This window comes from Hemitrygon akajei, chromosome 29, assembly GCF_048418815.1.
Source record: "Hemitrygon akajei chromosome 29, sHemAka1.3, whole genome shotgun sequence".
Lineage (NCBI taxonomy): Eukaryota > Metazoa > Chordata > Chondrichthyes > Myliobatiformes > Dasyatidae > Hemitrygon > Hemitrygon akajei.
In genome coordinates, this window is record NC_133152.1 from 32,894,074 (window position 1) to 33,015,969 (window position 121,896).

Below are 121,896 nucleotides of genomic sequence, written 5' to 3' on the forward strand. Positions count from 1 at the left end.
AGTTTTGTCCATCTTTGTCTATTTTACAATCTTTTAACATAATTGGACACTAGCACTGAATCTGTTACTAAAGATCCAAGGACTGGAACATAATCTGTGCAACGTGAAGCATATAAATAGCTCGTATCAGGTTCAGAATTTTAGCCATAGTGGACAGATTTACAATGTTAATGTCATCACAACAGGACTTCCTTACAATAATGATATAAATATGCTGATATTGATCAAGGGCTAAACTTATAAATAATGTTATATTAATAAACTAGTACTCCATTGACCTTCATCTCAGAGTTCACCTAGCCAGAAGTCACATGCTCCAAAGATCAGACGACCACCTGACCAGACTCTGTACTCCTACTTCAGGCCGTAAATCTGGGAGAACCCACTTATAAATCTGACACGTGCCAATTTTTAAAAAAAGATTTTGCGTTCTTGAGTCAACCTCTGGCCTCTTTGTACGGAGTTGAGCCTGGCACTAGTCTGATGTGGGTTAGTGATGAGGCCGTTAACCAGGGATCACATAATTGAATCCGCAGACAGCTGCTGGCTGTTTTTCCGCTCGGAAGTCTTGATCTAACAGGTTGACTAGTTCTGAGAATTGACAGATTCTCTCTGCCCGTTTGAAAATCAACTGCTGCAAATCTGCCCCAGGAAAGTGCTTCAGTGTGAAACTAAGTATGTTGTTAATGTATTTCAGAATAGGTACACCTCTGAGATGTTTGAATCTCTTTACCCTTTTATGATGAGTCTGTATTAAAACTAAACACTGTGAATATCCAATCAATAACATTAGTTGTTTTTTTTTAAACAGTGATTTTTGAGTTTAGGTTCGGATTTGGATATAGCTTTATTTATCACATGTACATCGAAACATTGAGTGAAATGTCTCATTTTCATTAACAACAAACCAAATGATGTGCTGGGGGCAACCCAAAAGTGTCATCACACATCCCAGCATCAAGGTAGCATGCCCACAATGCTTGACAGAACAACACAGAGCACAACAAAACAGAATTTACCAATCAGCAACACAACAGCAGCGAAGCGAGTCCCATTCCTCTCTGCGACGCAGACTGGGAGACCGTTTCGCTGAACACCTACGCTCTGTCCTCCAGAGAAAGCAGGATCTCCCAGTGGCCACACATTTTAATTCCATGTCCCATTCCCATTCTGATATGTCCATCCATGGTCTCCTCTACTGTCAAGATGAAGCCACACTCAGGTTGGAGGAACAACACCTTATATACCGGCTGGGTAGCCTCCAACCTGATGGCATGAACATTGACTTCTCTAATTTCTGTTAATGCCCCTCCTCCCCTTCTTACCCCATCCCTGATATATTTAGTTTTTTTCCCCCTCCTCTTTTTTTTCTCTCTCTGCCCATCACTCTGCATGTTCTCCATCTCCCTCTGGTGCTCCCCTCCCCCTTTCTTTCTCCCTAGGCCTCCCGTCCCATGATCCTTTCCCTTCTCCAGCTCTGTATCCCTTTTGCCAATCACCTTTCCAGCTCTCAGCTTCATCCCAACCCCTCTGGTCTTCTCCTATCATTTTGCATTTCCCCCTCCCCCTCCTAATTTCAAATCTCTTACTATCTTTCCTTTCAGTTAGTCTGACGAAGGGTCTCGGCCCGAAACGTCGGCAGCGCTTCTCCCTATAGATGCTGCCTGGCCTGCTGTGTTTCACCAGCATTTTGTGTGCGTTCCCATTCCTCTCTTCTGGCCACCCACCCACACTGTTCTCTGACCTTCAAGGGGACTGGAGAATGAAGTCCGGCAGCAAAAGTACAATGCATTTGTAAGACCCCAAACAGTTTGATTCCTCTGTTTTAAAGAGAGAAATTATTTCATTGAATGCATCTCAGAGAAGATTCAGCAGAATTATCCCAGATACGGAAGGGTTGAGGAATGTCGGATTACTGAATGGTGGAACAGCTCGAGGGTTACTGCATCAACCCAGGGGCACAAATAAAATGAAATGTAATGAATATAACTCCAGTGACAGTTAGTAATTATGGGAAATCTGAGATAGGACGATGATAATGGGAATGTTGGTGCTGGGCTGAAGTTTCCTGAGCTCAGGATAATATATCACGGTTTGTGGTGGCGACATCAGAGCCCAGATGTGGAGGAATGACAGACTCCGATGTAGAGGAGGCGATGGAGGTTTATACATAGTAATTCCAGAAGAACGTTGGTGGCTCAGCTGAGAGGTACCACGAGAAGTATGTTTCTCAAAACTAGGATTCTGCAATTAGCGCTAATTGGGCATCCGTTTAAATAATACAAGTAATATGGAATCCCCAAGCTTATTAAAATAAACTTAGCAAGCTTAAGCAGAAAGCACCAGGAGACCACATTACAAAGAGCGAGTCGCTCAAGAAAAACACAAGAAGCTCTAAATGATTAAGGACTGCCGTTAAACAATTAACCAATTCAGCTGCTCAAAAAACCTTGAAGCCCAATACTCTCCGATGACCTGCAGAGGCCGAAGAACCCATTACACAGTACTGAGGATCAGGAGAGTAGGGTTTGACCTGTGCCTTGTAGCACCAGAGCTGCACAGGCTTCTGTGAAGGAAATGCCAATCAGAAACTCAGGTGAAGATCGGATTTTGCTTGATGTGAAATCTGATGGGTTCTTCTTTGCTTGTCCTGAAGTGTGCTTTGAAGTTCTAATTGTGTAAGGTGAATTAAGAAGTAACAGTTAATTAGCGTGCGTGGTTCTGTTGCTGGAAACCTGAGCTCAAGTCTCCTGGCCGAACTCCCATTTTCCACTCATTGGTGTGTACCTGTGCATCTGCAGGTTGATGATAATGTTTAATCAGCCACTCATGTGGCAGCAACGTAAAGCACAAAAGCATGCAGACATGGTCAAGAGGACCAATTGTCTTTCAGCCCAATATCAGAACGGGGAATAAATGTAATTTAAGTGACTTTGACCGTGAAATGATTGTTGGTATCAGACAGGATGGCTTGAGCACCTCATAAACTGCTGAACTCTGGAGATTTTCACACACACCAGTCTCTGGAGCTTACAGAGGATGGTGTGCACAACAAAAATCCCCCAATGAGAGGCAGTTCCGTGGGCAAAAATGCCTTGTTAGAGAGCTCAGGAAAGAATGGCCAGATTGGTTCAAACTGACAGGAAGACGACAGCAACTTAAATAACCACATGTTACAACGGTGATGTGCAGAAGAGCATCTCTACGTCAAATACTTCGAACCCTGAAGAGGATGGGCTACAGCAGCAGAAGGCCCCAAACATACCCTCAGTGGTCACTTTATTAGGTACATGAGGTAGCTAATAAAGTGGCCACTGTCAGTAGGTGCATCTGTATCCAAATACAAATGAAGTCTTACAAACCAAAATTACTTCACTGCTTTGGATTTCTTCCATCACTTTACCTCTCCCTACCCACCTGGCCTCTTCCAGTGCCTGTACTGCTTCTGGTCTTTTCTGTGTCCTGCTTGTGATGTTCAACGTTCGAGGTAAATTTATTATCAAAGTACACCATATACAACCCTAAGATTCATTTTCTTGTAGGCATACTCAATAAATCCATAGAATAAAATAGTCATAACATCTTTTGCTTCAAGAGCCTGATGGTTGAGGATTATAATTGTTCCTGAACCTGGTGGTGCGAGTTCTGGGGCTCTTGTACCTTCTTCCTGACGGCAGCAGTGAGAAGAGAGCATGACCTGGGTGGTGGGGATCCCTGACCATAGATGCTGCTTTCCTATGACAGTGTTTTGTGTAGATGTGCTCAGTGATGGGGGGTGGGGGGCTTCACTGTCCCATCGTTGAGGGAAAGAGCGGATGAGATCTGGCTGTCTGATTGACTGAAGGTTTCAAAGATTGTTTTCACTTTGTGGAAAGGAAACTTATTTCAAGTAGGGTACCGTGCCAAAGTCTTGGGCACATACAGGTATATAGCTAGGGTGCCTAAGACACTTGATCAGTACTGCTCTTGTCACTGTGGAGTAAGTTTGTAAATCTGGTGGGAGCAAAGGGTATAGGGTATGGTGAGTTGTGTGGGACAGGTGGAAGAGTGGGAGTGCCAGGGCTGGCGGGGTGGGGGGTGGTAGCATGCGTGCAGATGCACCGAACCCTGAGACACCAGGCAGGGTCATTTGATTCCTAACAGTTGGTTTATTGATCATTACAGAATGTTTCTCTGGTGCTTCCTGCTCCCTCCCCTCTCCCCTCCCCTTTTCCCAACCATGATTCCCCTTTCCTTACCCCAAACCCACGCTCAGTCCACAATAGAGACCCAAATCAGAATCAGGTTTGGATGAGGCCAATCCAATAGTAACTTTTATTTGCCTTTAAAAAAGAAATCCTCCCACGGTATTTCATTGGCTTTCTCAAACTATGTTATGTTTAAATTTAGAAAAAATTAGAAGTGGTGTATTCGATACTTCTATTAAATTTGAAAAGATATGGAGACCATTTATTCAATATTTTCATATGATGTAATACGACCCTGTTCCAAGCTTATTGGTTTTTTCAGCTTTAATCGTATTTATGTTGAGAGGATCGGAGTTGACGACGTTGTTGTTTATGTATTCTTGTGAGATACTATAAACAGCCCTTTTTTTTCTCTCTTTTTTTTTAGTTTTTCTTTTTTTTTCTTTTTTTGCTTCCTTTTTTTCCCCCTTAGATACTAGATTAGTAGGTTAGTCAACTTTGCACATATATATTTTTTCTTTTTTTTTATATTATATATTATGAAATATCTAGATTTACCTTGTTCATATATATACTATATGGTTCATGTTTCAGGAAAACTTATTTATACTGTATTCATTGCTTATGTATTCTTTCATGTGTAATGGGAATTTGTATGTGTGTAATCCCTTTATTAATATATTAATTGTATTTTGTTCATAATATTATTAATACTAATAAAAAGATTGAAAAAGAAAAGAAAAAAGAAATGAATCCAGGACTATGAAGAAAATGATCTAATTGTTGGCTCCATCTTTGCTGTATGCATGTGTAGTTTAGTGCTTTGTATTTATTTTGAAATACAGTACAGAAAAGGCCCTTTCGGCCCAACAAGTCGCACTGCACAGCAACCTGTCAAATCACCTAATTAACCCGAGCCTAGTCATAAGAGAACTTACAATAATCAATTAACCTACTACCAGTATATCTTTAGAGTGTGGGAGGAAACCAGAGCACCCAGAGGAACCCCAAGGGTTCGTGGGTGGAATGATCTTTACAGACAACGTGGGAATTGATCTCTGAACTCTGAACTCTGACACCCTGAGCTGTAGTAGTGCTGTGTTAACTGGTACACAACTGTGGCACCCCAAAAATGTCACAGGCATGACAATGCCCTCCCTTTTAAACAACGCTCACGGATCGCTAATTTATATTTTTTAGAGATACAACAAGGCTTCAGGCCCTTCCGGTCCAATGAGCACATGAGCACATGCCTCCTGATCAATCTCATGTGACCAATTAACCAACTAACTTACACGATCTTGGATTGTGGTCGGAAACAGGAGCAGCTGGAGGAAATCTATTCAGAACCTACAACTCCTTACAGACAGCAATGGGAAATGTACCCCGATTGCTCATTGCTGGTACCAGTCCACATGATCTTGGGAAGAATTTACAGACTCCTTGAAGGCAGTGGTGGGAATTGAACCCAGGTCACTTGTGCTGTAATAGAACACTAATGGATGCCACTCTTCCATTAGATGGAAGCTGTACCATAGATTTACTTACCAGCAAGAAGCCTTTGTCACTCAACGGCCAATGAAGTAAGAGGTGAATTTACATTTTGGTTCTGATTCAATGCTATTTTACAATGATCCTACCAACAATGATGGTTAAAAGGTGTCAGCTAATGTGTCAAGCTCTTAAGGTGTGTTTGAGACCAAAAATAGGGGTTGGAATAATCAGACATGAGAAAAATCAAATGAGTGGTTTGAGAGAAGCAACCTTATCAAGGAGAATGGAATTCTTTCTCACAGGGAGTAATCAAATTCAATGTTAACGTAAATTAATTGTCAAAGTACATATATGTCACTATATACTACCTTGAGATTCAATTTCTTGCAGGCATTTACAGGAAAATAAAGAAATACAATTGAATTTATGAAAACCTATACATTAACAAATCTGAGATACTGTGCAAATAAAAAAATAATACTGAGTTAACAAGTTAACCCATCTTTGGCTAACTTACTCCATATTTGGTATTTCCTGTTTACTTAAATCTTATCCAAAACTGAAAAACAAAAGAATGAATTGTCAATATGAGTGAATTTTGAAATTTAAGAAAGTTAATCCGAGAAATAAGAATAGGTATCCCCGGTGAGTCAAGGAATTTAAGTTTGACAAATTACATTTTCTATTTATATTTCGTTTAGGTTTAGTTCTAACTAAACTGCAGGAAAACGGAGTCTTGTGTTGTTATAGCAATTTATCACAAGTCAAAAAACACCTTAATGTGCTTTACAAGAAATTAATTCCTCTTCAAGGGAATTGTTCCCCAGAAGTGCATTAATATTTTCTGGAGTGCATTAGTGAACAACTGATACCTCCAGGATTGTGAAAGTAGATATGAAGTCCCAGAGAACCCATTAGCTTGTAAGGGGCTTCTTAAGAATGTGTTGATACATGCAGAAGGTCTCATAAGTAAAGTAATACACACACAGGTCCCCAAGAAGGTTTAAAAATGTACAAAAATGTCCAGGACCTTATGAAGGTGGTGAAGAGTTTCTTAGGAATGTATTACAATATACTGGATGCTCCATAACTGTGATATCATGTACAGGAGATCCCCAGGAGAATATATGATGCCCTGAGAATTTTTATCGTTTGCAGAGACTCATTAGGATGATGTAAATGATCTGGTGAAGTGAATTATAATTTTCATTGGTCCAACATTGAAAAGTTTGTGCTCTCCACCAATTTTCTTCTGAATTTTCTACATTTACTCCCAGTGTATAGCTTTCCAAATATTAGTGTGGTCCCCAATGTTAAAAATGTATTAGACGATCTAATTGTAAATTTTGGTATAATTTTTTTTTGCTGGCAGTTTGATGTTTATCTTTAGAAGCTTTTTGTATGACGCATGGCTCCGGGGTTGAATGGGTTCTTCTTTTTTCTCACCTTTTTCTTGCTTTAGTAGAGGTTTTTTTTCTTTTCTTTTTTTTTGTGTCACCGTATTTTTCGATCCTTAATATTGTTATTTTTCCCTTTCGAGACATTGTAAGTGTTACTTACTTCAATGTACTCTAGTTATTTTGGATAATAATAATAATAATAATAAAAAGATTTGAAAAGAAAAGAATATATTAGAAAGCTGCCATTTTGCTAAAAGTTCCATCTTACATTGAGTGAATTGAATTTTACAGGCTATATAAAGAATTGAACAATAGCTTGCTATTGCAAGATCATGACTTCAAATATTAGTGTAATAAAACAGTAATCATTGGTTGTGAGGGATCTACAGTAGTGTACAAAAATCTTAGGCACATATATATATATATATATATATATATATATATATATATATATAACTAGGTTGCCCAGGACATTTGAACAGTACTGTAGTAATTTTATGCATTGCACTGTACTGCCACTGCAAAAAAACAAACAAATTTTGTGATACGCGTGAGTGACGATAACCCTGATTCTGATATGGGTTCTCTATTGTGGACTGAGTGTGTGAAAGGGGCACAGAGAGGGGAATCATGGTTGGGGAAAGGGGAAGGGAGAGGGGAGAGAGTGGGAAGCAGCAGAGAGACAGTTGATCAATAAAACAATTGTTTGCAATCAAATAACCTAGCCTGGTGTTTCAGGGCTGGGTGTGTCTGCAGCCGTGCCACCCCCACCCCAGCACTTATTCCCTCCCACCTGTCCCACACCCCCCCTGCAGTGGTTCACCCTAGCTGTTCCCAACATTGTTTGCTCCCGTCAGATTTACAAACTCACTCTTCACTCTACATTGACAAATACAGTACTGTGCAACTCTTAGGCACCCTAGTGATATATACGTGCTTTAGACTTTTGCATATTTCTGTATATGAAACGATCTTGGCTAGTTTAATTTCAGCTTCTTGAATGATAACAATCTTTTTGAAAGGAGCATTCATACAGAGCAGTATGGAGCTAGAACTGAGACAGTGGGATAGAGCTGCATTCTGAATGTGACAATGCATTGTATCTACAATAAGTTCAAAGATCAAAGATATACATTATCAAGGTACGTATTCATTTTCTTGTTGGTATTCATAGTAAATACAAAGAAACACAGTAGAATCAATGAAAATCCACATGCAACAAAGACAGAGAAACAACCAATGTGCAAAAAACAAACTGCAAATACAAAAGGAAAAAAAATCAAACAAAATAATAATAATAAATAATTAGGCAGCTTAAATGGTTCAGCACTGATTAGATGGTCGATGGGCCTGCTTCTGTGTTGTACTTTTCTATTAATCTAAATAAATTATCAAAAAATATAGAGAATGTGAGTTGTAGAGTCCTTGAAAGTAAGTCCATAGGTTGTGCGAGCAGTTTAGGGTTGAGGCACGTTAAGTTGAGTGAAGTTACCCCCTCCGGTTCAAGATGCTGAAGGTTGAGGGGTAATAACTGTTCCTGAACCTAAGGCTCCTGTATCTCCTTCCTGGTGGCAGCAGCGAGAAGTGAGCACGGCCAAAAGAATATCTGGAATGGTTCGGCAGCTTAGATCACCACAAAGGATTGTTATTTTCCCAGGGTGTCAATGGCTAATACAAGAGGACTTACTGTTTTAGTAATTGGAGGTGAGGTATTGAGGGAATGTCAGAGGTAGGTTTTTCCCTCAGAGAGTAGTAAGTGCATGGAGCACACTGCTGACCTTGATGGTGGAGCAGATATTTTAGGAATATTTAAAAGACAAATAGGTGAAAGAAAATGGAGGACCATGCATAAGGAAGGGATAGATTGGTCTTGGAGTAGGTTAAAAAGTCAGCACAACATCATGGGCTGAAGGGCCTGTACTGTTTTATGTCCTACTTTCTGTGTTCTATGTTCTATGTACTGTACGTTTATGCGACCTTCCATGTCATAATATCTGACTAAAGTGAGTATGATTCTGCAAAATAAGGACAGAAAAATTTCTGTTGAAGAGGTACGTCGCCACCTGCCTTTCCTCTATACAGATGTTAATGAGCTTGCTAAGCGTTCCTAGCCTTTAAATCTTTACCCTGCAGCGGTATCTTCCAATTCTGCCAGTAGATCATTGAAAACACATTATGTTGAAGTTGCTATTAGTGACAAGATTAACAAACACTTACGTAGTGTGGGCATTCCCCCTCCTCCACCCCCCAACACACACACACACAAATCAAGTCCAGTCTTGATGTAGCATGTCAGCCTGAAAAGTCAACCATTTATTCCCCTCCATTGGTGCTGCCTGACCTGCATTTTATTCGTGTGTCACACACAAATATCTTTTATTTATCTTTATTACAATTTACCAGCAGCTTTCCCTGCAGACTGTTTACCTTCATAAGGCATGGGTGTGCAAAGTAAGGTAATAACTGGTGGCCAAGATGACTTGATTGTTATGAATCGCTTCAGTCTAGGACGTTAAGGCCAGGAGTTCTTTTGTTGTCTCTTTGAGCTGGTCCTGTATTACAATCACATATTACAAACCCTGTATTGCGTTGGAGAGAATAAATTCTCAAGGATGTAAATTGCAGATAATCTGCCCCTTCTCTCTTGTGGCTGACTGGTCACTTGGTGCCTTTGAACAACCAGCATCAATTACGTACCATAATATGGTACGTGAGCCATTTAGCAAACACATCTCAGCCAACATGAAGCGGTAACTCAGCTGAAGTGAGTCAGCAGCAAAATCAGACCAGAACCTCAAGCTAAAACAGAGTTCGTTCATGTACTTTTATAAAAGTGCAATGTCTGTTTGAGAAGGAAGCTAAGCATCAGTGAAAAAATATTTCTTTTGGTGTATCTGCTTACTTTCTGTTCAATGGAAGATAATAGTTGGCTTCTCAAATCACTTTCCTGCCATTTAGAAATTAGAATAGAAGAAACACAGGTAGGAATTGGCTCAGATCCCAAAACATAAGGTGATAATGGCCAAATAATCTGCTTTTGGAGCAGTGACTGAAGAGGTAAACATTAGCTTGAACTGAAGGCAATGGGCTTGCTCCAAACCTTTCTTGCCCAGAGGTCATCCAAGACCTCAGTTCAATATAGAGTCATAGAAAAGTACAGCACAAAACAGGCCCTTCGGAAAAGGCTCACATGGCAGAAACAGACAAACAACCAACTATAAAAGACAACAAACTGTGCAAATACAAAAAGAAAAGAAAATATTAGTCATATAAATAAATAAATAAATCCCTGATCATGGATGCTGCTTTCCTGCAACAGTGCTCCATGTAGATGTGCTCAACGGTAGGGAGGGATTTACCTGTGATGTACTGGGCTGTATCCACTACTTTTTTTGTTTTTTTTTCATTCAAAGGTATTGGTGTTCCCATACCAGGCTGTGATGCAACCAGTCAGTATACTGTCCACAACGCATCTCTAGAAGTTTGCCAAAGTTTTAGATGACACGCCAAATCTGCGCAAACTTTGAAGAAAGTAGAGGCGCTGCCGTGCCTTCTTTGTAATGGCAGTTACATGCTGGAGCCAGGATAGATCTTCTGAGGTGATAATACCGAGGAATTTAAAGTTACTGACTCTCTCCTGTAGTCAATAATCAGCTCCTTAGTTTTGCTGACATTCAGTGAGATAAATTATTGGGTGTGGCATCAATCAGTCAGATATTCAATCTCCCTCATATGCATGCTGATTAGTCACCACCTTTGATTTGGCCCACAACATGGGCATTAGAGCTATACTTAGCCTCACAGCCATCAGTATCAAGCAAGTAGAGCAGGGGCTGAGCACACAGCCTTGTGGTGCACCTATGCTGATGGAGATTGTCGAGGAGACATTGTTGCCAATCTAAACTGACTCGGGTCTATAAATGAAGAAATCAAGTCTCCAGTTGCACCAGGAGGTATTGAGGCCCAGGTTTTGGAGCTTATTGATTAGTTTTGAGGAGATGATGGTATTGAATGCAGAGCTGTAGTCAATGAAGAACATCCTGATGTATGCATCTTTGCTGCCTAGATGTTCCTGATCTGAGTGGAGAGCCAATGAAATGGCATCTGATGTTAACCTGTTATGATGGTAGGCAAGTTGGAGTAGAACTAAGTCACTCCTCAGGCAATAGTTGATGTGCTTCATTGCCAACATCTCTAAGCACTTCAGCACTGTAGATGCAAGTGCTACTGAACGATAGTCATTGAGGTAAGTTACCTATTTCTTCTTGCGCTAAGTTCTGATGAAAGGTCTTGGCCCAAAATGTTGACTGTCTACCCTTTCTCATAGATGATGCCTGGCCTAGTGAATTCCACTAGCATTTTGTGTGTGTTATTTTGGAGTTCCAGCGCCTGCAGATTTTCTCTTGTTTGTTATTTGAGTTACTGTTGCCTTTCTGTCAGCTTGGCCATTCTCCTCTGAGCTCTCTCTTTAACAAGCTGTTTTTATCCACAGAATTTCCACTCACTGGATGTTTTTATTTTGTTTTATGCACCATTCTCTGTGAACTCTGAGACTGTTGTCCGTGAAATTCCCAGGAGACCAGTGTCCCAGGAGATACTCAAACCACCCCATCTGGCACTGACATTCATTCCACAATCAAAGTAACTTAGATCACATTTCTTTCCTCATTCTGATGTTTGGTCCGAACAATTAAGTGAACCTATTGGCCGTGTCTACATGCTTTTGTGCATTGAGTTGCTGCCACATGATTGGCTGATTAGATATTTGCATTAACAGGTGGATGTACAGGTGTACCTAATAACGCCACCATTGAGTACAGTATATCTAACACTAGAGTGCATGCATTTAAGACGAGAAGGGGTAAGTTCTAAGGAAAACTTAGCGCAAACCTTTACATAGAGATTGGTGGGCGCCAGGGTTGGTGGTGGAGGGAAATATGATAGTGGCATTTCAAAGCCTTTTTGATGGCACATAATTGTGCAGAGAATGGAATGTTATGTAGGCAGAAGGGATTCGTTTAAATAGGTGTTAGTTAGTTACTAGTTTAATTTGTTCGGCATCACGATGTGGGCAGAAGGGCCTGTTCCTGTGATGTCTTCCAAAGTCCTACAGATGATGAGTATTTTTCACCAGCTGCATCGCTGCCTGGTACAAGGCCACTGCACTGAGGGTTGTAAACTCAGCTCGTTCTATCATGAGCTACCAAGGACCTCTTTAAAAGGCGATGTCTCCAAAAAGGTGGCATCCGTCCTGTGGTCTCCCAACAACCAGGGCATGCTCTCCGCTTATTACTACCATCAGAGAGGAGGTATAGGAGCTTGAAGGAACCCCCCCCCCCCCCACACACACACACACACACACACACACACACACACACACACACACACACACACACACACACACACACACACACACACACACACACACACACACACACACACACACACACACACACACACACACACACACACACAGGAACAGCTCTTCTCCTCCGCTATAAAATGTCAGGACAATGACTCCATGAAGTCTTCTTCGCTACTTTTGCTTTCTTTTTGTACTGCTTACTTCATGTATTTGCACACGCATTTCTGATTGTAATTTATAGTATTTTAATGCATTGCACTGTACTGCTACCATAAAGACACAAAAGAAAATCACGACCTATGTCAGTGATAATAAACCTCATTCTAATTCTGAACATTTCCCTGTGGTACTCCGTTTGAGATTCTGACAACTCCCTGGAACAAAGGTTTCATATGTGCCCTGTGTCTAGGAATCCTCAATGGAGGAAACATTTTCTTCACGTCTTCCCACCCAAGCTGGAGCTAAATCCCGCAACAGTTTGCAAATCACCGTATATGGTTCACGGAGAACTTGGCTGGCAGCTTGATGGTAGCGGGTGCGGGGAATCGTGATGAATGCATCTTGTGTCAAATGTTGGAATGCTCCCGAGAAAGATTTGGGCATGGGCGAATTGCACACTATGAGGGAAAACGTCGTACTCTCTCTCTCCCCCTCTCTGTTTCTGTCTGTCTCTCTCCCTCCTCTCTCTCTCTCTCCCTCTCTCTCTTTCTCTCTATCTCTGTGAACGCGCGCGCGCGCGCTCGGTGGGCTTCCTGGGCATGCGCTTCACGGAACTTAGGGGAAAAGAACTCCCCCCCCCCTCCCTCCAGCGTAGGCTTGATCCTGATCCTGTACCCTCACCGCCCCTGATCGCGAGTCCACCCCTCACTGATGACTCCAGTCGACTCTGGGTTTGCAAATGTTCAGTCCTTTCAGCGTCAGTGCCGAGGAGACAACAGTTGCCAGGAGGGCGAGAGAGCGGGGGAGAACCTCACATTTCAGGGCTGCTCCCGGTGCTTTCGTTTCTCTGCTGGTGTGTGAGTGGAATGAATGGAGCGGAATGAATGCCCAGTGCTGATTTCAACGGGGGAATCGCCGCTCTGGGAGCTGGGTGATCGCCCGTGTTACTGCCCCTGCCTGTGCAACGAAAAATACTGGATCTGACATTTGGGAGCCGGATGAGGGAAGACGGGTTTGATGCTGAGTGGTCGTGTAGGTGTCCCTCGGCTGGCACAAGACTCTCGAGGTAAATCATTTCTTTAAAATATCCAAGGGTTCTCTCCTGCCCCGGTTACAGTGTCTAAATCGCCGTGCAGAACTATTTATTTCACTTCAGGGAAAATCTCAATGACCAAGTTCCCGAAATGAAATGAAATATTACAGCGGCTACCGTTTTTTTTCCCCTCTATTTTCAGATTCCTCTTCCAAGATTTTATTTTGGAACAAGCGCTGTTTCTCCAAAAATAAATCCAAGGGAAAGTTGATTCGATGTAATAAATGATATGACTAAAATTGATGCTAATGTGTACAAAATCATAAGACTGCAAATAGACTGTATGCATTAAATAGAGACAACGTATATGCATATCTTTGGAAAAAAATTAAGTTACATTTTAGCGGAATAATTTGGGATTGTTGAATATTTGCAGTATTTAAATACGTGGGCTGTACACTCTGAAAGGGCTTTCTTTAGTTTTTGCTATTATCATTCTACACGATCTTTCTTCGATGCTGCCTTAAATGTGTGGAAGAGTCACCCTTCGGAAACTGCGTACAATTATCTGGTCCTGTCCCTTCCACTTCTTCCTCAGGCGCGTTCCCGTGCGCGCAGATGCGGGTTGACCTGACGGGCACGACCCAGGATGTGTCCCCACTCACTCCCTCACCCACCCCCCCCCCCTCCATTCATTCCTTTGTGTTTTGATGTTGAGATGCGTGTTCGCGGTTTTTTTTTTATTTTGCCTGCGCGTACCCGTGGCCAAGCACGCGTCTGGTTTGGTTTACCCACACCTCACCCTTAATGTCCCTTCGTCTTGCTTTAAGAATGGCCCTTCAGCTGCAGTAGGAGTTGGAGATAGCAGTTCTGGTCCCTCTCCGCACCTCCCCTCAATTTCTCACGGGCAGGTTGCATTTGTTACAATTTGCACTACATGAGTTAACTGAAAATTGAAGAATAGGAGAAGACAGATGCCCAGAAACCACCCAAATTGTGTACTTTGTTGGTCTGTCGCTGAGATATTTTCCTTACTTAGAATTCTGTTGCTAAATCCACTATATCTCATTTGGAGCTGTATATCTTCCCCCACTCTGGGGACCAAGTTTAATATTCCCTCATGATATTGTCTGAAGATAATGCTTGACTCTTCACTCAGTCTTTTATTTGAATTCCACCTTGGGAAGATTCCCTGACAGCCTATACTCTAGTCTTTCTATCGTGTTGCCACCGACACCATTATTACCTCCAATCCAAAATGGCATCCGGACTCCAGAACTCCACTTAGCACGGCAGATCAATGCATCTGGATTTCCAAAGTCCACATCTTTTCCTGTACTAAGTTCTGCTCACACATCAACCAGAGAGTGCTGCCCACTATTTCAGTACCACAATGAGTTTGTGAACCTTGTGTGCCAATCCCTAACTGATATCATGGCGTATTATGGATGGAGGATTGGCCAACGAACAGAGCACAGTCAGGATAAGTCCAAATGGATCATAGTCAGACAGAATCTTGGTACGGAGCAGAAAAAGGCACAGCTATCATTTCTGAATGCTTAACAACGTACATGGTTAATAATGACAATAAAGGTACCAAGAGCACTGTAGCCATGTTTGCCAATGATACAAAGACAGAAAATAAGCAAAGATTAGCTTAGAATTATTATTGTCACATGTACATTGAAACAGACAGTGAAATGCATCATTTATGTCAATGACCGACCCAGTCCGAAGATGTGCTGGGGGCAGCCCACAATAGTCACTATTCTTCCGGTACCAACAAGCACGTCTTTGGAATACAGGTGGTAGGAAACCAGAGCAATCGGAGAAAACACACATGGTTAAGGGGAGAACGTAAACACTCCTGAGATCGGTGGCAGGAATTAAATCACAAACAGTGGCACAGTAAAGTACCATACTAACCACTATGTTACTGTGCCACCTTACGTAAAGCAGGAATTGGAAGAGTTAGGCAGGTGAGCACAGGAGGAACCACAACCTAATTTCAGGCATGGAATTCCACAGACCAGTAGCATGCTCTGTGGAATAAGGCAAGGGGGGCAAAGTGCCTGCAAGGGATATTGAAAGGTCAAGCAGGTGTCCACGAACTTCGCAGATGGAGTTCAGTGCGGGCAAATTTCCACTATTGTGGAGAGAGTCGAAAAGCAGCATCTTCTTCAAATGAAGAAAGAAATGCAGCTGTTTTGAGGGATCTGAATGAAACCCAGCAAGTTAGCCTGCGGCTGCAGCAAGTGTTCGGGAAGGCATTTTGGTGTAAGGGGAATGAAGAGTCGGGAATTCTGGTGTTACTGAGACTGCACTTGGGGCAATGCAGACAGTTTTGTTCTCGTTATTTAATATACTTGTATTGGGAGGCAGTTCCAGCAAAGTTCACTAGGTTAATTCCTTACTTGAAGGAAGGTGTGTGCAGCTTTGGCTTATAGGCACTGGAGTTTAGGGAGTTGATTGAAATATGTAAGATAATGAGTAGGTTTGACAAGATCAAAGCCAAGAAAATGTTTCCCCTTGTAAGGGAATATACAGCTGGCAGGAATAGTGGATCTTCTCATTGTTAACCTTAGATAGGAGTTTCAAAAGCCTGAAGACGTACAATCAATGTTTTAGTAACAGCCTCTTCTCAAATAATGAACACAATCTCACTATTTTTGCTCTCTTGGCATTATTTATTACATACACACACACACACACACACACACACACACACACACACACACACACACACACACACACACACACACACACTCACTCACTCACTGGCCACTTTATTAGGTATACCTGCTCGTTAATGCAAATATCTAATAAACCAATCATGTGGCATCAGCTCAATGTATAAAAGCACGCAGACATGGTCAAGAGGTTCAGTTGTTGTTCAGCGCAAACATCAGAATGGGGAAGAGATCTGATCTAAGTGACCTTAATATATTTATGTATTGCACTGTACTGCTGCTGTAAAACAGCAGATTTCTTGATATATGTTGGTGATAATAAACCTAATTTTGATTTGGATAGTTTCATAATGAGGTGTTAGTGATTTTAAAATGGAGTTGAGGGATCTTTGGAATTGTCTACCTTAGGGGGCTATGAGGACAGTATCACTGAGCAAAGTCAAGGCCAGGGTAGAAAACTGTAAAATCAAGGAGTCGGATGAATGGGCAGGGAGGTGGTGGATGGGGGATGAGTAGCCACGATTCTCATCAAAAGCAGGAACAGGCACATAATGCTGCATTTCCTACTCCTGCTCACATTTCTCATGTTTTAATGCTAACCATATTTTCTCTGTCCCCACTGACATCTTTGCTAGTTGTGAGATAGCTTCCCTGTACAGCCATCCTACCTTTACCCCACAGAATCAGCAATTCCACAGAGCCTGCTGCTGGTTTGTGGAAATCAGTACCTGAAACTTTGAGCTTTCTACATCACAACCTCTTCCCTGTGGTCACCTCCCTAAACCCTCTCATTCCTGCTTTGTCTTTATTGACTGACTTGGTGAAGCAGCTTGGAATATTCTGTAATATGATGAGATTGAGATTAAACTTGTATATCTCTATGCCCCCAGCACTGAAGACATTATGTTCAAGTGCTACCAACATTGAATCAATAGCTCCTTTTATTTTTGAAAATATAATTCACAGCTTTAATTGATCATGCCTAATTGTCCGTGAACTGTGGATACAGTTGAGAGGCAATCCAATTGACTTGCTTGGAGTCACATATAGGTTAGACAGGGTAAGGATGGTGGATTTCAAAAGTTAATTTTATTGTCAAAGTATGCATGTACAATACAACTCTGATACTTCTCTTCTCCAGACAGCCATGAAATACAGAAAAGCCATGGGAGTTCTTGAAAGAAAAGACATCAATCCCCCCCCCCCACACAAAAAAGAAAAAGAAACAAGACTCGCAAACCCCAATCCCCACCCCTCCCTCGCACAAAAGACTAACAGACTGTCCGCACGGAATCAGGGATTTCCCTGAAGGTGCTTTTTCAGCTGGATATTTGTAGCCATTAATTGGTTTCATCCTTACCAATACTCAGAAGTTTAATTTTAATTGGAGATTTCATTTAGTTGCTTGAGGTTACACTCCTCAGAAAGCAAGGTGGGACCCAAGTGTATTTGATGGCTCTGGGCCTGTACTCACTGGAGTGTGGAAGAATGAGGGGGAGATCTCATTGAAACCTATTGAATATTGGAAAGCCTAGATAGAGTGGACGTGGAGAGAATGTTTCCAATCTTTGAGGAGTCTAGGACCAGGGCACATCCTCAGAATGCAAAGACATTTGAAAATTCAAAAATCTGAGGTGCAAAGGAGTCCCCTTGCAGGGTTCTCTAAAGGTTAATTTGCAGGATGAGTTGGTGGTGAGGAAGGTGAAGGGTTTCATTTCTACAGAACTAGATTATAAAAGAAAGGATATAATGTAGAAGCTTTATAAGGCACTGGCGAGGCCTCACTTAGAGTATTGTGAGCAGTTTTGGGTCCTTTATCTAAGAAAGGATGTGTTAACATTGGAGAGGGTTCAAAGGAGGTTCACGAAAATGATTCTGGAATTGATAGGCTCATCACTTGAGGAGCGTTTGAGGGCTCTGGACCTGTACTCACTGGAATTCAGAAGAATAGGAGGGGATCTTATTGAAACCTATTGAGTGTTGAAAGGCCTCAACAGAGTGGATGCGGAAACAATGTTTCCTATAGTCAGGGAAGCTAAGACCAGAGATCACAGCTTCAGAATAGAGGGATGCCCATTTAGAACGGAGATGAGGAGGAATTTCTTTAGCTAGAGAGTGGTGAATCTGTGGAATTCATTGCCATAGGTGGCTGTGGAGGCCAAGTCTTTGGCATATTTAAGCTCAGGTGATATTTTCTAGATTAGTAAAGATGTCAAAGGTTACATGGAGAAGGCAGGAGAATGGGATCGAGAGGAATAATAAATCATCTGTGATTGAATGGGGCTCAGACTTAATGGGCTGAATGGCCTAATTCTCCTCTTATGTTTTATGGTCTTATGACTCAGAATCAATGGCGAAGCTGTTTCTAGTTCTTCATCAAGTCACCACGTCTCATTATTTATCCTCCCGTGACATGTAGGGTTTTGCTGGAAGGCCAGCGTTCATTTCCCATCCACAACTACCCTTGATGAAGCGGCAGTAAGCTGTCTTGTTAAAAGGTTGCAGTCTCAACTTGCTTGAAACAACTGAACGTCTTACCAGGCCACCTAAGTGGGGGCATTTAAGGAACAATGTGGCCCAAAGACCGGGTTTACCTAATGGCCAAACCAGTGAAGGCAACATATTCCCTCCCTCTGAAAAGCTCTGGAATTCTTTAATAGTGAAGCAGATGAATTTTTACAACAATGAGATCATTACTTTGTCATCAGTAATTAATACAATGTATTTTTAATCTAATTTTTTTATAATTAAGTAAATTTAAATTTGTTCGCTCATTTCTCTGAACTTGAATCCTCAGCAAATTAACCTCTACACCATTGTTCCCTAGTCTAGATTACGATGAATTAATAGCTCTGAATGCATCAGACTTTAAAATTAATAAATCCCAGAGCACAAGGCATTGGGTTAATACTTCCTCATGCAATAGACTAACGTCCCTTTTACTTTGTTCAGACATCAGCAGAAGTCACCATCTCCAATGAACAGAGAGCAAGTTCCTGCATCTGCAGTTGGCATTGAGGTTGATAATGTACAAAGGGTTTTTGTGCTTGATTGGTGATAAAATATCCCAGATTTCCTTCTTTACTTCAGACGTGCACTCAGTGGCCACTTCATTAGATTCATCTGTAGACCTGCTCATTAATACAAATATCTAATCAGCCAATCATGTGTGAGCAACTCAGTGCATAAAAGCATGCAGACATGATCAAGAAGCTTAATGAGAAGTAGGGTTAAAAAATGGAATGGAGAAGAAATGACTGGAGGCTTAGAAAAAATGAATTAAAGGGAAGGCATTTCTTTTCTTGTCACTCACTAGTTAAAAAGGTCTCAGACTGTTACTCTCTAAATCATAGAGATATGGTGAAATTAACAAGACTTAGTTTGGGGCATTGTGGGCTAAGCTATTATTTAAAGATAATAGGAAGACATCCTACTGCATTATGTGACTGTGGTAGTCTGGAGACAGTTCATCATGTTTTGGTGAGTTGTAATCGATATAAAATTGAAAGAAGCATGTTGTTCAAGAGGCTGTCTGTCTTAAATGTGTTCTGCTTTTTTGTTAAATCTTTATTTGGCCACCAAGAGAACCACCATCTGATTGAAGAGTTTATTATTCTGTTTCTATATGCGACTAGTTTATATTTGAGAATGAGTTTCTTGAGATTTTATAATTATACATCCTGCGGAGGGCAGTAATATGCCTAGATGTGTCTAAACTGCCGGAAATAGAAGAAGAAGAAAAAGACGCCAAACAGTTGTTGTTCAGACCAAACATCAGAATTGGGAAGAAATGCAATGGAAGTGACACTAACTGTGGAATGAATGTTGGTGCCAGATGGGATGCCATCCCATCTGGCACTATTGGGTGCCATAGTAACATAGCAACTTGGAGCTTTGGAGTTTGGAGTTCTGTCAGGAGTCTCTGTACATCTTCCCTGTGGAATGTGTGGGTTTTCCTCCCACAGTCCAGTGATGTACTGGGTAGGTTAATTGGTTGTTGTAAATTGTCCCATGGTTAGATAGTGGTTGCTGGGGGTTGTTAAGCTTGAAGGGATGGAAAGACCTACTCTGTGCTGTATAAATAGGGTGGGGTTTGAGAATCTCAAACTACTGATTTCCTGAGATTTTCACATACAACAATCTCTAGTGTTTATGGTGAAACAACAAAAAAAAAACATGCAGTGTGTGACAGTTCTGTGGATGAAAACACCTGGATAATGTGAGAGGTCAGAGGAGAATAACCAGCCTGGTTTAAGTTGACAAGAAGGTGGCAGTAACTTAAATAAACATGCATTACAACAGTGTTGTGCAGAAGGGCATCACTGAATGCATAACACGTTGAACCTTGAAGTGGATAGGCTACAGCAGCAGATGACCACGAACATAGATAGATAGATAGATACTTTATTCATCCCCATGGGGAAATTCAACTTTTTTCCAATGTCCCATACACTTGTTGTAGCAAAACTAATTACATACAATACTTAACTCAGTAAAAAATATGATATACATCTACAGTGGATACTTTATTTTGGTATATTTCATTCATAATACATAGGTTTAACACATCTGGGACATCCTGGGTCTTCAACATCGCTGAAGATCCATTCTAGGCCCAGCATATTGAGACAATTACAAAGAAGGCACACCAGCAGTTGTATTTCATTAGGGCTTTAAGGAGATTTGTTATGTCACCAAAGTTCTCAGAAATTTCAGTGGAGAGCATTTGAACTGGTTGCATCAGTGTCTGATATAGAGGGGTCACTCACTGTACAGGGTTGTAAAAAGCTGCAGTGGGTTTCAAACTCGGCCAGCTCCATCCTGGGGACTAGCCTCCCTAGTTTTGTGAAGCTATCTTCAAAAGGCGGTGCCTCAAAAAGTGGCATCCATCACCCAGGATGTGCTGTCTTCTCATTCTCCTTCTTGGACCACTTCTCTTTCTGTACCATCAGAGAGGTTATACGGAGCCTGAAGACACTCAGTCTTATATTTTGGGGTCATCTTCTTCCTCTCTACCAACAAACTTCAGAACGGACAATGAACCAACCCATGAACAGAATCTCAATTTTTCTCTTACAAAATCTGTAGACCATTTGTGTTTCCTCCTTAAACAATGTATCTATGAACAAGCTGAGAGGCTATTACTCCTCGCCTAGCCCAGGGACTGGAGGAGAGGGTTGGGCCGGTGTACAGCTCGCGAGGTTTACTCATCTCTGCGCTGAACTGAAGCTGTGGTCTGCAACTAACAGGCTCCTGGATCAGCTTCGTGGCTGTGAATGCACTTTAGTGAACTTTATTTCAGAATGTTATTTGCTTGCTTTTATTGTTGGCATGATTTGTGTTTTTTTTTGCACATTAGGTGTTTAAAAATGGATTCTATTGGGTTTCTTTGTTTTGAGGCTGCCTGTAAGCTGATGAACCTCTAGGTTGTATATGGTATGCATACTTTGATAATAAATTCCCTTTGAAATGTACTTTGGTGTTCAATGACATCGGAATCCTAGATAGTGGTTGTTCTCGACACAGATCAGTTGAGTGTAAAACTTCCTGGCCACTGCAGGGCTATGTACCCTACTGTCATCTCAGGGATGCTTATTGTTGGCCAGAAAGAACTACGGTCTACAAATCAGTGAATTCGAATGAATTGAGGACAGTGGAAGCAGACGGACTAGTTGCCTTTTTTCTTGCCATGAGGGAGGAGATGGAGGCTGCCATTTTATGAAGAGACTGTTCTCCATTTTGTGAGTCAGGAGCCTGGCTTGATCATTTCTTTAAAGTAAACACAAAGAGGCCTCAGGTAATCTGCTGAACTAGGGGTCATTTCCAAATAAGTCATTTGTTAGATGTTCTTTGGTTGGATATAACATGCAAGTTTGTGAATGTTGGGGTCTTTGTTTGGTCTGTGTGATTCAAGCTGGTTGCTGATTGAGAACAAAGAGCCATAAACTACCGATTGTCACTTGCTGGGGAGAGGGTAATAAATGGATGCTGGCCTGGAGCAGAGCCAATAAAAAGGTGTTAAAGATCAGGTATATGACCTACAACCAATGGCACTGGAATGCAATATCCTCTGCATCGTCTCTAAAGTTCCCACATCCTGTGCTCCGTGTGGTCTAACCAGAATTTCATAGAGATGCAATGTGACTTTATGGGTCTTGAACTCAATCCCATGAGCAATGAAGGGAAACACACCATACGCCTTCTTACCACTCTTATCAACCTACACAATGTTGACCCCAAGATCCCTCTGTTCTTCCACACTGCTAAGAATCTTGCCATTAATCCTGCAAAGATGTGTTTAGATCTATGGCTTTGAGTAGGAAGATGGAATGGCTTCTGTTGACTGATGCCCCATAATGGATTAGCTTGCAGTTTGTGAGATGTCGTGCCCTAATTAAGATCTCTGTGAGGAAGGATGATTCAATGGAATCTTGACCTGAGGCAAAAGAAAAAGAGAAAGCGAAATCTCACTAGCAGAACCTTTGCCTGGTATCAGCATGCTATGGCCCACAAAGCATAGGCTGCGATGCGTCATCGTGTGAACAGATTTAATTCAATGTGGAGCTCACCAGCTAGGAAACACCAGCTTGGTTTCTCATAGAAACCTTTCGATAGCTTACATCAGTCATTGTCACTGACATAATAACAGGTTTTCCCCGCAGAGTACAGAATACAATATATTGAATAGAATATTTTTTGATTAAAAGAATGCTACGTAAACAGAAAAGGATTTCCAGTGAGGTGATCTTTCTGGGGCAGAGTACAAACTGCTAAGGACAATTTCTTGGAAATGATTAAATAAAGGTTCAGAGAGCACTCTTTTGAACTAGCCAGTAAAATGCACCCCATAAATTATTCAGTGTACTTTGTACCCATACGGTGATTCTGTGTAATAGTCCAGGGATTCCACCCTGTGTCTATACAAATGTCAGACAATTTATATAGAGGCATGAGAAGGACAAAGTGCAGGCTATCTTGGATAATTTATGTAAAGTCATAGTGTGGAATCGGAGGAAGTTGCCTGGATAATTAACCTAAGGTCACGGTGCATATACAGAGAGATGATGGGTTGCCAGGGTGGAGATAAGGAGGTGTAAGGCGCCCCTTTCTTCTGCTAGCTTGCAGGTCACCCTTGGCAAGATGGAACACCTGTTTAGCTCCTGATCCTGGTGGATGGTTGTATGAGCAGCTGGTGCATATCACAAGTCCTGTTTATGCGACTACTGGCGCCAGGCAGACAATCTCTGAAGGGTATTGTTAATGGCTTGGTGGGGGGGGGGGGGGGGGTCACCCGTCATCTAAAGGCACTGCCCAGAAGAAGGCAATGGCAAACCACTTCTGTAGAAAAATTTGCCACGAACAATCATGGTCATGAGGCCATGATTGCCTATGTCATACGACACGGCACATAATGATCATGATGACAGAGAGAGATGCATAGAATATTAGGCATTGGATCCCAAGACCCTGCAGAGGTTTGCGAGAACTGCTGAGAGGATCATCAGGCTCTCTTCCACCCATATGAGATGTATATCAGGAACGCTGTGTAGCACGCCCTTAGCATTGTCAAGGAACCTTCCAATCCATCCAATCTCTTTACATCAGATCGCAGGTATCATAGCATTAGGACAACAACTGTTAGGATGAGAAACATCTGCTTCCCCCAGGTTATGAGACTCCTGAACTCCCTACCACCACCCAGGTCTCATCTCAGATGAAGCACCAGTAGCATTAGTCTGTTTACTTTTTTTACTTGTGTTGTAAATGCACTTGTGCATAAATGGAAATGTCAATCTTTTGGAATTTATTTTATTCATTATTTATTTATTTGTAATATTACTTTGTGTTGTGTGTGAGCTAGATGTACAGTGTTGAGCATCTTGGTCTAGAGGAACATTGTTTCATTTAGTGGTATATGCAGTACAAAAGTCTTAGATATATATTCCACCATGTGCTGTGGGAGGGGCTTGGGACAGGTGTCATAGAAGGAGTGTCAAGAGTGGGAGGGTGGCATGGGTGCTGATACACCCAGCCCTGAGACACCAGGAAGGGTAAATTGTTCATTACAGATTGTCTCTCTGGTGCTTTCCACTCCCTTCCCCTTTTCCCAACCATGATTCCCCTCTCCCTGCTCCTTTCCCACTCTCAGTCCACAATAGAGATCCATATCAGAATTGGGTTTATCATCACTCACATATGTCATGAAATCTGTTTTTTTGTGGCAGCAGTACAGTGCAATACATAAAACAACTACAGTACTGTGCAAAAGTCTTGGGCTCCCTAACTATATATGTGCATAAGACTCTTGCACAGTACTGAATATATGTTTGAATAACAAAAAACTTGAACTTGACTAGAATAATATTGATTGTACATTGTTTCCTCCTTACATCTATACTGTGATTCTGTTTAAATTATTCAATATATCTCTCTCTGCACCTTCAGAATCTAGACGATAAGTCCAAATAAATGGTCCGGGGTGCCTCTCGTTCTATATGATTCCATGTAAAATATTTGAAGTACTACATTCTGTTTTCATAAATAAATTGTTGATGGTGATGTTGATGGGATTTTTGTTTTGTAATTTTTTATTGAAGTTCATCAAACAAACATTTCCATAAGATGTATTTCAGACATTGTACATATATATCATATATATCACAAATCTCCACAAAGTATTTGAGGTATACACTTGTAGAAAAGAGTGGAAAGAAAAAAAACAAGCAAAAGGAAAGAACTATGTACAAGTAGGGGGTGATCTTTTTTTAACAACAGATTCATTGATTTGTGAGAATAAAATCAGGCCTATGAGGCATTATGTAGTTAAACAATTTTTCCCAGTATGAATCAAATTGTTCCAGCTTATGATTAACAGCTGCTGTTATCTTCTCCATTTTGTAAATGTCCATTGTAATTTCCATCCGATGTTGATGGAATTTAAGGTGGGGGTTAAATGGGAGGCAGGGTTTAAGGGTCGGCACAACATTGTGGGCTGAAGGGCCTGTACTGTGCTGTACTATTCTATGTTCTATAGTATCTTTCCTCTATCATCATGTCAACTCTAAATACATTCTGCAGTCCCAGTTCAGAGTACTCTCTATATATATTTATACCATGACTCTATATACATTGTACAGGGCACCCCTCTCTATAACTGTCAAACCTTTTGGCTCTCAGAACTGTACAAGAGAAAATCTGCAGATGCTGGACATCCAAGCAACACACAAAGTGCTGGAGGAACTCGGCAGGCCACGCAGCATCTATGGTAAAGAGTACAGTCGATGTTTCGGGCCGAGACCCTTTGTCAGGATAAGACATGCATCGTAGTTAAACATTTTTAGTGAAAGCTCTTCAACTCGTCAGTTCTGGAACTACATTAAATTTATACTGGCTGCTTCAAGATTATATACTGCTAGATCTAAGTCTATGTCCTGGTGGTGGTAAATCTTTAGGAATTTTGAATTTGTTTTTTTAAATTGCTGTTTTTTAATTTTTAGAACTTAAAATTGCAGCAAATTTCTCAAACGCTCTTTAAAATTTTCACCAGAATAAGAACATTTTCTGACATTTAAATATAACAAATATAACTTCAGTTACCCCGCCCACTTCATTCTTGAACACAGAAATTACTGTCGGCCATCAAGACAGGGTTTTATACAGTTACTTCATTTTTCCTTAATTGTGATCCAGGAGGGTACTGGAAATGATTAGTTTTGTACTGACTTTGTAGGAGTTGGCAATGTTTTACAGATCAGGCATAGCAAAAGTAATAAATGCAGTGTACACTTCTTGTTCTGGCTTAAGTCATTTGTTTTCTTCATACCAGTGTTTCTTATAGCTTGGTGATGGGATTTTATCCATGAAGTTAATGTATGACTATTATCATTTAAATATTATTAATTATGACTATATTCTGTAAGACTTTTTATAATACAGTAACATTCTACAGAAGATCACACACGTCACGTTCACATAGAACGTAGAATGTTACAGCACAGTACAGGCCCTTCAGCCCAAGATATTGTGCTGACATTTTAACCTACTCTAAGATCAGTCTATCCCTTCCCTCCTACATAGCTCCCCACTTTTCTATCATCCATGTGCCTTTCTAAGAGTTTCTTAAATGTCCTTAATGTATGTCTCTACTATGCACCTTTGTGGCCTTTTACAGACTGTGACCATTTAAAACTACTATGAGAAAAAGCTTGCTTCTGGACTACTCTGCTGCGGTTATTGGGCACCGTTCACTTAATACTATAGTATTCCCAAAATGTGTTTATTGAGGTTTATTGATATTACAGCCTCCAAAAAATTCATTTGATTGTTAAAGCTCACAGGGGTGTGATTGCCATCAATCTCTTGAACCATAAAGGAGCTGTTTGCAAATGATGAGCAATGATTTGGCCATCCTGTGCTAAGAAAATCTCTTGGGTACCCCTCTCTCTCTTCTATTTAGAGATACAACACACAATCACAGGCCGTTCCAGAAAACTGGAGCACCTGGGGGAAACCTATGCGGTCACAAGGAGAACGTACAAACTCCTTACTGACAGCAGTGGAATTGAACACGGATCACTGACACTGCAAGGGAGTTACGTTAACTGCTAAACTATCATGCTCTTTAGCATGAGTCCATAAATCATCTAGTGTAACAGAGGTAATCAGGACCTGTCTTTTCGGCTTGTTCTTCACAAGCATCGATTTTATACCCAGTAGCTCAGCTGAAGTTAGCACTGCAGAGAGTGTCACTAGAAATGAGGGCACAGAATCCTTAGCACTGAACTCCAGTAGTCCTTTGTTGGCTCTGGGGGTATATTCCTGGCTTTTTCCAGTTTAGTAACTGACGGAAGTATGAATTAACTAATTGATCTGTGAGTGCCGAGAGATTTTGTCAAGGTGAGTGCAGCCAGGCGTGACTGATTTGAGTGGCTGGGGAAAACATTGCAGTGATGTGGGAGCTCTCAGTTAACTTCCTGTATAGTCCTTTCCTTGCTTTATGTTGGATATTCCCAACCACTCAATGCACCCCTCACTCTCTGTACTCAGTGACCATGTTATTGGGTATCTCCTCCACCTAATGAAGTGGCCAGTGAGTGTGTGTTCATGGTCTTCTGCTGCTGAAGCCCAAGGTTCAATGTGTTGTGCTTTCAGAGAAGCTCTTTTGCACTAGATAGATAGATAGATACTTTATTCATCCCCATGGGGAAATTCAACATTTTTTTCCAATGTCCCATACACTTATTGTAGCAAAACTAATTACATACAATACTTAACTCAGTAAAAATATGATATGCATCTAAAATCACCCTCTCAAAAAGCATTAATAAATAGCTTTAAAAAAGTTCTTAAGTAGTTTACTTAAATACATTGAGTCCTAACCCCGGCACTTTAACATATCTTACTCCTGGCGGTTGAATTGTAAAGCCGAATGGCATTGGGGAGTATTGATCTCTTCATCCTGTCTGAGGAGCATTGCATCGATAGCAACCTGTCGCTGAAACTGCTTCTCTGTCTCTGGATGGTGCTATGTAGAGGATGTTCAGGGTTTTCCATGATTGACTGTAGCCTACTCAGCGCCCTTCGCTCTGCTACCGTTGTAACTATTGTTGTAACATAATTGCTTGACTTGCTGTTACCTACCTATGAACTTGAACTAGCCTGGCCATTCTCCTGACTTCTTTCATTAACAAGGCATTAACCTCTTGATCATGTCTGCATGCTTTTATGCCACGTGATTGGCTGATTAGATTTGTGCATTAACATGCAGCTGTGCTGGTGTACCTAATAAAGTGGCCACTGAGTGTATGTTATGCTTTGGAATGTACTTTTTAAGGTATCCCTCACTCTGAGTTAAATCTGAAACACGAGGAAGATAATATTTTGGAGTTTTCTGTACTTGAAGGAAGACTGCAGCAGTGTGTTCTCCTATGACAAATAGGACAGGGAATAGAAAAAGTGAAGTTGAACAAAGGATGGTGCAATAATATTAGGCCTAATTTCAGGATACTCCCTCAAAGAGTGGAATTACATATTCAGAGAGCTGTGAAGAGAGAACCCGCAGGGACTGTGTAAGAAGTAATTAGAATCAGAGAGCAATTCTGCGTGGAAAACAGGCAGACATTACCCCAGCTGACTACCTGAGCCAGTCCCAAATGACTACAGTTCGACCATATCCCTTTAAACTTTTTCTGTCTGTAATTCTAATACAAGTGTCTTTTAATTGAAAGATGCCTTTAGTTGGATGAATTAAAAAAACTTATAAGGGTATCTCCTCCATTATATTTGTGTACTTTGTGGACAGTTCTGTCTTTAACTAGAAGCTGTACCTTGACTTCTGGGGAATGCTATATCTGGAGCCGAGGCGTCAGCTGCTTTTATTAAGACAGCAATGGATTCAAGCTATGAATGGTTTGCTTAGATGGTTTTCATTTAAGCTGTGCATTCTGGGTAAGGGCCCCTGCCATTGCTCTGTCTCCTACACTTGTCATAATTACAAGCATTGGCCCTACAGGCTTTATTTACATGAGATATTGTGTTTTAAAAATTGCAATCCCCTTTAAGAAAGAGTTCTTAAAGTCTGATTCAATTTCTGTTAAACAAAACTTCTCTGTGATGAAGAATACTTAGATAGATAGATAGATACTTTATTCATCCCCATGGGGAAATTCAACTTTTTTTCCAACTTTTTTTCTTTGGAGCATTTACAAAATAATTGTGTTTAATGAAATCTATCTACTGCCTGTCACACCACTGGTGTTTAGGGCAGCAATGAAGGTCTTCCATCTCTGGCGGTGTTCATGGCTTCCTTCATTGTATCAGTAGCTCGGTTTTCTCCACTGTCAGTCATGCAATTCTGGGTAGAGACTCAGGAATACCATCACACTTGGAAGTAGAATGATTCTTCAGTGCTGTTTCCATAATAATTTTGTTTTACCAATCAGGGTTGTTGGCCCTGAGCTGAACCTGGAGGACCAGTGGACAGCTCTTAGTGTGGCCTCTACCCTTTGACCTGTTTGGCATGGGTGACCCTACCAAGAGCCAAGCCTTAAAGCCATGAGTTTAGCTAACACAGTTCTCTGGGTCATTGAGGCACGCAAGCCTCCAAAACACAACAAGGTTGTGGTCCTCTTGGAGGGTTTAATGAAATGTGTCCTTTAAAAACACTTCAGAAATAAATGAAAAAAATGTTTAAAGAGGATATCTGATAACTCGTGCTCATCTTGACTTCGTTCACATCCTCTCTACCCTGCAGAAAAGGATCAGTGGGTCAAAATATAAAGGGGGCCTTGGTTTGCCACCATGTGGTGGCATGTTGATTCATGTGTACAGGTACAGTTGTTCACCTGAAAAGTCATTAAAATCACAGGAATATCAGATTCAGATTCATTTCTCAGATATGCATTGAAACATACAGTGATATGTGTCATTTGTGTTAACACCCAACACACCCAAAGGTGAGCAGGGGGCAGCCCACAGGCGTCGTCACACATTCCAGTGTTAACATAGCATGTCCACAGTTTTCAGCAGAACAGCAACAGTAGTGTTAACAAACAAGACAATAGCAAAACAAGCCCTTTTGCTATTCTCTCAATGCACGCGTGCACTCACTAACTCATCCTTGTCCCCAGACTCTGTCTTCTCCAATGGCTGGCCCTCCATCTCCAGACTCGCTAACATTGGTCTCTTACCTCCATACTCACTGAGCTCTGGGCTCTGATCTTTGTCTTTGCCCTCTGGACATCGTCCCTGGGACTTGCCAGTCTCATGTTTGACCTTCAGGCCTTGACCCCAGGACTCACTGACCACAGCTTTGACATGAGGACTTGCTGTTCAAAGATTTATCCTTGGGGTCTCGACTCTAGGACCCACCAGTCACAGGTTTGACCTTGGGGTTTTGACCCCAGGGCTTGCCAATCACGATTTGACCTTCAGTCCTTGACCCCAGGACTTGCTGATCATGGGTTTGACCTTCAGGCTTCAACTTCTAGACAATCAGACTAGGAGAGGAACTGAAACACATCTGCAGAATGAAGGCCTTGCATCAAAGATAGTCAGAATCAGTTCTTTCATTGATATCCCAGTCCATATAAAGAGTTGCTGTCATTTCTGAATCAACACCAGCAGATGTTAAATGGTTAAAAGGAAGACAACATCTACATTTATAAGCACAAGAGCGTCTACAGATGCTGAAAATTCAGTAACATACAAAATGCTAAAGGAACTCAATAGATCAGGTAGCATCTATGGAAAGGAATGAAGACTGAAATTTCAGACCAAGACCTTTTATTAGGACTGGAAAGGAAGGGGGAAGTAGCCAAAATAGACAGGTGTGGGGAGGGGGAGGAGTACAAGCTTGAAGGTGAGAGGGAAGGTAAGTGGGTGGGGGGGGGGATGAAGTGAGAAGCTGGGAGGCAATAGGTGGAAAAGATAAAGAGCTGAAAAATCTGATAGGAGAACAGAGGGGACCACAGGAGAAAGACAAGGAGGATATTTATAAACCATTTTTCATGACCTAATAAAGCCCCAAAGTGCTTTATAACTAATGAAGTACTTCATAAAGTCAGAGAGGAGAATAGGAACTGAGGATTAGTATTAAATTTAATTAATTAATTTGTATAACACCAAATTATTAACTTGGCATTATAGTTTAAAAGGCAGCCTTTATCCCTTTAAGAGGGATGGTGCCAGAGGTGACAGTGAGGTAGTGGGGCTCCATCAATGTATCGGTAGGAAAATGACCAATGCCTTGGTTGAACTATACCAAAGTAGAAAGAATTTTACACAACTGTACCACTGAGTAATTGAAGTAATGTTCATCCCAGCCTGATGTCCTCCTGCATTCCATAGTCCAGCCTCAAAATATCTTGCGTGCCCTCTGCTGGTATCTGCACACCTGTAATGAAGACAAAGGTATTAAAAATGACAGATGTTGGACTAGAAGTATCAGATTTGTGTGTAGGATATGACAGTCAGCAGTGGCGGGGTCCAATGGAGCATTGAGTAGCTTTGGGAAGTGATGTGCTGCCATTGGAGAGGGTTCAAAGGAGGTTCATGAAAACGATTCCAGGAACAAAAGGGTTAACATATCAGCGGCACTTGATGGTTCTGGGCCTGCACCCATTGGAGTTTAGAAGAGTGAGGGAGGACCTCATTGAAACTTATTGAATATTGAAAAGCCTAGTAAGAGTGTATGTGGAGATGATGTTTCCTATCATGAGGGAGTCTAGGACTGGAGGGAAGAATAGAAGGGCATTCCTTTAGAATGGGGGTGAGGAGGAATTTCTTTAGCCAGGGAGTGGTGAATCTGTGAAGGCCACGTGATTGAGTATATTCAAAGTGGAACTTGATAGGTTCTTGATTAGTAAGTATGTCAGAGGTTGGAGGGAGAAGGCAGGAGAATGGGGTTGAGAGGGATAATAAATCAGCCAGGATAGAATGGCAGTTCACAAATACAAGAGATTCTGGAGATGCTGGAAATCCAAAGCAACACACACAAAATGCTGGAGTAACTCAGCAGATCAAGTAGCATCTATGGAAATGAATAGATAGGCAACATTTTGGGCCATGTCCCTTCTTCAGGACCGTATGATGGAATGGTGATGCAGATTTTATGGGTCAAATGGTCTAATTAGTCTAAGTCTTATGGTGTTAAGGTCTAAGAGACATGACAAGCTTGTAACTGGGGTGCATGGCTCCTTGCATCTTTAATAATTGGTTTATCCAGTGTCTCCTCTTCCTGCATCACTTGTTGTGCCATAATAGAATTTAAGATTGAGCATAGGTCGAACATTGTTTTTTATTGCTCCTTTATCTGCCAGAAATATAGACACAGCAAGAATAAACTCCTGCTCCAGGAGTTCTCATCGCAGGAGTCTGAACACATCAAGAACTCTAATAGTATAGGAGAAATTGCCACAGCGTTCGATCAGCGAGCAGGCATAGACAATTAAATGTGCTGAAGTGAGCACTACAGCAAATCATAAAAAAAAATTGTCCCTCAGCTAATATACAGTACTGTGGACATACCTTGAAAGCTTTCAGAACAGAAATCAAATAGTAGGTAAGGGAGGACAATGCAACACAACGCCCAACATATTAGTCTCTGCACGGAAAGGTGTTGATTGCCAGTGATGTTTCTGTAACGGGTTCAGCATTGTCTCTTTCCCTCTCCCTCTGATTCACTGTTCTAGCTGTACTCTCAGCTGGCTGGTTGGTTGGGTGATGTTCACTCAGGCCAAATAAGACGTCGTGTTTGGATGAAAGACGAATGTCTGCCGAAACAAATCTTCTACTCCCAGCTTAAAGAAGGCAAACGTAAAAGAGGCGGACAACAGAAGCGATCCAAAGATGTCTTAAAAGCCAACATGAAGAAATGTAACATCGATATCAGCAATTGGGAAACCAATGCCAAGGACAGGAAACTCTGGTAAACCATCATCTGAGAAGGAACAGCAACTTTTGAAGCCAACGGATGTGCAGAATTAGAAGAAAATGGAAAGAGAAGCAGCAACAACCAAAGCCCGATCTGCCATCTGGAACTACCTGTCCTGAATGCGGAAGAACTTTCAAAGCCCAGATTGGACTCGTAAGCCACTTGAGAGCCCATAAATAGATCAACGGAGCGAAGACCATCATCCTCGACCTCGAGGGATAGCCACGACAATGACTCAGGCAACTGTCAGCGCTAGATGCAACAGTAGGGACAGTGAGTCTGTGTCTAACTGAACCTGACAGTCTGGTAGCTAACATTAGCCTCTCTCCTTCACCTCATTCTTCAACTATTTCCTCATCAAGTTAATACATTACATTTTTCATATTTTGATCTCCCCTCACCCACACCTCCATTTCTAAAACATCTGCACTCACACTATCTTCCTGGCACCTTAACAGTGATAGAGTTCCTCTTGTCCTTACGTACTACCCCATGAGCCTTCGCATCCAAAACATCATTCTCCACAACTTCCGTCATCTCCTAAGGGATCCTACCATTAAACTCATCTTTACCTTTTCACCAGATGCTGTTCTCTGCAGGGATTGTTTCTTCTGTGATCCATTTGTCCCTCCCCACTAACCTCCTGCCCAGCACTTACCCCTGCAAGCGACCAAGGTACTGCACCTAACCATTCACCTTCTCCCTTACCTCTATACAGGGCCTCAAACAGTCCTTCCAGGTGAGGCAACATTTCACCTGTGAACCTTCCCGGGTTTTCTATTGTATTCGGTGCGTCTGATGCAGCCTCCACTACGCTGGTGAATTTGAACTTATTTAAATCTTACATCCGTCCCACAACACGAGGGAGTAAAAATCTTTGCGTTATAGCTCCGTCGCAATGTACAGACATGTGAATTTATAAGTTTAATGGCTCGTAGAAAGAAGCTGTCCCATAGCTTGTTAGTCTTGTCTTCAATGCAGCAGTATCATTTGGCAGACAGAAGCAGCTGAAACAGTTTACGGTTGGGGTGACTAGTATCCCTGATGATTTTCCAGCACTTCTTTATGCACCTGTTGCTGTAAATGTTCTCGGTGGGGGGAAGTTCACATCCACAGATGTGCTGGGTAATCTGTACCACTCTCCGCAGTGCCCAGCGATCGAGGTTGGTGCAGTTCCCATACCAGGCGGTGATACAGCCAGTCAGGATGCTCTCAGTGGTGCCCCTGTAGAAAGTCTTGAGGACCTGGGGGTTCATGCTGAACAACTTCAGTTGCCTGAGGTGGAAGAGACACTGTTGTGTTTTTTTTTGCCACAGACGATGTGTACAGTCCAGGTGAGATCTTCGGTGATGTGTATCCCGAGGAACTTGAAACTACTCACCCTCTCAACTGCAGACCCATTGATGTTGATTGGGGTGAGCCTGTCTCCATTCCTCCTTTAATCCACAATCAGCTTTTTTTTTGGGACATTGAGAGACAGGTTGTTGTCTTGGCACCACTGTGTCAGGGTGTTAACATCTCCTCGTCACCTCTAGAAATAAGGCTGATTAATGTCGTGTCATCTGCAAATCCAATCAGCAGATTGGAGCTGTGTGTGGCAGCACAATCATGGGTGTAAAGGGAGTAGAGGGAGAGACTCGGGTCACAAACTGGGGGGCACCTGTGTTGAGGATCAGAGGGGCAGAGGTGAGGGAGCCCATTCTTACCACCTGTTGGCGATAAGTCTTAAATTGAGACCCATCTTAAATAGGAGGACTGCCTCATCGAGCACCTCCACCCATCCACCTGAAGTGGAACTTCCTGGTGGCCCAATGTTTTAATTCCCATTCCTATTGCTGATCTGACATTTTGGTCGATGACCTCCCCTTGTGCTACAATAAGGCCATCCTGAGAGTGGAGGACCAACACCTTATCTTCCGTTCATTTCCATGGATGGTGCCTGACCTGCTGAGTTCCTCTAGCATTTTGTAGGAATGTGCTTTTTAATAGGTATTTTGTTGTCTTCTGCTGCTGTAGCCCATCCACTTCAAGGTTTGATGTATTTTGCATTCAGAGATGCTCTTCTGCACACCAGTGTTGTAACGTGTAGATATTTGAGGTACTGTTGTCTTCCTGTCAGCTTGAAACAATCTGGCCATTCTCCTCTGACCTCTCTCATTAACAAGGCATTTTTGCCCACAGAATTGTCTCTGACTAGATGTTTCTTTTGTTTTTCGTACCATTCTCTGTAAATTCTAGAGACTGTTCTGTGTGAAAGTCCCTAGATATCAGCAGTTTCTGAGATATTCAAACCACCCCATCTGGCACCAACAATCATTTCGTTTTCAAAGTCACTTACATAGATTACATTTCTTCCCCGTTCTGATGTTGGTCCGAACAAAAATTGAATCTCTTGACCATGTCTGCATGCTTTTATGCATTGAGTTGCTGCCACATTATTGGCTGATTAGAGATGTGCATTAACAAGGAGGTGTACATATGTATCAAATGAAGTGACCACTGAGTGTACTTGCTTGGCCTCATCAGTCTCCTAAACTATGACATGCCTTTACATTTGATCCTGCTCCCAGACTTTTTTGTCATTTTTCTGAAGAATTGTGTCCAGTATCTCAAGAGAAATTGGTAAATTGCATTATCTCCACATGGAACTTCTATAGATGTGTAATGGAGAATATATTGATGGGGTGGATCACATCCTGGGATGGGAACACCACGTCCTTGAATGGAAAGTCCTACAAGGGCAGTGTATGCGGCCCAGTCCATCATGGATAAAGCCCTTCCCATTATTGAGCATGTCTACATGTTGCAGGAAAGCAGTATGTATCATCAGGGACCCCCACTACCCAGGACATGCTTTCTCCTCACTACTTCCATTAGGAACAGGGTACAAGAGCCTTTCACTATCAGGCTCATGAACCAAAGGGGAGAACTTCAATTGCTCTATCATTGAAATGTTCCCACAACCAATGGACTCACTTTCTAGGACTCCTCATCTTATGTTCTCAATATTTATTGCTTATGTATTATTATTTCTTTTTGTCTTTGCACAGTTTTTTGTTTGTCTTTTGCACTCTGGTTGAATTCCCAAGTTGGTGTGGTCTTTCATTGATTCTGTTATGGTTATTATTCTATGGATTTATTGAATATGCCTGCACAAAATTAATTTCAGGGTTGTGGATGGTGACATATATGTACTTTGATGCATTTTTCTTTGAACTTTGAAAGCACAGTGAAAAGCTTTCTTTCACATGCCAATCAATTATATCACTTCATCATATCAGTACACTGAGGGAAAACAGAATAAAGAACACAGTCACAATTACAGAGAAAGTGAAGTGTAGGCAGACAATAAGCTGCAAGACCATGACATGGTAGATTACAAAGTCAAAAGTCCATCTTATTGTAGAAGAGGTCAGTTCAGTAGTCATCATTCAAGGATAATTGTTGCAACGAACGAGGCGAACCCAAATGCAGGACACGGGCACGGAGATTGAGCTAGGATGCAGACGCGGGCGTGAGCGTTGACGGCAAACAGGAGGGAGTGCAGGAAAGCAGGAGGCAGGCAGAACTTGCCTTGACATGGAGCATAGAAAGGGAAGCGGCTGACAAAACTTGTCTTAGCACACTGGTTGGATGGGCATTTGGAGCACTCTTTCATTAATTCTAATATGGATTTATTGAGTACGCCTGCAAGAAAATAAATCTCAGGGTTGTAAATGATGACATTAATGTACTTTGATTAATAAATTAATTTTGAACTTTAAAAGTGGGTTCAAAGCTGCCCTTATGGCTGGTAGTAGGAGCTCTCAGGATTGCATTGGAACTTATCCCCAGATGAATTCACTAACTGAGGTTAATTGTATACTGTCCTGCTTTTCTTATCTGTGGTCCCACAGAAGTAGCTTTAAGTCTGATTTTTATAATTTCTTCCTTTTTGTTACTCAGTAAAGGAGATGAAGACCCCAACAGCTAGTGAGATGGACATCTGGAGAAATACTTGTATCCAAATGGTTTATTCTGTGACTTTGGACATCCTAAAACATTTTTATAGTCAAGATATTGTCAATATTGTCATAGGAGATGTGGCAACACACACAGCCAAGTGAAAATCATTGCATTTCTTTGTATTACCATTGTTGGTATAAGAATAAATTTCCCTTGCTCTTCAAATAATTCCAAAAACTCTTTTGTATCTTATTATAAGTTATTACATGTTCTTTAGAAGCTAATTGACAACTGTTTTAATGTTTCAAAAATATTTAATGACTTCCTTTAGATTTAACTAGTGCCAAGAACAGCATGTATACAATCAATTATTGCTAAGGATAATGAATAGTATACTTTAGAAATTTATGGTAAATGCTTTCAGCTTCATAATAGTTTGGTTTGTCTTTTCATATTCTAATGTGTCTATTCCATATTGGATTGGAAATAGGCCATTTGGCCCATCAAGTCTGCTTCACCATACAATTATGGCTAATTGATTTTCCCGATTCTCCTGTCTTCTCCCTGTAGCATTTGATGCCCTTACTAACCAAGAACCTATCAACCTCTGCTTTAAATGTACCCAATGACTTGGTCCCCACAGCCGTCCGTGGCAATAAATTCCACAGATTCAATGCCCACTGGCTAAAGAAGTTCCTCCTCATCTCTGTTTTAAAGTGATGTCCTCGTATTCTGAGGCTGTATCCGCTTGTCCTACACTCCCCCACTATAGGAAACATCCTCTCCACTTCCACTCTACCTAGGCCTTACAAGGCTACAATTCTGGAGGTAACTGAAAGCTGTAAGTGTGAAATACAAAATTGAGATATTGAGAGTTCATCAGTGATTATACTGTGGCACTGATTTTACCAGTTTTTAATTCTGAGGCTGTGCCCTCTGGTTCTTCACCCTTGCACTATTTGAAGCTTCATCTCCATGTCCATTCTATCTAGACCTTTCAATATTTGGTAGGTTTCAATGAGATCCTCCCCACTCCTCATCATTCTTCGAACTCCAACAAATACAGGACCAGAGCCATTAAACACTCCCATGTTAACCCTTTCATTCCTGAGAGCATTCCTAAGTCCCCTCTGGACTCTGCTCCATTGCCAGCATATCCATTCTTGGATATGGTGCCCAAGACTTTCAATACTCCAAGTGTGGTCTGACCAATGACTTATAAAGTCTCAGTATTATATGTTTGTATTTTATATTCTATCCTCTCGAAATGAATGCTGACATTGCATTTGCTTTCCTTATTACTAACTCAACTTGCAAGTTGACCTTTAGGGAATCCTGTACTAGGAGTTCCATGTCCCTTTGCACCTCCAATTTCTGAATTCACTCCCCACTTCCTCTCTCTTTATTCTTTCACCCTGGTTACATCCCAGTCCATCACAGGCAAAGCCCTCCCTGCCACTGAGCATATCCATAAGGAGCGCTATTGTAGGAAAGCAGCATCAATCATCAAGGACCCCACCATCCAGGCTATGCTCCCTCATCACTACTGCCATAAGGGAGGAGGTGCAAGAGCCTTAGGAACCACACCATGAGGTTCAGGAACAGTTACTACCCCACAACCATCAGACTCCTGGAACCAGTGTGGATAACTTCACTGACCCACAACAATGAACTGATTCCAGAACCTATGGACACATTTTCAAAGACTCTACAGCACACATCCTCAATATTTATTTATTATTCTTTTCTCTTTTTTATATTTCTGCAATATAAATCTGTGTGCAGTTTTTCATTGATTCCATTTATTTTCTATTTACTGTGAATGCCCACAAGAAAACAAATCTCAGGTTAGTGTGTGGTTCAAATTTAATTATCATTCAACCATATATGTATACAGCCAAATGTTCCTCTGGCCCGAGGTGCAAAATACATTACCAATAGTACACACACTGGACGTAGCACATGTCACAAATAGCACATATGATTTAGATTCCTGTAAAACATACAGTCACAAAGAAAAAAAAAAAGCCAAAGTCCCTACTTGTCTAGCTTATTCTTCCACTGAGCAAACACCAGAGGGCAGCAAAGAGCGAACACTGGAGAGCAGCAAAGAGCGAACACTGGAGAGCAGCAAAGAGCGAACACTGGAGGGGAGTACTGAGCGAGTTCTGGAGGGCAGCACCCATTAGAGGGGCGCATCCCCAACCCAGAACAGATTCTACTGTGCCCACAGATGGCTCTCCCACACTGCCTCGGCATCTCCTCCCTTGGGTGGCTGCACAGTCTAAGCCTAGTCCTTGCCCCGATTGAGGAAATGCGGCTCCCACACAGTCGGTCTTTTCAATGAAACAGTAAACCAGACTTGCAGTGCTCTAAGTTACCAGTATCCAACAGGGTCTTGTGATCACACTAAAATTCCTTTTATTGGATAGTGCACCATCCAACAGTGCATAGCAAGTTTAGGTGACAACACAGCAGCAGTATGCAGTAAGTCCAGCTCCATCGCTATTGAGTAAATCGCTGATGGGATAGTCCTGCAGTACTTGGTGTCTTCCATTCCACTATTGAATTGTGATGGTAAAAAAAGGCAAATAAGATAAACAAGTACACCTTTGAATGGATCTGGAGTGGCGGCTGTATCAGAGTGAGGTACATTTATGTACTTTGATCATAGATTTACTTTGAACTTTGAAAAGCTGAAACAAATAACTTCTAAATTGACTGAACTGTCAAGCAGGTTATTCAGCTGGAGAAAGTTTCATGGAACATTAGTCCCGTTCAGGGAATAAGGTCAGTTCTCGGTTGTTAATATCTAAACCCAGAGTTTCATAATTTGATGGCCTACACATCCCAAGAGATACTTGGTTGCTAGGCTGCAGTGGCTCCGGAGGTTGAAAGAACAAGGCAGGTTGTAGTGCCTCCAATAGGAACTCACTTTAGAGATGGGATCAATATGAAGGAGTGAATATTTCCTTAAAAGCAGAAACCTCATGGAACATTTCTGCCACCTGCAACCATTCAACAGTCCTTTTGGGTTGGCATGCATTCAGAAAGACTTATTGAAAAATACTTTCCTCAGTATTTTAGTGATTATCTGTAGGAACAGTACCATTTTAATTAATGTGGTTTTTTTTGTAGTCACTGTTTCAAATAGGAATTGGCAACTCAAACACTGCAGTGGTGCAACAATCTGAAAATATGAGCTTTAAGGGAGTTGAATTTCAGAAGCTGTAGCCCATCCACTTCAAGGTTTGATGTGTTGTGCATTCAGAGATGCTCTTCTCCAGATTAACTGTTGTAATGCATAGTTATTTGAGTTGCTGACTTATTTCCTGTCATCTTGAACCAATCTGGCCATCCTCCTCTGACCTCTCTCATTAACAAGGTGATTTCACCCATAGAACTGCTCACCATTCTCTGTAATCTCTCGAGACTGTTGTGCATGAAAATCCCAGGAGATCAGCAGTTTGAGATAGTCAAACCATCCCGTCTGGCACCAACGATCGATCCATGGACAAAGTCACTTAGATCACATTTCTTCCCCATTATGATGTTTGGTCTGAACCACAGTTGAACCTCTTGACCATGTCTGCATGCTTTTATGCATTGAGTTTTTGCCACATGATTGGCTAATTAGATATTTGCATTCTTGAGAAAGTGTATCCAATACTAGAGGGCATGCATTTAACATGAGAGGGGGATAAGTGCTAATTAGAACTTAGGGCAAACTTTTACATAAAGTTTGGTGGATGCCAGGGATGTTTAGATGCACTGAGGTGCTGCTACATGATTGGCTGAATAGTTATTTGCATTAATGAATGAAAGTACAGGTGTACCTAATAAAGTGGCCTCTGATTGTATTACAATGAAGGTACATTTATTACAGCGACAGCATTGAACTTTGTAGGAAGTCTTTCATACCTGCAGGATCTTTAAAGCAACTGCTGTGTCAATCTTGCTCTCCCCATTCTTTCCCCCAGTCCTGTAGATCTTTTTCAGTATTTATTTCATTTCCTCTCAAATTTGCTTCCACTACCAATTTTCTTGGTGAGAACAATCAATTCTCTTTTGTAATCAATTATCTTTTATCTGTGTCCTTTGGTTATCTTGCTGACAGTGGAAATGTTTTCCTTATTTACTCTTTTTAAACCTTTCCTAATTTAGAACGAGCTCTATTAAATCTCCATTTAACCTACACTGTCATTCAGAATGAGGTGACTTTTCTGGGGCAGGCAGGGTCTGAGGATCAGGAAAGCGTCTACACCTTTAGGGAATAAGTGTGAAACTTGCGAATGAAGAAATTGGATTAATATATAGTACCCCTTGACCTCTTAGTAGTCCCAAGGCATTTGACAGTTGCATTATCCATCAACATTTGATGCAATGCCACTGCAGGAGATATTAGTACAGATGAACAAACATTGCTTTTATGGAAGCTATCCTGGTAAGCAATTCAGACTCTCACTAGTGTTTTCCATTTTACCTTTGAATGTCCATTTTTGCTTGCTCCAACGAACCGTGAGAGATTGAGATTGTTTTCTGTACCAGAACACGAATCTCTGAACAATAAACAATATTGGATTAAGGCAGCAGCCGGTGCACAGTCCTGCTACAGCTAATTAGAATTACTCGGTACCTCTCTGTAATCGTGTTGTATGGTTCATTGTTTTGTTTAAAGGTAAATGCATGAATCTTGTTTCTTTCTCTTCTTACTGCACTGGTATTCTTAAGATTGTTTTATAATTCCGGTTGATTTTCTTTGTATTAAATTAAGAAAAATATTTCAGTACTTACAGGCTTGTTAGTATAATGCAGCAGGGTTTTTAACAAACCTCTAACAGCCAAGATTAGGTTAGCTTCCTCCTTTCTAGTTGACTAATAGATTTGTTGCCTTGTTCTTTTTTGTGTACCTTATTCAATGTCAGCAAAGGGGCTGCCCCTTGGTATTTTAGCATTAAGAGGACTTTGTTTTATTGGCATGCTGTTATGTATGATTTAGACCAGAGGCTCTGAATGCTCTGGAAAGAAAACTGGAAAATGATGGAAACATTCAACAGGTCAGGTAGCATCTGTGGAGAAGCAAAAAAACCAAGTTTTAGATTGATGTTTCATTCATTCTGATTAAGGGCTGTCGACCTAAAATCGTAACCCTCTCTTTATCTCCTCAGATGTTGTTTGACCTGCTGGACAGCTTTTTCTGGCTTTGTTTTGGTTCCTACCTTCCTCACTATTTCACTTTTATCTTGGTATAGAAGCATCTGTCTTCTGGCATACCACTGATGGGATGACCGTCAGTATTTTAAGATTATGGGGCAGTGTCTTGTGTTGAGATGCTGTTATTGATGAGTCAACCTTCAATATTTTAATACCGTGTATAGATCTTGGGCACTATTGCTTATGAGGCTGCTTTATGATGATCGGAATGGTAAGACAAGGGGTTGAATGGTGGTCTCAAAGGGAACTGTCAGTCATTAGCATTCACAACGCATCTTGAGCTTCCAATGGAAGCTGAAGGTCAGATGCCTCATACTTGATTCCTGTGGTGGAGCGTTTTGAAGAGATGGTCCAGATGTTCCATGCAGCTGGATCTCGGCTTTACCCGGGGAGTGTTTATGAACATACAGAGATGCTCCCTGTAAGGCTCAGTTTGTACTTGGCTCATTTTTCTTCCTTTACTTCAATGATTTTAAATATTCATGATATTTAATGTGCTTTTAATTAATTTTGTGGATTTTCATAATCCTTTTGTTTTTAGATATTCACATTTATTTGAATAATTTCCAAAAGTTTCTGGCCGTCAGCCAGTGAGCTGTCAGGGCCTTGAGATATAGTGCCTTAGGCAACTCGCTCTTGGATGCCTCTTGACTGTGGAAGGTTGACTCATCAGATTTTCCCCATCTGGAACAGTAAAGTGGATGGACAGGGGCAGCGATAATGGACTGTGCCAGTGTCCCACAATGTGTAGATGACAAACGTTGTTGATGCTGTGCTTAATCTGGTCCATCTCTTTAATCAACGACATTCTAATTGCTGTAAATGGGTGCATCTTGAGTACAGCTCCAAGAAAATCGCTAAAGCTGAAAGAATCTGCGAATTGTAAGTGCTATTAATTTCCACCTCAAGGTCAAAAGAAACCACTGGGAAACAATTAACTTTCTTTCTCCTTAACAATTTTCACACAAGTCATCTCAAGTGAGTTTTTAAAAAATCTCTATTCAGTTTTTGTGATTTGGATGTCACTGGCAAAGCCAACATTTATTCCTTAGCCTTAACTGCAGTTAAGTCCAGCAGGCCTTCTGTTGATGGTACTCCTCAATATTCCTGGGTAGGAAATCAACAGCAACAAAGGAGCCAATGAGTAGACACAAGACCAATATGTTAAATTGGGAAGGAATTTGTTGGATGATGGACATCTGAATCCGTTGTTGTTGGTATACAGTATAACTTTTTGGAATTTAGTTCTATAGAGTTCATTTCATGTGGGATTGGTACTGTATGGATATGGTATGAAGGATGTAAGAAATAAAGTCAATTCAATTTTGTACTTGCTGTGTTTTATAACTAACAGAGAAAACTGTAAATACATTCCAAAAAATTAAGCTATTTTATGCTACTACTTCAGAACTGTGGAATGGCTTCTGGCCCTCTTGAGGGGTCTGCAGGTAGAAAATAGAGAATCCAGTTGGTATTGAGGCCTAGGTTTCGGAGCTGCTGATTAGTTTTTGAGGGGATGATAGTTTTGAATGCTGAGCTGTCGTCAATGAAGAATATCCTGAAGAATGTATCTTCACTGTGCAGATGTCCCAGGGTTGAGTGAAGAGCCTATGAAATGGCATCTGTTGTTGATCTGTTGTGTTGGTAGGCAAACTGGAGCAGATCCAAGTTGCTTTTCAGGCAGGAGTTGATGTTTCATCACCAGCCTCTCAAAGCACTTCATCACTGTGGATGTAAGATCTGCTGAGTGATAATCACTGAGACAGATTTCTCGATAGTCATTCAGGTCTCTTCCCCTCTGCTATCCGATTCATAAATGGACATTGACCCATTGGACACTATCTCAGTTTTTTTATATTACTTCTATTTTTGCACTATTTTTAATTTAACTATTTAATATTCATAAATATCCACTGTAACTGATTTACATTTATTTTTTCTATATTATCATGTATTGAATTGAACTACTGCTGCTAAGTTAAATTTCATGACATATGCTGGTGATATTAAACCTGATTCTGAGATCACCACAGAATCTTAGGCACTGGTATAATTGAAGCCTGCTTGAAGCAGGTGAGAATCTCAGACTGCCAAAACAAGTGGTTAAAGATACCAGCCAACACTCCAATATATCCATTGAATTGGACTCCACAGATTCACTACCCTTTACTCATCTTCATTCAAAAGGACGTTCTTGTATTCTGAGGCTGTGCTCATCGATCCACTATTGGAAATATTCCCTCCCTCTCCACTCTGTCTAGGTCTTTCAATATTTAGTAGGTTTCAATGAGATCCCCCTCTAAACATTCTTCTAAACTCCAGTGAGCACAGGCTGAAAGCCAGCAAATGCTCCCTTTTGTTCAGCGCATCCTTCCTTAGATATGGGGCCCAAAACTGTTCACAATTCTCCAAATGTGGACTGACTGATGCCTTAAAAAGTCTCAGCATTACATCTTTGCTTTTATATTCTAATCCTCTCAAATGAATGCTAACATTATGTTTGCCTTCCTTGCAATGTTTAGGGAATCCTGCACTAGGACTTCATGTTCTTGTAGAACATAGATCATAGAACTCTACAGCACATTACAGGCCTTTCAGCCCACAATGTTGTGCTGCCCATGTAACTTGCTCTAGAAACGGCCTGGAATTTCCCTACCACATAGGCCTATATTTGTCTAAGCTCCTAAACGTTGATGCCCCATGTGCCACCTAGGCACTAAAGGTTCAGATGATGATACGTCGATGCATCACCGTCATTGGTTAAGCCAATGACACTGGCATTGTCAGAAAACTTAAATATGCCATTGGTGCTGTACTTACCCACAATTATAATATAAAGTAGATCCCCACTTCCCCAACATAACCTGCTTTTCCACCTATCTTTGTATCATCCACCAACGTGGCCACAAGCCATTAATTCCTTCACCCAGATCATTAGTGTACAATGTGAAAGATAGCACATCCAGCCCCGACCCTAGTGGAACATCACTAGTCACCAGCAGCCAAACAGAAAAGTTCTCCTTTATTCCCAATCTTTGCCTGTGCCAGTCAGCCAAACTTCTGTCCATCCTGGTAGCTTTCCTGTAATGCCATGGGTTCTTGACTGCAAGTGAAGGAATTGAGAAAACAATCTAAATGGGATCCTTGATTTCCTCAATCACAGAACCCAGTCAGTTCAGATTGGCCTCAGCATCTCCTCCACGGTCTCCATCAGCACAGGTGCAACACAAGGCTGTGTACTTTGCTCCCTGTTCTACTTATGACTGCGTGGCTAAGCACAACCTCACTGCCATATTTAAGTTTTCTGATAAATCAACCTGTAGGCAGAAGATTGAAAACCTGGCTGAATGGTGTAACAACAACCTTTCACTCAATGTCAGCAAGACCAAGGAGCTGATTATTGATTTCATCAGGAGGAAACCTGAGGTCCATCAGCCAGTCCTTATCGAGGAATCAGAGACAGAGAGGGTCAGCAACTTTAAATTCCTTGGTGTTACCATTTCAGAAGTTCTGCCCTGGGCCCAACACGCAAGTGCAATTGCAAAGAAACGATGGAAGCACCTCTACTTCCTTAGAAGTTTGTGAATAATTGGCGTGACATATAAAACATTGACAAACTTCTATAGATATGTGGTGGAGAGTATATTGACTGGTTGCGTTACAGCCAAGTAAGGAAACACCAATGCCCTTGAACAGAAAAGCCTACATAAAGTAGTGGATAGGACCCAGCCCATCTGGGTAAAGCACTCCCCAGTGTTGTGCACATCTGCATGGAGTGCTGTCGTAGGGATGCAGCATCTCTCTTCAAGGACCCTCCTCACCACCCAGGCCAGGCTCTCTTCTTGCTGTGACCATCAGGAAGGAAGGTACAGGAGCCTCAGGACTCATACCACCAGTTGCAGGAACAGTTATTACCCCTCAACCATAAGGTTCTTGAAACAGAGGGCATAATTTCACTCAACTCCACTCACTCCATCATTGAACTGTTCCCACAACCTATAGACCCACTTTCAACTACCTTTGTCTCATGCTCTTGATACTTGTTCCTTTATTGTTATTATTTATTTTTTTTCTTTGCAGTTTGTTGCCTTTTACACGTTGATGGTTTCTCCATCCTGTTGGGGCAGTCTTTCCTTGATCTATTGTATTTTTTGTGTTTACTGTGAATGCCTGCAAGAAAATGAATCTCAGGGTTGTATATAGTGACATACATGTTCTTCGATAATAAACTTACTTTCAAACTGAACTACTTATCATCTTTAACATCTTGTCAAAGGCATACTGAAAGTCCAGGTAAGCAACATCCACTGCCTCCCCTTTGTCTATCGTATCTGTTATTTCCTCAAAGAATTTGACAAAATTTTCCCATAAGGAATCTACGCTTGCTTTGTCCTATTTCATCATGTGCTTCTAAGTACCCTGAAATCTCATCTTGCCAAACGCTGGACTCAGTCTAACCGACCTATAATTTCCAGTATTTGGCCTCACTCCCTTTATAAAGAGTGGAGTGACATTTGTGACTTTCCACTCCTCCAGAATAATACCAGAATCTAGTGGAAGAATCTTGAAAGAATCATTATTGATGCCTCCACAATCTCGTCAGCCACCTCTTTCAGAACCCTGGGGTGTAGTTTATCTGGTCCAGGTGACTTGCCTGCATTCAGACCTTTCAGCTTCCCAAGTACCTTCTCCTTGGTAATAGCAACTGCACTCCTTCTTCCCCCCCCCCCCCACCCCCACCCGATTCTCGAATCTCTGGCATACTGCTAGTGTCTTCCACAGTGAAGATCGACACAAAATATTTAGTAAATTCATCTGACTTTTCTCCCCTATCACTACCTCTCCTGCATCATTTTGCTGTGGTCTGATGTACACACTTGCCTCTCGTTTACTCTTTATATATGGTATCTGGAAAAAACCTTTAGGCTTTTTTGTATTATTTGCTGCCTTCCCTTCACATTTCATCTTTTTTTCTCATTGCTTTTAAAATATTTATTTATTTTATTTAGAGATACACTGAGGAACGGGTACTTCCAGCCCAACGAACTGCGCAGCCCAACCACCGACCTATTTAATCCTAGCCTAATCACAGGACAATTTAACTTGCTAACTGGTAGGTCTTTGGAATGCGGGGGGGTGGGGGGGGGGGGAGAGAACCGGAGCACCCGGAGGAAACCCACATGGTCACAGGAAGCATGCACAAACTTCTTGCAGCGGACAGCGGAATTGAACTCCAAAGTCCGACGCCCCGAGCTACAGTAGCATCACGCTAACTACCATGATGTCCTTTTAGTTGCATCCTGTTGGTTTTTAAAAGCTTCCCAGTCCTCCTGCTTCCCACAATATTTGGCTTAATTGGATCCCTTCTCTTTTACTTTTATCTTTTAACTGCCATTAACTCATCCTCCCTTTAGAATGGTTTTTCTTCTTTGGGATGAACTGATCTTGCACCTTCTCAATTACTACCAAAAACTCCAGTCGCTGGTGCTCTTCTGTCATCCCTGCTAACGTCGCCTTCTTATCAACTCTGGCCAACTCCTCTCTCAAGCCTCTGTAGTTCTCTTTACTCAAATTTAATACCGATACATGTGATTTTTAGCTTCTCCCTCTTAAACTGCAGGATAAATTATATCATATGATCACTGCCTCTTAAGGGTTCTTTTACCATAAGCTCTCTAATCAAATCAGGTTCATCACACAACACCAAATCCAGAATTGCCTTCCCCTTATGGACTTGACCACACACTGCTCTAAAAAGCCACCTCCTAGGCATTTTATGAATTCCTTCTTTTGGGATCGAACACCAACCTGATTTTCCCAATCTACCTCCAAAATGAAATCCCTCATGACCATTGTAACATTGCCCTTATTACGCCTTTTCTATCTCCCGTCATAACTTGTACCCCTTATCTTGACTACTGTTTGAAGGCCCATCAACGTCTTTTTACCCTTGCTTTTTTAACACTACCAATAAGGATTCTATGTAGCTATGTAATTTCATTTGTACCATCAGAGCCACCCCATCTCCTCTGCCTACCTGTCAGTTCTTTCAATACAATGTGTATTCTTGGATGTTGAGCTCCCAGTTGTGATATTCATTCAATGACAACTCGTGATTCCCATGACCTACCAATCTCTAACTGTGCTGCAAGATCATTGGCCTTACGCCCATATATTGTGCGCATTAAAATATAAAGCTTTCAGTCCTATAATCACTACCCTTCTTTTCCATTTTGTCTCTCTGTTGCCTGAAGTCAAAATCTTGTTCTTTTCTAAACTTTTCTAATCTTTTTTTATGTTTAGAAGCAGTACTCAAACAAATCAATCAAAAGCTTTCAAGAGGGGATTAGATGTCTACATGAGGGACAATAGTACAAAACATAAAAGGCTTCCCTGGGCCACCTTGGGGAATTCTCTCCAGTGTCCTGGACAATTCTCCCTCGGGTAAACCCAGGAAAAAATATCAGGCCCTTTTATCAATAGGGTTAATGTGACTAATTTAGAACAACTTGTAATAATGTACTTAAAAGAGTGTGTGAGGTGTTGACATTGGTGGGGAGGAATAGCGATGATCTAACTGTATATGATGGTTTGAGGGCTGATGATGAAAAGTTCATGATTACTGCCTCTGAGGCTGTGCACAGTCAGTTGAATAAGACAGGCTGCTTGGGATTAGTACTATTAAATTTGCTAATGAAAATTGAATACTGGCACGGGAAAATTTGCATATTTCCTGGGATTTAAATAGCAATTTAAAGAAATACAGTCAGGAACTTACAGGAATTTCCATTATCCTGTGTTCATTAATTTTGCTGAGGGGTTTATTTGTTCATTTTATAGGAGGAAGGATCAAGAATCAACTTTATTTGACATATAGATTTACATGTACACTATTAGGAAATTGCTGTGGTGTGTTGGCATGACATGCAACAAACATCATTCAACAATTGTAAGGAATAAAGAATTATATAAAAATAAAGTTGCAAGTTAAAATTCAGATGTGGAATAAAATGTGGATAAATACATATACCTGCATGTAGTTACAATATAAACAACATTATAAAAACTGGTTTAAAATGTTAACAGAGCAGTTTTTGTGGCTGTGCTAATAGATAGAGGGGGGTAGGGGGTTAAATAGAATGGTTAAATCTTCTCTCAAAGTGGGGTCTTCTTGTGACCATGAGTATTACCAAAGTTAGGTCAGGCACAGCACGATATGAAACTAAAATTGAAGTTAGAGTGAATCTCAACAATGTAGTTTAATATTTCACTAAAACTTTAATATGAAAACAACTGTTTTGACCAAAACACTGAGATTCTGATGTGAAAGAAAAAATTTCTTCTGATTTAACTTGTGTAATATATTTTCTCTAAATATATTATGTCAGGCAACACACGGAATGATCATGTGGGAGGAACAAGCCAATAAGAGTAAGAGATTGCCACAAGGTCACAGAGAACCTGCTTGGATTTCACAAGGCGTTGCCCCAGTGACCACAACACCCCACAGGGCACAATGCCTTTGTAAAGTGACCCTGTGATGTCTGCATCACATTTTGAGAGCCTTCACACAACTGGCTGCTTCATTGAAAGGACAAAATGGGGATCCCCTGTGGTCGTTTCTACTGGAGCAAATTCAGGGCGATGAGTTGAGGTACAGGCAGCCATATTGTTTCAGTGACGGAACATACATGAAAGGCTGCTTTGTTTTTCTTCGTATACCTCTGAGGTATTTGATTCCTCTGTACCAGCCACCAGAAGGCATGTAGGAGTTGGCTGTCAATGATTCTTCCTCTATTTTAGTTTAGCTTGGCATTTCCGCATTTCAGAGATGGAGACTAGGTACAATGAAAGACCCACTCAGTGACACCATCTGCCAATATGTTAACACTCTAAATCAACATTCCACCCAGTGTATGGGCTATCGTGGAGTAAAAATAGTTTATTTTAAAAATAGGAACCAGAGGAGCAAATGCAATACTACATTCTTAATTCTGCCTACTTGAATTGGAGGTCCTGGGGATCTTTATCTGAGGTAATGTGAATATTCATGTCCCCACGAAACAGACCACAAGAATTAGGCCATCTATCCCATAGTTTCTGCTTGGCTACTCAATCATGGCTGATTTATTTTCCCTCTCAACCCCATTCCCTTGCCTTTTTCCTGTAATCTTGGGATGCCCTTACAAATCAACAGCTTATCAGTTTCAGCTTTAAGTATATCTGATGACTTGGCCTTCATCTGTGGCAATGAATTCCACAGATTCACCACACTCTGGCTAAAGAAATTCCTCCTCATCTCTGTTCTAAAGAAACAAGTATCTGTTCTACAGCTGTGCCTTCTTGTCATTGATTCTCCCATTATTGGAAACATCCTCTCCACAGCCACTCTACCCAGGCCTTTCAGTATTCAGTAGGTTTCAGTGAGATCCCCTCTTTCTTCTAACTCCAATGAGTATAGGCCCAAAGCCTTCACACATTTCTTGCATGTTAACTCTTTCACCCTGAAATCACAACTGCAAACCTCCCCTGGATCCTCTCCAATGCCAGCACATCCCTTCTTAAATATTGGGCACAAAACTGCTCACAATACTCTAAATGTGGTCTGAACAATACATTATAAAGTCTCAGCATTATATTCTAGTCCTCTGAAAATGAATGGTAGCATTGCATTTTTTTCCTTTCTACTGACTCAACTTGCAAGTTGACCTTTAGTGAATCCTGCACTAGGACTCCCAAGTTCTTTTGCACCTCCGATTTCTGAGTTCATTCCATGAGTAGAAAATAGTATATGGTTTTATTTCTTCTACCAAAGTTCATGACCATATACTTCCCAAAACTGTATTCCGTCTGCCACTTCTTTGCCCATTCTCTTAATCTAAGTACCTTCTGCAAAATCCTTACATCCTCATCTCTACCTGTCCCTTCATTATCTTTGCCACAAAGCCATCAATTCCATCATCCAGATCAATAATCTATAATGTGAAAAGTAGCGGTCCCAATGCCAACCTCTGCGGACAATCATTAGTCAACCAGATTAAGCTTCCTTTATTCCTTCTGCCTGTCAGCCAATCTTCTGTCTATGCTGGTATCTTTCCTGTCATATCACGGGCTCTTCTCTTTAAAAAAATGAAGGAAGCATTTGCTGTGTCTATCACATTCTCTCAACAATCCAAAGTGCAACCAATTGATTCAGTGTTGTTCCTTTAACCAATACCACAGCCAGTTCTTCACAGGGGGAGGTCCAACAAATTGTAAATCAATGATTAAACTATTTTAGAATTTTAAACATGAGCAAATCTGCAGATGTTGGAAATCCAAAGCAACACACACAAAATGCTGGAGGAACTCAGCAGGCCAGGCAGAATCTATAGAAATGAGACTTCTTATGCCGAGACTCTTCTTCAAAACTGGAAAGAAAGGGTGAAAAAAGCTAGTGTAAAAAGTTGGAGGGAGGGGGAAAGAGGATAGCTGGAAGGTGATGGGTGAAGCCAGGTGGGTAGGAAAGGTAAAGAGCTGGAGGGCAAAGAATCCGATAGGAGAGTGGACCTCTGGAGAAAGGGAAGGAAGAGGGGACACGGGGAGGTTTTTTTTCTCTTTTAATCTTTTTATTAGTATTAAAAATATTATGAACAAAATACAATTAAAATATTAATAATGGATTACAAACATATAAACTCCCATTACACACGGGGAGGTTTTAGACAAGTGAGAAGAGATAATAGGCCAGAGTGGGAAATGAAAGAAGAGGTTTTTACCAGGAGAAATGAATATTCATACCATCAGGTAGGATGCGACCCAGGTGGAATAGAAGATGTTACTTCTCCACCCTGAGGATGGCCTCATCGTGGTACGATTTGTCTTGGGCACTCTGGCAGAGTAAACACTGACTGAACAGCAGTCGATCTGGATCTTTACCTTTCACCCAACCAAGAGTGGAGTGTCCTGGTTTATTTTGATCTCATCCAAATGGTGCCATGTCTCACAGTGCACCGCTCCCTCAATTCTGGACATGGGTCAGGAGGTAAAGTCTAAAGTGAGAATTGAGTTCTCAACGGATGAACCCTCGCCTCGATCAAGCTGGCATTTACATTAAGCAAAACTGTTAAACATTTTACTTTTTTTTTTGAAAATTCATGGTAGTTAAGCAGTTTAATTGTTAGATTTTTCAGGTTTTAACGATTCAGATTTGTCACACATACATTGTAACATACAGTGAAACGTGCTAACTACCAACACACCTAAGAATGTGCTGAGGGCAGCCCACAAGTATCACAACACATTCTGGCGCTGCCATAACATGCTGACAACAGCAAAACAAGGCCCTTTCCCACACACCCACCTACCCACTCACAGACAATCCTCCACCTCCTGGATAGGCTACCTCTGGACCTCTAATTCTGGGCCTCAGGCTCTCTAACTTACAGACATTAGGTTACTGACATTCAGACAAGACCACCCAGGGGACTCGACCTTCACTATACTACTTCCAGACTCATTAACTTAAGTCTACAACATTTGGGTTTATACTTCTAGCTTGGTTGGACTTTGAACTTCACCAACCTTTTGGTATTGACACAGGACTCTCTATTCATGGGTTTAACTCCCGGACCCATTGATCACAGGTTTGATTCCTAGTCTCGACCCCAGGAATCACCGATCATGTGTTTGACCTTTGGTTGGCCTTGATCCCATTGACCCCAGGACTCACTGCTCATGGGTTTGACCTTTGGGCCTTGACCTATGGACTTGCATGAACCTCTGACCCCAGTGATGAAGATACGTTAAATCTTCACAGGAATTTATTGATAAAATTTATGACATACTTGCAAAACATTGTTTATAACTCTCTAATTTTACTCTGTGTTTGTTTGCTGCACCTTTGGTGAATTGGCTGCTGTTGGACGTGATTCCCTGTATGTAGGGCATGCTTTGGTGAGGCCAGACAATAACCACTGGGAGCAAGAAAGATCACAGCCAAATCCGTTCCTGACCTCATCTGATGCCCACATGTGTCACTTCCCAGAAGGGGTGAAGCCACAGGTCCCCAGACAGTGCCTTCCCCTCTGCATCATCCCAGCTGCCAAGTTAGTTATGGCTCATGAGATCTTCCGTTCCCTTTAATCTGCCGTAAGCAGCATTGCATTTAAAGATAAAGATTGGCTTTATTTGTCACCTGTACATTGAAACTTGATGCATCATTTGTGTCAAAGGCCAACGCAGTTCAGGGACGTGCTGGGGGCAGTGTCAATGTAGCACGCCCACGCTTACTAACCCAAGTCTTTGGACTGTGGGAGGAAACTGCACTACCCAGAGGAAACCCGCATGATCACGGGGAGAACACACAAACTCCTTTCAGACTGCAGTGGAATTGAACCCTGGGTGCTGATGCTGTAATAATGTTATGCAAATCGCAACGCTAACTGTGCTACCCACTGATTTACCCAATCCGCCCAATTACCCAAGCTGAGCAAGCTGCAACCAATTCATAGTTGAACGACTTGTTTTTTTTCACACATGGAAGAGTTCACCGCAGCAAATGTGTTTGATATTAAGTCTGCTTTCTGTGGGAAAGATGTACTGTTTTCTGATCTGTTGCAAATATTGTGAATGCTTGTCCCTGCAGTTTAGCATGTACGTATTGCACATGTCCACATTGTGGCAGCAATCCATTCATTATTGAGAAAAATCTCTCACATTTCAAGACGGATTGTAAATCTATCTGTACGTTTACTAAGATTGGCTGAGAATGAAGACGGCATGCAGGTTATTGAAGCAACTGCTAACAGAACTCGCATCAGCTGCAAATGAGAATAGAGCAGTTACCAAAAAGATATTAACCCCAATGAAAAGAAAAAAAAGAAGTCTGAAAATGCCCAGATCTCTCTCAAAATTAGCAGTTCTGCAGGATAGCTCTCAGTAATGAAACGGGAAAAGGCTCAGTTCAAATTAGAAATCTATCATTATTGTTAATAACACACTTCCTTTAACCTTCCAAGAGTTATGGTCAAACAAATTTTTATTGCTGAAAATTATCAATGTAGTTTGAAAAATAAGGGAGCATTTCCATAATCTGTAACCTCTAATTCCTTCAAGGGCGAGGGCAGCTTGCATGGGAACATTACCACTTCAAGCTCCTCTCCACGTCCTACATCATTCTGATTGGAAATGTGTCAACACTGCAGAAACGGCCACTTAAGCCAGCTTTACAGTCGCGTGTATGAAGCATTTTGTCTTTGCACTGCTGCAAAACAACAAATCTCACGTCATATAAATCAATATAATAATTCTGATTCAGTGTGCAATCTCGAAAAGCTGGGGGTTACTTCGTGTCTCTGAACCAAGTAGAAAAGTTCCACTAGAAGGTACATTCACCAGAAACATTGCTTTTAACGCGTGACAGTGGCAGTCACTGATTCCTGGAGTTGAGAGTCAAAAGACCATAAAACAAAGGAGCAAAATTTTAGGCTGTTTGGCTGCTCTGATCTGCTCTGCCATTCCATCACGGCTGATATATTATCCCCATTCTCCAGCCTTCTCTCTCTAACCCTTTGACACTCTTACTAATCAAGAATCGATCAACCACTGAATTAAATATACCCAAAGACCTGGCCTCCACATCCACACATGACATAGTGTTTCATAGATTCACCACTCTCTAGCTTTCTAAAGGGTCATCCTTCTATTCTGAGGCTGTGCTCACTCAAATCTTCTTCACCTACTATTTTCTATTCTGTTATTTGCATAATCTCACTATTTTCCTCTCTAATTATTTATTTCTCAACACCACCCCCCCCCCACCCCCAGTTCAGTAAAGGGATCTTTTAAAGTTATTTATTTGAGAAATATTTGGTATCGTTGGCAAGAGCAGCACATACACTCAGTGGCTAATTTATTAGCTTCACCTGTACACCTGCTCGTTAATGCAAATATCTAATCGGCCAATCATGTGGCAGCAACTCAATGCATGAAAGCATGCAGACATGGTCAAGAGGCTCAGTTGTTCAGGCCAAACATCAGAATGGGGAAGAGATGGGATCTAAGTGACTTTGGCCAGTGGAATGATTGTTGGTGCCAGACGGGGTGGTTTGAGTATCTCAGAAACTGCTGATCTCCTGGGATTTTCATGCACAACATCCTCTAGAGTTTACGGAGAATGGTGCAAAAATTGGGGGAAAAAGATAACAGTGAGTGTCAGTTCTGTGAGCAAAAGGATAAGAGGGGAATGAGCAGATTGTGTAAAGCTGAGGGGAACGTGACAGTGGTGTGCAGAGGAGCAACAGTGAATGCACAACACCGTCAAACCTTGAAGCGGACGGGCTACTGCAGAACACACCAGGTTCCACTCCTGTGGCCACTTTATTAGGTACACCCCTTGAGGATGGTGGGTAATGGTGGACAGCTTTCTTCAGTCAGCACTCTCCGTGCAGGTAATAGTGGCGAAGTGCGGTCGCAGGAACGGGTGCACAGCAGTGCTGCATGTTTCCAATCTGAATAACGCAGGACTTGCATAGGAGCTTGGGGTGGTAACGTTGCCAATGTCAGACAGCCGTGGCCTTTCAGGATTCAGAGGTTGCTGATGCTTGTTTATTTTTCATCTGTCACTTGCAACCTATGCTTGATGGCGCTTACCAATCAGATTTTATGTGGCTACGATTTTTAAAAATTCTTGGGATATTAAGAATGTAATGTAAAAATATGTTGGCGTTACTGAAAGTCGTCGATTAGAAAAGTGAACTGTATACTTCTATGAATAACTCCTGGGACAAATCCTGAAAAACTGCTGATTTTAAGTAACTTTTAAGCATTTTCAGTTTTTCTGTCTTTTTGTTTAGATTCAGGCTTTCTCCTCGACAGTTTTATTCACACTCGCAAGTGCTATAGATGCAGTCTGAAACCCACATCTTCAATTCTATTCCTGGTTACTTATTTATTAAGATGCAGTGCAGATTAGGCCTTTGCTGGCTCTTTGAGCTGCACTCCCCAGCGATACCTCGATTTAAGCCTAGCCTAATCATGGGACAATTTACAATGACCAATTAACCTTCCAACCAGTATGTCTTTGGACCGTGGGAGGAAACCAGAGCACCTGGAGGAAACCCACGTGGGCACAGGGAGAACGTACAAACTCCTTACAGGCGGCGGCAGGAACTGAACCCGAGTCGCTGCTACTGTAAGGGGTTGCACTAACCACTAAGCTATTTGTTATCCTTGTTGTTCCTTTTCACCTCTTGTTGCTCAACCCAACACAGATGGCAAGTGTGGAAGGAGCCGGTCGGGTTCAAGCTCAGGACTGTTAGCCTCAAAGTCTCGTGCTGATGCCACTATGCCACGGGCCAGCATTGCCATTAATCACAGGCATTATTTACAATTATATTGAAATGTGACAGATTTCTCTCAATAACGTATGGTGCCATTGCCATATTTTTTGCAGAAGGTGAACACGTCCATTAAGTGTGGGCTGAACTACCACGACAAATTTGCTTATGGATACAATAATATTAAGAAGTCATAAAGAGAAATAGCATACCAGTAAATCAAATAAACCACTTCAGTCCACAAGGAGTTAGTTTAACATTTGGTAAGTTGATTACCATAGTCTATTGGCAGATAATAGCTCTTTTCAATGAAGTAATTGAGTTTCCTCTCTCAAAGACCTTCAACATAAGATGTGACACCATAATGACACAAGCTCCATTTTCCTCAAGGATATTCTGGCTCGGATGCCTGCAGATTTGCAGCCAGCACTCTGTTTCAGCGCTGTGAGCTATCCTTTGTTTGAAACCATTTCCTTCGAAGTAAACAAGTAAATAGAGCTGTTTGCAGCCTTTACACGTCGGTAGGTGAGATGACACAGCTATGAAACTGTAGCATCCTTTGCATAAGTCCCTCAGCCTGGTTTTCACACTTGATTGAGAAATCGCAATCCCATCTGTCGAGATCATGTACATTAGCATCTCAAGTGAACGACTCCAGCAGCTAAAGTAAAGTTGGTTGCAAATTTCCTTTTGTTGAGGGGAACGAGAGAGGCAGGATCAGGGTGTAACACTGTCTTTAATTATGACCTCTTCCAAGACAAGTTTCACCCCTCAGAATGTTGCCACAAGGAAAAGGACACCTCTTCCTTTTGGCGCATGGATGGAATGGGACTAATTAATAGCCTGGGTGAAATAGAATAACCTCTGTATTTTACACTACTTCCTCCAAGAGGATCACAACCTTGTCATAGGGTTTTGGAGGCTTGAGTGCCTCAGTGACCTGGAGAACGATGTTGGTTACAGTCAGGACCTTGTGCTTTGGCTCTTGGTAGGGTCACCCATGCCGAACAGGTTAAAGGTTAGAGGCCAAACTAAGAGTGGTCCACTAGTCCTCTAGGTTTGGAAGTTCAGCTTAGGGCTAACAACCCTGACTGGTAAAACAAGATTGTTATGAAAACAGCAATGAAGAATCGTTCTACATCTGTGTGAGACAGTATGGGCAGACAGAGATGGAGGGCTTTCAACATTGCCCTAAATGCTAGTGGCATTACAGGCAGTAAGTAAGTTTACTCAACTTCTCCTGATCTTCAGGATCATAAGCCATTATAAGGAATAGGCCTTCTCGTATAACAAGTGGATTTCTAGAGATATGTTTGAAGAAGCCCTTCTGTAATCCTAAACACTTTCCATTTTCTGTCTTTTTGTTCGGGTTCAGAATTTCTCCACAGTATTTTTATTCACATTCAGAGGTGGCGTGAGTTCCGTATGGTTCTTTCTTCTGACCACTATGAGAGAATGATCTGTGGCGGAAAGGAATTGCTCTATGAACTGGTGTAGACCTAAGGAGGCTGAATTGCCCCCTTCGGTGCCTTTGGATGAAATGCGAAACATTACTTAGCCCATGGGAAACTGGAGGTAAAATGTGTAAGGATTGTACTTTTGTGTAGATCTGTTCATAACATCATGGTTTTCCAAAGAACTTTCAAGCCAATGAGATACCTTTGTAAATCAACAAACATAGATGCCAATTTGTGACAGAAATCTCCCACACAATTCAAAATGAAAATGACCAGATATGTTTGATTTTGTGCTATTGTTTGAAGGATAAGTGTCTGCCAACATCTTAGTAATACTCTTGTTCTTTATCAGAATCATCATCATTATGTGCTCTGTCCAATGACATGGGCAATCGTGGTCTTAACCATAATTGTTCTTGGCTAATTTTTCTACAAAAGTGGTTAGCCATTGCCTTCTTCTGGGCGGTATCTTTACAAGATGGGTGAACCAGCCAATATCAATACTCTTTCGAGATTTTCTGCCTGGTGTCGGTGATTGCATAACCAAGATGTGTGATGTGCGCCGGCTACTCATACAAACATCCATCTGCTCCCATGATTTTTCATGACCCTGATCGGGTGGTGGGGATGTGGTGCTAAGCAGGTGTCACTCCTTGCCCAGGGGTGACCTGCAGGCTAGCGGAGGGAAATTGCACCTCACACTTCCTCTGCTAGAGGCATATCTCCAACCCACCGTCCTTATCAGAACATCTGATCTAAAAGGAGGGGTCTTCAATGTGAACCGCTCTGAAGTCTTGGCTTAAATACTGGAGCACATGACTCATGGGCAAGATTGGAACCCATGATGTTCTGGTCTACCAAATGAGGCCAAAAGTACTGCCTCACCAAAAGTGAGCCTTAGCACTCCTCAATGTAACCATGCTTTTAACCCATAAATAGAGAACTAAGGTTTTGATCTTATGCCCACGTATTTAAATACCAATCTATTAGTATTAGATAATTGCTTTACACTGGGTGGCCTGTTTCATTGATTTCTCACTTAAAGTATAATATTACTGTGATCGATTGGTATAATTAATCCAAAGTATTCAGTTTGATGAAGTTATTACCATTCTTGATCATTTATATTCTTGTCAGTCTCCCTTCTCATGAGTCATTACCTGCCACATGAGGAATTGGATCGACTAGAATCCTGGTGTGAAATGTTTGATAACTTGCCTGCAGTCTGTGATTCCAGCCCGTCTCTCGGGTGTCAGGTGCACAGGGATAACACAGTACAATGCAACAGTGATTGTGGCACTCTTCAACTGCATCAGGAAGAGTCTGAATTGTGCTGGTGAAGATCATTACCAGTCAGAAGGAGAGACCTTCCCCACAAGGAGGGAAATCTGCCGCCCCAGCGGGCATGACGGTAGCGTAGCAGCTGGTATAAAGCTTTACAGCGCCAACGATCGGGGTTCACTTCCCCTCACGCCCCCCCCCCCCCCCCCACTGTCTGCAAGGAGCTTGTGCTTTCTCCCTGTGTCTGCATCGGATTTGTCCGGTGCTCCGGTTTCAAAGCGTACAGAGATCTTTCCAAACACGTCTGGGTTAGTAAATTTTGGGCTTGCTGTGTTGGCATCAGAAGCTTGCTGAATCTTACGGATCGAACTGTGTCAGAGAGTGACGCGGACATATTTCACTATCTTTCAATGTACGTGTGACAAGTAAGGCTAATCTTTAAATCTTTGCAATATTCCACTAAATATTTTCACTATAATAACACCGGACGACAGCTTTTTGCTAGTGTTGCTTCTTCAGAACCTTTTTTTTTTGTTTATGATAGGCTGCATGAGGCTGAACACAAATATAATTTCAGACCACATAGGAATTTGGAGAAAGAAGAAATTAACTTTTATTGAATGTAATGCATTTAATTTCATAATGGTGCTGACATTTTGCAATAGTTCAACTGAACTAACAATGTTTTTTTAATGATTTTCATTTGTGCTCAGTGTCTGAGACTTCTCACTTAAGTATCCAAAAATAATCAGCCAGCACTGACGGATTCTAGTTGTCCTGATACTGTTTCTCTATGCCTGCAGTGTCCTGGTAAAACCTTTCACCGTGATTGTCACTGAGAATGGCAAGATTTGCAGAGGTGAAATCAATTTGGCAATGCAGAAGGTGAACCTTTAGTGACATTTTGCACTTTATTGTTTTGTATGCTTGAAGCATGTTGTCAACCAGCTGCACGTAGTTTGGTGCTCTGTAGCTGCCAAGAAAACTTTCAATAACATACTTGAATGCCTTCCATGTGATTTTCTCCAGTCCCACTAGACGTTCTTCGAATTGCCTGTCATTGGTGACCTGTTCGATTTGTGGACCTTAACACTGGCATCAGTTATTTTGACGAATTATGAATTGAAATAACAAATACAGGCGATTTCAGAAAAATGGTGCGTGATAGGGAAATTTCATGGTGATTTTCATGATTAGCAGCCCAAAATCTATTTGATACACCCAAAAGTATTCAGGAAGCAAAGTTTTTGTTGTCCTGAGCAATGTAATACAATTGCTGTCACTTGCTAGAATTTTCTATTACAAATTTATGTGTCTGAAAAGCAGATAAACAAGAAGACATTCTGGCTGAGTCACCACCTTAATTCCAAGTCACCACCTCTAACAATATATCCCAGAATCCTTCATCCTATGACCTACAACCTATTCGATTGTCATCTCTCACTTCCCACAATGCCAGTGGCCTCTGCCTTTTAACCACTCAGTTTAATTAATGCCAACAGAAAATTAGCACTTGGTCCCTTGCTTGACTGTTAAAACTTACCCATTAAATTTCCTAGCTGCAGTTTGTATAATGAAATATTAAAGTAAATGCAAGAAAATTCTGTAATATTCCTTGTGGGTTGCTGGTTGCAGTCTGTGAATATTTAATTTTTAATTGCCAAAGATATTGAGGTCTGGCAACCCAATCTGTGCTTGAGTGCCCAAAACGATGTTCATCAAGCCTTAAACACAAGAGATTCTGCTGGCTCTGGAAATCCAGAGCAACATGCACAAAATGCTGGAGGAACTCAGCAGGTCGGGTAGCATCGATGGAAAGTCGATGTTTTGTACTGAGATGGGGAAGGAAGAAGCTAGAATAAGAAGACTTGGAGGGGAAAGAGTAGGAGCTAGACAGCGATGGATGAGGCCAGGTGAATGGGGAGTGGGAGGGGAAGGAAGGAAGAAGCAGGGAGGTGATTGGTGGGAAAGGCAAGGCTGGAGAAGAGGGAATCTGACTGGAGAAGACAGTGAGCCATGGGAGAAAGGGAAGGAGGAGGGGCACCAAAGGGAAGTGATGGGCAGGTCAAGAGAAGAGAAGAGGTAAGAGGGGGGCATGCCCACAATTTTCAGGAGAACATCACAAGCAACATCAATAATAATAACAACAACAGTAAAACATGTGCCTTTCCTCCCACATGCACCCACGAACATACAGTCCCCCAACCCCAGGGCAAGCCATGTACGGTTCTCCAGTCATAAGATTACTCACAGACTTCAGGACTCCGACTTCAAGTCAAGTCATTTCAACCATAACTGCTGGTACAGTACACAGTAAAAATGAAACAACGCTCCTTCAATAGTAGACTCACAGACCCAGGACAATGATGGGTATTGTGTTGTTAGGACTGCCTTCATTTAATCAAACGGAGTGTAAAAATGCTGAATTGGGCCTGTGGAAGGGCTTTAGGTGACTCACTGGCTGCGGGATATTTGCTTCAAACTTGTTCTTGTAACCACTGTATTTGGTTTAGTTGGGTTTCTGATCAAGGACGATGCCCAGCATGTTGATAACAATAATACCATGGAATGTGTAGAGACCTCATTAGAATTCCTCTTGTTGGATATGGTCTGTGGGGGGGAAAAAAAAACACTTCCTGTGAACAAAATGGGGCAAAAGTTTGTAAAAACTAATACTGACAACAGTGAATAGCTCAACTATGAGAATAGAAGAACAGGAGCAAAAAGAAATGTCAGAAAGAAGTGTGGAAATATGAAATAACTTGGTGTATTGTAAAGGAGTAAACAGAAGGTTGAGTGAGATCCAGAATAAGCCATGATGGAATGGCGGAGTAGACTCGATGGGCTGAATGGCCTAATCCTGCTCCTATGTCTTATGGTCTAAGACCATCCTAGGGTCTGTGCACAACAATTTTGTTGGCACTCATGTCGAGGGTGTGCAGCAACATCGCCACCTTCTGGCTGGTTCATTAAACAATGACATTGCTCTTTTGAATAGTGAATAAACATCCCTTGGTTCTATTTTAAAGAATAGGGGAGTTACTGCAAGCCAATATACACTCAGTAGACACTTTATTTGGTATACATGTACACCTGTTTGTTAATGCAAATATGTAATCACTAAAGCTTCACCTATTACCTTCTAGCTATCCTCCTTCCCCTCCCCCTATCTTTTTATTCTGGCGTTTTCCCCCCTCCCTTTCCTGTCCTGAAGGAGGGTCTCGGCCCGAACCATCGACTGTTCTTTCATTTCCCTAGACACTGCCTGACTCGCTGGGTTCCTCCAGCATTTTGTGTGTGCCGCTTTGGATTTCCAGCATCTGCAGAACGTCTCGTAAATATGCAATCAGCCAATCGTGTAGCAGCAACTCAGTGCATAAAAATATGCGGACACGATCAAGAGGTTCAGTTGTTGTTCAGACCAAGCATCAGAATAGGGATGACTTTGACTGTGGAATGATTGTTGGTGCCTGACGTTGGTTTGCGTATCTCTGATCTCCTGGGATTTTCACATACAACAGGCTCTGGAGTTTAGAGTTTACAGAGAATTGTGTGAAAAACATCCAGTGAATGGCAGTTCTATGGGTGAAAATGCCTTCCGAATGAGAGAGATCAGAGAAGAATGGCCACGTTTTCCAACAGTGATGTGCCGAAGAGCATATCTGAATGTACGACACATCAAACCTCAAAGTGAATGGGCTATAGCAGCAGAAAACCACAAACATTCCTGCTGTATCTAATAAAAGTGGTCACCGAGTGTATTATCCCTCAACCATATTGATAAAACCATTTCTTATCACATTGGTTTCTCACTTTGCCAAGGGTGCTTTTTTCCCTACCAGCCAAGCTTATGAAACCAGAGTTTCAACATCCAAATTGTCATTTCGTGGAGAACCAAAACTGCACTAGAAGTGCCATCCCTTTGATCAGATTTTGAACCTTTGCCTCAAGTGGGTACGGCGCCATTTGGAAGAAAAGCAGGATAAATTTCACCTGTTCTTTCCTGGCTTCTAGTCGAGCTTATTCAATCATTATCTTTGTAATGTTGGAGGGATCTTGCTGTGAATTGAGTGGCTGATGATACAGTACAAAACACACTTCAATGACCATACATATTGGAATATCCTGAGGTTGTGGACGGTGCTAAATGAATGCAATTTGTTGTTGTTTGAGAGGTGCAATATAAATGCATTTGGTTGATGTATGAGAATACGTAATGAAGGATAATTCAGGAAGATAATTAGAAGGGCTGATTTGTAATCAATTGATATACTTTTGAGCAAATTATGCACCCTCATTTTATGAAGGGACATAATTTTACGGTGATTGGAGGAAAGTTATGTTCTATGGAATTTAAGGTGGAGGGTTATATGGGAGGCAGGGTTTAAGGGTCGGCACAACATTGTGGGCCGAATGGCCAGTACTTTGCTGTATTGTTCTATGTTCTATGAAAGTGTAGGTGGATTGTCAGAAGGGGTGGTGGTAGAGGCAGATACATTAGGGGCTTTTAACAAACCCTTAGAGAGGCACATGGATGAATGCAAATTGGAGGACGATGCAGGAGGGAAGGGTTAGATTGATCTTGGAGTAGGTGAGAAGTTTGACGCAGCATCATGGGACGAGGGGCCTGCATTATGTTGTAACGTTCTAAGTTCCATATGTTTCTTTACTAAATTTACTAATGTATGAAAAACTGGAACTGTTGGTGGATAAAAACAGTAAAAAAAAAATTGAGGTAGTTTCTCACTTTTTTCTCCCCTCCCTCACTCGCCTGCTTTCCCCCTCACTTGGCTTTACCTATCGCATGCTGGTACACCTTCCCCTCCCCTCCCCACCTTCCTGTACTGGCTTCTTTCATCTTCCTCACCAGTCCTGATGAAGGGTGTCACTATGAACATAGATCCTGACTGACAGCTGAATTCCTCCAGCATTTTGTGTGTGTATGTGTGTTTTACACAAGGAAAAGGTGGGAATCAGGGTACCTACTGGTCGAGGAAGTTAAGTCTGGATGTATTCCTTTGTTTTGCATAACCCTTAGCACATACGTGACCATGGAAACGCTCACTGCGGGCACCAGGCTGCATTGATGTTTTATCTTTAACACAAACTGCCGGAGATTGAGTGAGACACCCTGTGCAACTGGCAGTGTTACAGGGTAAGAGAATTTCAAACGGAGAGGCTAATTCCTTAACCAGAGAGTCTAATATTGAAGGAATATCACAGGTGAGCCCAAGGTCCAGACGTGACTGGTGTACCCCTTCACTTTATGACTATGGTTTTCATTCAGGATAAGTCAGAAGCTCTGCCTTCAGCTGCCTGCTGCTGCCCTGTGTCTCTGGGTGTCTCTTGCTGGTTCACTGATATTAATTTGTTTCCTCCCCTCACTAGATCAGATATGTGAAGAGGATGAGAGCGTTCTATCACTGAAACAGGTAAGCGCTGTGATAATATGCTGGGGTTTGATGTGTCGCCTGCAGGAGTGTTGTAGCAGTGTCAGAGCAGGGTGGCTGTGCGTGGAAGTGATTTTGGGGGTTGGTGTATGAGGGAGTGGCACTGGGATGTCACAGTGAGGTGTGTGTGAGAGTGGTGTTGGGGTGTCAGAGCGGGGTTAGTGTGTGTGAGAGTGGTATTGGGGTGTCAGAGCAGGGTTAGTGTGTGTGAGAGTGGTGTTGGGGTGTCAGAGCGGGGTTAGTGTGTGTGAGAGTGGTGTTGGGGTATCAAAGTGGGATTGTTGAGTGTGGGAGTGGTATTGGGGTGTCAGTGAGGTTTGGTGCTGAATTATCAGACTGATATTGGTAGCTGTGATAATGGTGTTGAGGGGTCAGAGAGGGATTTCAGTGTGTGGCATTGGGGTTGGATGGCTGTGCTGAGTGTGATATTGGCTTTCTGGAGTGGTGTTGTATTGGTTGTGGTGGTGTTGGGGGTGTGGGAGTGATGTGTGTGGTGGTGTTGGGGGTGTGGGAGTGGTGTACTGGGTGTGGGATTGGTGTTGGGGGTGTGGGAGTGGTGTTGTATTGTGTGTGGTGGTGTTGGGGTGTGGGATTGGTGTTGGGGGTGTGGGATTGGTGTTGGGGGTGTGGGAGTGGTGTACTGGGTGTGGGAGTGGTGTACTGGGTGTGGGATTGGTGTTGGGGGTGTGGGAGTGGTGTTGTGTGTGGTGGTGTTGGGGGTGTGGGAGTGTTGTACTGGGTGTGGGATTGGTGTGGGATTGGTGTTGGGGGTGTGGGAGTGATGTTGTATTGTGTGTAGTGGTGTTGGGGGTGTGGGATTGGTGTTGGGGGTATGGGAGTGGTGTTGTACTGTGTGTGGTAGTGTTGGGGGTGTGTGAGTGATGTTGTATTGTGTGTGGTGGTGTTGGGGGTGTGGGAGTGATGTTGTATTGTATGTGGTGGTGTTGGGGGTGTGGGATTGGTGTTCTACTGTGTGTGGTGGTGGGGGTGTGGGAGTGGTTTTGGGGGTGTGTGAGCGATGTTGTATTGTGTGTGGTGGTGTTCGGGGTGTGGGAGTGGTGTACTGGGTGTGGGATTGGTGTTGGGGGTGTGGGAGTGGTGTTCTATGTGTGGTGGTGTTGGGGGTGTGGGAGTGGTTTTGGGGGTGTGGGAGTGATGTTGTATTGTGTGTGGTGGTGTTGGGGGTGTGGGAGTGGTGTACTGGGTGTGGGATTGGTGTTGGGGGTGTTGGGGGTGTGGGAGTGGTGGTGTACTGGGTGTGGGATTGGTGTTGGGGGTGTGGGGGTGTTGGGGGTGTGGGAGTGGTGTACTGGGTGTGGGATTGGTGTTGGGGGTGTGGGAGCGGTGTACTGGGTGTGGGATTGGTGTTGGGGGTGTTGGGGGTGTGGGAGTGGTGGTGTACTGGGTGTGGGATTGGTGTTGGGGGTGTGGGGGTGTTGGGGGTGTGGGAGTGGTGTACTGGGTGTGGGATTGGTGTTGGGGGTGTGGGAGCGGTGATGTACTGGGTGTGGGAGTGGTGTTGTACTGTGTATGATGGTGTTGGGGGTGTGGGAGTGGTGATGTACTGGGTGTGGTATTGGTGTTGGGGGTGTGGGAGTGGTGATGTACTGTGTGTGGTGGTGTTGGGGGTGTGGGAGCGGTGATGTACTGTGTGTGGGATTGGTGTTGGGGGTGTGGGAGTGGTGATGTACTGGGTGTGGGATTGGTGTTGGGGGTGTGGGAGTGGTGATGTACTGGGTGTGGGATTGGTGTTGGGGGTGTGGGAGTGGTGATGTACTGGGTGTGGGATTGGTGTTGGGGGTGTGGGAGCGGTGGTGTACTGGGTGTGGTATTGGTGTTGGGGTTGTGGGAGTGGTGATGTACTGTGTGTGGGGGTGTGGGAGTGGTGATGTACTGGGTGTGGTATTGGTGTTGGGGGTGTGGGAGCGGTGATGTACTGGGTGTGGGAGTGGTGATGTACTGGGTGTGGTATTGGTGTTGGGGGTGTGGGAGCGGTGATGTACTGGGTGTGGGAGTGGTGATGTACTGGTTGTGGGATTGGTGTTGGGGGTGTGGGAGTGGTGATGTACTGGGTGTGGGATTGGTGTTGGGGGTGTGGTATTGGTGTTGGGGGTGTGGGAGTGGTGATGTACTGGTTGTGGGATTGGTGTTGGGGGTGTGGGAGTGGTGTTGTACTGGGTGTGGGATTGGTGTTGGGGGTGTGGGGGTGTTGGGGATGTGGGAGTGGTGATGTACTGGGTGTGGGATTGGTGTTGGGGGTGTGGGAGTGGTGATGTACTGGGTGTGGGATTGGTGTTGGGGGTGTGGGAGTGGTGATGTACTGGGTGTGGGATTGGTGTTGGGGGTGTGGGGGTGTTGGGGGTGTGGGAGTGGTGATGTACTGGGTGTGGTATTGGTGTTGGGGGTGTGGGAGTGGTGATGTACTGGGTGTGGGATTGGTGTTGGGGGTGTGGGAGCGGTGATGTACTGGGTGTGGGATTGGTGTTGGGGGTGTGGGAGTGGTGATGTACTGGGTGTGGGATTGGTGTTGGGGGTGTGGGAGTGGTGTTGTACTGGGTGTGGGATTGGTGTTGGGGGTGTGGGGGTGTTGGGGATGTGGGAGTGGTGATGTACTGGGTGTGGGATTGGTGTTGGGGGTGTGGGAGTGGTGATGTACTGGGTGTGGGATTGGTGTTGGGGGTGTGGGAGTGGTGATGTACTGGGTGTGGGATTGGTGTTGGGGGTGTGGGGGTGTTGGGGGTGTGGGAGTGGTGATGTACTGGGTGTGGTATTGGTGTTGGGGGTGTGGGAGTGGTGATGTACGGGGTGTGGGATTGGTGTTGGGGGTGTGGGAGTGGTGATGTACTGGGTGTGGGATTGGTGTTGGGGGTGTGGGAGTGGTGTTGTACTATGTGTGTGGTGTTGGGGGTGTGGGAGCGGTGTTGGGGGTGTGGGAGTGGTGTTGTACTGGGTGTGGGATTGGTGTTGGGGGTGTTGGGGATGTGGGAGTGGTGATGTACTGGGTGTGGTATTGGTGTTGGGGGTGTGGGGGTGTTGGGGATGTGGGAGTGGTGGTGTACTGGGTGTGGTATTGGTGTTGGGGGTGTGGGAGTGGTGATGTACTGGGTGTGGGATTGGTGTTGGGGGTGTGGGAGCGGTGATGTACTGGGTGTGGGATTGGTGTTGGGGGTGTGGGAGCGGTGATGTACTGGGTGTGGGATTGGTGTTGGGGGTGTGGGAGTGGTGGTGTACTGGGTGTGGGATTGGTGTTGGGGGTGTGGGAGTGGTGATGTACTGGGTGTGGGATTGGTGTTGGGGGTGTGGGAGTGGTGATGTACTGGGTGTGGGATTGGTGTTGGGGGTGTGGGAGCGGTGTTGGGGGTGTGGGAGTGGTGTTGTACTGGGTGTGGGATTGGTGTTGGGGGTGTGGGAGTGGTGATGTACTGTGTTTGCCCCTTAAACCTGTTGTTGATAACCTGTCACCTCAGTGCTCCTTTCTTCTGCTGTGCAGGTGGTGATGATGTATCGACTGTGTGCCATGAAGTGGCGGGAGGCCCCGCTGTCCCTCCTCACACCGGAACTGGTTTAGTTCTAGAATGCCTCTTCTGACCTGTGCCCCTGCACTCAGTCTGCTCCAGGTCCCAGGCAATGGGAGCTCCACGGTCGACCATGAGTGAGAACACGGACGAGCAGAGCTTGTACAGCAATGCGTTGGCGTGGCTGATCTGTTCGGGGGTGTCTCTGCTGGCCAACGCCTGGGGAATCCTGAGCATCAGCGCCAAGCAGAAGAAATGGAAACCGCTGGAGTTCCTCATCTGCACTTTGGCCGGGACGCACATTCTTAACGTTGCCATCCCTATCACCATGTACTCCGTCATCCAGCTCCGGAGGCAACACTCGGACTACGAATGGAATGAGGGGCTGTGCAAAGTGTTCGTCTCCACATTTTACACACTGACCCTGGTGACCTGCTTCTCTGTGACCTCCCTGTCTTACCACCGCATGTGGATGGTGCGCTGGCCTGTCAATTACAGGTAAGGGGGCGGGACATTACTGGGATAGAACTCAGTTCAGTACTTACTGGGAAAGTGGCTTCGATGAATTCCGTCTTACCATATTGTCATGGCAACCTCCTCCTGGGGAGGAGTGCACCCCACTCCCCACCTGATGTTAGCAGTAAATTGAGTGCAAGTCATTACTTGACTTGGGCATTAAATTAAAATGCAGACTTTATGTCAATAATCTGTAGGCTCAGACCCAAGGGTGTCAGTTTAGGAATTGTGGGAAGGAGATTTCCCTGGGGAAAATATGTCTTTCTGGTACACACATACTCTTTAATCCCTCGGGCATCTGAATCCCATCAAACTTACAAACTCCTGGAGGAACTCAGCAGGTCGGGCAGCATCCATGGAAGGGAATAAAGAGTTGACTTTTTGGGCCGAGACCCTTTGTCAGGATTAGAAAGGGAAGGGGCAGAAGCCAAAATAAGAAGATCATATGTGGAAGTCCAAGTGGTTGAAAAGGAAGGAAGCTAATAGGAGAGGACAGTGGACCATGGAAGAAAAGGGAGGGGCATTAATTGAAGGAAATGGGCAGGTGAGGAAGGAACAGGTGAGAGGGGGAACCAGAGATGGGAATGGAAAAAGAGAGAAGGGAGTTGGGGGGGGGGGGGGAGAGAAATTACTGGATCTTAAGGAAATCGATGTTCATGACATCAGATTGGAGGACAACCAGATGAAAAATGAAGTGTTGCTCCTCCAATTTGAGTGTGATGTCATTGTGGCATTAGAGGAGACCATAGTCAGGCATGTTGGAATGGTAATGAGAAGTTGGATTGAAATGAGTTCAGTTTCCCCTCGTCCCCCTCCATAGATGCTGCCCAACCTGCTGAATTTGTCGAGCATTTTGAGTGTGTTGCTCAAGATTTCCAGCATCTGCAAAACTGCTGTGTTAGGTACTTTGTCCTTGTGATTTTGTATTAGATATCTGCACATTCCAAATTAATCATCGATGACTAACCTCCCTCATAACCTATATACACTCAAGGTTGAACGACCCACTTATGTTTCTACTTGAGACAGTGCCTGCATAAATGTGAAGGATTCAAGAAGATGTATTCCATCATTTATAACAATAGAGGAGCTAAGGGTTTGGGACTGGGTCACCTATCTTTTATAAGCTGAGATGGGAACAAAGATTCTTTCACAATCACTAGTGGGAGGAAGACTTAGATGGAATGCACCCAGGCAGACAGCTGCTTGTGTTTGTTTTTTTTTCCCAAGATACTTTCATTCATGTCTACTGTTTCCTAAGATTTCTCAAAATGGAAATATAATATTCAGTTTCTCAAACCCTAGTCAACCAACATTACCCTATCTCAGATGTTCAATGGTTCAATTTAATATCACTGAACGTATGCAGTCCACAACCTGAAATTCTTACATCTAAGAAACCAAAAAATAATCCCAAAAGGTAAATGTCAGAACATGTTAGAACTCCAAAGCCACCCCAGGCACAAGCAGTAGCATCAGCCCCCACTGCCCACCATGAAAGCAGGAGCAAAGCTCCCCAACACCATGATCTAGAGTCCATTAAAAACTACGGTTCACCCCAACACCTACCTACCTACCTCTCTCTTTCTCTCTCTCTCTCTCACTCTCTCTCACTCTCTCTCTCTCGCACTCTCTCGCACTCTCACCGCGATGTTGGTAACACGTCTACTTGATTTTTTTGTGCACTAACATCTGGAGTTACTTTAGTCAGGCATCCTTATATCTCTGTGTCTGAGTCCTACAAGAGAATCAAGACTGGCATCTATTGGGTAACATTCTGAGCTGGCAGGCTGCACTATACAATCAGTTGCTACTTTATTTGGAACCTCCTGTATCGAAGAAAGTGGCCACTGAGTGTATGTTTGTGGTCGTCTGCTGCAGTAGCTAATCTCTTTCAAGGTTCGACGTGTTGTGCATTCAGAGATGCTCTTCTGCACACCACTGTTCTAACATGGTTATTTGAGTTACTGTTGCCTTCCTGGCAGCTTGAACCAGTCTAGCTCTTCTCCTTAATCCTCTCTCATTAATAAGGTATTTTCACTCAGAGAACAACATGTTGCTCTCTGAATGCTTTTTGTTCCTCGCACCATTCTCTGTAAACTCTAGAGACTGCTGTGTGTGAAAATCCCAGGAGATTTCTGAGATACTCAAACCACCCTGTCTGGCACCAACATTCATTCCACAGTCAAAGTCACTGAGATCTCTATTCTGGTGTTTGGTCTGAACAAATAACTGAACTTCTTGACCATGCGTTTATGCATTGAGTTGCTGCCACATGATTGGCTGATTGGATTGCTGTATTAACGAGCAGGTGTACTGAATATAGTGGCCAATGAGGGTAGGTAGATGTTAAAGCTGGAGTGAGAAGCAGGTAGGGTAGGTGTTCTGAAAAGAATGAAAAACAAAAGTATGTAATGTCCTTGTTCAGTGCTGTCTATCTCAGTCTGTTCATTCTGTTTGCTAAAATACTCTCAAAGATAGTATTTAATTCCAGATGGGGAGTAACCTGTATTTTAGATATTGTTTTGTGCTTTAAATAAATGCAGCTGTTATGTGGATGTAGCCTATTTCCATAGCAACCAGGCGGTTGGTTTGTGGATAAGAATATCTGTAATCTGTATGGCTGAATTCAGCTCTTTTCCAATGGCACATTGCAGACTTAAAACTGACCGATGTGTTCTCTTGTCCAGTGGAAGTCTCCCTCAGATATCACCATCTTTTGAGCTACTGTTGCCTCCCTGTCAGCCTGAACCAGCCTGGGCATTCTCCTCTGCCCTCTCTCATCAACAAGGCATTTTCGCCCACAGAACTGCTGCTCACTGGGTGTTTTTGTTTCTCACACGATTTTCAGTAAATGAGAGACTTGTGCATGAAAATCACAGGAGATCAACAGTTTCTAAGATACTCAAACCATACTGTCTGCCGGCAGCAATCATTCCATGGTCAAAGTCTCTCAGATCACATTTCCTCCCTACTCTAATGTTTGGTCTGAACAACCACTGAACCACTTGACCATGTCTGCGTGCTTTTATGCATTGAGTTGCTGCCACATGATTGACTGATTAGAGATATTTTCATTAATGAGCAGGTGTACAGGTGTGGCTACTACTGTGGCCACTGAGAATATGCATTACTACCATTGGTTAATACATAGACCGGGTATTGATCATGTCAATGCACATTGAGAGATATATAGCAGCCAACTGTTTGCTTTTGGCATTAATGATTGTAGTAACGTGATCATTTAAAAAATTTGGAAATAAAAATCTGGTATCAGTAAAGCCCCAAGCGGTATCACTGATGTCCTTCAGCGAGAGCATCCTGTGATGCACAACACTGGGCACTAAAATGGTTCACTCCCGACAAAGCTGGGAACTGGCCGTCGAGCTGTTTAGTTGAGTCAGATCGCCTCATCAGTGGGAACAGGCGGTTCAGGAGAAGGGCCATTACCCTCTTCTCGGAAGCAGCTGAGCAATGCAAGAGTGAATAACGGAAGCCAAAATTTAGAGACGATAATAAGTAACTGGTTGAAAATCCAATGCCTTATTGCTGACCCCTTTGGGGTATATCCCATGCTACATTCCTGTATTCAGCTGACCAAAATGCAAGAATACACTTTATTTATTGAGACCCAGCCGTGCCTCCCAGCGATTTTCCCCGATTTGACCCTACTAGTACGTCTTTTGACTGTGGGAGGAAACCGGAGCACCCGGAGGGAACCCACGCAGTCGCGGGGATGAACGTACAAACTCCTTACAGGCAGCAAATTTGTTTTAAAACTGAATGTATCTTCAGAGGCTTAGTCGGCCCATGGTTACAACTGGTTCCGAAACGCTCTTTGCCGTAAGATATTGAAAATAAAAATATTTACAACATGTTACCACTTTGTGAGCAAAATAGAAATGTATGCTTTTTGCTCTGGAAGCGTTACTCTGAATTGTGTGCAGTTTCTGCAGAGATAGTACTACAATACTGCACGTGTAGGCAGCGGAGTTCTGTCCAGCACGCATGCAAATGGCGATTTAAGTCGATGTTTAAACATAACGGCTGCAAATGATCCTCATTTTGTGCTTGCTTCTCCTTCAGTTATTTTTAGCTCTGAATGTCTGATGTTGTTTTAGCATCTCTAATCCTTCGGGATAGTACTGGAGTTTCCAAAGTGAGGCAGATTTAACCTTCGGGGCACCACTGTGAGCCAACATTCAGGAGAAGAATAATCCTGGATGTTGTCAAAACAAAGTGTGCTTTTCATTCTTTCAATACCATTCACTCTATTAATTAGGGTGGCATTGCAGCGTAGTGGTTAGTGCAATCGCTTCCCAGCACCAGCTCTAAGATTGGGGTTTGATTCCTTCCACTTTCTGTACGGAGTTGGTACATTCTACCCGAGACCAAATGGCTTCCTTCCAGGTGCTCCCATTTCTCCCACTTTTCAAAGACGTACAATTAGGGTTAGTAGATTGTGGGCGTGCTCTGTTGGTGCCAGAATTCTTGCTAATTTGATGTGAAGCAAGCAATGCATTTTACTGTATGTTTTGATGTACAAATTGAGTTAATCTTTATCTATCTTGATATGGAGGATGGAGGCTGATAATGCCAGGTCATTGGAGAGACGACGGAGATCTTGTGACTTTCGGAAATGTGTACAAATTGAAGGTGGCAAATCTGCTTGCATTTTTTCAATCACAGCGTCTTGCCGTTCACTGACTAATTTACTGTATGTCTTTCCTGAAGGCGATAACCCCTTGCCCACATACTGTTTCATCTTGCCCCTCTTCCACTGTGTGACCTTCCCTCATAAATCTGCCCAAAAACTGTGTGTTAGTAGACCATCCAGTTGTAGGGATCAAAATAGCCTAATGCACTTCATATGCATACAGTGTGGATATCTGCCACGATTAGAATCACCAAACACTTGGCAGACTTGAAAATTAACCCAATGTGCTCTTTGTTGGGTGTGAACATGTCCACTGTCTCTCATGGATGTTCCTACCCTGACTGCAGAGCCAGACATAGCCTGGAGTAAACACTCAGCGGGTCAGGCTGGAGAGAGAAGGAGAGCCAATGTTTCAGGCTAATAATACTTTATTTGAAGATTCTGATGAAAGATCATCAGCTTGAAATGACCTCCCGTTTCTTTCTCCAAGGACTGACCCTGCTGAGTATTTTCCACAACTTTTATTTCAGATTTCCTGGAATGAGCATCTTGAGGTTGTACCAAGGAGGATTTGATTAGTATGCGGACGTTAGTAAAGTTTTGACAGGGTTCCTCATGAAAGATGTCCAAAATTGTAAAACGCCATGAGATGCATGTAAGAGTAACAAATTAGATTCAAAATTGTCTTGGTTGTATGACGGAAAGGCAAACTTGATGCACACTGTTACGACTGGAAGCCTGTTACCTGTGGGGTTATACTAGGCTCATGTACTTGACCTATTGCTTTTTGTAGCAGGTATTCATGACTTGGGACGTGTGATAAAAGAAGTTTGTGGTAGGCGTACAAATTGGCCGAATCGTTGGCAGCAAGGAGGAATGCTTTAGGACTACCAATTTGGACAAAAATGAGACAAATGAAATTTCATCCAGAGGATTGTGGTGTGAGGGCATTTGAGGAGATGCAGAAAGGCACATGCTTATAGAAGAGGAGGAATTTCTTTAGCTAGAGGGTTATGAAACAATGGAATTAATTGTCAGAGATGGCTGGGGAGGTGAAATCATTGGGAATATTTAAAGCTGAGGTTGACAGATTCCTGATTAGTAAGAGCATCAAATATTATAGGGAGAAGAGAAAATCAATCGTCTATGATGGAATGGTGGAGCAGACTGTTACGCCTGCGCCCCAACTCTGAGGGGCCGAAGGGTACAAAGTAGCCCCCTCCCTTTTGAGAATCGCAAGATCGCTATTAATTCAGGTCAGGAGACCCAGGAAATGAGAGAGAGAGACGTTTGGAATGTGTCCTGGCCTCCGCGATACAAAGCCACGGATAACGGCCATTGTCTCTTGGAGACAGAATTATGTATTGAGTACTGTACTTCATGCAAGCCCTCAGGGAATGATCAGAGGGGGTTGGTTGAGGGATTGCATCATCCCGACCTGATTGACATCTGAGACCCCGTGAGTAAGGATAAAAGAGGGTCTGGGGAACAACCCCTTTAGACGCACCAGGAGAAACGCTGGAAATCCCGTGACAGCGTTTAATAGCGACAGCCGGTGGAGGCCCACGTGTGTCCTTTCCCGTTGCCCAGGATTGAGGCCTTACCATGGAAGACGGCTTAGCTAAAGAAGAGATCACCACCGACGACATTTCGAAGGATCGACATCATAAAAAGGAAAACGGGCAAGTTCTAAAAATCCGTCTCTCTCTCCAACCAAAAGCTGCAGCCTGAATGAACTGAAGTGACTTTTATATTCCCATCAGACAATACATTATCCCCTAGACAACGATAGAGCTATTTCTTATTGATGATTATTATTATACCTGCGCTTGTAGATTTAGTATTGTCGACGTATATTATCTGTGTGTTTGCATTGATATTATTTTTGTGTATTTTTATCAATAAATACTGTTAAAAATAGTACCATCGGACTTCAACGGACCTCTCTATCTTTGCTGGTAAGGGACCCAGTTACGGGGTACGTAACAAGACTCAATTGGCTGAATGGCCTAACTCTGCTCCCATGTCTTCTGGTCTTATGGTCTAAATAGAAGGATGGATAAGGTGGTTTAAAATGCATTCTAAATGCTTCGTTTCGTTGGCCTCCATCGGTCAGGGTCGACCATGGATGTTGAGTCCTAGCTGTCTAGATATGCAAGCTTGTGCAGTACGATATGCAGAGCAAGCTGTTGCCCAGTAGCAAGCTCCCCCTCTCCATGCATCTGTTGAGGCCAAAGGAACAGCAGGGACTGATACATTTTGGCACCAGCAGCGTCGCAGGAGTTACCGGTCAATGCCGAACTCAACATACGATTGCCTTAGGGACTCCAGCTCTGGATTTTTTTCTTGGCGTTTACCCTCAAAGCCTTCCCCGTGAGTCGGTATAGCTGCAAGGCTGCGAAGGTTTGAGATCAGAGTTTTCCTTCTCTTAGATAAGTTGCCAACTGCAGCTTTTCATTGGCAAAGCACAGAATATAAGGGCAAAGAGGTTATGCAGGAATCAGATCCGTGTCTGGACAAAAGATGCAATTTCACTGGAGAGGGTACAGCGGAGATTTACGGGACTGGGAAAATTTCAGATATAAGAAAATATTGGATACGCCAGGATTGATTTTTGTAGACCAGAGGAATGTCCCAAATGAAAGATACTGTGAGAAGCAAAAATGCCGTGATAAGGAAGGAATGTATTTTTTCTTGCAGAGGAGTCAATCCAGGCTACATAAATTTAAAGTAACACACAAAATGCTTGTGGAACGCAGCAGGTCAGGCAGAGAAATAAAGAGTCAACGATTTTGGCTGAGACCCTTGATCAAGACCTTATTCCTCTCCACAGATGCTACCTGCTGACTTCCCTCCAGCATTTTGTGCGTGTTACTCTGGATTTCCAGCATCTGCAGAGTCTCTTGTGTTTACATAGATTTAAAGTCATTGGTACAAAGAGTAGGTGGGAGATGAGGATAAATTTTTCGCCTTGGTTCTGGTAGAAGTTTAGAACTTGCTATTCACAAAGGAAGCAAAGATGGAAGTTTTATCACAATTTAATTATGTGCTGTTTCTTGGGCTGCCCCTGGGGATTGAGGGTGACTTATTTCCCCTCTTGTTTGATGGAGCTGGACTTGAAGAGCCATGATACCCAATGTTATGAGCCCAATGATTAAAACACTCTCTTGACAGCACAGACACAACAGGCTGAAAGGTCTTCAACGCTGTTGTAATCGTTTTGATTCCAGTGAGATTCCAAGTAGAGCACTTGAGCTGCCATCTTTCTGACTTTGGCTGTGAAAATTGCTGGTCACTGATCTCTTCAATAGCTCACTCATTCCTGCTTTTAATGTTACTGTTACATTAAAGTAATCACTTTTGCCATTACCTCACACTCTACAAGCCTTGGAGTATGTTATTAAACAAGGCAATTCACCCCAAACCAAATAATTAAATACTACTCACAGTAATATGAAAGAAAGGTGCATTTTTAAATCATAGTTTACTTGCAATTATAATCAGAACAGATTTGTAATGTGTTTGTAAACTGTGTTCCAGGTTGAGCAACACAAAGAAGCAAGCTGTACACACGGTGATGGGGATCTGGATGGTATCGTTCATTCTGTCTACCTTGCCTGCCGTGGGCTGGCATGACACCACAGAGCGCTTCTACGCCAAGGACTGCCGTTTCATCGTCACGGAGATAGGCCTCGGTTTCGGGGTTTGCTTCCTATTACTGATCAGCGGGAGTGTGGTGATGGGCGTGGTATGCATTGGCATTGCCCTCTTTCAGACGTTCACCATTCAAGCTGGGAATAATGTCAACAAAAACAAATTCAATGTACCCACAATTGTGGTGGAAGATGCCCAGGGTAACAGGAGATCGTCAATTGATGGCTCTGAACCATTAAAAACCTCTCTACAGATAACTTATCTGATCAGTGGGATTGTCTTTATCTATGACTTTTTGACAGGATTCCCCATTTTGGTAAGTCACTGTATTCTACTCTGCTCACGCTACAGAGATTGACATGCTGGGAGCTTGTTTATATTGTTGTATTTAGTCATAATGTGCACAGAATTGAAGTATCTTTTGACATACAAAGAGCATTTTATGGCCTGCATTCACTAGAATTCAGAAGAATGAGGGGTGACCTCATTGAAACCTACTGAATATTGAAAGGCCTTGATAGAGTGGATGTGGAGAGGATGTTTCCTATGATGGGAGAGTCTAGGACCAGAGGACACAGCCTCAGGGTAGAGGGACATCCTTTTAGAATGGAGATGAGGAGGAATTTCTTCAGCTAGACCGCGGTGGATCTGTGGAATTTGTTCCCACAGACAGCTGTGGAGGCCAAGTCTTTATGTGTATTTAAGGCAGAGGTTGATAGACTCTTGGTCAGGGCATGAAGGGATACGGAGAGAAGGCATGGGATTGGGGCTGAGGAGAAAGTGGATCAGCCACGATGAAATGGCGGAGCAGACTCGATGGGCCAAATGGCCCGATTCTGCTCCTATATTTTATGGTCTCGCGAATTCTCAACAAACCATCATGGACAAAATTCTTCCAGGTTGTTACCAAAAAAAATCTCAAGATTTAAACAGAGGAATAAAGAGAGTTGAAAGAATTTTGCTCTATCTGAAGCAGAAAATGTTCAGATGTAATGAATCATTTTGGTTTAGGCATTCTCAAGACTACCATCATCTGTGTTTCTAATTTAAATACATTTTCAGAAAAGATCATTGTACACAGATGTAAAGTTTAATTAGGTAAAATGAATTGCTCAACTGAGTCCAGTGACAAGTGTTTACTTCACGTATTCAAGTGATGTTTATGAAAATGGACAAGTGAAGGGTGGTCTGGCCATCGTCCATTACATTCCTGACAACTCCCTGAAGCATCTCCAGTTAGTCTTAATGGATGAGAAGAACTTCACCACCACACCGCACTTTAAGTATATTGTACATGCACCCAGTGACCACTATATTAATTACATCAGTACAACTGCTCATTAATGCAAATATCTAATCAATCATGTGGCAGCAACTCAGTGCATAAAAGCATGCGGACATGATCAAGAGGTTCGGTTGTTGTTCAGACCAAACATCAGAATGGGGAAGGAATGTGATCTAAGTGACTTTGACTGTGGAATGATTGGTAATGCCAGATGGGGTGGTATGAGAATCTGAGAAACTGCTGAACTCCTGGGATTTTCATGCACTCCAGTCTCTAGAGTTTATAGAGTATAATGTGTAAAAAATTCAGTGCGTGGCAGTTCCGGGGGTGAAAGCATCTTATTAATAAGAGAATAAAAACACAAAGTGCTGGCAGAACTCAGCACCTATGGGAGGAGGTAGTGACAACGTTTCGGGCCGAAACCCTTCATCAGGCCCGTAACGTCGTCACTACCTCCTCCCATAGATGCTGTCTGGCCTGCTGAGTTCTGCCAGCATTTTGTGTTTTTATTTATTTCCAGCATCTGCAGATTCACTCGTGTTGCCTTTATTAATAAGAGACTTCAGACTAGAATGGCCAGACTGGTTGAAGTTGACAGGAAGGTGACAATAACTCAATTGACCACACATTTGAACAGGAGTGTGCAGAATCACACAAACTGCTGGTGGAACGCAGCAGGCCAGGCAGCAACTACAGGAAGATGCGCTGTTGACGTTTCGGGCCGAGACCCTTCATCAGGACTAATTGAAAGAAAAGATAGAGATTTTAAAGTGGGATGGGGAGGAGGAGATCTGAAATAATAGAAGAAGACAGGAGGGGGAGGGATGAAGCTAAGAGCTGGAAAGTTGATTGGAAAAAGGGAGACAGAGCTGGAGAAGGGAAAGGATCATGGGATAGGAGACCTAGGGAGAAAGAAAGGAGGAGGGGAGCACCAGAGGGAGATGGCGAGCAGGCAAGGAGTGATGGGCAGAGAGAGAGAAAAAAAAGGGGGGGAATTTTTTCTTTCAGTTCATCCTGACGAAGGGTCTCGGCCCGAAACGTCAACTGTGCTTCTTCCTATAGATGCTGCCTGGCCTGCTGCGTTCAACCAGCATTTTGTGTGTGTTGCTTGAATTTCCAGCATCTGCAGATTCCCTCAAGTGTGCAGAATGATGTCTCCGAATGTATAACTTGTCAAATCTTGAAGTGAATGGGCTGCAGCAGAAGACCATGAGCATGCACTCAGTGACCAATTTATTCGGCACAGGAGGTGCTTAATATAGTGGCTACTGAGCATATACTATTGTTCTTTTCACGAAGTCCAGGGGATATCCTTCTTCAATAGGTGATGAAGAGACAAGAATCCTGTTGCCAAACCTTATAGAAAATGTGCATATTATTGCAGACCTCCCAGGAATGGCACTTGAAATAAATTCCCAACGTTCAGAGCTTCTGTAAAAGCTTTTCCCTTCCACATTACAAGTTACAAGCCACTTGAATACACTTATAAGACAACGTAAACCACTTTGATCCACAAAAGCATATTTATTTCTCCTTCACATCTGAAGATGTTTATCTGTGTGACAGCAGTCAGAACAAGTGGAGATTATATTTCATGTAGAATATTCTCCATTGTTAGGACACATTTAACACCATACAGGAGTTTAGTCCAAGAATGGAGTTTCTCAGCTCTATTGACGGTCAAATATTGTCGGCTATGCTGATCAACGTGCCTGAGAAAAATCTAAGTTTCTGAACACTTTTGCTTCACCCAGCTTAGTCTTGTAATATGTAGGATGTTCTTCATTGATTTGGACCTTGTAGCCAAACAGGGTCTAATTTCTTATTGTTTCTGCTTTGTGAATCACCACATTATGTCTTGCTCAATTACCAATATCGATCACTAGGTCTCTAATACCCAATTTTCATTCTTTCTGGGTTTTCACTGCATAATGAATTGGCTGTGGTTGGCAATAATAGGTTTCACATTGCTGTAATGTACATGTGCTCCTATGGCCTTTAAAACCATCATAGAAACCAGAAGGGTTTCCTAATGCCACGTTGTTATCTCCAAAATAAATACATATTCCCTAATTCAACTTCTGTTTTAGCCATTGAATCCCATCAAGATTGGTCAAATGTATTACTTCACCAGAACAATATGCTGCATTGTGCACTGGCCACTATATCTCACAGAGCATTGCCATGAAATTCCTTAGAATCAGAATCAGATTATGTTCACTGACGTACAGTATGTTGCGAACTCTGTTGTTTTGAGGCAGCAGTATAAAGCAGTACACAGCATGTACTATAAATTACAGGAAGAAATATAAAAAGAATAAATAAGTAGTGCAAAAAGAGAGGAAAAATAGATAGTTGAGTGTTCGTGGACAATTTAGAAATCTGAGGAGGAAGAACCTGTTCCTAAATGTCCTAGCGAAACACTTCGCAGCACCGTCTGTCGTCATCTCAATGTGCTCGAGATTTTTCAAAAATTTAAGATCTTGATCTTGCCAGATTTCCATTTCACCGATTACAACATGCACACTATCCACTTCCGCCTGTGGTTTCATCACTTCTCTCACTGAATTTAGTGTGATTATCTGTCCTCGCCTTTATCTTTGCATTGCCAAGGTATGGTAGGGAGTCGATTCAATAACTGAACAGGTGTACAGAGTCCTGGACTATTGATCTCGAGGCGTGTGATCAAATCCCACCACCCTCTGTACTATTTTAAATTCAACTAGTTGACTTCTTAATTCTAGAATCAATAATAAGATTACCACATCATTGAAATCTCTCTGAACACACTGGCTTCATTTAGAAAAGGAAACAGTCTGGTCCTGATCTGGTCTAGCTGACATAGAACCCTCAACCCAAGAGTGTGACTTGCTCTCAACTTCCTCCCCAGTTCAGAGCCAATACAGGATGGACAATAAGTTGTTAGCCATGTCACATCCCGTAAAGGAATATATTTTTAAAAAGCAGTTGTTCTGTATTTGCATCGTCCTTCTGTGTGATCTCATCAGATTAGCTTTTTGGAATCGGTGTTACTGGCAGAGGCAGAATTTAATGCTCTTCCACAATTGCGCTGTAAACGTTAGGAATGTTCACCTTCCAGAACTGTTGCAGCTCTGGTAAAAATACTCTAGCACAGCTATTAGAGGGGAATTTGCAGGATTTTGACCTGGCGGTGATGAAGGACTGGTAGGTATATTTTCATGTCAGTAAGGTGTGTCACTTGGAGATGAACAGAGAGATGACAGTATTCTTGTCTTTGAGAAGTTCAACGGTGGGGGGGGGGGGGGTTTGGGAGATGTCATAGTTACCTAGATGAGTAACTACAAATCATTTTGTAGATGGCACACTATCTAGCCACTCTGTGGTGGTAGTAGAGGGAATGAATGTAACACAAAAAACTTACCCTGTACGTCTCCTTCCAACATTCCTCCTCTCACCTTAATCGATGCCCTCCCGTACCCGGTATTTTCACCCTGGGCAAAGGACTCTTGACTATCTGTGCCTCTCATAATTTTATATACTTCTATCTAGTTGTCACTGGGCTTTCAAAGTTCAAAAGAAAAAAAAAGTTTGCCCATCTTCTCCTTCTAGTTAATACATCACAATCCAGGCAACAACCTAGTAAAACTCTTCTGCACCCTCTCAATGCAGCATAGCATCTCTACTTTTATACTAAATTCCCTGATCACTGAAGGCAAGTATGCCCTCTATCTTTACCCCACCCCCGACTCATTCCACGGAGATGTAACACTGAGCGTCATAGGAAGTCATTCCTACTTGTGGCCATCAAACTTTACAACTCCTCCCTCGGAGTGTCAGACACTCTGAGCCAATAGGTTGGTCCTGGACTTATTTCCACTTGGCATGATTAATTTATTATTATTTAATTATTTATGGTTTTATATTGCTATATTTCTTCACTATTCTTGGTGCGGCTGTAATGAAACCCAATTTCCCTCGGGATCAATAAGGTATGTCTGTCTGTCTGTTATTCACTCGTGTTGCCAGTTTCTGGGAGCTATGGACTTGCACCTCAAGATCCCCTTCTGAGTTTTTGCTCCTGAGGGTCTTTCCATGTTCTGTTTACTTTCCCTTCCTGTGTGGTAGCATAGTGGTTAACACGCCACTTTACAGCGCCGGCAATCACCAGTCAGAGTTCAATTCCCGCTGTTGTCTGTAAGGAGTTTGTACAGTCTCTCTGTGACCGCTTGGGTTTCCTCCAGGTTCTCCGGTGTCCTCTCACATTCAAAGACATACAGTTAGGATTAGGGTTAATAAGTTGTGGACATGCTATGTTCGCTCCGGTAGCATAAAAACACTTGCCGGCTGCCCCCAGCAGAATCCTCGGGATATGTGAGTCATTGACACAGAATGACACATTTCACTGCGTGTTTTGATGTACACATGTCAAATTAATCTAATCTCCCATTTGTCTGCCCATATTTCCAATTGATCTATATTCCTCTGTGACATGTATGTATTTTGATAATAAATTTACTTTGAAATTTGTACTTTTTGATAACATCACCAATTTTTTTTGTTATCTGCAAACTTGCTAATCAGACCACTTGCATTTTCATCCAAGCCTTTAATATTTATTACAGACAAGAGAGGCTTACAGCACTGATCCTTGGGGAGTATCACTGGTCACTGACCTACAGTCAGAAAATCACCCCTCTACCACTACTATCTGTCTTTCCATAACCAAATCAACATTGGATCCGACTTACCAACTCACAGTGACGTTATCTTTTGGACCTGTCCACAGTGACGTCCGGACATGAATCGCTCACCACAGCCTCTCGACTTTCTTCTGTAGCAACAGTGTTCTTGTGATTGGCCCAGTTCAATTAATTCATTTAGAGATGCAGCACAGTACCAGGCCCTCCTGACCCACCAAGCCCACACTGCCCAATTACACCCAAGTGACCAGTTTACGTACTGCCCCATGCATCTTTGGAGGAAACCAGAGCACCCGGCCGAAACCCAGACGGTCATGGGGAGAACGCACAAGCTCCTTACAAAATTGAACCCAGGCTGCTGGCACTGTAATGGTATTATGCTACCCTGTCACCCCTACTTATTTCTGGTTACAGTTGATGATGGAGATTGAGTTGATGGTAATACCTTGAATGTCAAGGACAAGTGGTTAGACTCTCTCTTGCTGGAGATGACCATCACTTTGCACTTCTTATTTTACTTCTTACCAGGGTGTGCCTCATCTTACAATTCTGGTTGGAATGCTCTCACGAATGTTGACTAGGTCCAGCTACGTGTGAGTGCGAACAACTTCATTTACTGAGTATTTGCTCATGAAGTTCAACATTATCCAATTATAAGCAAACATTCCCACTTCTGATCCTCTGATCGAAAGGAGCTGACTGATAAAGCAGCTGGTGATGGTTGGTGTAGGACACTATCCTGAGGAACTCCCGCGACGATGTCCAGGGACGTGTGATTTGACCTCCAGCTATCTCAATCTCCTTTCCTTGTGTGAGATGTGATTCCAACCATTGGAGTGGATTCTCCATGATGCCTATTGACTATTTTTTTATCAGATCTTTTTCCTGTGGCTCAGCAGTGTAGCATTTAGTGCCAGCGATCGTCGTTTGGGGTGTGCTTCCTGTCACTGTGTGTAAGGCTGGGGTTCCCAGCCTTTTTTATGCCATGAATCAATGTGGAGGGAGTTTGTACTTTCTCCCTGTGATTGTGTGGGTTTCCTCTGGGTGCTTCCCCGTTTCCTCCCATGTTCCAAAGATGTTCTTTTAGGGTAAGTTGCGGGATGCTATAGTGGTGACACTCGTAGGCTGCCGCCAAGCGCAATCTTGGTTGATTTGATTTGAGTCAAACGACACATTTCACTGCATGTTTCCTGTTTCAATGTACATGTAACAAATAAAGCTGATCTTAGTCTTACCATATTTGGTCCCATGCCACCACGATGCTAAGGCTGGAGATCTCAACCTGGGATCCATGGACCCCTCAGTTAATAGTAGCTGTCCATGGCACAAAAGAAAGGTGGGACCCCCCCTGCTCAGGAGAGCTACTCTCACCTCGGGAATCCAGCTCTTCAGTCCCTCTGAGGGTGGTGCCCATGGTGAGATCTTGAGTCAAGTGTTCCTGGCACCGATGACCTGCGTCAGTCGTCAGGTTTCTAGCGGGGTGGTGTGATTGTGCAGCGGGTGGTGCTGCTGCCACATAACTCCAGCTGTTTGAGTTTGATCTTGACCCAAGGTGTGATCTGCACGAAGTTTGCACGCTCTCTTGTTAATGTGTGGGGTTCCTGCAAAGTAGCCTTAATGTAGGCATGTGTTCATAGAGCCATTTGATCCATCTAGTGCATGCCAAATTGATATTCTGCCTAGTCCCGCTGACCTGTACCTGGATCATAGCCCTTCATACCCCTTCATCCATGTACTTAACCAAACTTCTCTTGTATGTTGCGATTAAACCCTCGTCCATCACTTCTGCTGGCAACTCGCACCTCCCTCTGAGTGAAGAAGTGTGAGGAGAATCAGGTGCTGTTGATGAGTAAGTGGAAGAAAATGATTATAAGAAGCGTAGGAAGATGGATGGGAATGCTCTGATTGTTAGCATTGACTTGATGGGCAGAATGGCCGTTTCCTGTGTTGGAAGGAAATATAATGAGAAGATTCAGCTTAGTGGCACTAGTGCCAATGTCCTCCATTATTGCTGATGACTGAGAGTAGACTGAGTGGGCATTAATTAACCAGACTGCTATTGTATGTCCCACATGTACGTAGATCATGTCAGACCAATCTTGTGCTCTGTAGCTCTGCTGTTAACAAATCTACTAAAAATGCAGACTGGTGAAAGGCTCCTCAGTGCCACAGTATAATCACTGATGAGCTCTCGGTATCTCTAATTTTGTATTCTGCACCTGGAGCTTACAGTTACCTTTAGAATTGTAGCCTTGTAAGAGCTAGGTAGAGTGGAAATGGAGAGGATGCTTCCTATAGTTTGGGAGACTAGGACTAAAGGACACATCCTTAGAAATTGAGGGCATCGCTTTAGAACAGAGATGAAGAGGAATTTCTTTAGCCAGTGGGTGGTTAATCTGTGGAATTCATTGTCACAGACAACAGTAGAGGCCAAGTCATTTGGTATATTTAAAGTAGAGGTTGATAGGCTCTTGATTAGTGAGGATGTCAAAGGACTATTAACTGGTTCCCCATTATGAGAAGATGGACTCTTGACCTCCCACTCTACCTTGTTATGATCTTGCACTTTGTAGTTTACCTGGTCTTCACCTTTTTAGTTGTGACACTTTTTCTGCATTCTTTTGCTGCTTTACCTCAGTCCACCTCAATGCGCTGTGTAATGATCTGATGTGTATCTACAGTATGCAAGACAAGCTTTTCACTGTATCGTGGTACATGTGACAATAATAAACCAATTCCGATTCTTATCCAAGTTCCAATCAAATCTATGTAGACTGTCCTTTTGATGATAGCTACCCTTCTTAGTGGAGCTTCAGGAATCCTGCCTGAGACCTGCTCCTTTTTGTCTGGTTATTGATTTTTTTTACTGCCCTTTACAGCGCTGGCATTTAGGGCAGCAGTGAAGGTCCTCCATCTCTGGTGGTGTTCAGGGCTTCCTTCAACATGTTGGTAGTAGCATCCTCTCAGTTTTCACTGCTGTCCCGGGTGGAGACTTGGGAATACTGTCACACTCAGCTGTAGAAGGATTCTTCATTGCTGTTTCTGTAACAATTTTGTTTCACCAGTCAGGGTTGTTAGCCCTGAGCTGAACCCCCGAACCTGGAGGACCGGTGGACCACTCTTAATCCGGCCTCTCCCCGTTGACCTGTTTGCCATGGGTGACCCTACCAAGAGCCAAAGATAAAGCAGTTGACTCCAGCCAACATGGCTCTCCGGGTCATTGAGGCACGCAAGCCTCCAAACCATGACAAATTCTGGTCGTCTTGGAGGATTTGGTTATTAAACCACTAATAATTTTAAATCTTCCTCACAATCCTCTGAGGTTCATCTAACTGTAGTCATTTATTGACTGCTGAAATGTAGCTAGAACGTAACTTGTGATAGTTCTGCCACCTATAGGACTGTTCCTTAATTTCATTTACAATCTCAGACTTGCTGCTCCTGTCTCAAGTTAGCGTTTCTGCATTTTGTGTCTGTTCAATTGCATCAGTCCTGCGGAGTTTAGCAATCAGGCTGACCACATCAACCACACAAGTGAACAGAACTGTGCAGTTTCTTCCACAGATTAAATTAAATCATTTAACTTGTACATTAAATTAGCAGTAAGTGATTGCAAAAATTGTGATTTAAATAATGAGGCAAGTTTATGTTTTTCTGGGAAAATTGAGACTTTGGGACCATCCAGTTGGAATTTTTCAAGATTTGGAAGAGGAACTGTTTAGTTGACCCAGGAGTATTATTCATTTCCTTATGTATCCTGAAAATGAGTTTAAGACTGAGGGAGATTGGAGATCTGACAGCCACTTTCTTGCAACAGAAAGAAGCACATAAAATAAGTAATCAGGGGAGCGAAATTAAATCTAAGAGAAAATTATCTTTAATTCTGGATTGAGAAGGGAATTAAGGATGAGAGGGCAAAGAGTCAAAACAACAACATTAGGATTTATTGGGAATGAGAAAGGTCATTGAACAATACAATCTCACCCTTCTTCACAGCTCAGCCCACTTGCTGAAGTATTCAGATCAGCTATGTGAGACTATTCACGTCCTTTTGGTTTTTAATCTTTGATGATGACGGATGGTTGTTTTTCTTGTGGCTGCACTTATTTCCAGTCTTCGGTTGTTTTGGTGTGCTAATGATGTGACATTTTTCAAAGAATATTGATCTGTGGATAGGGCCCAGTCCATCACGAGTAAAGCATATCTGCATGAAACGCTGTCGTAAGAAAGCAGCATCCATCATCGCCCCACCATCCAGGACACACTCTCTTCTTGCTGCTGCTATCAGGAAGAAGGTACGGGAGCCTCAGGACCCACGCTACCAGGTTCAGGACCAGTTACTACCCCTCAATTATCAGGTTCATCGGGGATAACCTCACTCAACTTCACTTACCCCATCATTGAACTGTTCCCACAAACTATGAACTCACTTCAAAGACTCATCTCTGCTCTCAAAGTATATTGCTTATTTATTATTATTATTTGCTGATTTTCATGGTTGCCCAGTTTGTTGTCTTTTGCACACTGGTTGAACGCCCAAGTTGGTGCGGCCTTTCATTGATTTTGTTATGGTTATTTTTCTATGGACTTATTGAATGTGTCCGAAGACAATGAATCTCAGGGTTGTATATAATGATATAAATACATTTTGATAATAAATTTAAATCGAACTTTGAACTTTGAAAACCTACCTAACTGAATAAAATCGAATAATAATAATAATAATAATAATAATAAGAGAGAAAATAATGAAATACTCAGCAAGTCAGGCAGCATCTGATGAGAAAGAAACAGGGGCAACATTTAAGGTCATTGGATTATCAGCCAATAACAACACTACCAAATATTTCCTGTATAAGGTGTATCAGACTTTCAGCTATCTCATTTACCAACTATTCTAATCAGAATGGGGAAAAAAACAGGGTAAGGATGATAAACACACGAGTTTCGGTGATGCTGGAAATCTTGAGCAACACACACAGAATACTGGAGGAACTCAGGAAGCCGGGCAGCATTTGTGGAAGGGAATAAACGGTCAATGTTTTTGAGTCCTGATGAAGGATCTCCACCCAAATTTAATCCCCTCCAAAGATGCTTCCTGACCTGCTGAGTTGCTCCAGCATTTTGTGTAAGGACAATCTCTGCTTTTCATCCCCTCTTTAACCCAGTTGACTTTATAAACTGCATGTAACATTTGTGACAAAAAATAGGGAAATAATGGTTTAAGACTTTTTAAAAGCAAAAATGATATTTAAATAAAGCACAGAAGCATGTTAACTGGACATTATTTCCAGATTGGCACCAAGAAAGTGTTCCCATTTCATCTCAAGACCTCATTGTATGGGGAAGGAGGATGTTATTCAGGATCACCGTTTCTAATTGATGTCAAAGAACACTTGCTGGCAGACTAAGCCGATATTGAGTTGTTGAGATAGAGTTTGGCCAGAATTATTGCGCAGATCTGCTTGATCGGGATTAAGATCATGAGCCTTCGATCCCAAACCTCTAGGTTCAGAAAAGTTATTATCCTCCAACCATCAGGCTCCTAAGCAGGTGTGGATAACTTCACTCACTTCAACACTGAGCTGATTTCACAACCTATGTGCTCTCTTTCAAAGACTCTACAACCCATATTCTCAGGATTGGTGATGGCAGAAATCTCACATCCACTTGCCACTTTCCAAGATGATGGTTGCAAATGCTTCAACTATCATTTGCATAGCAAGTTTTCACAGATGCACCATGGAGAGCATTCTAACTAGTTGCATCACCGTTTGTTACGGAGGGGGTCACTGCACAGTATTGGAAAAAGCTGTGGAATGTTGAAAGCTCAGCCAGCTCTTTCATGAGCACTGGCCTCCCCAACATCGAGGACACCTTCAAAAGGAGATTCCTCAAAAAGGCGACATCCGTCATTAAGGACCCTCATCACCCAGGACAAGATCTCTTTTTACTGCTACCATCAGGGAGGAGGTACAGGAGCCTGAAGACACACACTCCATGTTTTAGGAACAGACTTTTCCCCTCTGCCATTAGATTTCTGAATAGTTGATGAACACTATTTTGCATTATTTTTGAACTACTTAATATGTATTTGTTTCTTATTGTAATTTGTTATATGCTGTATATTGCAGAGTACTACTGCCTTAAAACAACAAATTTCATGATATATGTCAGTGATAATAAACCTGATTCTGGTGCTAGGTTCTGCCATCACTGGAGTAGACGTCTGTGGAGTTGTCTCCTCCGGTTAAGTGTGCATGACTGGATGAAAAAGGTCTGTGGAGCTCTGATCTCATCTGTTGGTTGTCAGATTGCTTGGCTGTATTTGTTGTGAGCTTGTATTGCTCATTGACATCATGTATTCCTGTATAGCAGCTTCACCAGCTTATTGGTATTAGTATTGATATATTATTGTCACATGTACAGAGATACAGTGAAAAGTTTGACAAATTCAAGTTCAAGCTTAATTATCATTCAGCCAACCAAAACAGTGTTCCTCTGGGGTCAAGGTGCAAAACGCATTGCCAGCAGCACGTAGCACAAATTGCACAGATGGTTACGATTTCGGAAAAACTTGCACTCGCAAAGAAACAGTCCCTGAGTGGCGTGATTACAGATTTATGATGTTGGCCTGGTTCGAAGTGTTTGTCCGCTGTACGAACACCGGAGGGCAGCACTGAGCTCCAGTTTCCTCCCATGTCCCAAAGGCGTGTTAGGGCTAGGAAGCTTTGTGCATCTAATGTTGGTGTCAGAAGCAAGGCGACACTATCAGGCTGAACCCCCCCCCCAGCACATCCTTGGAGTGTGTTGGATGTTGACGCAAGCGACGCATTTCTCTGTACGTTTCAATGTACATGTGACAAATAAAACTAGTCTTAATGTCTTATCTTGTAGATAGTGGTCCTGCTGGAAGAATTCAGTTGTGTAGTTAGAGATCCCGTGGCTTTAAACTGTGAATCTGTTCTGCATCTGACCCACGTAACGTGGGAGTAATGCACGACAAAACATGACAAAGGGTGTCTACAATAAAACTTTATTCCCATGGGGGTGGTGTAGTGGTCTGTCCCATCAATGTTGCCGCAGATACTGAGAATGGAGTCTAGCTCGACTAGTTCATTCATCATCTTCCATGTACCCACCATGCCTTAAAACAACAGCACTCGGCCAGCTTGGTCTCTGATGGGGCAACGGTGCTGCTGTGTAGTGGCCATTGAAATCTTCTACCCAGGGCATGTCCCGTGCCTCGAGATGCTTTCTCCAAGTGGGTTTGTTCTGTTGTTTTGTACATATCACCAGGGGGATTCAGGATCCGTACACTGAACGTATGTTAGTTTGGGAGTCATGTGATCTCAATTTCTGTGCTCAGCACATCTGGAACTCTTAACGCAGCCGGGTTAAATTGCCTTGGAAGCAACAGGGGAGTTTGGACAATCAGCACTGTGAATCAAAGGCTTTCCTGACAGTGATTTTGAACAAGTGCTCAAGGGACAGACATCCTGAGAAAACTGGAACACCTGACTGATCTCAGAAACAATGTTTACAGATCCAGTGCAGATGAAGGGTCTTAACCCTGAACGTCAACTATCCACTTCCCTCCACGGATGCCGCCTGACCCCAAGTTCCTCCAGCAGATCCAGATTCCAGTATCTACCATTTTTTGGGTCTCCAATGTTAAAGGGCACGTAGACAGGCAGGGAATTGAGGGAGACAGAACAAGCATACAGTTTAAGTTGACATTATGGTTGTCACCCTCGTGGGCTAAAGCATTTGTCTTTGCGCTAATTGTTTCCAGTTCTAATATCAGAGTTGTCAGTTATATCATGATCAAAAATTTGGTCGATTGTTCCAATTATGCCTGTCACTTCCCAGCTTCTTAATTCATTCCCCCCTCCCCCACCTACTGTATCCCTCACCTGATTTTTGCCTCTTATCACCCATCAGCTTGTACTTCTTCCCCTTCTCCCACCTTCTACTTCTGGCTTCTGTCCCCTTCCTTTCTATTTCTGATCAAGGGTCTCAGCCTGACGTGTCAACGGTTCATTTTCCCTCCGTAGATGCTGCCTGACTTGCTGAGTTCTCACAACATTTTGTGAGTGTTGCTCAAGATTTCCAGCATCTGTAGAATCTCTTGTGTTCATTGCTCTGTTTCCTCAGCAGGGGGGTAAATTGCTAACCTTTAAGTTATTCATTGCTTCCTTCATTTGGAGCCTGGTCCTTGTTTCTTCATTCTGCGGTACAGTGTAGCTGCACCTTGTGAAATGCCCTTCCTGTGTAGCCCTATACATGTTCCGTCCAGAGTTCCTGTGAGCTCTGAAAGATCCCGATCCCTCTCAGCTGTCAATTCTGTTCCACACTTCAAGTGCCTGGTGTCTTGTGTTTGAACCTCCAGTGAATTATATTTTGAAAGAACTATAAGTGAATGGCTTGCTAGGTCCCGATGAAGGGTCTCGCCCTGAAGCGTTGACTCTTTATTCCTTTCCGTAGATGCTGCCTGATCCTCCAGCATTTTGTGTGCGTTATTCTGGATTTCCAGCATCTGCAGGATCTCTTCTGTATGTGGCTTGCTAGGCTACTTTGAAAGGGTATTTAAGAATCAACAACATTGGAGTTATATAGGGTGGTGTGTTTCCTCCCATGAAAGATAATAATGAATCACTGCCCCTTTCAATTGTTACTGACCTTAGTTTTGAATTTATTGAATTGAAGTTCTCCTGTTCAGAATCAGAATCAGGTTTAATATCACCGGCATATGTCGTGACATTTGTTGCCTTTGCAGAAGGGGTATGTTGCAATATGTAATAATAGGGAAAACATGAATTACAGTAAGTATGTATTAAATAGTTAAATAGTGCTAAAGTAGAAATAAAAAGTAGTGAGTAGTGAGAAGCTGTTCTTGAAGCATTGAGTCTGTGGCTTCAGGCTTCTGAACCTCCTTCCTGATGGTAGCAATGAGAACAAGGCTTGACCCTGCGGTCATGATGGAACTTACAGTAAATGTGTCTCAATCTTTGGATCATGCCAGTCTATAAACACCCACCAGTCCAGAATTATATCCAGTACGCTACGATCACTTTTAACACTTTGCTTTAGTAGCAGAGTGTTGTGCGATAGTGCAGGGCAGTGTGTATAACCATTTGAACAGTCAAACAAACAGGCTCTTCCTGTGTTGTGACATTCTGGGGTTCTGGTGTCATGGACAATATTCCTCCCTCATCTACAATGAAGGAAGGGGAGTACAGTGGGGGAGAAGGGGAGAAAGGGGAACAATTCCTCATTTCCTGTCTCAGTCTGAATCGCTGCCTCACTATCTCCTCTCATTGACTGATTCTTTTTGTTGAATTTCAGCAGTGGCTGTTTGTTCTAGAGTTAATGGGTTCGGAGTTCAAACTAAATTTATTATCAAAGTACTTGCAGTACTGTGCAAAATTCTTAGATACGTATATAGAGCTAGGATGTGTAAGTCTTTTGCACAGTACTGTATTTGTCACTGTCGAGCAGAGAGCGAGTTTGTAAATTTGACTGGAGTAAAGGATGTTGGGAATGGCGAGGGTGGAGTGCCGCAGGAGGAGGGTGTGGGACGGGTGGCAGAGAAGGAGTGCCAGGGGTGTGGAGTGGTGCGGGTGCAGACAAACCTAGCCCAGAGACCAGGCAAGGTCATTTGATTCCAAACAATTGGTTTATTGATCATTACAGAATGTCTCAATAGTGCTTCCCCCTCCCTCTTCTCTCAAAATGATTCCCCTCTCCCTGACCCCTTCCCACTCTCAGTCCACAATGGAGACCCATATCAGAATCCGGTTTCTCATCACTCACATGTCATGAAATTTTTTTGTGGCGGCAGTACAGTGCAAAACATAAAATTACTACATACTGTACAAACGTCTTAGGCACCCTGTCTATATATATATGTGCCTAAGACTTCTGCGCAGTGCTGTGTATGTCACCATATATGACCTTGAATTTCACTTTCTTGTGGACATACTCAATAAATCCATAATAGAATAATAACCAATCAGTGAAAGACCGCATCAACTGGGCGTTCAACCAGAGTGGAAAAGGCACAAACTGTGCAAATACAAAAATAAATAATAATAATAATAATAATAATAAATAAATAAGCATTAAGTAACAAGAATATAAGATGAAGAGTTCTGGATGGTGATTCCTTAGGTTGTGGGAACATTTCAATGATGAAGTGAAGTTGAGTGAAGTTATCCCCCTTGGTTCAAGAACCTGATGATACTGAACCTGGGGATGTGAGTCTTGAGGCTCCTGTACCTTCTTCCTGATGGCAGCAGCAAGAAGCAAGTATGTCCTGAGTGGTGGGATCCTTGATGGTGGATACTACTTTCCTGCGACAAAACTCCAGAGACTTGAGGCTCGAATTTGACATTTCAGAACATCACTGAAAATGTGTGTTGGCAATAGTACCTATCAGTCAATGTGTTAAACGGAGACTTGTCTGCTCCTTCAGTTGGCTGTTAAAAAAAAAAATTCTACTGCACCCCACATAGAGCAGGAGAGTTCTTCCTCATGTCTTGAGCAATATCAACCAACATCACGAAAGTAGATTACATAATCAATTCCATATTGCTGTTTGTCAGAGCATTCAGAATTACATTGACTGTGCATTTCCTACATTAATTAGTTAAAAAAACAGAAGTATTTCATCAACTTTGAGATGTTCTAAAGGGGACATATGAAGTGCAATATAAATAAAAGCATTTATTCTTTTTAGAGAACATTAACACTGGGAAATGGAAGTTTTCATTGTGGCCAGGCACCTACAGCATCAACACAGCCACAATAGAGATTTTGGAGGTCTTCTGAGACTTTACAGATCCAATTTATTTTCCCAATCATGGCTAAATTTATTGGAGCATACACTGTTGCAAAAGTGGGGGCTATTTAGCCTTCAAATCTCGACTGTGTCATGTAACACCATGGTCCTGAAAAACGTTGTCTCATTTTTACTGTGTACTGTACCAGCAGCTATGGTCGAAATGACAATAAAAGTGACTTGACTTGACTTGACTTAATCTCATTCCACCACTTATTTCTCTGCAACATGTTTCTCTCTTGGGCCCATTAGCTCCCTCTGATTCTATTGTGACCCACTTGTACCAGAGGTGACTTACAATAACTAACTGACCAGTTAATCAGGTATCGACCTTTGGGACGTGGGAGGAAACTGGAACAGCAGTGGGAAGTCCAAGTTGTCACAGGGAGAACAGTGATTCCACATAGTTGGCATAGTCTGGATAGAGGGGATCTTTGATGACAGACGTTGCCTTAGAGTAGCTGTTAGTATATTGTGATTACAGTGCCAACCGTAAGATCAGGGTTCAGTTCTCTGTGCTGTCTGTAAGGAGTGTGCACGTTCTTCCAGTGACCGTGTGGGTTTCCTCCAAGTGCTCCGGTTTCCTCTCGCGTTCCAAGACTTACTGTTAGAGCTAGTGAGTTGTGGGCATGCTGTGTTGGTGCTGAAGGCATAGTGACGCTTCTAGGCTGCCAGCACTCTCACTGATATGACTAGACATAAATGGCACATTTCACTGTATGTTTCAAGGTGCATGTGATCAGTAGATACAATGGTGGGAAGGGCAGTGCATGTGATGTATCAGGCAAAGTCCGTTACTCTCTGTAGCTTCTTAAATTGCTGTGCATTCGAATTGCCATACCAGAGCAAGAAGTAACCAATCAGGATCCTTCCATCAGGACATCTGTTTGACGCCGAGCTAGATCCTAGGATGCAGTGGGACATACCATCAGTGATATAATCTGGGGTCATCAGGTGTTTTGCGTCTTTCGACATCAGACACCATCACCCCGGTGACCCAGCAGGGTTGATCAAGCCCCGGCTTGTGTCTCAGCTGCTTTGGTCCTTGTATCACTCCTCTTTTTTATTATTAAATGCAATCGTGAACAATAGCCAGATCAGAAATGCTGATCAAGTCAGCTAGTTCCCAAAGAGAACTCTGATAGGTCAATCAGATGGTTCACTGCTGCTCAGCGACGGTTAAGAAATATTTAAAAAAATAGTAGAAATACTGGAGTCATGATGATCATGATGAAGTCTGCTGGAGAGAGACATTTATACGCACGCTGTCCTCCATAGTTCAGAGTGATTGAAGGATAAGGTTACAGAGTGACAAAAAGTGGCAGGAGCACTGGAACTAAAAACTAATCCTTACCGGGAGAAAACAGCACTTGATCTTCCCGCACTGTTCTCCAGCAGTTTAAGTCCAACTGGAACATAACTCACAAGTGCTCTTGAAAGTCAGGTATTAACCCTACCTACCAACAACCAAGCATTGCCATCCTGGTCCCCTTCATGATGGCTTATGAAGAAACATGTGACTTCCCTTCCAGAGATGATAGGTGTTTGTGCACTCGACTCTCGAAGGCTTGGACCCCATCATCACAGATGTTTCCAACCACAGCATCTGGAAGGCTGTTCCAAATTCTGATAGCACAGTGAAGGAAGCTTCTGTCCAGCGTGTGGGTTCTCGCATCAGGCATAGAAACAGCATGAGCAGGTATAGATAAACTTGATAGTGTGGTGCGCCATCTTTCATAAGATGAAGGCAGCGTGGCACGAAGGTTTGCAGGGCTGTGGCTGGTGTGCATTTTGTATAACACAGTAGATGCAGCAACCTGTCGTCTGTGGTGTCAGCTACTGATGGCTAGCTTCTCTCGAACTGTGGCTTCATCTACACCTATAATCCTGAGAGGCTTTCTTTGAATGGAGTCAAGCTGGCTGAGGACACTCTGTGAGGCATTCATCCATGACAAGCAAGCGTACTCCATGATACTTCGTACCTGGGCTTTGTAAACCATGGCTCTGCCCTCTTTGTCTAGTTTGGGTGCTACTTTCCACAGAGCTCCAAGCCTTTGTCCAGCCTTGTTTGAAATAGTGGAAAGGTGTTTATCCCACACCAACTTGCTGTCAATATTAACACCAAGGATTACTACCTCTTGATACATAGCTATCTGGAGGGTCGCCCAGCAGCCTCTGTGTTGGTCCCGTAATGCCAAGGAGAGAATAGGATATGCACAGCCAACAGCCAGCAAAACCTCTACACCCCACCTCCATAATGGTGTTAGAGTGTTCAGTGACAAGTGAATCTCCTTAACCTACTAAGAAACTAAAGACACTGACGCGATTCCCTTATGATCGAATCTACATGAGGAAACACTGTTAGTATTTACTGTTTCCTTAAAACTTCCCCAAACCGAAGGAACTAAAGAATAAATTCTCAGTATTAATAAATTATGAAATTTAAGAAAGTCAATCCCAGAAATCTGAAAAGGTATCCCAGGTGAGTCAAAGCCAAAGCAAGGAATTAAAATTTGACAAATTACTTTTTCTCTTTATATTTTGGTCAAGTTTCTTTCTAACTAAATTTCAAGCAAACAAAATTTTGCCTTGTTATAGCAAATTATCACAATGCAAAAAAAATCTTAATATGTTTTACAAAAATAATTCTCCCTTCATGGGAATTGTTCCCCAGAAGTGCATTAATATTTTCCAGAGTGCATTTGTAAATAATTGATACTTCCAGGATTGTGAAAGTAGATATGAAGTCCCAGAGAACCCATTAGCTTGTAAGAGGCTTCTTAAGAATGTGTTGATACATGCCGAAGGTCTCATGAGTAAAGTAATACACACACAGGTCCCCAGGAAGGTTTAAATATGGACAGAAATGTCCAGGACCTTGTGAAGGTGGTGAAGAGTTTCTTAGGAACGCATAACAATATAATTGGAAGATCCATAACTGCGATATCATGTACAGGAGATCCCCAGGAGAATAGATGATGCCCTGAGAATTTTTATTGTTTGCAGAGACTCATTAGGATGATGTAAATGATCTGGTGAAGTGAATTATAATTATCATTGGTCTAACATTGAAAAGTTTGTGCTCTCCACCAATTTTCTTATGAATTTTCTACATTTATTCCCAGTGTATAGCTTTCCAAATATTAGTGTGGTCCCCAATGTTAAAAATATATTAGAAAGCTGCTATTTTACCAAAAGTTCCATTTTACATTGAGTGAATTGAATTTTATGGGCTGTATAAAGAGTTGGACAATGGATTTCTATTGAAAGATCATGGGTTCAAATATTAGTTGGTGTAATAAAAGACTAATTACTGATTATGAGGCATCTACAGTATGATGCCAAAGTCTGAGGCACTCTAGATTGTTTATATGGTTTCAGATGGCATGGTCCCACAGAGCCCTGATCTCAACATCAATGAGGCTATCTGGGATTATATGGAGAGACAGAGGCAAGTGAGACAGCCAAAGTCCACAGCAGAACTGTAGCAAATAGTCCAAGATGCTTGGAACAACCTACCAGCTGATTTCCTTATAAAACTGCGCAGTAGAAATTTGATGCAGTTTTAAAGGCAAAGGGTGTCACACCAAATATTGATATGATTTTTTTTTACTGTGTTTACTGCTCTTGATAGTAATTTTTTCTGATATTTGGAACCAAACTTTTCATTTCATTATTGTTGAAAGCGCCTTTGTTTTCATGTGGCTAAGACTTTTGCACAGTACTATATGTGAGGCAGCCCTTCCGTTTTAAGCACTGACTAAGGGTTGTAGAGTTACAACAGCAGGCGACACCTTCTCCATGTCAAACCCCACAGGATTTTGCACCTTCAGTTCAAAGCATCCAGTACACAGATGCTGCCATCTTCATCAGTGCTGTCTGTGTGTAAAAGGGCAGCACTTGCAAATCGACACGAGGGAGTCGGTCCAAATAGAAGATGCCCCAGCAGAGACGCTTTAATTCATGCAAGGCTCCAATTCTTTCAGTGTGATGTCCTGCTTGTTGAGCTGTGAGTTAACAACAAAAGGTCATGGCTCGCAATCTTTCCTGCTGCTAAGTCATTCCATGCAGGAAGATGCCATTGGCGTCAGGGTGAGTCATGAGTGATAGGATGGAAGGCTGTACAACAGGCAATTAGTGGAAACATGACAAGCACCCTCACGACCCTTGTTATAGACAATTAATGAGCAAAAATAGAGGCATATAAGGACCCTCAGCATTGTCAGTGATCCCTTCCATCCATCTAACAATCTCTTTGAGCCCTTTACCGTCAGGCTGGAGACACCATAGCATTAGGACAAGGACTGCTATGATGGGAAACATCTTCTTCACTCAGGTCTATTTCCCTTACACCACCCATCACTAATGAAACACCAGCAGTGTTATACTGTTCACTTTTTAACTTGTGTCATGACTCCACCTCATTATTTGTTAATGTACTTATGGTTATGTTACTTTATGTGTTGCGTGTGAGTTATATGCACTGTGTTTATAAGAACATTGTTTCACTTGTCTATAGACATGTATATGGTTGAATGACAATAACCTTTTTTTAAAAACTTTTTTTTATTGCGTTTTTAAGTGATTACAAAGTATGGGGAAAAAATGTATATATCCCTTCCCCCCTCCCCTTAACCCCTCCCCCCTAACTTCCCTATATAAAAAAAAAAGAGAAAGTAAGAAAGAAAAAAAAAGAAAGAGTGCCTGGTTGTTGGAAGATCTCCACATGCTCCATGGAGTTCTTAATAACTTTAGTATATATATTTATTTCTTTCCCCAAGTAACCAATTGTTTCATCTTCAGAGCACCTATATATTTAGTCCTGTCTTTTGTAAATAAGGGCACCAAATTTTCAGAAATGTTTCATATTTATCTCTTAAATTATAAGTAATTTTTTCTAATGGAATACAGCCATAAATTTCTTTCTTCCGACAATCTATACTTAAATATGTATCCGATTTCCAAGTAACTGCAGACAATAACCTTCTTGAACTTCAGCTTGAACCTGATAGATTTTTCTAATGCAGTTCCGAGGCTTAAGTTCTATATTGCATTCATGACTTGTTTTGTTGTATATATTGATGAAAATATTCTGGAAAGACGGAGTGGCAAATGAAGAATTGTTGTGAAAATCTGGAACAGGAAGAGAGCTGGTATCGTCAATCAGGAAAGAGCAGCTGTAATTTCTGGGACATATACTGAGAAAAGAGAAGCTTGCACGTTTTGCAGTGATGGGAAAAATTGATGGAAGAAAAGGTCGCAGTCGACAGCATATGACATTCACGAGTTACATCAAGGGATGGAAAGGCAAAAGTTTTGAAGAGCTTATTAGAACATCTCAGATTAAAGACAGATGGAAGACTATGATTGCCCACGTCATACAACACGGCACATAATGATGATTGTTGCATAGCAGTTGGATATTGCTAAAATTCTGGAACATGCTGAGATATTTTCAGTTATTAAGCTTCAGTGAAGTTGTGATAAAATCGCTTCAGCATGCACCTTGTGTTTAGCGTATATATTAGAGAGAGTATGCTTTGAATTAAACATGATAGTCATTGAAACATGCTAGAGGTCAGAAACTACACGACAATCTTGTATTTCCAATATAGTGACGGTGTTGTTCAGTGACTCATAGACATGTCTTTGATATTTAATTCCTAATCCAATATTAGCTTTGTTGGTGTCACTCTGGCACTTGCAAGGGCCCAGATCATGAAGGAATGAGTCATTTCTTGCTCTGTAGAACACGGGGGTGTAAACTGTGATCCCTGCTTGGCTTTTTTATTCCTGGATTAGACAAAGGCCGTCAGTATTGTAAGTAATTATGTTAAGTAACTCTTTCTTAATAACAATCGTTTTCTGTGATTGACAGTTCCTTTGATTACGACTGTGATGAGCAGCCTGCCTATTTAACGTGAAAGCCTCTGTGAAGAATCAGAGTCCATCAGGAAGAAGTATCTCATTCTGACTGGTTTTGGAATTTGAATTGGATGAGCTGCCCTCAAGTCAAAGAGTTTGCCAATATTCCAATGAAGGATGGCCACTTGGGCAATCAAACACCAGTGTGTCAGTGACCTTGGATTCACCCTTCAGAGTTACCATGTAGGAGAGGAAAAATACATTGTCTAAAGACTACCATACGTCTGGCTCCATATATTGCACACTAGATTGGATAGATGATCAGCATTTGATAGTTTGGAGAATTGATAGCTTGATGAATTAATAGTCTGATGAATTGATAGCTTGATGACTTGATTGTTTGATGAATCAGCATTTGATAGTTTGTTGAGTTGATAGTTTGCTGAATAGTTTGAATTGATAGTTTGATGAATTGACAGGTTGATGAATCAGTATTTAATAGTTTGATGAATTGACAGAGGGAGGCATGTGTTTGACTTCATATATTCTGCACCAGATTTGGTAGATGACTGGCATTTTGATAAGTTAGATAGACAGAAAGGGATGAGCAAAGGCAGAGAGGAGAGTCTGCAGGTTCATAAGATCTTGGTACAAAATAATAGATCCATCTTCAGAAGATAGTTTTGTAAATCTGTTCAGATGAATCTTGCATGACTCCATGATTCTTGGCTCCATTATTCAATGGCAGAAACCCATTATAAACATTGAATAATCTCTCAGTGAGTGAGTGTATTTTTCCTATCATCAGTCCTGTCTCATTTATACTGCCGCCCAGAACGTAATGTTCTGGACTAAAATTTGTTCGGAGGAAAAAGCGAAAACATTACTCTTAAAAATAGAGTTCTCTTCGAAGATGATTAGAAGCAGTTTCCCTCTTCAAACTATCAGTCATCCTACTTGTATTAGGTGTGAAGGCAGCCTTGTTGGAGAATGGGTTATACTGATTTCATGATCACACACTTGTAGCAAATATTCTTATTTTGATTGGGAGTTGGATTCCTGCTGACAGTCCTTGAGGGGGAAAATCTCAACTCTACTAGAAAAAGGTCCAGAGGAAAGGGTTTTTTTGAACTAATTTAAGTAAAAAAAAAGTTCTAATTTTATTGGGAGAAAGGAAGACTTGTGTTCATATGATCTCCTTTCTTCACTTGAAGACATCCAAAGCACTTTACAGATAATAGAGTTCCATTCAGCCTGCTTCAACAACCTCAAACTTTTGGTTTCCTGTCATCTTAACTCTCCTTCCCACTCCCACACTGGCATCTCACGTTGTTACATCAAAGCAAAATGAACGCTTGACAAGGAGCAATGTCATCTGACTAGGTTTCAGGTAGCCCGCTTCTCCTGTTTATGTCAGCATTTCCCAGTTGTGCTGACAGGTCATCAATCAGTAACATTAACATACTCTTTCTGCCTCCACAGATGCTGCCTGATCTGCTGTGTATTGCAGTATTCTTTCCTTTTCTCAGATTTCTCTTTCGCTCTGATGTCATCTGTGATCTTCTGTTCGTATCTGCACCAGGAGCAGCATCTGCAATCGGCAAGCCTTTCGCTAAACTCCCCTCATTCTTCGCTCTCAAAATGCAATAGAAAGCCTGTTTGATTTCTACTTTAAAGATCAACTTTATTTGTCAAAAGTACATCAAAATATCGAAAGATACAGTGAAATGTGTCATTTACGTCAACAACCAACATGGTCTGAGGATTGTGCAGGGGCAGCCCTCAAGGGTTGCACAGTTTCTGGCACTAACGTAGCAAGCCCACAATTCAGTAACTCTAACCATATAACTTTGGACTGTGGGAGGAAACTGCAGCGCTTGGAGCAAACCCATATAGTCATTGGGAGGATGTACCAAACTCCTTGCCAACCATGGTGGCAGTTGAACCCAGGTTGCTGGTATTACAATAACGTTATGCTAACCACTATGCTGTGTACCACCCCAAAATGTTATGATAAATGTATTGTTTGTCTCCAGTTTAGCACTTGAATCAGAACAGGAAATCCTCAATCTGGCTTGGCATTAACATTCAAGTCAGAAGATAAAGCAGTGGTTTTGAGACAGAAAAACTTCGGCATGATTGAAACGTTGGCTTCTTTAAACTATATTAGAGTGAGAGATTGTGGACAAACAAGCCACATGTGTGCTAGAACATATTGTCAGTCTCGGCATAGGTTCAGCTACATGGGTGAAGGATGGAAGCTGGGCCAATGTTCTAAACCAGTATCTCAACACTCTTAATAGCAGGGGGGAAGTGACAAAATTAGAGAAGAGAAAGATGCACAGTGCAAAGCGTTGAAAGGGAATCCTTAGAGATATGCAAGTTCTCCTGATTTTAACTTACCTTTTCCTTGCTGTTTTACAGGTGGTGAGCTTTGCAAGTCTCAAGTACGACACCTCTTACTCTTGGATGGTGCTGTGCTTTCTGTGGTGCTCCATCGTACAGTCAATTCTTCTACCATTGTTCCTTTGGGCCTGTGACCGCTATAGGGCTGACGTGAAAAGTGTCTGGGAGAAATGTGTAGCTATCATGTCCAATGATGATGCCGATGAAGGTAATCTCCTTGCAAGGATGAATTTTATCATTGTGGGTCACAATGAGCCACATCTTGCTAAGTTCTAAAATGCTTTAACATCCAAATATCACATTACTGGGCTTCTTACTGTGTACTGGAAATATTTAAAAATAAAACCAGAAAGTATTGGAAGTACTTAGAGTATCATTCACGTCTGACCTTTTGAATACTTCCAAAATGCTCTGTTTTAATTTCAGATTTCCAGCAGTTTTTTTTGTTTGCATTTCATGTGGTTTTTAAAAATCTATTTAATTCATTGTCCCATTTCTTTGGAGGCTGAGCCATCTCGGAAAACCGACACCATGCAGCAGCAGAGTGAACCCTCACCCCTCTAGATCATTGCTTACTCTCACCCCATGCATTGTCAGTATTTACACCCATTCCATGCATATAAGTGTGGACACATAATTCTTATGCCATCCATAGTTTACTTTCATCCTATGCGGTGTTAGTGCATAGCCCCAGCCCATACGGTGCCCTTGAATGCAGCAAACCCGTGTTTATAGCAGACTAGCATCGGTTTGTGCATGCTTTCCTTTTTCATAGCCTGATCCATGAAACATTGCTGTATTGTGTAAAGGCTAAATTCCTGCATTGTATATACTGTAAACTGCACACTGAACTTGCTCATGCACTACAGTGCTGCGAAACCTGCATAACCACCTCCCTGCCCTGCGATGCAGTGCCATTCTCCCTTGAAGCATTGAAGTTCAAAGTAGAGTTCACAGTAGAGTAAACACAGTAGAGTAAATAAATACGATTGAATCAATGGAAAACTACACATAAACAAGACTGCCACGCAACCAATGTGCGCAAGGTGACGAACTCCGCAAGTACAAAATAAATAATACCGAGCACATGAGTTGTAGAGTCCTTGAAAGTGAGCCCATAGGTTGTGTTCAGTGATCAGTTCAGTATTATGGTGAGTGAAGCTATCCCCATTGGTTGAAGGGTAATAACTGTTCCCGAACCCGACGGTGTGGGACCTAAGGCTCCTGTACCTCCTGCCCGATGGTAGCAGCAAGAAGAGAGCATGGCGTGGATGATGGGGGACACTTGATGATGGAATTAAGGCATTAAGCCCTTTTGCTTTGCAATCGCTTCTTATTTTAATTTTAAGCTCCATTAAGATTGCCTGCTGAGGAGAAGGCATGTTGCGGTTAAGGTTTTATACAACTTCAAATCAGAGGCGTCCAGTAAGATTGATTTCCTTGTTGCAGAAAACAATCAAGATGGAGCAATTCACCCTGAATCTTTCTATGAAAGGTCCTACGAATATAACTGCGCCCCTGAAATTCTGACTGTGGATCGAATTGCCAAATACGACTATTCAGCATTGGAAAGGGGAGTTCCACAGGTGTACCCCATGAGGGATATGCAAGAGGATAAGATGCAGTATTTACAGGTATCTGTCCAAATGTGGACTACAGACCCTAAAATGGCTTTTTGTGATATTCTAGTTTACACCCTCCCTATCCTGTCAAATCAAAATAAAACCATTTGCCCCCCTAATAGTTCTCCTCCTCCAGCTTGCTGCACGTCTACCTCTCTATAGTCCACAAACAAAGGCTCTTGTTCCTGGATGTCCTGCCATTTTTTATTTGCCAGTACATCCTCAGCATTCTCCCGCCACCATTTAGCATGTTCAGTACCCCTTCCGCCACCCACTCTCTCCTCACTTCCCATTTCCATTTCCTCTTTCCTTTCTGATGACGTTGGCACATACTGGATGCAGTCCAAGTTTCGTGTAGAAACTATATCTGAGGCCTTTCATGGGATAACCATCAATAAGAATTTGAAACGAACAAAACATCAAGAGGTGTTTGGGCAGAAGTTAGGAGCTAAAGGGGATTGAGGAAAAAGCCCAGAAGTTAAGGCTTTTGCCACTGGAAGCAAGGCTGCCAATTTTGAGCAGTTCTGTACAGATAGAGAGGTCAAGATTGAGGAGGGCAGAAATCTGGGGGAATAATAGGACAGGGAAGGACCACAACGAGAAGTTAACTTTAAATATAAGAATTGCTCAACAGGAACCCTGTGCAAGTCTGTACGCTCAGAGTCATGGGTTAGTAGAACCTAGTAGAGGTTACCTCATTGACAGCAGACTCTGGTTTACACACGGTATAAAAAATGATTAGACAAGTCTGGAAGTAATAAATGCACAGGCAGGAGTTTCAGCAGTAGATAAGCTGAGGTCGGAAGTGTGCAACCTTTTAGATGGAGATGAGGAAACCTATTTCTCTGGTGGCTGACATCTGGCCCATTGTCTGTAAGCTACCTGAAAAGGCAAGTCAGTGCCACTTGCCAGTGTTGAAAACATTGCCCTGTATGAAATGGCTCTTCAGGTGCACACGTGGAATCTTTTAAACGTGCTGAATGCCTCTGCCTCTGGTTCTCTTGTGTAGTGAGTCTCAGAACCACCACTACACTTTTGGTATATTTTTTTCCCCTGACCCTTTAATCTTTCTACTACAAAACAAATCTATGTCACCTTGCTACTGAACCCTTTGCAAAAGGAACTAGTTTCATCCCATTCACCCTATCTAGGTCTCATAATTTTCTGCTCCTTACCTAGATCCCTCTTCAGTCTCCTTTGTTCCAAAGAATGTGTGACTACTCTGAAAGGCCTCTCATCATAACTATCACATCTTGCAGAATTGTGCATGTTCCCCTTGCTCTTACATTCTATGTCTTCACTGATATGGGCATGGATTGGAGTCTGAGACAAAACTTCCAGTCATTTGCAATGTTTTGTGAATAGCCCAGTTCAGTTTAAGGCATTTGGAAAGGACAAAGGATCGAATTAACCTTAGAGTTGTGTCGGAGGCTGAAGTCTATGGCATTGGTCTCCACAATAACGTCTTAGCATCCATTACTGGCATCTGAGAAATTAACATCAATGGAGGCCTGAGAGTTTTGATGATGGACTACAGCCTGGTGTCATCAACATAGTCATGGAACCTGAAGCATTATTTTTGGATGATGTTGCTGTTTTATTTTTGGCGGCACAGTCGCGGTCGAATTCGTGGAGGAGGCCTCAGGCCGGTCAGGGAGAGAGAGGTTTTAAAAAATAACTTTCATGGACTTCAGTGCAGTTGTGATTCATTAGCATGGGCAAATGAAAGTATGGCAGGGACAAGCAGAACGCCCATTGTTGGAGTGTACCAGGGATAGAGTGGGGAGGCTTTGGCTCATCAGGCTTGGGTGAGGTAAGTATTTGGTGAGTTCTTTATTCTTCTTCATTCTTTGTCTGTTAGTGAATAGTTAGAGCAGTGAGAATAGCTCCAGGGGCTGCGCTGTGTTCTTTGTGTGAGATATGGGAGATCTCCAGCCTCCTGGACAGTCACATCTGCACCAGTTACACCGAGCTGCAGCTTCTCAGAGAACGTGTTAAGGAACTGAAGCGGCAACTCAGTGACCTCTGGCTCATGCAGGAAACATACAGGAGCAACAGGGAGGTAGTCACCCCTAAGTTGCAGGAGGCAGGTAAGTAAGCGACCGTCAAGAGAGGGAAGAGGAATGGGCAGCCAGTACAGAGTAGCCCTGTGACCATAGTAAGTATAACATTTTGAAAACTGCTGAGGGCGATAACTTCATGTGGGGAGCCGTAGCGACCAGGTCTCTGGCACTGAGTCTGGTGCTGTGGTTCAGAAGGGAAGGGTAGTGAAGAGGACTGCGGTAGTAATAGGGCATTCCATAGTTAGACACGAGATACTGTGGATGCAGTAGATACACCTGGATGTTACCTCCCAGGTGCCAGGGTGTCATGGAAATCTCGGATTGGGTCAGTGCCATTCCAAAGAGGGTAAGTTGCCAGAGGCCTTTGTACATATTGGCATCAATGACATAGGCAGGAGCAGCGAGGAGGCCCTGAAGAATTTAGGGAGCTCGGTAGAAATCTGAAAAGCGGGACCTCCGTGGTAGTAACCTCTGGATTGCTGCCTGTGCCACGTGCCAGTGAGGGTAAAAATAGGATGATTTGGCAGATGGATGTGTGGCTGAGGAACTGGTGTGGGGAGCAGGGTTTCAGATTATTGGGATCTCCTCTGGGGAAGGTATGACCTGTACAAAAGGGAGACCTGAACCCGAGGGGGGACCAATATCCACGCGGGCAAGTTTGCTGGAGCTGTTTGGGATGGTTTGGCAGGGGATGGGAATGGACTGGTGGGGCTGAGGATGAAGCAGTTGGTGCACAAGCAGATGTAGTGTGTAGTGAGACCGTCAGGAAGGACAGGCTGGTGACAGGGCAAAGTTGCAGTCAGTGGGATGAGTTGCAGTATGAAAGGTGGACCAATCAAGCAGGGTGACAAAGACAGAACTGAAGATGTTATATTTGAATACACACGGTATACAGAATAAGGTAAATGATCTTGTAGCGTAGTTAGAGGTTCATCTTTACAATGTCGCGGGCATCACTGTGGCATGGCTGAAAGATCATAGTTGGGAGCTTAGCATTCAATGATATGCATTGTATCACAAAGATAGGCAGGTAGGCAGAGGGGGTGGGTTTGCTCTGTTGGTAAAAATGTAATCAAATCCTTAGAAAAGAGGCGACCTAAGATCGGAAGATGTAGAATCCTTGGGGGTAGAGTTAAGAAACTGCAAGGGTAAAACGATCCTGATGGGAGTTATATACAAGCCTCAGAATAGTAGCCAGGATGTGGGCTACAAATTACAATGGGAGATAGAAAATGCGTGTTAAAAGGGCAATGTTACAATAGTAATGGGGGACTTCAATATGCAGGTAGATTGGGGAAATCAAATTGGTTTTGGATCCCAAGAGACAGAATTTGTAGTATGCCTATGAGATTTTTTTTAGAGCAGCTAATGATTGAGCCTAGTAGGGGATCAGCTATCCCAGATGGTGTGTTGTGTAGTGAACCAGATTTGAATAGGGAGTTAAAGGTAAAGGAACGCTTAGGAGGCAGTGATCAGAATATGATAGAATTCACACTGCAGTTTGAGGAGAAGCTAAAGTTGGGTGTATCAGTATTACAGTGGAGTAAAGGGAATTACAGATAAATGAGAGAGGAGCTGGGCAAAGTTAATTGGAAGGGGACACTAGTAGGGATGATGGCAGAACCACAATAGCTGGAGGTTCTGGGAGCAATTTGGAATGTGCAGGATAGATACGTCCAAAGAAGAAAAGTATTCTAAAGATAGGATGACGCAACTGTGGCTGATGAGAAGTCAAAGCCAACATAAAAGCAAAAGAGGGTATTTAATAGAGTAAAAATTAGTGGGGTATTAGAGGATTGGGAATCTTTAAAAAAAAAGAAGGCAACTGAAAAAGCCATAAAAAGGGAAAAGATTAAATATGGAAGTAGTCTAGCCAGTAATATCAAAAGAGGAGACCAAATTTTTTTTTGAATATATAAAGAGTAAAAGAGAGGTGAGTGTAGATATTCAAAGTTCAAAGTAACTTTATTATCAAAATACATATATGTCACCACTTACAACACTGAGGTTCATTTTCTCGTGGGCAGACTCAATAAATCCATTCTAGAATAATAATGGTAACAGTCTCAATGAAAGGCCCCACCAACCTGGGCAACTTTCCTGTGACAGTATTTCACGTAGATGTGTTCAATGGTGGGGTGGGCTTTACCCGTGATAGACTGGTCCACTACTTTTTGTAGGATTTTCCGTTCAAGGGCATTTGTGTTTCCATACCAGACTGTGATGTGGCCACTCAATATACTTTCCACCACATATCTATGGAAGCTTGTCAAAGTTTTAGATGCCATGCCGAATCTTCGCAAACTCCTAAGGAAGTATTGGCGTTGCTGTCCTTTCTATGTAATTGCTCTAACATGCTGAGCCCAGGACAGGTTCTCCAATATAACAACATCAAAGTATTTAAAATTGCTGACTATCTCCAACTTTGATCCTCTGATGAGGACGTCTGGTTTCCTTCTCCTGAAGTCAATAACCATCTCCTGGGTCTTGGTGACATTTAGTAAGAGGTTGCCGTTATGGCACCACTCAGCCAGATTTTCCATCTTGTTCCTGTGTGCTGATTCATCACCTCCGTTGATTTGGCCGACGTCAGTGGTGCCATCAGCAAACTTGAATATGGCATTGGAGCTGTGCTTAGCCACATAGTCATAAGTGTAAAGTGAGTAGGGCAGGGGAAATAAGCACACAGCAAAGAGGTCTTGGAGCTTATTGATTAGTTTTGAGGGAATGATGGTATTGAATTCTGAGCTATAGTTGATAAAGAGTATCCAGATGTGTGCATCTTTGCTGTCCAGACGAGCCAATGAGTTGGCATCTGCCATGGACCTGTTGCTCTGGTAGGCAAATTGGAGTGGATCCAAGTCACTTCTTAAGCTTGTTTTGTTGATATGTTTCATCACAAACCTCTATGTAAGTGCTACTTGACCATTGGACTGCTGGAAAATGATGCAGGAGAGGCAGCAATGGTTCAAGGGAATGTCTGACGAACTGACTCAGTATTTTGCATCAGTCTTAACAGTGGAAGAAGCTAGCAGTTTGCCAGAAGTTCAAGAGTGTCAGGGGGCAGAAGTGAGTGTGGTTGCTATTATTATGGAGAAGGTGCTTGGGAAGCTGAAAGGTCTGAAGATAGATAAATCACCTGGACCAGATAAACTACACCCTAGGGTTCTGAAGAAAGTGGCTGAAGAGTTTGCTGAGGCTCTCTTGTAATGATCTTTCAAGAATCGCTAGATTCTGGCATGGTCCCAGAGGACTGGAATATTGCAAATGTCACTCCACTCTTCAAGAAGGGAGGGAGGCAGAAGAAAGAAAATTATAGGCCAGATAGCCTGAACTCAGTGGTTGGGAAGATGTTGGAGTTGAATGATAAGGATGTGAATTTGGGGTACTTCGAGGCACATGATAAAATCAGCCAAAGTCAGCATGATTTCCTTCAAGGAAAATTTTGCCTGTCATATCTGTTGGAATTCTTCAAGGAAGTAATAAGCAGGATAGACAACAGAGAATCAATGGATGTTGTGTACCCAAATTTTCAGAAAACCTTTGACAAGGTGTCACACATCAGGCTGCTTAACAAGTAAGATCCCATGGCATTACAGGAAATATGCTAGCATGAATACAGCCTTGGCTAATTGTCAGGAAGCAAAGAGTGGGAATAAAGGGAGCCTTTTCTGGTAGGCTGCCGATGACTCGTGGTGTTCTGCTAGGGTCGGTGTATAAAAAAGCAAGGACTAGTATATAAAAGCAATGATGTATTGATGAGGCTTTATAAGGCAATGGTGAGACCGTACTTGGAGTACTGTGAGCAGTTTTGGACCCCTTTGCAAAGAAGCTGACATTCGAGTAGGTTCGGAGGAGGATCATGAGAATGATTCCAGGAATTCAAGGGTTATCATATGAGGAGCAATTGATGGCTGTGGGCCTGTGCTCACTGGAATTTAGAAGATTGAGAGGGTATCTCTTTGAAACCTATCAAATGTTGAAAGGCCTAGATAGAGTGGTTGTGGAGAGGGTGTTTCCTATGTTAGGGGATTCTAGGACCAGAGGGCATGGCCTCAGAGTAGAGGGCCATTCATTTAGAATGGAGATGAGGAGGAGGAGTTTCTTTAGCCAGAGGGTGGTGAGTCTGTGGAATTCATTGCTATAGGCATCTGTGGAGACCAGGTCGCTGGGTGTATTTAAGGCATAATCAATAGGTTCTTGATCAGTCATGGCGTGAGAAGTTATGGGGAGTGATGGAGTTGAGAGGGAAATGGATCGGCCATGATTAAATGGTAGAGCAGACTTGATGGGCCTAACTCTGCAGTTGTGTCTTGTGGTCTTATGTATGGTAGCACGTGGGTGAGAAGCAGGAGTAGGGCGAAGGTTAGAGCAGCGGAAGTAACTACGAGGACTGATCATAGCACTGTGGCCATGGCTGTGTAAGTGAGAATGGAACTAGGCTAACAGAGGCTACTTGTTGAGGTCAAGCTGGACTTAGTTTTGGTGTAGGAGTGCAATCGTCTGCAAGTGGATTTGCATCAAGTCAGGACATGGGCTTGAGTTGTGGTCTGGTTTTCATTTTGTGCCACCCATGGTGTACACAGAAACTCACTCCTAGACGCACACAGGCTTGTTCAGGTTGTGTGAGAGAATGCTCATTGTCTTCTGTTGCTGTAGCCCATCCACGTCAAGATTGGACATGTTGTGCACTCAGGGATGCAACTTTGCACACCGCTGTTATAACACATGTTTATATGAGTTACTGTCGCCTTTCTGTCAGCTTGAACCAGTCAGGCCATTCTCCTCTGACCTCTCTCATTAACAAGGCAACTTCCTCCACAGAACCGCCACTCACTGGAAGTTCTTTTTTGTTTTTCACACCGTAAGACGTAGGAGCAGAATTCGGCCATTTAGCTCATTGAGTCTGCTCTGTCGTTTCATCGTGGTTGATCCCGAATCTCAATAAACCCCCTACACCTGCTCTCTCTCATCATATCCCTCGATGTCCCAACCAATCAGGAATCTATCAACTTCCCCTTTAAATATACCCACAGACTTGGCCTCCACTGCAGTCTGTGGCAGAGCATTCCACAGATTCACCATTCCAACTAAAAATTAAAAGGTTGCCCCTCAATGTTGAGGCTGTGCCCTCTAGTTCTGGATACCCCCACTAGAGGAACCTAACTCTTCACATCCACCTTATCCAGTCCTTTCGACATTCAGTAGGTTTCAATGACATCCCCTAAATGTTTCTTCTAAATTCCAGTGAGTACAAGCCTAAAGCTGCCAAACGCTCCTCATATGTTAATCCCTTCGTTCCTGGAATCATCCTTGTGAACATCCATCGGACCCTCTCCAATGCCAATACATCCTTTCTGAGATAAAAGGCCAAAAACTGTTGACAGTACTCCAAGTGCAGCCTGACTAGTGTCTTACAAACCATCAACATAATCTCCTTGTTTTTATATCCTAATCCCCTTGAAATAAATGCCAACATTACTTTTGCCTTCTTTACCACAGGCTCAACCTGTGAATTAACCTTCTGGGAGTCTTGCACGAGGACTCCTAAGTCCCTCTGCACCTCTGATGTTTGAGTTTTCTCCCCATTTAGATAATAGTCTGCACTATTGTTCCTTTTATCAAAATCATTCTCTGTAAACTCTAGAGACTGGTTTGCGTGAAAATCCCAGATCAGCAGTTTCTGAGATACTCAATCCACCCTGTCTGGTACCATGGTCAACATCGCTTAGATCACATTTCTTCCCCATTCTGATTATTCTGAACAACAACTGAGCTTCTTAACCATGTTTGCATGCTTTTATGCATTGGGTTGCCAACATATGATTGGCTGATTAAATATTTACATTAATGAGCAGGTCTTACAGATGGTCTAAGTGGAAAGGAGTGCAATCTGGCAGGTGAGGGAGACCAGGGGAAAGGGAGGTAGGAGTGTGGGGGTGGAGTAAGAAGCTAGGAGGTGATAGGTGAAAGTGATAAAAGGCTGAAGAAGGGATCTGCTAGGAGGTTGCAGGGCACCATGGAAGAAAGGGAAGGAGGATGGGCACCAGGGGGAGGTGATGGGCAGGTGAGGAGGAGAAGAAGAGGGTGAGAGGGAAGCCAGAATGGGGGATGGAAAAAGAAAGAATGGGGAGGGGTGAGAAATAATCAGAAATATTAAAAAATATATCATTGTTCATGCCTTAAGGTTGGGGGTTACCAGGTATTCCTCCTCCAGTCTGAATGTGGCCTCATCACAGCAGTAAAGCCAGTAGCTTCCTATATTTCCACAGGAGGGACATTTGTAGTGAACATCCATGACTTGATTAGAAAAGTTCAGAGTGATTCTGATTTTCAGCATACGGCACACTAGTAGAAAAGAGTTGAGCAGGTTACTAAAACCCACTTCCTGAGAGCAGAGAGGTAGATTATAGTTGTAAGCGTTTCATTGTTCCTAGTAAGGCTGGACACAATAAATCAGTCTCATTCCGGTGACATTTGCAATTGCATTGTGCTTTTTTTTAAGTGTGAATTGTGACTCTTGAAATCTGTTGTTGTTGTTTCACGGAGATAAAATTACCCGTTTTTCAAATCCTGCTGAAAATATGATAGCCCCATTGTTTGCAGACTCAAAAGCAAAAGGGACTCATCATCATGATGTGCCATGCCATATGACATGAGCGATCGTGATCTTGACCATGATTGTCCTTGGCTAATTTTTCCACCAGAAGTGGTTTGCCATTGCATTCTTCTCGGCTGTGACTTTACAAGACGGGTGACCCCAGACATTATGAATACTCTTCAGAGATTGCCTGTTGTCAGTGGTCTCACATAACCAGGACTTGTGATATGCACCAGCTGCTCGTAGGACCATCCACCACCTGTTGCCATGGTTTCATGTGACCCTAAGCACCTTGCCCAAGGGTGACCTGCAGGCTAGCAGAGGGAAAGAGGCAACACCACCTATATAAAAGAGAACAGGATATATTCATTTTCCCTGCAGATTTATGGGTAAAGATATCAGATCTGATTAGGATTCAGCAAAGGAATAAGATATACCAAAAATCTTCAAAGAACAGTAGGAGGTTTGCAATCACTGCTATTCTTAAAGGGACCGTCTAAATGGATATATAGTGAGTTTTCTGCAGTTTTCAAGTTTAATTTTCATTTGCAAAAACATGGCTGCTGATGTTAGAGGTGGAATAATTCCTCTGAGAGTCTGAAGTGACTCCTTCTAGTCTGAGCAGTGAGACCAGAGAGAAGTGATTTAGTTCCCACGTTCTGATTAAGATTCCCAGAAGTAAAATCAGATTGTTCAGTGTGAATCCCAGTGATCATCACTGTTCACCATGAGACTTCACATTAAAATCATTGATCATCAATGTACAAATTCATGTGGAAATCAATGCTATTGTTATTGGAAAGAGCGGAGCAAAGTAGTTCAAATTCAGTAGAACTTGCTCACATCTACCATTTAAAAAAAAACAGAATTTTTTGAAATGCTAGCAATAAAATCAACCTCCTGGAATCAATAGCCAAAATTAATTACTGGAATTTGCATGATCAAAAGCATAAAGACAGATTTGGTGTCTTGAATCTGTGATGAGTTACCAGGCAAGCTCAGGTTGTGATCTTCCAGACTGCTGGTCAGAAAGTGAGATCAGTCTGGGGTACCTTCTCCAGCAACGTTACAGAATTTCCTTTATTCATCCTCAGCTGGCTTTTCTGTCTCTCTTTTATTCACTGAGACCCTCTATTGATGTTCTTGGCCTTGCTGCCTTCTCTGATGGAACAGTTGTATCTTTGCCAATACATTTCCTTCAACTGACTTTACTTCCCCATACACTCATTTCAAAGATTTGAATGCAGCTCTCAAGTGTTTAACCAGACCTCAATGGAACATAACTTGCTGATTCACTCTTTCATGTTCCAAGTAATTGTGTCTTTTTCATAATTGCATCTTCATCCAAATCACATTCTGCAATGTTCTAACTCTTCTGTTAGGTCTCCTAATTAGGGTGCCATTTTCCTTCCTCTCACAATATGCCTGCCATCTTTTAGCATCCGGCTATAAGACTAACAGACCACATCTTGATTTAGATTTTATTCTTCGAAGTCTTTTTGTGGGGCTCTGTGAGGGATTCAGTAACTGAGTTGTTGCATAGATCAGATACAATCCATGCCCTATCAAGTCTCACCTATTTCACTTGGTCATCCAAGAAAAAATAATATTTTACAAAGTGTTTCACTGGTCATGCACCTACATTTGATTGGTGGGACAGGCCAGGGTTAAATTCTGGAACCTTCTGAGGTGGGGCCATTGTTTCATTGGACACAGGGAACAACACACATTGCTTCTTCATCATATATTAAATCATGGGGTATGGGATTGGGGTGTGGATGTGGGACGGGTGTCTGTGTGTGTAGGGGGGGATTGAATATAACATTTTGGAATCAGTATCTAGTTGGGCTTGCTACTCCAGTGGTATTTAGATACACGGAAGATTAAAAATATGCTTTTATACTGTTTTTACAGATGTTAAGACAAACACGAATCTCAAAACTGCCAGCAAAATGAATTACCCAGTGGGCCTCTGAGATACCCCCCACTGTGTCTGGGCTTGTCGTTTGGCACAGTTACACGGAGCTATGTTAAGTGCGCTGGGTGCTGCTTGACTCAGTTCCCATCGAGGATTATCTGTTTTTATGGAAAATTGGAATTGAAGCAAAAGATTTGGACAAGATTGACCTAATTTTACTCCTTAAAATATCCTTAGCTGCTTTATGTCATTCATTAACGGACTGTTACATGCTGAGAAGCAGCCCAGTACCATGTAATGGACTGTCGAGTACCCAGGAATGTTGCTTTGGTACATATCCAGGAGGCTGACTTTATTATGGGTTCTTTCTTCCGGGAGTGGCATGATTTAAATGCGTTTCCTTTCCTCACTACTGTTGAGAAACTGAGAATAAAGGCCAAGACCCTTAGTGTAGGATCCGTCAAGATTGAAAAGAAGTGGAGATAAATTAGGAAGTAGTCATTAGGTGATACTAAGGTTGGGTTTTAAACTCTTGAAGATAATAAGGAATGCAAGACTGATGGAGGTAAGGATTGTCACGGCTTTAACCCACTGGTCTTCCAACTTCCCACCCTAGTTATCACTTGCTGATATTGCCAGTACGCCCCTCCACTGAAGGTGCTGACTTCTTCCCCTTTCAAATAAATCAGCGTCAATAGTCTTATTGTTCAGCCCTTTGTCTCTGCAAGCCAGCACCCCTTTCATCCTGGCCTAATCACCGAACAAGCCAGCGAGACCAACAAAAGGAAGCTGCTGATAGGGCAACTCCCAGTACAAGGGATAGATGTCAAAAGTGGGCAGGAAGGGATGCAAGATGTCAGCAGATTTACCATTTTGAACCTTCTCCCCTTCATCTGACAGCGTGTTGTTGAAGAGGTGAACTGTAATCTCTTCTTCAGGGTTAGTTTTCCATAATCCACACCTCCTGTCTTGTATTCTATCATAAGTGCCTAGCCGACAAAGATAATTTATAATTATGAATATTAATGTCATGTCACTTATTAAAGCAATTATCCATTCTCTATGAAAATTAGTAACGTTGATTTGGATAGAAGAAAGGTAGTGCTCTTTGGTTCTGATAGCTTTGTAGTTGCTTTTCATCAATGTCACCCCAGTGTATATTTCAACTATTGTTTGCCTATCTCATTTACATCTATATGATTATGTGCTGTGGTTTTGTTGTGTTGCATTATTTTGTGTAATGAATTGCATTGGCCTTGCAGATGCTAGAATAAACGGGCATGTCTCACAGAGAAGGTGCCAATATGCCATTAATTTGAACCCAACCACGTCTCAGCTCCATCACAAACACTCACCTTTACAACACTGCCCATCTCTGTCTCTGACCATTGTTGAAATCCGAATATATGCCTATGTTGCCTCTACAGCTGACCTATCCTCTCCTCCTCCATAAACTTTAGCCCTTAATGTGGTTGATGTCACACAACAGATAACAAGTTTTGCCTACACATCACTTCCTGTACTAAATAAAATTACCGAGAATTTTGATAATCTCTACCCTCCCCATTTCTGGAACTTCCTCTTGCTCTGAGAATTCTGTGTTCCCCTGGCTCCTCCCTTTGCCCCCACAATTGATGGATATGTGTACTAACATTTAGGGCAAAAATGATATTAGATGCCCTGACCGTTGAGAAGAAGATCAACTGGACTTCAAGAGAACAAAAAGATTGCGACCAGCCCCGAGTTTCTGAAGCATGACCCCAAATTCCCATCCACTACGAGAAAGGATCACGTCAGGGGAATCCTCTGGGGATCATCTACTCCAAGTGAACGGCTTGGATGCTGTGGGCTGGTGACACAACAACTCACATTCACTAATTATCAGGTCAAAGGCTCAACCATTGCGCTGACAAGTTTCAACCTGCAACCTAAACATGGCACAATGTCAAATCACATTTATACAGGATATGGAATGTGTTCCTACTTGTTGACAAAGTAGGCCTTGCTGACTCTCCAAACTGCACTTGTTTTAAGCCACATTGTAAAATCCTGCTTGAGCTCATATATAATGGAAAGTATGACTATCTATCAAACCTCAATAAAAAACCTGAGCCTTCAGATTCACTTAAGTCAAGGAATCCCACCCTAAATCTTGATACCTCCCGTCTCCTCCTTAAAACTCCAGTCTCTATAATCACACCATGATAATAGCACCTTCTCTGACTTAGTGTCAGTTTCTAATCTCGTGATGTGGTGAAGGTTGCAAGCTGCTGAGGATGGCATGAGAGAATTGTTCAGGAATATCTCAAAGCTTGGCACCCCCTAGTTCTGCAAATAACCGACTCATCTTCCACACCACCAAAAAAATTAGACTGTTGTTTAAAACCGATCTGAGAAAATCCACGACATGTCTTCTTCCTCACACTGATCCTCTAAAAATTGGTCGACTGGAAAACTCCAGACAGAGCAGGAGCACACTAGGCAGAGTACAGTCCACATTTCAATTGGTTGAGAAAAAAGACACCACTATTCAAATGATCAAAAGCTATACCTGTAACCTGATTTACCTGGTTTTACAATAATATATTCTGTTTCCTAGAACTATTTTAAATTGTGGTTCTTGTAATGAAAGTCAGAGATTTATTCCTGGTTTGTTTCCTCCCCTCTTCTCCTGAAGGTTCCTGACTGTAGAGAAGCAATGCCTCATGAACAGGTAACTCTCTTGACCATACATCCACAATTCACATTTTACCCCCAACCTGCCTATTTGAGAGGTAGGCTTCATGGTAGAGGAATGGGTCTTCTCATTTCAGCTAGAAATGGCTGAATGTCAACCATAAATATGGGAATTCAGCAATTTCCCCCTGAGGCTGCTTTGGTCACTAGGACACCTCAAACAGGTGAGATAAATTCTTTCAGTACAAGTCAGGATTCAAACCCATGATTTCTCTGGTGGAAGTCCTGAAAATCTGTCAACCATGCAAAAAGAAGCTTGCACTTCAGTTCTCCCATTAACACTGTAAACTTCCCAAGGCACATCAGGCAAATGATATTGAAGAGAAAAGTATTTAACATAAAGCCACAGATGGAGATATGAGAACAGATGAACCAAAGCATGGGTGGAGGGCAAGATTGCACTAAATGTCCTGAAAGAGAATCGAAAGGTAGAGAGGTAGATGATTACCAAAGGCATGGCTGCCAGTGGTGGAATGATTTACTAAATGGGACTCATTGGACCTCAGATCTAGAGATTTTGGAAAGTAATAAGGGTAAAGGACAATGTGAAGACAGAGGGATATGGATAATGTGATTCAAGAAGGCCAAGAGTTTTCAGAAAGATTCATTGCCAAACTAGGAGCAAGTATAATGGGCGAAGACAGTTTAAGATTCAGAAGAAGAACTATCGATTCTGCGTCAGAAGATTATGAGTTCAGGTCCCATTCCCAAGACACAAACAGAAAATCCAGATTCGGTCTCCAGTGCATAAATGTCAGACAACTGCACAGTTTACCCTTCTTAATCTGGGACCTAATGCCAGGCCACCATTTTGAAGAGCACAGCGGTCCAATCAGTTCTTCTTCAACCAATATCACAAAAAAAAACATATAATGCAATCAGTATCATGGGAAATTACTGTGCAGAATTTAGCTCCCATGTTACAATAGAGGTTTTTTTTGGCTGTAATGTTTTGTGGGATGTACCATATAAATGCAAGCTCACCTCTTTGAGTTCTGAGCCCTTCATTTTAAGAAACAGTTACTAATTCAAATGGAACTTGCATTTATGGAGCAGCCATTCACATCCCCAAAGCACCCCCCAATGTACAGAGCAACTCATGATTTTCTTTAACAGTGTGGCCATAGATGCACATATCACTGGTAGTTGTTTGTTTCGGAGGCTGGGCCCTAAGTGCGGGACTGCCTCCTTCAACCCCTTCCCTAAAGATGGTTTAAAATATACCCGTCTGACCAAGCTTAGAGGCACTTTCTCCTGTCTCCCTCATGCTGGATGTCCAATTTGTCTGCTTACCCTTCTGTGGAAAGTTATAATTTGTCTTTGCTGTGCAGATTTTTGTGCATTTTTGTTTGTCCAATTATCTTCTTGCAATATATTACACTGATAACTGCAAAATAACGGTTACTATATCGAGGATAATTAGAAGTATGTACAGAAAAAAACAATAGCATCCAGGAGGAAGACATCATCATCGTAGCTGATATTTTGCATAGTGCCTATTGCTGATAATTAATAAGAGAGTTTATAGTTGCATTGCACATGGGGAAGAGTTAATGAATGGGGTGTGTTCATATGTGGAAGTCAAGCAAGTGTTGTTATACCCTGCTGCTTAATTGCTGATAATTCTGTCATTCAGCATTCTGTGTTACAATAACATAGCCCCGTGCTGCACACATATCACAGAACTACACTGAGTTGGCACTGGCTTCAACTAGCACATAGCTACAAAATAAATGTGATGCCCTCCCCCCCCCACCCCCAAACCCTTTAGCTTCTGTGCCATCTGACAAATGACTTCTGCAAATGGAAAGAGGGAGAATATTACGGGTACGGACGCGAGAGATTCTGCAGTTGCTGGAAATCTTGAGTAGCACCCACAAAATGCCGGAGTGGCTCAGCAGGTCAGGGCAGCGTCTATGAAAGGGAGTGAACTGTCATCGCTTCAGGCTGAGACCCTTCATCAAGACTGGAAAGGAGGGGGGCAGAAGCCAGAATAGAAAGTTGGTGAGGGGTGGGGAAGGAGTTCAAGCTGGCAGGTGATAGATGAGACCAGGTGATTGGTTAGTTTGCTCTACCATGGAGCTCCCCTCCAAGTTGCAGGGAAGTGTTTTAGGTAGGGCTTAATACGGGAAGTGTAATCAAACAGGGCTGATTATGTGTTGACTGAGTGTAAATTGGATTGGGAGAAGCTGTTACCCAAGCCGGTCAATTAATTGAGAGGACAATAAGATTTCCTTTATCCTGCCACGTTCTCCTCTATGTCTCTTAGGTTCCTCCAACCAGGCGCTATTCCCATGACGAGACAGATGTGTGGGCAACTAACCAGATCGCCTCATACCTTCACAGATGGGGCTCTTCGGAGAACATCATGGGAGTTCTGCACTATAGCTCCCCCAGACATGAAAGGAGAAGAGGCAGCCCCGTCTCCCAACATGACGAATGCGCTTCTTTCCATAAGAGAAGGAAATCTGCGGATAGTGTCATCTCTCTAAAGCAGCTGTCCAAGGAGGAATATCTTTCCGATGACTTGAAATGTTTCAGCCGAGATGAAATAATCAACTACATTGATGAAACTCCAGTCCCTAGTCCCATGAAGACCCCACTGAGATCATCATCTGTAACACTCATCCCAGAAAAATATGAACAGTATTCAGTCACCTTTTCCCACTTTCCTTTGACCAATTTTGAAAGAGAGCCTCACGTTCTCCGCCGGTTGTCAGAGGGCAAGGAGTGCCGTAACCCCAGGGGATACTTGGTGACTGCCTTCCCCACTGACACAAAGGCAGCTCCAAAGGACGGAGAAGCCCAGTGTCGCCTGTCCACGGTCACCACCCCCAGCATTAAGGAGGGAGCCTCCAGAGGTTTACGGACAGAACTTTGCGTCTCCTGGGACAATCGGGAAAAACTCAGCAAAATAGAAAGTAAAGGAAGCACCAACAGTTTTGTAAGTTCACCTTCTGCTTCTTCGGGCTACATGACTTTTCATTCCGACTCAATTGGATCCACATCCTAGGAATGAGCGTGGACCTTCCCAAAAATTAATGGTGTTTCTACGTTTGTTTACTACTACGGGGATTTTATACTTCTCACAGGAAGAAATGAGTCACGCCAAAGAATCAGTCAAATATTTTAATGTCCTTTACAGTGGTTAAGGTTCTTTTAGACATTTGAAAGAGGACTGGAAAAATCTGGCATCAATGTCTGAATATTATTGGTACCACTAACTATTGTTTTCTATTTTTATTTTTTTAAGATAAATAATTTTTAAGGGTAACATTGTTAATAGGCATTCCTGTAAGACCGATACCATTTAGACGGATGTATAGAATGAGAAAAAGGTGGATGTAAAATTGATTCTATTTTTTAAAACTTCCAAATTGTGAAATGGTTGCTCCACCAGAGGTAACTCCAGATCATGTGTGTCTATTTATGCACTCCGGGTATTTGGTGTATTCTGTTTCAACTGATGATTTTCTTCACATAGAGGACAATGAAATTATTCTTTGGGAAGGGGAGAGGTGGAAGACCCCACTATTGTTCCTCCTATGTATTTTGCATTTGTAACTTCGGTGTCACATACTGGCAGCAGTCCGTTGCCTTGCGAGAATGAACATTGGTTTCTCTTGGTCCCCATAAAGTTGTCCTAAAATTTAATAGTAAGAAATGTTTTCTTACAAGTATTTGCAATGGTTGCTCGTCAAAAGATCCAGGGCATGTTTCATTTATATTAAAAACAAATTTCAATACTGTATTGCGATTTGCTTTGACTAAAAAGTTTACACCAGTGGCCATTTTTTTAGATACACATGCTCGTTAATGCAAATATCTTATCAGCCAATCATGTGGTAGCAACTCTATGCATAACAGCATGTAGACATCATCAAGAGGGTTAGTTATTGTTCAGACCAAACATCAGAATGGGGAAGGAATGTGGTCTAAGAGGTTTTGACTGCTGATTGGTTGTTGGTGCCAGATAGGGTGATCTGAGTATCTCAGAAACTTCTGACCTCTTGGGATTTTCACACCCAAGTCTCAAGAGTTTACGGAGAATATTGTGAAAAACGATAAAAAAATGTACACTGAATGGGAGTTCTGTGGGTGAAAATGCCTTCTTAATGAGAGAGGTCAGAGGAGAACGGCTAGACTAGTTCAAGCTGACAGGAAGTTGACAGTAATTTAAATAACCATGCTGTTACAATAGGGGTGTACAGAAAAGTATCTAAACACACAACACGTCGATCCTAGAAGTGAATGGACCACAGCAGTGGAAGACCACGAACATACATTGAGTGGCCACTTTATTAGTATAGGAGGTACTGAATAAAGAGGTTGCTGAGTGTATTGGGCACACCAGTTTTATATGAACACTGTGCTATGAGAAACTTGACTGCCATAGTGTGTTGTGTCCAGTTCGGTGTTCTTAGATCTTCCCTTCTTTCTATAATCATAAAACCATACAGCATAGGAGTAGAATTAGGCCATTCGGCCCATTGACTCTGTTCCGCCTTCCATCACAGCTGATTTGTTTACTAGATTCTTGATTGGTCAGAGTACGAAGGGATACGGGGAGAAGGCAGGAGATTGGGGCTGAGAGAAAAATTGGATCAGCTGTGATGAAATGGTGGAGCAGATCTGATGGGCTAAATGGTCTAATTCTGCTCCTATATCTTAAGATCTTATGGCCTTATTATTCCTCTCAACCCCATACTCTTGTTTTCTCCCTGTAACCTTTGATGCCCTTACTAATCAAGATCTTATCAACCTTCCCTTTGAATATACCCAATGACTTGGCTTCCACAGCTCTCTGCGGCAATGAATTCCGCAGGTTCAGCAATCTCTGGCTAAAGAAATTCCTCCTCATCTCCATTATAAAGGGATGTCCTTGTGTTCTGAGGCTGTGTCCTCTGGTCCTAGACTCTCCCACTGTAAGAGGCATCCTGTCCACATACACTTTATCTAGGCCTATCTGTATTCATTCGCTTTCAATAAGATTACCCCACTCCACCCCATTCTTCTAAACTTCAGCGAGTACAGGCCCAGAGCAATCAAGTGCTCTTCATTTGTTAACCCTTTTATTTCTGGGATAATTCTTTATTCCTTCTGACCTT

The 121,896-nt window shown here is 42.5% G+C and overlaps 1 protein-coding gene across 5 annotated transcripts; it reads left to right on the forward strand.

Moving 5' to 3' along the window:
• The first annotated feature begins 13,260 nt into the window (after positions 1–13,260).
• gpr153 (G protein-coupled receptor 153) lies at positions 13,261–120,517 on the forward strand. 5 transcript variants are annotated; one of them, XM_073032132.1, is made up of 9 exons: positions 13,261–13,671; positions 59,779–59,860; positions 64,364–64,407; positions 67,916–68,438; positions 76,654–77,083; positions 101,867–102,056; positions 103,298–103,482; positions 116,730–116,765; positions 119,058–120,517. In XM_073032132.1, the coding sequence occupies exons 4-9, from the start codon at positions 68,053–68,055 to the stop codon at positions 119,799–119,801; spliced, it is 1,971 nt and encodes a 656-aa protein (XP_072888233.1). In that variant the 5' UTR covers positions 13,261–13,671; positions 59,779–59,860; positions 64,364–64,407; positions 67,916–68,052; the 3' UTR covers positions 119,802–120,517. The 5 variants fall into 5 exon arrangements, with proteins under 5 accessions (XP_072888233.1, XP_072888232.1, XP_072888237.1 ...); XM_073032131.1 differs by lacking the exon at positions 59,779–59,860; XM_073032134.1 differs by lacking the exons at positions 13,261–13,671; positions 59,779–59,860 and adding an exon at positions 64,074–64,130.
• Positions 120,518–121,896: the final 1,379 nt, after the last annotated feature.

What these genes read in the sequence shown, in the direction of transcription:
- gpr153 (XM_073032132.1), top strand. Translation starts at nt 68,053, where the DNA reads ATGGGAGCTCCACGGTCGACCATGAGTGAGAACACGGACGAGCAGAGC. An exon ending in TGACAGGATTCCCCATTTTG is followed by an intron (nt 77,084 to 101,866) that starts GTAAGTCACTGT and finishes GCTGTTTTACAG; the next exon opens with GTGGTGAGCTTTGCAAGTCT. An exon ending in ATAAGATGCAGTATTTACAG is followed by an intron (nt 103,483 to 116,729) that starts GTATCTGTCCAA and finishes CTTCTCCTGAAG; the next exon opens with GTTCCTGACTGTAGAGAAGC.